At 33.7% G+C, this 113,548-nt stretch overlaps 9 protein-coding genes, 1 long non-coding RNA gene and 1 pseudogene across 10 annotated transcripts; 4 read left to right on the top strand and 7 right to left on the bottom strand.

The window, feature by feature from the left end:
• Positions 1 to 22,715: 22,715 nt before the first annotated feature.
• LOC133791307 (auxin efflux carrier component 5-like) lies at positions 22,716 to 23,937 on the top strand. Its single transcript, XM_062229233.1, has 3 exons — positions 22,716 to 23,412; positions 23,569 to 23,696; positions 23,929 to 23,937. The coding sequence occupies exons 1-3, from the start codon at positions 22,950 to 22,952 to the stop codon at positions 23,935 to 23,937; spliced, it is 600 nt and encodes a 199-aa protein (XP_062085217.1). The 5' UTR covers positions 22,716 to 22,949.
• Positions 23,938 to 28,735: 4,798 nt separating this feature from the next.
• On the top strand, positions 28,736 to 35,245 carry LOC133790540 (ABC transporter B family member 4-like). Its single transcript, XM_062228201.1, has 13 exons — positions 28,736 to 28,971; positions 29,130 to 29,674; positions 29,754 to 29,808; positions 29,879 to 30,054; positions 30,131 to 30,352; positions 30,452 to 30,690; positions 30,783 to 31,308; positions 31,404 to 31,677; positions 31,813 to 32,663; positions 32,814 to 33,080; positions 33,168 to 33,431; positions 33,518 to 33,811; positions 34,823 to 35,245. Exons 2-13 carry the CDS (start codon positions 29,390 to 29,392, stop codon positions 35,171 to 35,173), a joined length of 3,804 nt encoding a protein of 1,267 aa, XP_062084185.1. The 5' UTR covers positions 28,736 to 28,971; positions 29,130 to 29,389; the 3' UTR covers positions 35,174 to 35,245.
• Positions 35,246 to 36,221: 976 nt separating this feature from the next.
• On the bottom strand, positions 36,222 to 40,937 carry LOC133791306 (uncharacterized). Its single transcript, XM_062229232.1, has 3 exons — positions 40,919 to 40,937; positions 37,376 to 37,934; positions 36,222 to 36,459 (listed from the first exon to the last, which is right to left on the bottom strand). Exons 1-3 carry the CDS (start codon positions 40,935 to 40,937, stop codon positions 36,432 to 36,434), a joined length of 606 nt encoding a protein of 201 aa, XP_062085216.1. The 3' UTR covers positions 36,222 to 36,431.
• A 190-nt stretch (positions 40,938 to 41,127) lies between these two features.
• Positions 41,128 to 46,394, top strand: LOC133790538 (uncharacterized). Its single transcript, XM_062228200.1, has 15 exons — positions 41,128 to 41,659; positions 42,446 to 42,568; positions 42,703 to 42,762; positions 42,842 to 42,937; positions 43,048 to 43,131; positions 43,223 to 43,341; positions 43,435 to 43,536; positions 43,815 to 43,931; positions 44,435 to 44,503; positions 44,701 to 44,767; positions 45,076 to 45,129; positions 45,243 to 45,338; positions 45,627 to 45,686; positions 45,771 to 45,815; positions 45,969 to 46,394. Exons 1-15 carry the CDS (start codon positions 41,642 to 41,644, stop codon positions 46,062 to 46,064), a joined length of 1,206 nt encoding a protein of 401 aa, XP_062084184.1. The 5' UTR covers positions 41,128 to 41,641; the 3' UTR covers positions 46,065 to 46,394.
• Positions 46,395 to 52,697: 6,303 nt separating this feature from the next.
• Positions 52,698 to 53,650, bottom strand: LOC133790537 (uncharacterized). Its single transcript, XM_062228199.1, has 2 exons — positions 53,183 to 53,650; positions 52,698 to 53,054 (listed from the first exon to the last, which is right to left on the bottom strand). The coding sequence occupies exons 1-2, from the start codon at positions 53,405 to 53,407 to the stop codon at positions 52,785 to 52,787; spliced, it is 495 nt and encodes a 164-aa protein (XP_062084183.1). The 5' UTR covers positions 53,408 to 53,650; the 3' UTR covers positions 52,698 to 52,784.
• A 2,220-nt stretch (positions 53,651 to 55,870) lies between these two features.
• On the bottom strand, positions 55,871 to 60,962 carry LOC133790536 (zinc finger CCCH domain-containing protein ZFN-like). The gene is made up of 7 exons (XM_062228198.1): positions 60,425 to 60,962; positions 59,223 to 59,380; positions 58,940 to 59,002; positions 58,192 to 58,311; positions 57,440 to 57,730; positions 56,767 to 57,093; positions 55,871 to 56,410 (listed from the first exon to the last, which is right to left on the bottom strand). Exons 1-7 carry the CDS (start codon positions 60,510 to 60,512, stop codon positions 56,126 to 56,128), a joined length of 1,332 nt encoding a protein of 443 aa, XP_062084182.1. The 5' UTR covers positions 60,513 to 60,962; the 3' UTR covers positions 55,871 to 56,125.
• Positions 60,963 to 76,535: 15,573 nt separating this feature from the next.
• Positions 76,536 to 79,496, top strand: LOC133790535 (GDT1-like protein 4). Its single transcript, XM_062228197.1, has 9 exons — positions 76,536 to 76,904; positions 76,982 to 77,047; positions 77,476 to 77,616; positions 77,900 to 77,998; positions 78,195 to 78,267; positions 78,439 to 78,524; positions 78,697 to 78,780; positions 78,947 to 79,006; positions 79,090 to 79,496. Exons 1-9 carry the CDS (start codon positions 76,815 to 76,817, stop codon positions 79,276 to 79,278), a joined length of 888 nt encoding a protein of 295 aa, XP_062084181.1. The 5' UTR covers positions 76,536 to 76,814; the 3' UTR covers positions 79,279 to 79,496.
• Positions 79,497 to 79,691: 195 nt separating this feature from the next.
• Positions 79,692 to 84,541, bottom strand: LOC133790534 (disease resistance protein RPV1-like). Its single transcript, XM_062228196.1, has 5 exons — positions 83,929 to 84,541; positions 82,069 to 83,176; positions 81,661 to 81,963; positions 80,832 to 81,557; positions 79,692 to 80,738 (listed from the first exon to the last, which is right to left on the bottom strand). Exons 1-5 carry the CDS (start codon positions 84,417 to 84,419, stop codon positions 80,076 to 80,078), a joined length of 3,291 nt encoding a protein of 1,096 aa, XP_062084180.1. The 5' UTR covers positions 84,420 to 84,541; the 3' UTR covers positions 79,692 to 80,075.
• A 1,296-nt stretch (positions 84,542 to 85,837) lies between these two features.
• Positions 85,838 to 87,322, bottom strand: LOC133790533 (putative disease resistance protein At4g11170). Its single transcript, XM_062228195.1, has 2 exons — positions 86,834 to 87,322; positions 85,838 to 86,016 (listed from the first exon to the last, which is right to left on the bottom strand). Exons 1-2 carry the CDS (start codon positions 87,292 to 87,294, stop codon positions 85,953 to 85,955), a joined length of 525 nt encoding a protein of 174 aa, XP_062084179.1. The 5' UTR covers positions 87,295 to 87,322; the 3' UTR covers positions 85,838 to 85,952.
• Positions 87,323 to 89,679: 2,357 nt separating this feature from the next.
• Positions 89,680 to 99,159, bottom strand: LOC133790532 (probable DNA helicase MCM9; annotated as a pseudogene).
• A 7,287-nt stretch (positions 99,160 to 106,446) lies between these two features.
• Positions 106,447 to 108,645, bottom strand: LOC133790531 (uncharacterized). Its single transcript, XR_009874030.1, has 3 exons — positions 108,526 to 108,645; positions 107,937 to 108,024; positions 106,447 to 106,679 (listed from the first exon to the last, which is right to left on the bottom strand). It is a non-coding gene; the product is annotated as an uncharacterized LOC133790531 (long non-coding RNA).
• Between the last annotated feature and the right edge of the window lie 4,903 nt (positions 108,646 to 113,548).

Genomic DNA, 113,548 nt, shown 5'->3' with positions numbered 1-113,548 from the left:
TATGATGATCAAAATGATCATGCAGAGCCCATAGCTCTGATCTGATGAGTGAATATCACTTGAGGTTCTGGTAAATCATACTGAGTGACTGACAACCAAGTCACTAGGGGCCCAGTGCCCATTCATGCAATGGCTCTACATGTCTAGCCCTTGGCTAGATAAATGCTTGTTTATATTCATCGAACTTGAGGTCGGTCCTGCATTAATGTTCTTTGAGTCATTCAATGCAGAGGGTCGATTAGATCCAATCGACAAAACTTGCACTACACACTAGGGTTGTCATGACTAGTGAGTTAGCACAATGTGACCAGTGCCCAGTACCACTGCCGAACCTGACTAATGAGTCACGGCTTCACAGCTGATACTAACACCTTTGCCAATTCTGACTAATGAGTCAGCCCTGTGTGACCAGTGCCCAGTACCACTGCCGAACTTGACTAATGAGTCACAACTTCACAGTTGATACTAGCACATATGCCAAATCTGACTAATTAGTCAGTGCCATGCACAAGTAAGCAATGCTATCAATGTGTATCATATGCCAATTATCCAAGAATAGGGCATTCAACATGCTTACTAAACAGTTGCTAGCATAATTATGATCATGCACAAACACAGAGACTCAAGCTCTGACCAATCTCATATTCATCATTCATGGCATGCCCTAATCACATGTTTCTCGTGCATCACATGCATCACACTTAATCATCCAGCGTGCCTCAATAATAATCATATGCAAATGGGCAAGATCGCCAAGCATTTGTTATGCTATCAATGTTTACATTTAAACATCCAACATGCATCAATCATAATCATGCATGTCACACATGGGGTGCAGTTTTCTTACCTTTGGTCCAAGCACAGGTTACCAACAAATGAGCCACAAGCACGATCCCGATTCCAAGCCTCTAGTGTTAACCTAGTCACAACCACAAATGGTGATCCAATGAGTTCAAGTTCTAAAACCAACCCTTGAACTAAAACTTAGCCTCCAAGACATCAATCCTCACTAATCCGATGATCCCGATGCCTAAAATCATGTTTCCGGGGTCAAAACGAGCAAACGAGGTGAAAACAGGGCAAGGGCTGCGGCCCTAACACCTTGGGCCGTGGCCCCCAGGGTTCTCTGAGGCTAGGGCCACGGCGCCCTCCATCAAGGGTCGCGGCGCCCAGCAAGGCCAATTTCCTGACACCTGCTTCTTCGAACTAGGGCCGCGGCGCTCAAGAACAGGGCCGCAGCCCAACTTCAGGGCAGCTATTTTTCCTTCGTTTTAACCTTTTAAAACCTCCTAAAAACATGTATAAACATTCCCAAATCATTAAATCAAAGTTCCCAAACTCCCCAATGGTCCAAAACCACCAAAACCCAAGGTTCAAACCAACCAAAAACTCAACAATTAACAAAGTCCGATTCTAAGTTTAGAAACTTTAAAAACTTCAAACTTCAAACTTGAATTATCTCTGATTGAGTTGTTTCCAACTAAATCCTCCGGCTAATAAGCTTCTAATTCTCCTTAGGATTGCTATGCCTCGATCCTCGCTTGATTCCGAGTCCTAGAACTCAAGTTATCTTCGAAAATACGATCGGGAACGAAAAGGGAACTTTAGGGAGAGAGAACGTACAGAACGTTTCTTTTCTTTCTTAAAAGGTTACTTCAAGCTTAATTAGCTTCCAATAAAACCTAATGCTCGGGATCCCGGAAACACCCCCGGGGACATTATAGTCAAAACTTCCAGAATTTCCCCCTGGTCTTACTAACTCCCAATTTATCACCAAATATTAATTCCCATTACCCAATAACCCGGTAATGCTCTAAATACCCCCTTGACTTACTCCAAGTCAAGCTTAAACCCCGTTGTGACTTTCCCACTAGCTTACCTCCTAGGATCGTCTTGTGTTGGGTAACCCTGGCATAACCAAATAATAATAAAGCACCACGCCCATTTCACATATATGCCAAAAATGCCCGAAATGGCCAAAATATGAAAATCACCCAATTAATCACAAATGGGTACACATGCATATTTAACACACCTAAACATGCATATTATCAGTAAATAGCATAATAAAGCAATTATGGCCCTCCCGGCCTCCTAATCAAGGTCCTAAACCTTATTAGGAAATTTGGGGCATTACACCAAAGCTGCGTACTCCCTTGCCCTATCAAGGCTATATATTAATAAAATGATATTTATCCATACTTTCCCCTGTGTGCTTCCTTGTTGCCTATGTGTTACTTGTTTGTTATCTTCGTTGGGCCATTGCGTGTCACTTGCCTTGTTGTGTGATTTATTTTGTGTGGACGTCTCTAGGAATGACTTACTTTGTGCTTGCTCATACTTCGTTATTGCTTGTTGCATGTCCGAGATGTGTATATGGTTAACCACTGAGTTTGTTTGCTTGCAGGTGTGTGTTGTAGGCAGACTTGGTAGCTTGAAGAGTTTGCAAATGTCGCACGTTCCGTCTACTTGGAGTACCCAAATAGTCGGCCCGTGACAGTTGGTATCAGAGCCAAGTTAGAAAGAGCTTGGCAAAACACACTAATGGTGAGCAACACTCAGAGGATCGAAGCACTTGAGAAGCGTGTGGGGGAATTAGATTGCCTGGACGAAAAGTCAGGGATCTTTCCTCTGCAAGTCATAACTCTGGATCGTCAGATGCAAACAATCGCATAGCTGCACTAGAGAAGGAAAATGATGTTCTCCTATCTAGAATAATCGCGTTGGAGCAAAGAAACACTCCAACAAGTACTTCTGTTTCCCATCGGTGGGAAGTGGGCATTGCGGCAGTGGAGCGCATGTTGAAGGAACAACAAGTTTCCTTAAATGACACTACGGAAGACTGCAGGGAGGCAGTTGGCGTGTTCAGAGAAGGAATGGCTGGGCTAACTTCCAAGGTAAACCTAACCATGCAAGCAGTTGGGAATGCCCCTGCAACAGGGCCGATAGGTATGGAATATGGCCGAGTTAAAGTGCCCGAGCCGAGGCCCTATAACGAGGCCAGAGACGCAAAGGACTTAGAAAATTTCCTCTTCGACATGGAACACTATTTTAGAGCCGTGTAGGCCGATTTGGAAGAAGGAAAGGTTGCCATGGCTACCATGTACTTGTCTGGGGATGCCAAGGTGTGGTGGAGGACCAAGTATGACGACATAGAGAATGGTAGGTGCACCATCACATCTTGGGTAGACCTGAAGAAAGAATTAAAGACGCAATTTCTGCCAGAAAATGTCGCTTACATGGCTTGACGCCAGTTGAGAAAGCTTAAGCAAGTTGGGACAGTCCGAGAATATGTGAAGAAGTTTTCGGGACTAATGCTCGACATAAAGGACATGTCCGAAGTAGATAGGCTCTTTTGCTTCCTCGAGGGATTGAAATCGTGGGCCAAGCAAGAACTTCAAAGACAGCGTGTGTCTAACCTAGTCATCGCTCAAGTTGTTGCTGAACACTTAACAGACTACACTCCGGAGAGAAGCCTGCCGAAAAAGGCTACCCCTCCAACCAGCTCAAGTAGCGCTGGGAGTAAAAAATCTGGGAAGTCATGGCAGGGCAAGAGTGGGGGAGAGAAGAGGACAGTAGAGTCCAGTTCTGCCAGCAGTACAGATGTTGCTACAGGGAGGAAGCCGCTAGCTTGTTGGCTCTGCAAAGGTCCACATAATTCAGCAGTTTGCCCTTACAGGGGCAAGTTGAATGCCCTCATTGGCCAAGAAGAACAGGGCGAAGGAGAAGAGGAGGATGAAGAGTACGCGCACATGGGACTTGTCCGCCTGTTGAATGCTCTCAAGAAACATGGCGAAATAGGGAAGAAGACCCTGGGGAAGGGGCTAATGTTCGTAGATGCCACCATCAATGACAAGCCCGCCAAAAGCGTGATGATCGACACAGGCGCCACCCATAACTTCATCTCAAAACTCGAAGCAAAGTGACTGGGACTAAACCTGGAGAAAGATGCAGGCCGTATGAAAGCAGTCAACTCCAAGGCCTTGGCCACAACTGGCGTGGCTAAAGTCGTAAAAGTTAAAATCGACACGTGGGAGGGATAGACTAACTTCATGGTGGTCCATATGGACGACTTCGATGTGGTTTTGGGGATGGACTTTCTAATCGAAAAAGGTGACATCCCAATTCCTGCCACTGGGAGTTTGCTGATAATGGGAGAGACTCCTTCAATGGTGCTCGCAAAGGTGAAACCACCCCTAGTGTGAAGCTTCTATCAGCTTTACAGTTCAAGAAGGGTGTAAAGAAACAGGAGCCCACTTATGTAGCAGTACCCACCATCTTCGAAGAATTAGTGGAAGAGATTGTTCCACTAGAAATTACGAGGGTCTTGAAGATGTATGGGGATGTGATGCCAGATAAACTCCCCAAAGCCTTGCCACCAAAGAGGGGGATTAATCACCAGATAGAGCTGGTGCCGGGGGCGAAACCTCCAACAAAAGTACCTTACAAAATGGCACCCCCTGAGCTAGAAGAGTTGAGGAAACAACTAAAAGAGTTATTGGAGGCAGGCTTCATCAAACCGTCGAAGGCGCCATTTGGTGCACCGGTGCTATTCCAGAAGAAGCACGATGGGAGCTTGAGACTATGCATCGATTATAGGGCTCTCAACAAAGTGACAGTTCGCAAAACCTACCCCATCCCTTCGATCGCTGATTTGTTCGACCAGCTAAGTGGAGCCAAATACTTCACAAAGTTGGACTTGAGATCGGGTTATTATCAGGTGAGGATTGCAGATGGGGATGAACCAAAGACAACGTGCGTTACTCGATATGGAGCATTTGAGTTTCGAGTAATGCTGTTTGGGTTGACAAATGCACCTGCAACTTTCTGCACACTGATGAACCAAGTATTCCACGAGTATCTAGATAAGTTTGTGGTAGTGTACTTGGATGATATCGTGGTTTATAGCACCACGATTGAAGAGCATCAAGGATACTTGGCTCAAGTGTTTCAGAAGTTGAGAATGAACCAGCTATATGTGAAGCGCGAAAAATGCTCGTTTGCACAGGAGAGCATCAAGTTCCTAGGCCACGTGGTGGAACGTGGCCGAATTCGTATGGATCTGGAGAAGGTGAGGGCAATCCAAGAATGGAAAGCCCCCACAAACGTGAAAGAACTCCGCTCTTTCTTGGGCCTAGCCAACTACTATAGACGATTTTTGGACGGCTACTCAAGAAGAGCAACACCCTTGACCGAGCTGGTGAAAAAGGGTGTGACTTGGGCGTGGACTGACAAGTGTGTTAAAGCGTTCAGAAGTTTGAAGAAAGCCATGATGAAGGGTCCTGTCCTTGCCTTGCCAAATGTTAGCAAGCCCTTCGAAGTACAGACAGATGCCTCAGATTATGCTTTGGGAGGGGTACTAGTACAAGATGACCACCAGGTAGCATATGAGAGTTGTAAGTTGTCTGAAGCTGAGAGGCGGTATACTACCCAGGAGAAAGAACTCCTCACAGTTATCCATTGCTTGCGAGTGTGGAGACATTACTTGCTAGGGTCAAAGTTTGTGGTGAAGACGGATAATGCAACGGTTAGTCATTTCCTTACTCAGCCAAAACTGACCCCCAAACAGGCTCACTGCCAGGAGTTCATGGCAGAATTCGACTTCCGTTTTGAGCACAGGGCAGGACGCTTGAACCAGGCAGCTGACACCTTGAGTTGCAAAGCTAAATTGGTAACTCTAAAGATCTTGGCTAGTTTGTCGGCTAGCGTGGTGAACACTCCACTCAAGGAGCGAATCAAAGAAAACCTGGAGAAAGATTCGGTTGTCAGAACCATCCTGAAGCTCGTAAAAGAAGGCAAGACTCGCCAGTTCTGGGTGGAGCATGATCTTCTGTGGGCCAAAGGGGGTCGCTTGTATGTTCTGAAAGCTGGAGATTTGCGGAGGACATTACTAAGCGAGTGTCATGACACCTTGTGGGCAGGCCATCCAGGGTGGCAAAGAACGCATGCCCTTTTGAAGCAGGGATACTACTGGACAAATGCGAGATGATGTGGTAGAGTACACCAAGACCTGTCTCATCTGTCAGCAAGACAAGGTCGATAGGAACAAGACACCTGGGTTGTCGGAGCCATTGCGAGTCCCAAGCCGACCATGGGAGAGTGTGTCGCTTGACTTTATAACCAGTATACCAAAGACAGGGGATTAAAGTGAGATCTTGGTGGTCGTGGACAGATTCTAGAAGTATGCAACATTCATCCCGGTGTCAAAGTACTATTCGGCAGAGGAGACAGCCCGACAATTCTTCAAGCATATTGTCAAATATTGGGAAGTGCCCCAGAACATTGTTAGTGACCGAGATGGAAGATTCACTGGGACCTTTTGGTCTGAACTATTCAGTCTCTTGGGGTCACAACTGAACATATCCTCAAGCTACCATCCACAGACAGATGGGCAAACAGAAAGATTCAACGGGATGTTGGAGGAGTACTTGCGCCACTTTGTCAATGCCAATCAGAAAAATTGGCCGCAACTACTCGATGTAGCTCAATTTTGCTTTAACTCTAAAAGAGTTCTTCATCGAATAAGAGCCCTTTTGAAGTTGTTAATGGGCAGCAGCCACTGTTGCCCCACACAGTGGACGAATACCACGGTCGGAACCCGCAAGCCTTTCACTTCACAAAAGACTGGAAGAAAACGACATAGATTGCCTGAGCTTATTTAGAAAAATCATCAAGAAGAATGAAGAAGTGGGCAGATCAAAAGTGCAGACCAATGGAGTTCAAAATAAGTGACTTAGTGTTAATCAAGCTGAGGCCCGAACAGTTGAGATTCCGAGGAGACAAAGACATCAGACTCGTTCGCAAGTACGAGGGTCCGGTCTCAATTATCTCAAAAGTTGGCCTAACTTCCTACAAAGTTGACCTACCAGCATGGATGAAGATACACCCGGTCCTTCATGTCAGCAACTTGAAGCAGTATCATGAAGATTCAGCAAATCCAGAGCGCAACCAGTCAACCAGAGGAGGAGTCATCATTCAGCCAAGGAGCAAGCGTCAACCTGAAGAAATCCTGGCGGAAAGAATGGTCACCACTGATCGTAAAAAGCATAAAGAGTATCTGGTAAAATGGAAGGGGGCTTGCAGATGACGAGATCAGCTGGGAGAGGGCAGAAGACTTGAAGAAGCTCACACAGAAGATTGAAGATCTACAAGCTACTTCGTCGAGGACGCCGAAAAATTGAGTAGGGGAGAGTGTGGCATGCTGCCCCTTTGGTACACCCACATGGGGCCATTTTGTAAGTGAGCATGCCTTTGTGCTTGATCATTAGTCAAGTCTTACACCAAGCAACCTAATGGGATAGGGTAGTGGCAGTTTTGTAATTAAGCATATGTCTCCCAGACAAAAATCATATATGTTACTGGGAAGACCTTATTTCCCTAGAAGGCTCCTTAGGGGGAGGTGACCTGGTGACTTAGGGAAGCACCATGGCCATCAGCAGAAAAGGACCAAAGCTGTGTACTCCCTTGCCCTATCAAGGCTATATATTAATAAAATGATATTTATCCATACTTGCCCATGTGTGTTTCCTTGTTGCCTATGTGTTACTTGTTTGTTATCTTCGTTGAGCCATTGTGTGCCAATTGCCTTGTTGTGTGCTTTGTGTTGTGTGGACGTCCCTAGGAATGACTTGCTTTGTGCTTGCTCATACTTCACTATTGCCCGTTGCATGCCTGAGATGTGTATGTGGCTAACCACTGAGTTTGTTTGCCTGCAGGTGTGTGTTGTAGGCTGACTTGCTAGCTTGAAGAGTCTGCAAGTGCTGCATGTTCCGTCTACTTGGAGTACCCAAATAGCCTACCCGTGACACCACGCGCCTCGTGCCAGCTGCGCGCCCAGCACTTGCAAGGCACCCCGCGCCTGCGCCTGTCGTATGCGCGTCGTGAGCCCCAACCAGCTGCTATCGTGCCTATGCCTAGCCACCATATGCAGCCGCCCCTAGGGTTTCTAAACCCTAGGGCTTGCATCCAAAAATTATCCATTTAAATTATGGGCTTAATTAATTTATCCCATAATTAAAATTATTTTATTTTGAATTAATTGTATAAGCCCAATTTCAAAACTGAGCCTAATAACTTATCGGGCATTAAAGCCTAAGTTAATTATTCTTAAAATTTGTTTAAGATAATTATTTTAATTCAAAATTAAATGGATAAGTGGCTTAATGGATCAAGGCTACTTGTGAAGGCCCAAAGTTAAAGATAGAGATCCATTTAGGTCTTATTTAGTTTCTTACATTATTTGTGTATATTTTTGCAAGTGTTGTAATTTTTCTAGAAATACCCAAGACACCCGGTCTGCATTTATTTATTTATTTATTTAATACTTTATCATGATTTTTTTGACATGCCATACATATAACCCACACAGTATTTAAAATTGTGCATGCTTCTCATATGAGTAGAAACATGCCTTAGGATTGTCCTATGTGGTTATATGCTGGACCATATAATAATAAAACAAATTTTTAACTAGTTCAAGAGTGGAAATAGATTTTAAAAGTTGTTTAATTTCTAGTATTTAATAAAACTGTTTTATTAAATTATAAATGATATTCTTAGTAATTATAGAAAAATAAAATTGAATTAATTAGGGCATAGTTCTGTAATTTTTGCTTAATTTGATTAGTAATTATTAGAATATCATTTGGTAAAAATAGATCACTTTATTTTTACAACCAATTAAAAAGCATAGGATGTTTTAAGAAAATACATATTCTAAAATAGTGAGTGGGAGAGGGAGTTATGACAATAAGTCTCATGGTTGACCACGATTTTGGCCAACGACGAGTAGACGTCAAAACTACAATGAACCTTCAAGAGAAAAATACGACACATATAATTTTATATTGGTTCAGCCCCAATTTATTGGTAATAGCCTAATCCACTTGGAGTTGTGATATATATCATACACTTAAGATCAGATGAACTTGAGCCAACCGAGTTTCTTAAGTATAAGTAGAAAAATACATATTTTCTCTCTCTAAACTCTCTTAGAAAATGCCCCAAGAATACCCCAAGTAACAGTCCCAAAGTCTCCAAACTAGAGAGTTTTTCTCAGTCTAAAAAGATCAGATCCCCCAAAATGATGCCATGAGCCATTTATTTATAGGCTCATGGATTGTACATCAAATATTTCCTTTGATTGGGTCATTTCTGTTACTCTCACAATATTTAATTAACAATAACATTTAAAATACAACAATATGCGACTTCTTTGGGATAAACTGACAGATTCCCGTGTAGGTACAACTAATTCTAGCCAAAGTCATTACTGGAACTTCGCTTGCATAACGATAATCTGTTTAGTCGGCCAACTTCACTCCTTGAAGAAAGACTGGTCGGCCAAAACACTTGACTGGTCAGCCAAAACAACTGACTAGTCGGCCATGCACTCCAACGGTCTAACATAACACATCTCTGGTCTAACATGGCACATCTCTGGTCTAGCATGACACTTCTCTGGTCTAACATGACACATCTCTGGTCTAACATGGCACATAGGGCTGGCAATTCGTGTAAACGTGTCAGATTCGTGTCGACACGATTATGAAACGACAACACGATTAGGTAAACACGAACACGACACGATTATTAAACGTGTCAAAAATACGAACACGAACACGACCCGATTATTAAACGGGTCAACACGACACGAACACAATAACACGATTATGACACGATTAATCATAACTATATTAAAAAAATCATAAAACCTATGAAAATTATTCGTGATATCGTGTCTGCCACGATTATGACACGACAAGATTATTAAATGGGTCAACACAATTATGACACGACAAGATTAAGGTAAACACAAACACGACATGATTATTAAACGTGTCAAAAACTCAAACTCAAACACGAACACGGCACGATTATTAAACGTGTCGTGCTCGTGTTTACCTTAATCGTGTCGTGTCGTGTCATGTCATCGTGTCGTGACCCAAATTGCCACCCCTAATGGCACATCTCTGGTCTAGCAAAACATTTGACTAGTCAGTCAAAAATCTTCACCGGTCGGACAGAAATTCTATCAGGTCGGTCAGATCACTTTATCACAACTCTGAAGAGCCAACACATTTATTGACTATTAATGTGCCATTTGCTAACCATGCAATGCCACTTGTCACTTCTGATTGCCACGTCATCGAACTGAAATTTTGGGGATAACATTTGCCTCCTAATTTATTATATGATTTACTCGTATGATAAACTTTTTCTCTAGCAAAATGTTTTTGAGGTCATCCAAAAGCTTCCATCCGGTCAGTAACCTTCACTTTTGTAGTAAACCCACGACTTAACTTTTCTGTCCATAAAAACGGTAGTTATCAGTTTCCCATTTCCATTGCTCTTTCGGGCTCATGGGTATAGGATAATCATTGATGTTATCTTGAAGTTTGTTGAACCCTTGAAATTCAACTTTTTGATCTTGTTTGCATAGTTCAAAATCAAGAAAATAGGTTCCCCTTTTAGCCCATCAAAACCATAACCTTGGCCACTCCTAGCCGATCGGACTATTTGGATGCATGCCCTTGCTCCTTGGACATCACTCCATGGTCATGCCAGCCCCTCGGATGTGCTGCTCCTCGAATGCACCATCTCCTCAGACGCCCAGCCCAGCAGCTTATTTGGACACGCTGCTTCTCGGATGCACTTGCCCCTCGGATGCCCAGCTATTCGGACACCCAGCCCTTCGGGTGCGTATCTCCTCAGATGGCCAACTCTTCGGACACACATCCCCTAGGCATGCCCCTCGAGCCACTCGGACACGCGGTTCCTCTAGCCGCTTGGGCGTGCATCTCCTCGGATGCACACATGCCAGCCTCAGCCGCTCGGACGCAGCCTACACCCGCTCGAACACAGCCCTAGCTGCTCAGACACAGCCCACACCCGATCGGACGCAGCCCCAGCTGCTCGGACACATCACACACTCGCTCGGACGCAGCCTCGGCTACTCGGACACCAGCCTTCAGACGCATGCGCAGGCCTACTCGGGAACACTCAGCATCCGCTCGGCCATCACCCAACCGATCGTGCATATGACATAGCTATTTAAGTACATGCCTAAAACTTATCCCTCCAAACACCATCAAAACACCTTGTTCGAATCTCTCGAAAGTATTTTGAGAGATTGATTTCTCTCAATCAATCTTGGGGAAAATTGACTTCTCTTCTCAAAAACATTTTTCCAGTATGTAGTATTTACTTTGCATTCATTTGTTCGTGTTTGTTTGATTCACTTCAGGGACCCATCGCTGTTAGTCATGCTCAACAACAAAGTTTCCTACTCGACTAGTGATATATGCTCAGCCGACCAGGGAAGTTGTATCTACTCTCCTGACCAGGAAAACTTTGCACCTGATCAGCTAAACCTTGTACCTGGCCAGTAGTTTACTCTTTTTTCTTGTGAAGACAATTGTTGCTTAGCAACTTTGATATTTTTCTCGTACAGCCGAGCTGTTGGCATTTATACTTTACTTTTCTTTGCTAACTTGAAACATTCTAAGTCTTTTTAGACTTAAAAAGTTATAAGTATTTTGTGAATAGTAAAGTCACTCCGATGTATGCCTTATATTTTCGCATGAGTACTTAGTTTTCTAACTTAGAAATTCTAGACATTTTATAAGTCCATACTAAGTATACTTTCTCACACTCTTATTGCTCTAATATTTATGAGCATAATGTTTATTGTCACACGAATATCTGCTTCCAACTTGAAAAATTCCAAGTTACTTAAGCTTTGTCAAACAAGTTAGCTTAATGGCCTTTTTGGACTTCGAAAATTTACAAGTCGGCCTAAAAACAGATATCTTAACTTGTGCTCTTATTGTTTGTGTTAAATTGTATACCTGTATATCCCATGTGCCCCCCAAGTTTTCGAGGGTTGAAAGATCCTTAGTCACTTGCTACTTGACCGCATCTATTCGAGTAGTTAATTACTCGTGAAACACATAGAATATATGGAAAATATTTGAGCAGTTGAACACTGCTTGAACGTATCGACCAGCTGAACACTGTTCGATTTTACCAACCAGTTGAACACTGTTCGGATAATTAACACACATGCATATTTTTAGCAAGAATCGACCACGCTGCGCGTAGTCTCTTTTATTACTCGTAAAAAAAAAGGACAAAACGTGTCTAATAACGAGTCTTAAACGACAAAAATTGTTCAAAAATAAAATGAATAGTTAGCAAATAACCAGCTCATAAACCAAACTTAAATAACAAGTCAAACAACTTGAAAACAAGCTACCACTCTAAAAGCGATATATAGAAATAATATATCCACAGACACTCGCCGCTCCAGTGGTTTCTAATCCTAGCACTCCCACTCATGTCGAAGTGTCTCGACATACCTCTCCCTTACTTTATTACTATTCTCATCCAAGTGTGGACCTCCACATATAGTGTCTAAGGTAAAGTCCACAGGCCTAGGTTGCAAGGGTGGAGATCTCTGTCGTTTGAACCCAATATTGTCGCTGCCTCCTTCTCCTTGGGGTGTCTCTGCCTGGTACTTTCTCAACTTGCCTGAACGGAGAAGAAATTCTATCTCGTCCTTGAGGTGATTTCATTCATTCGTGTCGTGACCATAATCTCCGTGGAAACGAAAAAACTTATTCATATCTCTCTTCCTCATCTCTTTCCTGATGGGTGGAGGTTTCTTGTAGGGAACCTCTTCATGACTAGCAAGATATATTTCCGCTCGGCTGGCCGCGAGATTGGTGTAATTAGTGAATTAAGGCTCATACTTGGTTGGCTTTTCGCTTGAACTCAACTTTCTTTCTTTTCCTCATGGTGGTTAGACCCGTTATTTCCACGTTTCTTTCCACCATTCTTAGAAGAGTCAGTTGATCCACCCGGATTGTTTATGCCATTCTCCTCTTTCTCGATTGCATCATCCAATTTCATATACTTGTCTGCTCGGTCAAGAAATTATTTAAGTGTTGAAATTGGATTTCTATGTATACTGTCCCACAAAGGGCTTCAATAAGTTATCCCAGCGGATATGGCACCCATCTTCCCCTCGTCTCCTACAGTAGTTGCTCTATTGGCTTCTCTCATGAATCTCTGTATATAATTCTTTAAAGATTCATCTTTTCCTTGTTTGATATCTGCCAAGTGGTTGGCATAAACTGATGGAATCTGGGCAGTGTTGAATTTTCTGCAAAACTCCTTCCTAAATGCTTCCCAAGAAGTAATGGAGTTCGGCTTAAACTGCCAATACCATTCCTAGGGGGTATCTGACAAAGTAGTCGGGAAAACTCTACATCGATAATCGTCACTTACCCCGAGCAGTTCCATCTAGTCCTCGAATTTCCCAACATGTCTAATGGGATCTGCATTTTCTGTATATACTGGCAGAATCGATGCTTTATATTTTTACCGGCGACTGGGCTGCTCTAATTCGGGCACAAAATGGGCTGCCACTACGGTGGTCTATCGAATCCATTTCAAAAGGTCATTTTGACAAACCTTGCACTGCAGCTGTTAGCACGTCAATCTGGGCTTGGATGGCTGGTGAAACTGACGAAATTCCAAGGTCTTGACCACCTGGTCGGGCATTACCATCTGGTGCACTGTCGTCAAGTATTTCTACTTGACTGGCAGGGCGGTTCAGATTTTGCCCTTCGACCGGGACAATCCTCCTCTTGTTGGTGATAACGTCCCTTAGATCCTTCCGGGAAGCATGCTCTCCTGCCCGATCGAACATCGTACTCTTTGATTTTTCAGAGGGCTTACTATGCGGGACTTGCTCTCTCTTACTACGTTGCTGGCCGGGGTGCAGCGGAGGCTTTTCGGTATGTCCCGAGCAGTCTTCTCCTCCTTGTGGGTTGTTGTCTTCTTTATCCTTTGATTGGTCGGTGTGATGACTATCAGCCTCATCACGACCATGCCCATCTTTGAACTATGAAGTCCTCTTATCTCGAGGACTTCTGGTCTGATCCTGCCTGGGTGGAACCTTCTTACTACCCGATCGGTGACTTCCTGATCTTGAAGTTTCTGATCGGTGGCTCCTGGAGGGAGTTCTAGAGTTCTCCCTTTGTGTTGATGCAGTTCTAGAGCAGACTCCGTCATCTGCCCGGCCAGTTTGATTGCTTTGACTCCGGTCAGGTCCCCGAGAGTCTGTCCTTTCAACAGGGAACTTCAAACTAGCGTTGTCCTTTCGTACTCTTTGGGTGGCTGCTCGTGCCGTAGCTTGAGCATTGTCTTGGGCCAGTTGGGTAGCCACTTCTAGAGCAAGCACTGCTTCACGATGTCTCTGGTCAACTTCCTCATGTCGTTGTCTGAACTATTCGCTTCTGGCCTTCATATCGCGCCTTTGCTGCTCTAACGCAGCTCTCTGCCTGGCCATCTCTTCAGCGAAAGACTCCTGCCAAGTATTGAATTGCATCATCTCCTCTTGGAAAGCGCCTATTGCTTTCTGGAGTTTTTCAACTTCTGGGGTAGTCTCCTCGAGAAAGACCCTGGGCTCAGTCTCAGGATTCTGAGGTCCAGAACCTTCTGATCTAGCAGGCTCTTTTGAGGTGCCTGACTTCTTGGATGTCACACTGGTATTCTTGGGCGCCATTATGATGTGGTAATAGTGTGTTTCTTCTCTTCAGGCTCTCAATGAAAGCACCAAAATGTTGACCACGATTTTGGCCAACGACGAGTAGACGTCAAAACTACAATGAACCTTCAAGAGAAAAATACGACACAGATAATTTTATAGTGGTTCAGCCCCAATTTATTGGTAATAGCCTAATCCACTTGAAGTTGTGATATATATTTTACACTTAAGATCAAATGAACTTGAGCCAACTGAGTTTCTTAAGTATAAGTAGAAAAATACATATTTTCTCTCTCTAAACTCTCTTAGAAAATGCCCCAAGAATACCCCAAGTAACAGTCCCAAAGTATCCAAACTAGAGAGTTTTCCTCAGTCTAAAAAAGATCAGATCCCCCAAAATGATGCCATGAGCCATTTATTTATAGGCTCATGGATCGTACATCAGATATTTCCTTTGACTGGGTCATTTCTGTTACTCTCACAATATTTAATTAATAATAACATTTAAAATACAACAATATGCGACTTCTTTGGGATAAACTGAGAGATTCCCGTGTAGGTACGACTAATTCTAGCCGAAGTCATTACTGGAACTTCGCTTGCATAACGATGATCTGTCTAGTCGGCCAACTTCACTCCTTGAAGAAAGACTGGTCGGCCAAAACACTCGACTGGTCGGCCAAAACAGCTGACTGATCGGCTATGCACTCCACCGGTCGGCCAAATACTTCACTGGTCGGCCATGCACTCCACCAGTCGGCCAAACACATGCACTCCACCAGGCTAACATGACACTTCTCTGGTCTAGCATGGCACATCTCTGGTCTAGCATGACACTTCTCTGGTCTAACATGACACATCTCTGGTCTAACATGGCACATCTCTGGTCTAGCAAAACATTTGTCTGGTCAGTCAAAAATCTTCACCGGTCGGACAGAAATTCTATCAGATCAGTCTGATCACTTTATCACAACTCCGAAGAGCCAACACATTTATTGACTATTAATGTGCCATTTACTAACTATGCAATGCCACTTGTCACTTCTGATTGCCACATCATCGAACTGAAATTTTGGGGATAACAGTCTCCATTATTAGTTAGCACCGAGGTAGCATGGAGAGGGCCTCGCGACACCATTGCTTGTGTCTCCCTAAGGAAGGCTTCTGACTGTGTTATGCTCAAGGCGAACTTCTTTTTCAAGAATAGGATTTAATGATGTATTTCAAGTTTGACTAACCCTAAGGCACACTCTTGAGTTAAGTCATTGATCTAAAATAATGGGTTACACTCACAAGGTACACTAGGCTTTCGAGCGGACTAGTGTATTCTTGACCAAACAAGCGGTTGTTTATAAGTCAAAAAAGAAATATTGATTTAAGTTTTCACTTATAAATTTGAGAACTTGTCTCAAAATTAATTTGTCCTTAGTCTGACCTACCCTAAGGCTGGTCCATTAATGTTCAAATTAATTAATCGTGGAATTAGTAATTAATTTTTATGTGTTATTTAATTGTTGCATTCATGTATCACGTTTATTATTTCGAAAATTATTGATATTTATTATATGCATAAATTCATTTTGTTTATTTATTTATTTTCAACAATTATGTCAGCTCAAATCCTGTATCTTCTTTACTTGCTAATGAAAAGTTGACTGGTAAAAACTACATGAAATGGAAATCAAACTTGAACATTGTATTAATATGAAAGAACCACAAAGTTGTCTTGACTGAGGAATGTCCTGAAGTCCCTCCCGCTACTGCTGCCAAAACTGCAAGGGAAAAGTTTGATAATTGGATCTTATCAAACAACAAAGCAAAGTGTTATATGATTACGAGTATGAGCGATGTGCTCAGAAAGAAGTTTGAGAACACTGAAAATGCTTATGAGATATGGGATACCCTTCAAGATATGTTTAGGCAGCAGTCAGATTAGGGCAGACATGAGGCCATCAGATCCTTCATGACCAAGAAAATGAAGAAAGGAGATTCTATCAGAGAACATGTATTAGATGTAGAGTCCAAGAACTTTACTTAGCTAATTGTTTAGTAGTATTATAGTATGTATAGTATTATCTTTGTTACTGTAGATTTTTGGTTCAGACCGGGAATTATTTGGACACTCATAGTAGTACTTGTAGATTTTCTAAGTTTAATCTATAGTTTAAGAATATTAAGTATAACCTAAGGTTTGATTAATGTGACTGATATTAAGGATTATATTTATTATATTATAAGGTTTAGACATCAACCAATAGGATTTTAAGCACATGTTATGAATGGTAATTAAGGAATAAATATTTTTGAGGATTAAATTAAATAAGGGTAAAGTTTGAATGTTATAGGGTCAGTCAGCAGCTTTGAATACGTTGAAGGCTTAGTCAAGGCTGTTTACTCCATTCAAACTTAGCTAAAAATGTGTAATTTCGTGTTTAAATATTCAGCATGTGCCGATATATCGCAGCTATAGGGGGCGATATATCGCAGCAAGTAGATACGGAAAACACGAGACGATGCACGGTCGCCTCGGGCATACTGGCCCAGGCGATATATTGCCTACAGGGGGCGATATATCGCCTCCTCCAGCATAAATTCAAACACTTTTGAATTCCTTTCCTTTCAGCCATTCAAACTCCTCCATAAGTCCAGCATCTTTTGAACGAGTCTTCAACCTCTGCTGAACGATTATTCAAATTATTTTCACCTAAAAAGCCATTATTTTTATTAAAGTAAAATCAAGATACTTTCATTCCTAAACTCTATAAATAAGACCTAGTACCCAGCCATTATTCACCTTTTGCTCTAAGTTCAGAAGCTGCTAGTGTTAAGTGAGTGTGAGAGTGTAAACACCTGGTTTGGGAAAATCATAAGCTTAAACATCATAAGCTTATCAAACACTTTGGGAAGTGAGGTTCTATAGTATTTCGGTTGAGGTGTAGATTGGTCTTTCAAGTCTTTGAGGTAACCAAAACTCTAGTTCATTTCTGTATTATGTTATTTTCTTTCTCATAGTCTTCTACTCAATCTCTAACCTTAATCTTCATTTTGGTTAGGGAATCTAAGTTCTTGAGCACATAAGTTTCGGTAAGCATGATTCTCAAATGGTTTAGTCTTCCCATTTTCCTTTTCATCTCTTTTCTTCTTTCAACTCACTCTTGTTCATTATGGTTATTAGGAGTGTTCCAAAAGTCCCAACTCAGTCCACATATCCCGGTAACTTTGGTAAGGAAAATAGGCTAGAATCAATATGTTATATGCTTATGTTATCTTATGTTTTATGTTGTTAAATGTGTTATGATATGTATGCATGTATGTTGTAGGCTTGGGCATATGACCCATATGACTAACAAGACCCCAAATGGGTTATGGGCATATGACCTACTTAGCTAGTAGGACCCCACTAATCCCATGGGCATATGCTTGTTTAGTCTATGGGACCCCAAGTAATAATGGCCATTATAATAAGTGTATGTTATATGTATTATGTTAAGTCTTTATGTTTCTTATGAAGTTATGTTTATGACTATGTGTTATATTTTCCTTGCTAGGCATTAGGCTCATTCCTTTTTGTTTTATGTGCAGGAAAATAAGCTTAGAGGCGGAAAGATTCGTGCCGCTTAGAGGATGTGTATCGATGGTGAATGGAGTCAAGGGGCCGAGCGTTATTCGATTCGAGGATGTATTTTCTGTTTTATGTCTTTTTACATGTATTTTCCGCACCATTTATGTAATGTCTTTTATTTTAAATCATGTTTTGTTTTTAAAGACAATGGGATCCCATATCCTTCTTAGTATTCTATTTATTTGTAAGTAACTCTTATTTTACAAGTTACTCAATAAAATTATGGTATTTTCGTAAAAAAAAATGTAAGTTTTATGTATAGTTTCGTTAATGGTCCAAATAGTCTAGATTAGTGGGTCATTACAGTTGGTATCAGAGCAACGGTTACTTTGCATGAAGTTCTCCTCGATACACACGCTCGAACCTCCGAATCTGACCGCCAAGTAAGTGTTTAAGTTACAAGTTACTTTGCCTATGTGTATAGCTAACAACTTTAGTGTTTATGTTTCAGTTAAGAATGAACGGAGCTTTAACCTACCAAGATATCCGAGCCATTAAGGCTTTAAAAAGAATAAGGGAGCCAAGAAACACCATAGGAGCCCTAGAAAGGATCACTCGAAGGTTGCTTTTGTTTCACCAAGAGATAGGTGGCCTTCAAGAGGCTAAACAAATAATGCTAAGATCAACGGAACAATATGTATTAGTAATTAGGTTGTTTAAAGATTTCCATCCTGTAATAGCAGCCTTAGAAGAAATATGGGAAGAAATGCATGAGGAGGATGAATTACCATTAGCAATGAGATACTATTTCCTCTTAGTTAGGTTTACCGCAAAATTTGAGTTTCAATTCACAAATGAGCAAAAACATAGGATTCTCACCAACCTTCCTAGGGGACGTTTCGATGCTCATGACAATGATGATTATGAACAAATAGATGATGATATGCTAGATGACGGATCGGATGTAGAAGATCCCGATTTTTAGATTAGTAGTTTTTATTTGTTTTATTTACTTGTGATTGTAATAAGTGAAATTGTTTTTCCAAATGAATAACATGCTATTTGAATATCATGTGTGAGTTTGATTTTATTTTTGCAATCATAATAAATACTAAATAAAATGAATAATGACTGAGTTCGGTGAGGGTGGATACAAATCAATGAACCTGGTTTCCTTATTAAGAGTTAGGGGGCCATAGTAGTGGGAACGATTTTACTGATCCCAGCCCTCCCTCAATATGGTTAACTTTGGAACAAAGATAAGTTTCGAGCCTGAGAATTAAGTCATATAGGATGATTAGAAACACACTTAGAAAATAAAGATGACTTGTTTTTCTAAGTATAGAAACCCACTCTAATAATAAATAAAGACCTATATAAAATTTTTCATAAGAAGTCATAATAAATAGGTCTGAGATATGTTTGTTTAGAATAAGTTTTTGCCTTAGAGCCTATTAGGAAAAGTTCTAACATGTTTCTTTCAACTGTTAGAACTCTGCTACGATGTCACTCCGAAGATCTGCACGCACCAACGGAAACGCCTCCAACGATGTTCCAGCAACCAATGCGGTCCCTACAGTTCGCCGAAGGGGAGTGCGTGCTACTGGTCGCCGCAACGCGCCGGCACAGCCAGCTAACAACGTTGCAGAGATTGCCAGACTGCGACAGCAAGTCGAGGAACTCCTGCAGCAACAACGCCAACAGGCTCAATCTCAGCCTCAGCCTCCGCCACAGCCACAACAGCAGCCACAGCAAATGGCCCCAGCACCCCAACAAGTTGGTCCGTATGGGGGATGGCCTATGACGAATTACGCGCCGTATCCAGTACAGCACATGGAACCACTATACTAGAGGTTCCGCAAGCAGCACGCTCCGAACTTCGAAGGGACTACGGACCCCTTTGAAGCGGAAGAATGGTTAAGGAATGTGGAGCCGATTCTGGCCCACATGAACCTAAGTAATGCAGACCGCATATCCTGTGTCTCATCTTTGCTCAAGAAGGATGCCAGGATATGGTGGGATTTGGTCCAGCAATCCCACGATGCTGCCACCATGACATGGACCCGATTTGTGGAGCTGTTCCACAAAAAGTACTACAACTCGGTTGTACTCGCTATGAGGGTTGAGGAGTTCACCAATCTGAAGCAGGGTACTTTAACAGTGGCGGAATATGCTCGTCAGTTCGACCGCTTAGCCAAGTTCGCAACAGAGTTGGTTCCAACCGACTATCTGAGGGTGAACAAGTTTGTTAGAGGACTTCGCCCGAAGATCGAGATGGGGGTGAAGCTAGCAAATCCGGGAAACACTACATATGCCGACGTTTTTGAGACGGCAATCGAAGTAGAAAGGCTGCAAGCCAATGTAAGCAAAGAAGAAGCCAGCAAGCCGGAACCTAGACAGCAGAGCCAACCTCAGGCCAGTCGGAACAACAATCAGCCCAGCAACAGTCAGTCCAACAACAACGGTAACGGACAGAAGAAAAGGCATCCTGACAACAAGCAAGTCGACAGTAATAAAAGGGCACAACCAAATAATGGGGGAAATAGGTCGGGCTACGTGGAATTCCCGCCATGTGCCAAATGTCAGAAGAAGCATCCTGGAGAATGCCGCGCCAACACTAAGGAGTGTTTCAACTGTGGTCAAGAAGGGCATCGTAAAAGAGATTGTCCTCAGCAAAAGCCAGAAGGAAAGAAGGACGAAAAGATGGTTCCTGCTCGGGTTTTTGCTTTAACCCAAGGAGAGGCGGATGCTAGCAACAAGGTGGTCACAGGTCAGGTTTCTATCCTCAATAACTTATGTCATGTATTATTTGATTCGGGTGCCACTCATTCGTATATTTCGTTAGGAATGATAGAAAAACTAGACAAACCTAGTGAAAGATTTAGAACTAGGTTTGTAACCGAGTTGCCTTCAGGGAAAGTAGTTCTATGTCTATCCAAAAGACACCCATAGAATTATGGAATGGTTGTAAACCTAGTTTACACCATTTTTGAATTTGGGGGTGTCCTGCACACGTGCTTAAAGGAAAGACCGGGAAGTTGGAATCACGCTTTAAAGTGTGCATGTTTGTGGGATGTTCCAAAGAGACTAGAGGTAGAATTTTCTATAGTCCAAAAGAAAATAAAACATTTGTATCAACAAATGCAACTTTTCTTGAACATGACTATGTTAATAACCACAAACCTCGCAGTAAGGCTGTTTTGGAGGAGATGGTCTCGAATGAAGTTGCAAAGTCACCAGCAACAACCAATGAAAAACGGCAAGAGGAAACTGCTAGTTCTAGTCAGAATAGTAGAGAACCTCGCGTCGTAATGGGAGGGTTAGTAAGCAACCTACACGCTATGAACACGAAGTTCAAATGCTTGTGTCTGACACAAACAAAGACAATCCATTAACATTTAAAGATGCAATGAATGATTCTGACAAGGACAAATGGCAAGAAGCCATGAACTAAGAAATTGAATCGATGTATTCCAATTCTGTTTGGGTTCTTAAAGATCCACCTGAGAATATCAAATCCATTGGTTGCAAGTGGATATTCAAGAAGAAAAGAGGAGCGGATGGGAAAGTAGAGACTTTCAAAGCAAGGCTTGTAGCCAAAGGTTACACACAGAAAGAAGAGGTTGACTTGACTATGAAGAAACATTTTCTCTTGTAGCCATGCTAAAATCCATTTGTATACTCTTGTCCATAGCTGCGTGCATGGCTTATGAGATTTGGAAAATGGATGTCAAAATAACTTTTCTGAATGGCTACCTTGACGAAACCATTTACATGTCTCAACCAAAAGGGTTCGAATTAAAAGGTTAAGAGCAAAAGGTTTGCAAGCTTCTTAGGTCCATTTATGGACTCAAACAAACTTCTAGATCTTGGAATCTTAGATTTGATGACACAATTAAAATGTTTGATTTTGAACAAAACGTTGACGAACCTTGTGTCTATAAACAAATCAAAGATGGTGTAGTAGTATTCCTCGGTCTTTATGTTGATGATATATTATTGATTGGAAATGACGTAACACCATTATCAAAGTTAAAGAACTGGTTAGCTGAACAATTCCAATTGAAATATTTGGGAGAAGTCAAGTATGTTATAGGCATTAAGATTCTTAGAGATAGACAGAACAAAACTTTGGCACTGTCTCAAGCAACTTATATTAATAAGGTGCTAGAACGTTTTAATATGCAAAACTCCAAAAATGGTGATATGTCAACCCGTTTTGGTTGATGTTAGTTTCTAAGCTTTTGGAAAGTTTATTTTGCATCATACGATGTTTAATTTTAGAACATAAAGAAATACATATTGGTCTATATTATTGTTTTTTTTAATTAGTAAAGAATTTTAGTTGGTGTTAGTTTTTAGTTGTTGTTATGCTTTTTATAGTAATATTTAGTTTTTTGTCCAACATTAACATGTCAATTTTTTCATGTGGAACATTACTCTTTATTGGTAAACATCAACATTTTCTAGAAATATCAACTTTCCAAGGTCAAATAATTGTAAAATTGAAAGATTTTTTTTTCTAAATGAAGACCGTATTGTTGAAAAAAAAATAACTGTATAAATAATTAAAAAATTATTATAAAAAAACCTCTTCATTATTTGATAAAATTTCCAGTCAAAAGGGTCCAGCCTACTTGACTTAAGCGCCTCATTTGATCAAAATCACATCATAATTCATCCAAATCCAAGCAAGTATATATATCCAGCTAGCACTTCCAAAAAAAAATAATAATAATAAATAAATATCCAGCAAAAAATATATAAATAAGTAAACATCATTGCATATTACTCAAACGAAAAAGAAAAAAGAGTTTTTTTTTAAGCCAAAAAATGATAGAGTGGGAAGATGTTTACAAGGTGGTGGAAGCCATGGCTCCACTGTACGTGGCCTTAATATTAGGTTATGGCTCTGTGAAATGGTGGAAGATTTTCAGCCCAGAGCAAGGTGGTGCTATAAATCGTTTCGCTTGTTTCTTCACTCTTCCTCTCTACACTTTCGACTTCACAGCCCACGTCGACCCTTTCCAGTGGAACTACCGCTTCATAGGCGCCGACGCTATATCGAAGACGATCATCGTGGTGGTGTTGGCCTTCTGGGCCAAGTTGAGTAGCAAAGACGACAGCCATGCAGTTGCTTGGTCCATAACAAGCTACTCTTTGTCCACTCTCACCAATTCTCTTGTCGTTGGAGTGCCTCTGATGAAAGCCATGTACGGTCAGATAGGCGTTGATATTGTCGTTCAGTCTTCGGTCGTACAATCCATCATTTGGATGACCCTTCTTTTTGTGAAGTGTAATCCATATGAAAATCTGAAATAGAACTACTGTTACTATGTTTTAATAGTTAGTTAAAAAGGTTGTTATATGTTAGTTGTTAGTTGAAGTCATAAGTCGGTTGGCTAAGTTTTGTAAAGCTATATAAGCTGTGCTATTAAGTCATTATAAACAGTATGTGAGATAGAGAAATATCTGAGACTAGAGATTGATAGAAAGATAGAGAGAAAAGCTGACCAAGATTCAAGAAGAAAGGTGCTACTTAACCATGGCATTCATGGTGGATTGACAAGCAAGAAGAAAGTCAGATTAGTGGTGTTCAGTTGTAACATTGCATAGCTTGAATTGGTGTTTGAAATCAATCTTTTGATAGTGGAGAAACTCCTTGAGGGAGAGCTGGATTAGGACTCACATTGAGATCCGAACCAGGATAAATTTCTTTGTCTTGTCTCTTTAATTTTTTCTCTGTTTTATAATTGATTTCATTTCTCGTTTAATCATATTGATTGTTTGAATTGCTGTGATATTGCTGTAGCAAAACTGAGTCTGTGTTGTAAGAAATCACAACAGTGGTATCAGAGCCAGGTTTGAAGAATCCGAGACTCAAGTTGCAACACAACCAAGAATCAAGAAAGAGTTGATCAATGGCCTCATCATCAACCAGATTCGATTTAGAGAGGTTTGATGGATCGGGGGATTTCAGTCTTTGGAGAGAAAAGATGATGGCAATCCTAATCTACCAAAAGTTAGATTGTGCATTAGAGGAAAAGATTGAAAAGACAGAAAAGGAACTTGATGCAACAAAGAAAAGTGAAACAGAAACAATCATGAAGCAAGCAAGATCAGCCATAATAATGAATCTTGCAGATAATGTATTGAGGCAAGTCATTGGAGAGAAAACAGCTTTGGGGATATGGAACAAGTTGCAGCAATTGTACATGGCTAAGTCGACAGCCACCAAAATATTCTTAAAAGGAAAATTCTATGGCTTCAAGATGAATGCCACCATCTCATTAGAGCAGAATTTGGATGACCTCAACAAGATTGTTTTATCTCTAACCAACATGGGAGAAACAATCAAAGAAGAAGACCAAGCTGTGATCATACTGAATGCTCTACCAGATCAGTTCAAAGAAATGAGAACTGTGATAATGTACAGCAGAGACACCCTCACCCTCGAAGATATCATGAGCACACTGAGATCAAGGGATGCAGAATTGAATTGGCAAAAGGCAGCAAGACAAGAAGCCAGAACTGAGGAGGCACTAACAATTCGAGGAAGACAACCAAGAAGAGGAAATTCAAGATTCAGAGACAACTCTAAACCAAGATACAATTCAAGAACAAGAGGGAATAGCAGATCAAAGTCTAGACCAAGAGAAACTCGAAAATGCCATCACTGTGGCAAAACAGGTCACCTAATTCGATACTGCTGGGAACTTAGAGACAAAAGAAAGCAGAATAAAGATGAGGAAGAAAAAGGAAGTGATTCTAATGCTGCAGTTGATGACAACTACAGCTCAGATGGTGATGTCTTTGTAGCCATAAAAGATCAGAAAGAATCTTCAGATCTTGGAGAGGCTTGTACCAGTTCAGATTACAAAGACAATGAGGAATGGATTTTGGATAGTGGTTGTACTTACCACATGAGTCCAAACAAAGACTGGTTTAGTGATTATACCAAGATTAATGGTGGAAAGGTCATGATGGGAAATGACCATAAATGTCAGGTCATTGGTATTGGTTCGATATCCATCAGAAGCTATGATGGCACCATTAAAACTCTTAGCAATGTTAGACACATTCCAGAGTTGAAAAGAAACTTAATATCACTTGGTACATTAGATGATGAAGGCTTAGAATACAGAACAGGAAAAGGCACAATGAGAGTCACTAAGGGATCACTACTGGTAATGAGGGGCATCAAAAGAAATGGGTTATATTTTCTAGATGGAAAAACCATAACTCCAGCACAAGCTGCAGCTGTTACTAAATGCAAAACAGACTCGAAAATGTGGCATGCAAGATTAGGCCACATAAGTGAGCAAGGACTGGTAGAGCTATCAAAACAAGGTTTGCTTCTAAACTATACACATGCTAACTTACCTTTCTGTGAGATCTGTGTGCAGGGAAAGCAACACAAGATTAAATTTTCCAGGAGCAACTATAGAGCTAAGCAAATTCTGGAATACCTACATGCTGACCTTTGGGGAGCTAGCAGGGTCAAAACTCCAGGTGGAAATCAATATTTTTTATCTGTTATAGATGACTATAGCAGAAAGGTATGGGTTTTCTTATTGAGACACAAAAATGAATGCCTTGAAAAGTTTAGAAACTGGAAAATATTTGTTGAAAACCAAACTGACAGAAAAGTTAAAACTTTAAGAACTGATAATGGGCTTGAGTTTGTTAATGAAGAATTCGACAAGCTGTGTATAGAAACAGGTATCAGGAGACATAGAACTGTTGCAAAGAATCCACAACAGAATGGAGTTGCAGAAAGAATGAATCGAACACTGCTTAACAAGGTTAGATGCATTTTACTAAATTCTGGTTTGCCAAAAAGATATTGGGGTGAAGCTTTGTATACTTCCTGTTATCTAATAAACAGAAGCCCAAGTAGAGTAATTGATCTTAAAACACCAGAAGAATTATGGAATAATAAACCTCCTTCATTAATGCATCTAAGGACATTTGGTTGTGCTGCATATGCTCATGTTGTAGGAGATAAATTAGACAAAAGATCTGTTAAGTGTGTCTTACTAGGATACCAAATTGGAGTCAAGGGATATAGACTGTTATCAACTGAAAATTACAAAGTAATAGTCAGTAGAGATGTTGTGTTTAATGAAAATGATTTCCCTTTTAAAAGAAATGAGAAAGGTATCTTGTCTGATGTTTCAGGTACAAATTCTCAAAGTGGAGTTCAGATTGAGGTGGAACCACTGCAGCATGCAAATTTAGATTCAAATGATCACACTGATGTAGATCAAGAAATTGAAGAAGAAGGTCAATCTGAGGACTTAGAAGGCTACCAGTTAGCAAGAGACAGAACAAGAAGGGAAATAAGACCTCCTGCCAGATATGGTGAAGCTGACATTATTGCTTATGCTTTTGCTATAGCAAAGGAATCAAAAGAAGCTGTGCCAAACAACTATCAGGAAGCTTTAAAATGCAGGCACTCAGTGAAGTGGAAATCAGCTATGAATGAAGAAATTGCCTCATTAAAGAAGAATGAAACATGGTCATTAGTCTTGAAACCAGAAAGGCAAAAGATTATTGGATGCAGATGGCTTTTCAGAGTTAAAGATGGTATAACAGAAGCTGAACCAAAAATTTACAAGGCCAGACTAGTTGCAAAGGGATTCAACCAAGTTGAAGGGGTGGACTACCAAGAAATATTCTCACCAGTTGTTAAAATGAAGACCATCAGAATGATGATTGCAATAGCTGTTCAATTGGATTGGGACATACAGCAAATGGATGTGAAAACAGCATTTTTGAATGGTAAACTTGAAGAAACAGTCTACATGGATCAGCCTGATGGATTCAAGGTGAAATCAAAGGAAGGAGAGCTGGTATGCCTATTGAAGAGATCTCTATATGGACTTAAACAGTCCCCAAGGCAATGGTATAAGAAAATCGATTCAGTAATCACTAAGTTTGGTTATGTCAGATCCAACTTTGACACTTGTCTATACTTCACAAATTTGAAGTCACAAGCTGCTACTTTCTTACTAATCTATGTCGATGATTTGTTAATCATGGGAAAGGATCAAAATCAGATAAACAAGCTCAAGCATGTTCTGAACAGTGAATTTGAAATGAAAGACATGGGGGCAGCAAGGAAAATACTTGGCATCGAAATTTTAAGAAACAGAAAAGAAAGAAGCCTGATGCTAACTCAGAGATCATACATTGAAAAGGTAATAAAGAAATTCAACATGCAAGGTGGAAAGGAAACTCAGATTCCCTTAGCTGGCCATTTTATTCTGTCTACAGAACAATCACCAAAGGATGATCAGTCAAAGAAGAAAATGGAAGAAATCCCTTATGCCAAAGCAATTGGCAGTGTTATGTATGCTATGATAAGCACCAGGCCAGACATTGCATATTCAGTAAGCATTCTGAGCAGGTTTATGTCAAACCCTGGTGAAGACCACTGGACAGGTTTAAAATGGCTATTGAGATATCTGAAGACAACTTCAGATTATGGTTTGAAATTCGAAAAGGGAGGAAATGATCTAAACTTAGAAGGATATGTAGATGCTGACTATGCCTCCAACAGAGACACCAGAAAGTCAATGACCAGTTACTGTTTTATGTTAAATTCATGTTGCATAAACTGGAAATCCCAGCAGCAACATGTTGTTGCTTTATCCACTACTGAAGCAGAATTCATGGCTATTACTGAAGCTTTCAAAGAAGCAACATGGATCAAGGGAATCTTACAAGAAATATGCATGCTGAAAGGAAGTGTTTGTGTTTTCTCAGATAGTCAGTCAGCAATTCATTTGAGTAAAAATCCTGTCTACCATGAAAGATCCAAACACATTGACATAAGGATGTTTTGGATTAGAGACAAGATAGAAGCTGGTGAAATCAATTTGGAAAAGGTGCCTACTGAAGAGAACCCTGCTGATGCAGGAACCAAAGTGCTGCCTGTGAGCAAGTTCAATCACTGTTTGGACTTGCTCAACCTTGGACCTGTTTGAGCAATCAGGTTCACTCCCTCAAGGACGAAGATACTTCTAATTTTCATGGATTAAGGTGGAATTTGTGAAGTGTAATCCATATGAAAATCTGAAATAGAACTACTGTTACTATGTTTTAATAGTTAGTTAAAAAGGTTGTTATATGTTAGTTGTTAGTTGAAGTCATAAGTCGGTTGGCTAAGTTTTGTAAAGCTATATAAGCTGTGCTATTAAGTCATTATAAACAGTATGTGAGATAGAGAAATATCTGAGACTAGAGATTGATAGAAAGATAGAGAGAAAAGCTGACCAAGATTCAAGAAGAAAGGTGCTACTTAACCATGGCATTCATGGTGGATTGACAAGCAAGAAGAAAGTCAGATTAGTGGTGTTCAGTTGTAACATTGCATAGCTTGAATTGGTGTTTGAAATCAATCTTTTGATAGTGGAGAAACTCCTTGAGGGAGAGCTGGATTAGGACTCACATTGAGATCCGAACCAGGATAAATTTCTTTGTCTTGTCTCTTTAATTTTTTCTCTGTTTTATAATTGATTTCATTTCTCGTTTAATCATATTGATTGTTTGAATTGCTGTGATATTGCTGTAGCAAAACTGAGTCTGTGTTGTAAGAAATCACAACACTTTTGATTGTGCTCGAGTGTTATCGTAGTACATCAGAGATGGATGCTTCATCAAACGACGTGAAAAATAGTGTCGTTTGCGATTTGAATAATAATAAGGATTTGGAAAAAGACGTGGAGGAAGATAGTGGTGCTCGACAGTCTTATTGGTCGTTGATGAAGGTTGTGGGGTTGAAGTTGGTTGTGAATCATAACTCATATGCTGTTTATATTGGCCTCTTTTGGGCTATCATTGCTAGCAGGTATATATATATATATTTATATAATATGTATAGTATTTAAAACTGCAATCCATGAAGATTATGACTTTCATTTTTTATATATATATATATATATATTTGTTCTTCTTAAATTAAAGGCCATTTTAGACAAGTGTTCCTTATTTATACAAAATGTCTAGCATGACTAGAGTCCCCAATGGCAGTGGAGAATGACTTGGGTAGCAATACAAGACGCATTAGCTGAAGAATGACTTAGCTTAGTGGAGAATGACTTGGCTTAGTGCTATACAAGATGCAATCCAATGACTTGGATGGCAGTGGAGAATGATTTGGCTTATATAAGATGCTTTAGCTGAAGTTATACAATATCATCAACCTCAATTCCTTGAAAAAGGCAACTTAAAAAAGTTGGATTAGTAATATTCTGAAGCTTGTAACTATGGCAGTGGAGAATGACTTGAATAGCAATACAAATGGGTTTGTTCAAGTCTCTGAGGAAGAGACTAAAGAAGATGATGATAAGAAAACCAAAACTGTGGCGTTTCACAAGCTGTTCTCATTTGCAGACTCCATAGATGTTTACTTGATGATAATAGGCACTTTAGGTGCCATAGGAAACGGTTTGTGCATGCCCATAATGACGATTCTGTTTGGTCAATTGACTGATGCTTTTGGAAATAATAGCCAAAACAACAAACACACTATTGTTCATGATGTTTCCAAGGTAACAAAAGACTAAAATCTTATATGCCTTACTATATGCAGATGTTATATATTGATTATTTGTGCTAAATTTATATCAGGTTTCTCTTAAATTTGTTTACTTGGCAATGGGAGCTGGGGCTGCAGCATTCCTCCGTAAGCACTTTCATGCTCAAAACCACATCAAATCTGTTTTATGCCTAACTCATTTTTCTGTGTTGTTTAGAGGTGGCTTGTTGGATGGCCACAGGGGAGAGACAAGCTGCCAGAATAAGGAGTTTGTACCTGAAAACTATATTGAGACAAGATATAGCTTTCTTTGATAAGGAGACGAACACCGGCGAAATTGTTGGGAGAATGTCTGGTGACACTGTTTTGATCCAAGATGCAATGGGAGAGAAGGTACTTACTTATCTACTGAAACAATTAAAAAATGTGCATGGCTTTTTAGGGGCTATATAAATAGTATGTTTTGCAGGTAGGGAAGTTTATACAGCTTGTATCGACATTCTCTGGAGGAATTGTGATTGCTTTGATTAGAGGGTGGCTTCTAACTCTAGTCTTGGCATCCATTATTCCACTTCTTGTTGCAGCAGGCGCTGTTATCTCTATCGTCATCTCTAAAATGGCATCTCGTGGACAAACTGCTTATGCCAAAGCAGCAAACGTAGTTGATCAAACAATCAGCTCAATAAGAACTGTATGTATGTTCTCAATAAATGGCTATATATACTTTACTATTTCTCAAAGTTTCAGAACTTATGTATCCATGTTTCTTTCTTTCTTTTGCTTAATCTAGGTTGCATCATTTACAGGAGAAGCGCAAGCTATTTCCAATTACAAGAAGTTTCTTGTGAATGCTTACAGATCAGGTGTTCATGAAGGCTTGGTTGCTGGATTTGGCCTTGGCATGTTCAAGCTAGTCATGTTATGCAGTTATGCTTTGGCTGCATGGTATGGTGCAAAGCTGATATTGGAGAAAGGCTACACTGGTGGTGCGGTAGTGAATGTGATTATTGCTGTGTTGACTGGTTCTATGTGAGTTTATTCACTCATTTCATATGTTATTTAACAAAACCAATTGATATGCTATGAAGACTGAATTTTACAAATATATCCAAATATCTCAGGTCTTTAGGACAGGCTTCTCCCTGCATAAGTGCATTTGCTGCTGGTCGAGCTGCAGCCTTTAAGATGTTTGAAACAATCGAAAGGAAGCCAGAGATAGACGCTTATGACACAAAAGGAATTGCATTGGATGACATTTGTGGAGACATAGAACTAAGAGAAGTTTATTTTAGTTATCCAACAAGATTGAATGATCAAATTCTTGATGGATTCAGTCTCAGTATCCCTAATGGAACAAGTGTAGCTGTGGTTGGTCAAAGTGGGAGCGGAAAGTCAACGGTGATTAGTCTGATAGAGAGATTCTATGATCCACAGGCTGGTGAGATTCTAATAGATGGCATCAATCTCAAAGACTTTCAGCAGAAATGGATAAGGGGGAAGATTGGTCTTGTAAGCCAAGAACCAGTTTTGTTTTCATGTAGTATTCTTGATAACATCTTGTATGGAAAGGATGGTGCTTCTATGGAAGAGATTAAAGCTGCTGTCAAACTTGCTAATGCTTCTACTTTTATAGATAAATTGCCTCAGGTTCTGAGTAATTTCAGATGTTTTTATTTTTTTCATTGTCATCAGATTATGTTATTTTGAAATAAAGTTTGTACCAACTATTGAGTTTGTTTCAGGGACTGGAAACCATGGTTGGTGAGCATGGAACTCAGCTTTCTGGTGGACAAAAGCAAAGGATTGCCATAGCAAGAGCGCTTGTTAAAGGTCCAAGGATATTACTTCTAGATGAAGCCACTAGTGCCCTTGATGTAGAGTCTGAGAAGATAGTGCAAGAGGCATTAGATCAAATAATGCTGAACAGAACTACTGTGATTGTTGCCCATCGTTTGAGCACAATAAAGAATGCTGATCAAATCGCGGTCATTCATAAAGGAAAGATCATTGAAAAAGGTTTACTAACAGTTATAGCTAAATCATATTTTGTCTACATTCTTAAACTATATTATTAGTTTGTCAAAGCCATAACATTCTTGGCTTCCAGTAATTGTTCAACTAAATGCTTTCATGGCCTGATTCGCCAACCAGGGCTGCACTCAGAACTAATCATGGAACCTAATGGGGCATACTCTCACCTTATTCAATTACAAAATGTAAACTCAATTGATAACAGCGGATTATCTAACATGTTAACCAAAAAGACATCATTGGAACGGTCAATAAGTCAAGGATCATCCGGAGCAGGAAACAGCAGTCGCCACTCTTTCAATGTGTCATTTGGTTTTCCCACAGGACTAGATGTAGTAGAAAATTCAACACCAGAACCAGTCTTAGAACTAAATCCAGCAACTGGACCACCTCCAAAAGTTCCAATTTATCGCCTTGCTCTTCTCAACAAGCCAGAGATTCAAGTGATTCTGCTTGGAACACTAGCTGCAATAGCCAATGGTGTCATGCGTCCAATGCTTGGTTTAATCATCTCTAGTTCAATAAAAACTTTATACGAACCGCCTGAGGAACTAAAAAAGGATTCCAAATTTTGGGCACTCATGTATGCAATCCTTGGCCTTGCATCACTGCTGGTCATTCCAACAAGTTCATGCCTTTTTGCTGTGGCAGGCTGCAAGTTAATCCAACGTATCAGATTGATGTGTTTCAAGAAAGTGGTGTACATGGAGATTGGGTGGTTCGATGAATCTGAGAACTCGAGTGGCATGATTGGTGCAAGGCTTTCGACCAATGCAGCCTCAGTGAGGGCCTTAGTTGGAGACACACTTGCTCAAGTTGTTCAAAACCTTGCATCTGCAGTGGCCGGATTGCTCATTGCTTTCCTCGCATGTTGGAGACTAGCTTTTATTGTCCTCGTGTTGTTCCCACTTATTGGAGTGACTGGATATTTTCAACTGAAGTTCATGCAAGGATTTAGCTCAGATGCAAAGGTTTGTTCTAGAACTGTTTTACTACTTTAGTATTATGCTAATGCACAGCATGTGATGAGAATGAAATGGGATCAACTTTGATTGTTAAGGAAAATTGAGTCACTCAACTACCCTTTTGTACAAACTAATAGAATTTTTGGCTGGTTTCAGAATATGTACGAAGAAGCAAGTCAGATAGCTAAGGATGCAGTTGGCAGCATAAGAATAGTGGCATCTTTTTGTGCAGAAGAGAAAACTATGAAACTATACAAGAAGAAATGTGAAGGTCCTGTGAAAACTGGGATAAAGCAAAGCTTGATCAGTGGAATAGGATTTGGTTTGTCTTTCGTCTTGATGTTTTGTGTCTATGCAACTAGTTTCTATGCAGGAGCACACTTTGTTGCAGATGGAAAGGCATCAATGTCGGGAGTTTTTCGAGTAACTACTAAGCCTTTCCCAGAAAACAAACCTCTTTAATTATTACCTCTACACTAGAACATACTCAAAACATATTATCATTTCCAGGTTTTCTTTGCTCTTACCTTGGCTGCAATGGCAATATCTCAATCAAGCTCCTTACTTCCTGATTCTACCAAAGCCAACACTGCTGCAGCTTCAGTATTCGCCATAATAGACCGCAACTCAAAAATCGATTCCAGTGATGAGTCTGGAATGATATTGGATAATGTAATGGGAGAAATTGAGCTTCATAATGTGAGCTTCAGGTATCCATCTAGACCAGATGTTCATATTTTTCAAGACCTCTGTTTAACCATTCATTCAGGGAAGGTAAGAAAAAAACAACACTTATGGTCAAAGACTTAGAATTAATTGATAGTAACTTACATGGTTGTATAATCTGTTGATCTTTTCAGAGAGTTGCTTTGGTTGGAGAAAGTGGGAGTGGGAAATCTACTATAATATCTTTGTTGCAAAGGTTTTATGATCCTTGTTCAGGGTGTATTAGACTTGATGGTATTGAAATTCAGAAGCTGAAACTCAAGTGGTTGAGGCAGCAAATGGGAGTAGTGAGTCAAGAACCAGTTTTGTTCAATGACACAATTCGTGCCAACATTGCTTATGGAAAAGAAGGAACTGCAACTGAGGCAGAAATCTTGGCTGCAGCAGAGTTGGCCAATGCCCACATATTCATTAGTGCATTACAAAAGGTTCTTAATCTTAATACAGAATATTAAATCATGCTCTTTTTAGTTTTAGAGTGATTTTTTTTAAAAAAAATTAACTAGACAATATAATATCTAGAAAATTTTGAGAGTATATAATATATGATAATTCTTTGGTAGGGGTTTCTAGCATTTGAAAAAATTATAACCCAATTTTTTTTCATGATCGTGTATATTATAGTTATAGTAAACATCCTACTAAATTTTGCATGTGTGAGTAAAAAAATTTATAAGCGTGAAAAACAGACAGTTTGAACTCTGATTTGGGCACCTTAAATTATTCGAAATTTTCTAAAAATTGGTGGGATGCTTGCTTTTTTTATAAGCGTGGAAAACAGACAGTTTGAACTCTAATTTGAGCACGGTAAATTATTCAAAATTTCCTAAAAATTGTTAAGATACTTACTATAACTATAATATATACTGTCATGAAAAAACAATTGGTATATAATTTTTTTCAAATACAAAAAATAGAAAATGACCTTATGGTTATGCCCTAACTGCAGAATTATCCTATAGTGAAATACTAAATTTACCCATCATTATAAGTTTTGTTAAAAAATTATGAATTAATTAATGCTTTTCAAAATAATGGAGTTGATTGCAGACAAAGATTTGTTATTTGCAAATCTAGTCATTGATTAATTTTTATTTTTGCAATCAAGATTTTGAGTTTTAAAAATGGTGGCAACTAGTTAATTAACGATTTTTTTATGTGAATATTTTTAATAAAAATTCCAATATAATATTATGCCTTTAAAATTTTGATTTTTGAGTGTATAATGTATTTTAAAAAAATACTAATTATTTCCAGAAAAATATTGAAAATTTGTCCAAAAATTAATATCAGAGATTTAATTGATGTTGCTTTTAGAATTGATAAAGAAAATCTCATGATTAAATTATTAAACCAAAAAAAAAGACTATTTATGCTAAAATTTCTTTTTTGGTTTTGGTTTTTGGTAATTTTTATTTTTATTTCAAAAAAAAAAACAGGGTTATGATAGCATGGTGGGAGAAAGAGGAGTACAATTGTCAGGTGGGCAGAAGCAAAGGGTAGCCATCGCACGTGCAATGATGAAAAGCCCAAAGATATTACTATTGGACGAGGCCACCAGTGCACTAGATAGTGAATCCGAAAGATCAGTCCAAGATGCATTGGACCGGGCCATGGTGGGCCGGACCACAGTCATTGTGGCCCATAGGCTGTCCACAATCAAGAACGCTAATACAATTGCAGTCCTTAAACATGGGATTATCATTGAGAAAGGGAACCACCACACTTTGATGAATATCAACCATGGATTCTATGCCTCTTTAATGGCTCTTCACTTAAATACTTCTTAGTACCTTGTTTTTACTACTACTACTAGTGAAAATAAAGTTAAGATAAACTTATATCCGGTATGTTTTTTTCAATAAATCTTATTTTTACCCTTTTTGTTAAAAAAATTCTCTTTTACGATTTTTTTTTTTTGGAATTTTTCAAAAATATGGCTTTTTAGCCATCATACAAAAATATTGGAATTAAACTTTTTTTAATTTGTATGGAAAAATTTAATTAACAAAAACTTAGTTTATGAGAAAACTAATCTCATATTGGAAATCCAAATTAAACAAAAAAACATCAGCAAAATGAGGGGTACTATGGTAATTAACATAGCAAAAACTCATTCAGCCAAGCCACATCTTCTCTTTCATTTTGCCCTAGCTGCCACCTCCCTGTCCTCCACTCGCCTGCCTCACCATCTCCACCATCATCTCCGGCCACCCACCCTCACCACCTGCTATTCACCTTAAGCACGCACCTCCGTGAAACCCAGCCAAGAACACCCAGTCGCACCATCGACGAACACAGGCTCAATCCACGCATCTCTACGCGATTCCATTCGCGAGCCCCCAAATCCAAAACGACGGGGATAGGCTGAGGTGAGGGATGTGCATGGTGGTTGGAGGCGAGGGAGAAGGGTGGCACCTGGGCTGAGTGCGATTCGTGATGCTCGAAGCTGTGCAAAACGACGGGGATGGCTAGGATTGTGACGAGGTTTTACGCGTAAGGGATGAGGGTTTATGGTAGCGGTCGAAGGCGAGGGAGGAAGTTGATTCGTGGTCAGATCTGTTTTTTTTTCTATCTTAAGATCTATGGTAACTGGTTATGTCACGACCCGAGCCCTAGGCCGTGGCAGATTTGTAATATCCATAACTTGGGTGGTCAAAGGTCAAACTTTGATCCTCGTTGAAAAATAGTCTTTATAAATGATCATTTACTTTATATTAAATCGTACTATAATTATAAGTTAAAATAATGAAATAACTCCTATAATTAGATAGAAAAATATTAGTAATAAAAGTATGATCATTTATCATTATACATAAAACAATAATATTCCCACAGTTATGTAATCACCAAATAGTTAAATTTATTAAGTCATAAACACTCAAAATAATACTTAGCATCCACCATTCCTCATCCCTAACTATTTCATAGCTCATTCAGATATACCGATCATTAGATTCGAAGTCGAATACATATATAATGCTCAAAAGATAAGACAATGACCCGAAATAGAAATAGGCTAAACACATTGGCTCCATCGATAATTCATCATTTCCACGTTCGCGTCACTAGGCTCCTGGAATGGGAGAGATAGGGGTGAGCTTATAAAGCCCAGTAGGAAAACAACTAATATCATGGACCCAAAAGTTTAATAAAACCCCTGCATAGTTAGCTTTGAAAGCAAAACATATATCATCATGTATAAACCAAAATAGAGAAACCACAAATAATCATAAGAGCATAGCTACAAGTGCACATCACACCGTCCACTAGATCCCTAGTTCCCGTTACCCACCATAGAAAATCCGACATCCTAAACCGGGTAGCCGGACCTGATAACCACCACAACGGGGAGGCTCAGAACACTTCCTGTATACAGATGCTAAGTCTTTACACCTACAGGTGAGTGGACACCTGATCTACCTATGATGACACAGAGACAAGGTCGTGAAACAACAACGTGCACCAATCATGATCACTATGGCTCTCATCAGTATAACCAAATGCAGGTAAACATGAAAAGAAATAAACATATTCCCTTTATATTTTAGAAAATTGGGCAGCATAACAACTACATTTGAATAAACCCAAAAATCATAATCTGCATAAATAAGTGAACAAAATATATATTTGGCACTCGGTGCCCTCAGAACAGATCAGAAAACATGCAGGTTAAGTTTTCAATTTTTCAAACATTTTATAAATATCAAAATTGGAATATGTTGAATGCAATTTAATACGAGTAAAATAAGTCCAATAGTCTAGTTGAGTCCCTACCTCTTTAGATATCTCCTTAGAATTTAATCCGAGCCCAAAGCAACGCTCCTAAGCTTATCGATGATCTTAGAATGATTTAGTCCGATTTTAATATCACGTTTTTCCTACGTGCATCAAATGAGCAAACAATTATCATCATAGCATTCCTTATTCAAAATCGTGTCCAATGACATATAATATGACCATATTTAAAATTTCAAGTTTCGGAACCTCACCCAAGCGGTGCACAATAGCGGTTGGTGGCGGTACCGGAAACGTCAACGAATATATGCATGGCATATATCAAAATGATCATCCCGATGAGTACATCACGAAAGTACAGCTCCTTCGCCCAAATGACCTCCGGTGTCGCCGGAAAATGCTTCCAAAGGGGCGAAGATACCCAAAATCTCACCGGAGAAAAATGGTGAGTTGACCGAAATGACTTAGTGGGCGACGATCCTCTCACGACGCTGATTCCAACGGTACCACCCACTCGCCGAACGGTGGTCGGAGTTGGCCGGAAAGTCACCTCAAAGTTTCGACGGCGAAACTTCGGAGTGGCTGTATAGGCGCGTCCTTGCTCCGATGGCCACCAAACTTTGGGGTTTTTGTCATCGCCGATTAGGGAAGCTGCAGCTCCGGCGCGTGTCGGAAATGGCACTCCGGCGGTGGTCCAACTGGTTGTGGCCGTGATTGGTTTGGAGAGAAAACAAATGAAAGAAAATAAAAGAAAAAGGGAGAAGAAGAAGGGGTTTCGGGGAGAGAGAAGGGAAAAGAAGAAAAAAATGAGTACTGACTCATTTACTCAGGTGGGTCCCACCCACAAAAAAAATAATTTAAATAATACTTTTTTTTTTCTGAGTTTCTACAGGTTACCTTCACGTTCTTTGTGTGTATATTTCAGGAGGTAACTGGTTACCTTCACATTCTGATGTGTGTGTATATTTCTGAGTTCTTTATGGTAACTGGTTACCTAGGTTACTAAATCATACTTACTCTTCTTTTTTTTTCCTTCAAATGTGATGTTTCTTTTCATTTCTAATATGAGTGACTCGTCACCCTCTTATGGTAACTAGCTACCCCTCTTATAGCAGTAGGTTATTCATCTCATTGTAACTGGTTACCCCACCTGATACATGTTATTTAACATCTAAGACTATTTTTTACATAAATGTGAAAAATCAAACAAAGAACTGGTTACCCCTCTGGATAAATGTTATTTAACCTAGTTGTAGGATTTTTTTTTTACATAACTTTGAAAAATCAATTAAGTAACTGGTTATCTTACCCAGGCTTTGAAAAAAAAACGTACAACCTAAAAAAAAGAAAAAAAAATGTTTACAATAAATAAAAATAATAATAATAAACACAATTCATATTACCAAAAAAAATTAATAAAAAATTTGCAAAACAACCATGGAAAAATTTAATACAAAAATAGTTATATACAATTAATATAAAAAAATCAATAAGCTAAAAAAACAATCAAATTACAAACATACCCTTCCAAATTAATAAAGCTTGATTAAGAGTAAAACTATGGCATAAAAAACATTTTTTACAAAAATATGGGAAACTAAACCCATAAAAGTGAAATTAAAAAAAAAAAGTCATAGATTAACTTTTTTTTTAAAAAGCCATATTTTTGCACAATCTATTAAAAATCCCATATAACATGTAATTTTCAATTTTTTTCGGTTATAATATATCTCTATATCTCTATATATAATAAGTGTGTAGATAACGGAAATTCTTGGTTTTAACAGTTTTTATTTTTTAAAGGTTAACTTTAACGGAATATTCTTATATTTAACAAATATTCTTATATTTAACCGTAGTTTGTAAACACTTAAACTTAAATAAAATAAATAATTAATTAAAAAATTAAAGTAAGATATTTTTGAGATATTTTACCATGATAAATATTTAAAAATAATAAATAATTAAATAAATTAAAATATGATATTTTTGAGATATTTTATAATGATAATTATTTAAAAACAATAAAATCATATGTTTTATAATTTCAATAATATTTAATTAAACTTAAATTCACTTATTATAATAATATTATATTAAACATATAATATAATCTATTGTGAATTAGCAACAAATTGTTTTTAAAAAAAAACTAACAAGAAACTTAAATTTAAGATTTACGTATAATATTTAATAATTACATTAAATATATAATATATAATCTATTGTTGTAACTTCCGTATACTTAAACAAAAACTAGAACAAACTAGAACAAATATAAACTTAAACAAAAATAAATAAATTATTTAATTAAAATAACATATTTATTTCAAATTTATATGACATTAATATAAATTTGATAAAAATAATTAATAAATTCTATAAATAAAACTAAGCAAAAATGCATATTGCACGTTGATTGTATCTAGTAGTGGGTATATGTGTAATAGATTTTTTTTTTTAAGGAATATGCGTAATATAGTTTTTCGATATTATTTTTGTACTAAAAAAACATTATTTTTTAAAGAAAAAGATTCTAGAAATATTAAAAAGAAAAGATAAAAATATTATAAAAAACAAGAGTTTATATTTTTTTGGATCCTGTATTTTGACAAATTATTTGTTAGACCTGTATTTTGTAAAATGATTCAAATAAATCTATAAACTTGATTTTGATAAAAAAAAATTAGCTAAAATTATAAATAATTCATCAAATTAACAACTCATAATAAAAGCACAATTATTATGCCTACAACTGTATTTTGTAATATTTAATTTTGTGTTCATCAAAATTAGGGGTGTGCAAAAATTATCCAATCCAATTAGAATCAACCACCAAAAATTGGATATCCAATTATGATTGGATCAGATTAGATTTTGAAGATCCAAATTGGATCGGATCGATTGTTGGATGATATATGCAAAAATCTAATAAAATCGAACCGATCCAATTGTATATATATTTGTAAAATATATTTATTTATTTAGGATTATGCTTATAATTTATGTTGTATTTTTATGATGTTGTATCATTTTGAACAAATTAGTCTTTTTATTTATAATATTATGAACTATTTGAACAAATTAAACTAAATAATGTTAAAAAATATTGGATGAATTCAATCCCATAAAATACATAATCAATGGGACACATCCAATAGATAAAATCGATCCAATCCAATGGATAATTTGATCGGATCGGCTGAGATAAATTAATTGGATTGAATCGGTTGTATAAATTTTACATCTAATGGATAATTGGATCGGATCGGATAGACCTAAAATTATTGGATGTGATCCAATGAACACTTCTGATCAAAATTGAATTTAACAAAATATAGGGTCTAAAAAATAATTTACCAAACATAGAATCTAAATAGGTAATAAAACAAAAGACAAGATTAAAAAGTTATAAACCCAAAACAATAGGCATGTTGTTTAAAAAATTTCTAAAATCAAACATATATGTTATGTTTTTCTATATTGATTTGTGTATATATTCTCTTTTATAGCTTTTGCTTTTCCCTTTTTCCTTTCAGTTATTTTCTCTTTTGTCATGGAGATTTTTTATTTTCCGGCGTGCTAGGAAAGAAAAGAATCCAACTTTATACTTCTTTAAGCCAAATATATTATGCACATTTTGTTTTTTGTTTTTGGCTAGTTGATCAATTATAGTGGAAAAATTTCACAATATTGTAAGAATGGACCAAATATGACAATAATGTTTAAATATACACATGTATATCATTCAATGCATACAAAAATATGACGTTGATATAAGACACAGTTACACAAACTGCGAAATGTGATTATCATAGCTAAAAGTCAGTCATATGATATCCACAGAATAAATGAGATATTATCAAGAATTTATGATGATCAAATCATAAATATACTATAAGAAGTAATGATATGCATATTATTATTAAGTACAGTTAGCAAGCTAAGCTTAGTTTTTTTTTTAACAAGTAAATAATGAGAAAAAAGAAAAGATAAAAACACCAAACAGTGGATAAGATGACCAGAATAAAACAAACAAAATCTTTGTGAGAGATAGCTCATACAAAGATAGCTCCTTTATTCTTCCCATATTATTATTTATTACTATTAAGATTACGTTTCATTAATATTAATATTAGTGTTAATATCTGAGATTTAGTCTTATCTGACTGACTCGTAGTTGAAAAAATGGAGTTAAGATAGGCATAACTCAAACCCAAATCTCGCAACTGTTTCACATACCCGTCTTACTCGCTCAGCCTCTGAAACCAACAATCTCTCTCTCTCTTCACAATTATATTTCTTGTTCTCTCTCTGCAACATCATCTGTTCCACGTTTTTTTTTTCTTTCTTTTGAATAGATTCTATATAATTGTGATAATTGATATGTGCCCAGTAACATAATCCTCGACCATTGTGTGAGAAGGTTAAAAAAACACGTTTTTGGGTTGTGTTGGGCATATAATAATAATAGTAATCGTTATTTGTGTTGGGGGTAGTCGGCAGTTTCAGATAATCAAATGAAGTCTTCTGATTTTGTAAGTACCCTTCTTCCTCTTTCTTCTGTCTCTTCCAATTTTAGTCTTCTTTTTCTTTTTTTGGTAGTTAAAGTTTCGATTTTTAATAACAGAACATCATCGAACAAATGATCTCTCTCTCTCTCTCTCTCCCTATAAATATATATATACATATAGATTGATTTTCAAATATGTCGTTGCTCTGCCTTTTGCAACTAGAATTTATGAAAAATCAGCTCCTAAATCCTATAAATATATAGGAAAGTTATGTTATGTTTTGCATGTGTTTGTTTCAATGGTTAAGTACACTATTTTCGATGCTCTTGAATCCTAATTTACTTTCTTGAATTCAGTGAGTCTAACAAATTAAGACTTTTAACAGACAAAACGAACCAGCTTAAGTTTGTGATATAGTATTTTCCTTTTGTTGTAATTTGTACACAGACTTGTTGTTTCTTCAAATTATTTATAAGTTTTCATTGATTTGCATTACATTGAGGCTATATTTACTAATCAATAAGAAAGTGTTTTCACTTGTTATTCATTCATTCATTCATGTATTTACTTACCCATTTGAGAAAATAACTATTCTTTGCACTATTAGAAAAATAAGATATTGCCCTCTTGACTCTTTGCATTTCCTCTGATTATTTTCAATTACTGGTATTTCTTTGTTTATTGAGTAGCTGTAAGTACTCCTAAGAATTTTTTACAGAAATAGTATTTTTGGGTTTGCAAGATACAATGGAAAGTTCTGTTTATGTGGTTATCTTTGACTTTTGCTTTTATTATTTCTACTCTACTCAGGTGTCTATACTTGCTGATCCACAAAGTAGGAGATCTTGCTTTTGTAGCCTTGTTCCTGCAACTTCTTTGCTATGTCTAGTTTTCTTATTAGGGAATGCTTTTATAGCACCAGACTACAAAGAGGTATTTATTTCTTCTATTCATCTTTTTGTACTTTGTTTTGTAGATGTATTAATGTATAATCAAACTTTCTTAGAATCTTAACTATGGTTAAGAGGCTCAAACCTTGAAATGACTCTTTTGATTCCTCTATGTAGAAATTAACAATATGGGGAATGACTGATACTCTGCAGAATCTTAAATTTAACAAATGCAAGGTTTGTTTTCTTACCACATTAAATTATTAATGTAGATGAATCTCGGGGCATTGTTATTCACATTTGTTTGTCGTTTTAGAACCAATGCAGGCCTAATGGAAGTGAGGCATTACCTGAAGGTATCATCTCCAAGACTTCTAACTTGGAGATGCGGCCGTTATGGGGTTTTCCAAAGGTGGGATTTTAGATGGCTTATTCTAGTCCAATGATAGCTAATAGTATTAGAGTTCTAATTGTGTTTTCAAGATTTCTTGTTCTTACTGATTTGTATGCTTTGTCAACCAGAAAAATGAAAGTGCTATGGTTAACTTATTTGCTGTGGCTGTTGGGATAAAACAAAAGGATTTGATCAATAAAATGGTTAGAAAGGTATGTAACACATTTTTATTCTCTCTAAATTAATAAGTTTATTTTCTGTATCCAAGTGGATAATTATTCATGTTTACACATTTTTTTGCAGTATCTATCCAATAATTTTGCTGTAATGCTTTTCCATTATGATGGTAAAGTTGATGAATGGAAGAGTTTTGAATGGTGTGACCGTGTTCTACATGTTTCTGCTGTCAATCAAACAAAATGGTAATTGTCTCAGCTTCTAGTTCTAACCTTATTATAATGGAAGCTGCAGTTTTTAAACCTGATTTATCATATGATGGTATTATTGATGGTTAGGTGGTTTGCCAAGCGTTTCTTACATCCTGATATAGTGGCTGAATATAGTTACATTTTCCTCTGGGATGAGGACCTTGGAGTAGAAAATTTCAGTCCTCAACGGTATGTCATGTCACCTCGTGTTTAAGCATTTGCTTTTTTGTATTTCCTATGAATGCCCTATATCACGTACCATATTAAGATGTAGTGAGACTTGCATATCTTTTCTCTTCAAACTCTTGTGTCACATGTAAGCTAGCACCAGAAGCTCATACATAAAATTTAGTTAAACCCCTTTTCTTTAAATGCATTATTTAAACATTGTTGTTCGATGTTAGATTAATCGCATTAAGGAATGAAAATTAACATCTTAGTTGATGTTTCTTTTTTAAAACTTTTAGGTATGTATCTATTGTTCAAACTGAAGGGCTTGAGATATCACAGCCTGCACTTGATCCGGCTAAATCAGTAGAGCTGCATCATCAAATTACTGCACGGGGGAGGAAAATAGTGCACAGGTATTAGGAAAATCACTTGTGTTTTAAGAAAACGTTTCCATATTATCAGCGTGGGAAGTTGAAGTTTCCATATTATTTAGCTACATTATCGAAGAAGATACGGCACGAAATAATGCTGTCTCTTATGAGTAGTCTATCTCAACACCCTTTTATTACCTTCATATCATAAATAAAAACAAATAAGCACATCGGACTCTGAAAACTTGGTTAGAGTTTTAGACATTCAAAGCAAGAAACATAATTTTTATGTCAAAGATAAGTTTGAAAAGTCCACAAGGATTTTGGTTTTTCGTTCACTTGTATTGTCAGATAATTGCTATTGAATAAGTATAAAGAATTATTCAAGATTCAAGAAGCAGAGGCTGCTTATTTCTGTAAGGTTTAAAGTTTTACTAGTTGTGGCTATTTACAGTCACCAATTGATCAATATAGAGGAATGCATACATGTAGTTTATTTCTCTTGTACCAAAATTTTACATGCTTTTCATTGTTTGTGTCTGCAGAAGAATTTACAAGCATGGTGAAAGTGGGAAAGGTTGTGATGGCAGCAGTACAGCTCCTCCATGCACTGGGTAAAATTTCAGTTGTCAGACTTATTGCACTACCCTGGTTTTTATAGCTTAATAGTTTTTTCTTGCTAATCAAGAGAGGATAATCTTTTTTTGCTTTCCTGAATTCAACTTTATAGGATTCTGTTAGTACATCTTTTTCATTATTGGTATCATAAGTTAATTTACTCTAGAAAATGAAATAAAGATTGGTATTGCAGATGGATTGAAATGATGGCCCCTGTTTTCTCAAGAGCTGCTTGGCGTTGTGTATGGTATATGATCCAAGTGAGTTCTTTTCTGTTTTAACAATGACATGACTCACCCAAGAGGGGTAGCTGAAACACTCAGGCTGCAGGCATGTGGTTTACTCCCACAAAGTCTGATGTTCGAGTCCCTCCTGGGTACCTACATAATATTTGTTATTGTTTTCTGGTCCCAAAATATTGCAGGATTAGAGAGGGAGCCTAGTTTCAAAAAAAAAAAAACAATGACATGACATCAATCAACTCTTCTTAAGCAAAATTAGTAAAAGGAATGAATCATGAATGTTAAGTTTGAGTTGATGACCTTACTTCTTATTTGATTATTTGCAGAATGACTTGATTCATGCTTGGGGTCTAGATATGCAGCTTGGCTACTGTGCACAGGCAAGTTTCTTCTGATATCTGCTATGTCTTACATGGTTGCATTACTAACATTCTAGCTGATCATTTTTGGCTAAACCTTGTTGATTAAGTATTAAGATCTTCTTTCTTGACAGGGTAATAGAATTAATAATGTTGGTGTCGTTGACGCTGAATACATAGTTCACTATGGTCGCCCTACGCTAGGAGGTTGGGGTGGAGATGGAAATAAGGTTAGAAATATGATCATGCTCTCTATTCTTATTGAGACACACTCCATCTTCTCTTGAGCTTTATCTTCAACTTTTCACTTGGTAATTGTGACTATGTTTTGTACATAAAATCCCCATCTCAGGTTAAGGACAATAATCATGTACATAGAATTAGATAAAAATCTAAACTCTTTTCAAACATGAAATATATCTCATGTCATTTATGATGGAATCTCATCAACCATGTAAACATCTCATGTTTTGCCAAATACATAATCCAAAATAAACTGCCGACATATTCCAATGCAGACAAGTTCTTCAGCAAAAGACCAGACTTTGAAAACAAAAAATATTTCGACCACAGAGAAGGTTTCGATCTCTACTCTACATCTTCACTGTATTTTCACTGTCATTTTGGACCGAAAACCCTTGAATCTTTTTCTTTTTTTTCAGGCTCCATCTCATTCTCATTCACATTTTAAGGGTCCCAGAGTGGATGTAAGTTTTGACTTATATGTTACTTTCTTCTTTTGAAATTTCTCAAACATAAACTATTTAAACACTTGTTGTAATCCAATGAGGCAGTTGGATTGGAGATTTGATATCTTATGTTAGACCAACTTAAGAACTTGTTTTGTATATTATGTGTAGGTGAGGAGGCAATCATACATAGAATTGGATATTTTCAAGAAAAGATGGCAAAAGGCTGTTCAAGAGGATAAATGTTGGGTTGATCCTTACAAATGAACACAGAGGAGAAATCTCATACATTCTAAATTTTCTTGCCACTTTACTGCAAAATATTGCAGATAAAGAGGTATGAGCACAAGGTATCGATGATGGTTAATGCTTATAGGAGTACACAACTTTTTTTTATTCTTCTTTTTTTTTATAGGTAAAATTAATGTAAATGTTTCATTTTCATATTTTCTTACGTAAATAGTATATAGATAGATGTTTGAGCAAGAAAAGTAAGAAATTAATTGTCTTTAAAGAAAAAATAAATATTTTACTTGTTGAATTTCAAAGTAAAGATTTCACAATAAAGTTTCATAAAATGATCTAGTTAAGCCTTTAGTTTGAGTGTTTGAAATAGGTATTGCCTTTGGTTTTATTTTTCTTATTAAAGATTCAGCTACTAGTGGGAATGTGGGGACAATCACAGCCACTCTAGATGAACCCTATTATGTTTATAGTTTTTATTCATAAGAAAAATATCATTTTGAGCAATATTAATGCTATAACTTGTAAAGTTGTCAATGTCATTACTAGTGATAATTTATTTTTCGTTGTTATATATATATATATATATATATTCTAAGAGCAGTCTCACTGATGCTCTACTCTATTATTTAAAATACTTCTCCAAAACACTTTTTTTTTTATTTTACCTTAACTTTTACATTATACCATACATCAGTTTCTTTATATATTTCTCCACATCATTTAAATATTATATTTTTAAACATATTTTATTAATTAAAGTAAAATAAAATAATTAAAAAATAATAATAAATATATAGACTAAATAGGAGAGAGAAAGCTGATAAAGAAAAATAATAATATTAAAATATTATATAAATGATATGTAAATGTAGATATATATTAATTGAAGTTTGTGCATAGCTATTATAAATATATATATAAAAGAGCCGATGGAAGATGTTTTTTTGAGTTTTCTCTAAATATTATAGAGAAAGTGTATTACAAAATACATCACCAAAAATATTGTTTTTATAATTTATCTCCAATTTTTACATTATATTATACATCAGCTTCTCTATTTTTTCTCTACATCATTTAAATATTTTATTTTTAAAAAATATTTTTTTTATTTTAAAAAATAAAATAATTAAATATAATAGTATCACAGTCTTATATATATATAAAAGTTTATAAGAAAATAATAAAATATTTATAGCTTGATGAATAGAATTTTACTACATATAAATAAATATTATTCATTGAGTCAAAAAAAATATAACTTTAGATCACTCATTGGAAGATTATTTAACAATTTTTTCTCTATATTATAAATAAGAGTTTATACATTTTTGGACTCTGTGTTTTGTCCCATTACCAGTTTGGACCCTGTGTTTTGACAAATTACTTTTTGGACCCTATGTTTTATAAAATGGTTAAAATAGAACCCTAAACTCAATTTTAATGAAGAAAAATTGAATATAACAACATAGTTTTTAAGCAGAATGATTTTATTTTTGTTTTGAATTGTTAGTTTAGTAAATTATTTGTAATTTTAGTTGAGAAAACATTGACTAAGATCGGATTTAGAATTCTATTTTAACCATTTTATAAAACATAGAGTCCAAAAAATAATTTGTCAAAACACAAGTATAAATCATGTGAAGAACTAGATATTTTTGCTCTAATTGGACAAAAAGTATAATCCCCGTAAAGAATTAGATATTTTTGCTCTAATTGGACTGGATGAAAGTATTTTTTTTTAAAGTCTTGAAAAGATATGTTTGAATTGTCTTGTCTTGAAAATGAACGATTGTGAAGATTTGAAGATAAAAGAAAGATCAAGGAAAAATGGCCTGCATGGATGATGTTACATTGATTTTTCAGCAGAAAAAATGCAAGTAATGGATTATTCAATGATTAAGAATTTGGGGGTCACAGTCCATTTGTCTTGTTTCGAGGTACAACAACACTAAAGTGTGGACATATTGGACAATCCCAACTTTTAGGTTAAAAAAGGCTTTACAACTGGTTCACACTTTACAGAGTATTGAGACACCAAAGTCAAATAGTCAAATACTCCATATATGTTATTGTGAGGTGTGGCCACCATTGTGGGCCCCATTGCCATACTCATTGTCCTTTTTATTTCTCACCCCACAAATAATGTTTTTAAAAAAACATAAATAAATCAAGGAAGGGAATATGATATGAGATATACAAATTGTAGACAACAGTTTTAAAAAGTCAATGTCTCTGCCATAAATTTAAGTCACTTTTTTTGTTAGTTGATAAAGAGTACTAACATTCTAACATGAAGTCTCCAAATCGAATTCATATTGACACCCACTTTTGCAAATAGGTTACAATTCGAATACAACACATGAGTAGAGATAGTTAAAGTGACTGCATAACTCTTTTCGGTTTAATCTTGCTCTCCAAGACTGTCTGCTCGTTCTTTGTTGAACTTCTCACAACGAGAAAACAAAAAATACTATTACTAAAAGAACAACAATATAATAACACACAAGGTAACTTTACAATATAATGTATATGTACAAAGGGGATCGAATCCCAACCTTAATTACCAAGTCCAAAGTCTCCACCACTAGGGGTGCACACGGGTCGGATTTTCGAGTTTCGGGTGCATCAGGTTTGGGTTTTGCGGGTTTTGGGTGGAGGAAAGTAGTATCGAATCCGGTCCAAAATTTTCGAGTTTTAGGGTGGTTTCGGATTTGGTCGGGTCGGGTCGGGTTTCAGGTGGGATTGGTCCAAAAATAGGCTTTGGGCCGAAAATGGGTTTGGTAAAAAAATTTCAAAATACCATTTTTTTTTTACTTTTCACATGTTTTTTTAACTTTGTTGTTAGTTTGGTAATGTTAATTTTTTACGAATTGGACCTTGGTATTTTTTTTAAAAAAAAGCATTAATTTTTTCGAATTTTTTTATTTATGTTTGGGTTCGGGTTACACATGAACCCGTGTGTCCTTAATTTCAAAATCCAAACTCGCCCTGAACCACGTCGGGTTCGGATCGGATTTTACCCGAATTCGACAGGTTTTGCAAAAAATCGGGTTTTCGAGTTTCGAGTCAGACAGATTTGCGAGTTTTTCAGATTTTTCGGGTCAAATGTTCACCCCTATCCACCACCACCCCCATCTCCGAGTTTTCCACCACCCATTTTTGCTTTAGTCTTACCTTCTTAGTATTATTTTCTTTTTACGATTCAAGTATTAGATAGGGTGTCTCAAGTGTTAAGCATCTACCATATAGTTTACAGGATATTCTCATGGTACTCACATGTAGAAAAAACAATAGTCAAATAACCCAACTGAGAAGAACCTCCAAAACATTAGCAACACATTTATTATATAGTTAGAAAAGTAACAAAATTATGTAGCATTGATTTATTCAAAGTGTGGTATTGATAAGGGGACCAATGAAAGGGTTAAATTATTGATGCAAGATGTAGCAAGTACCTATACAATTAATATCACAAACTTAATTATTGCTCTGAAATCTTCTGCAATGCTCATATTTTTTTAATAACTTTCCTTCCAATTTTTATAAGCCATCTGACTCAACTGATAAAAGTTCCTTATAATTTATTTTCATTAAAAGCCTGAATTCATCATGCTATTATTATTTACTCTTTTTCCTATCCTTCTTTTTTCCTTCATCCTTACCATAATTTCTTTTAAAACTGAGACCAACCATATCAGTTTTTATTTTTCTCCTAATAATTTTTTGTTAGTGTTATTATTGTTAAGACTACTAATACTACTATTTAATTGTTAATAGCTTAAGTAATGTTGTTATAACCGATTAAAAAGAAACTCAACTTCTTGATATAGGGTCTAATTAGAGACTCTAATCATCTAAATTCTTTATTTTTCTGCAAAGATATATATATATATATTAAATAAGAAATTTGACTATTGATGCATTAAATAGGGTACCATAACAAAAATATTCTACCCACTGTATACATGTCAATTTGATCCTAGTATCTTTCTTAGTTCCAACAAATATCATTGTCATTTGTTTTTCACTTTTTCTATTCAGGACCGAGAGAGTGAGGGAGAGAATAGAGAGTCCGAGAGAGTAGAGAGAGAAAGTAGGAAACAAATAATAAGTGTATTTTTTGAACTAAAGAAAATACTAGAATCAAATGGACATGTATATGGTGGGAATAATATTTTTGTTATGGTACTCTATTTAATGCATCAATATTCAAATTTCCCTATTAAATTTGTTTTTTTTCTTTGTTAGAGTAGTCTCAATGGCTGCTTTAAAGTAGTCCAAATGTAAATTATTTTAGCTAAATGACTTAATATCTCCTCTATTGGCTACTCTAAATATATATGTATAATAGCTTAGTACTTAACCCAATAAATTTTATTCTAAATGTAGTTAAGCTTAAATTAGCTATGTAAACATTTTTTTTTTTTTGTCATTTTTTCCCTTTCTCTCTCCCATTAGCAAATATTTTATTATTTTTTTTTCTTTTTTAATATTTTTTTTTTTACTTAAGCTATTAAATAATATTTATAAATATAATATTTTAAATGATGTAAAAGAAAATATAAAGTAACTAATGTATGGTGTAATGTAAAAATGTGAGGTAAAATAGAAAAAATAAGATTTTGATGAGGTATTTTAATAAATAGAGTAGAGTAACTATTGTGAATGCTCTTAGTTTGTTGTACATGTATCTTATCAATCTTTCAAATAGAAATTCTTGTTGTTGTTCTTTAATTGGACTTAAGCTATTGATCTACAAGTCCAAGTTTTGTTCTCATTCTATTTCCTTAATTTTGGCCATTAACAATAATTCAGTGTACCAAAATAAATTAAGTTAGCATACTCTGAGACTAGACAATAAGACGAAAGAAATCCCTCTACTCATTTTGTAATTTTGTATATATGATCTTAATAGTGAAACAGAATAGACAAGAAAAAATAATAATAAATTTGGGCTCTCCACCCCACTTGCATACTGCCTTTTAATTAATTAAATCAATTTAATTAACAACACAGTATTGGCTTGTAAACCTAATTAGACATGTTTTGAATTTAATAAATTTCCCCTGAACTTGCAAGGACCAATGGTATAAGAGAGATCCTTACAGCAAAATTCATGTGACAAACTTTATTGGTAGGCAGCTTGCATATACATTTCACATGTATGTTGACTTTCTCAGAAGAATACAATTAAGTGAAATGACCATTATACAAAGTGTGACATCCATTCCTTATCAGACATATATATCAAACATGATCTCAAGAAAACAAACCAAAGGAGTGTTACAAACTAAATTTGAGGGCACAATGAAAACACACAAAATTGATATTGATTTGTACTTTGAACAGCACATGGGATGCTGCACATTGCCATTACAAACTGAAGTCAATGAGATTCCCAAAACACTCTTCTCAAGACATCAAATTCAGATGTGTGGATTTCTTATCCCTACTGCCATGTCTATAATCCCCCACAAAGCCCCACAATCCACCCCATTGAGCATAATCTTTCTCAATCAAACACAAGCTCTTGGCCAAATGAGAAGCTGTTTTACTCTACCATTATAAAAACACATTCAATGCAAATCTTTAATGTCGCCTATAAGAAAAACAATATCCAAAAAAGTATGCATAAAACTCATTCAAGAACCATCTACACCATCTAACAACAATTGCAGCAAGGTAGTAGCCAAGGCTTAATTGCCCCTACCTAACTTCTACCCACCTTAATACTTGAGTTGGCTACACCTACATGCATTAATACCATATCATCAATCTTATCTTTATAGTTTTCTATCAAACAATTAACTTTAACACCTATTTAAGGTAATTCAAAAGCTAGCAAAGCAGAGCAATCTTTCACCTCTCTTTTTCCCCCCTTCTATTGTCACCATTGAAAAGTAAAATGTATTACCTCAGATAGTGACATTTTACAAACTCCATGATATATAAGCTAAAGATATCTATATTCTGTAAGACTTGTACACATACACCCCACACCCCTATTTTTTTTCCTTGATATTTTTCTTTAAAGATAAAGAAATATTTTTGGCAGGAAGTGGGAAGGTAACCGCTTCCACAGGGTATAAAGTATAATGCTTTAAAGTACAGCAGAGATAACCATAACTAGTCTAGCAATTCACTTTCTGCTAAAATCAGATGCAAGTATTAAAGAGTAGTGAAAGCAGGGTTAAAAAATCAATGGAAACTATCAATCACTAACTTTGGTCGACGATAAAATATTAAACTTTAAGCAAAATGAAAATCTCACTAATTGAAACAAACAACTAAACAACCCAACAAGCAAGAAAACAAAGACTTAGTAATAATAATAAAACTAAAATTTAATCTTTGTCACAAGTGTCACACCAGCACTACCAAAAAAATTCATTAATATATTCTTTAAAAAGTGTTAATTAATGACCATAAGCTTCAACAGCACCATTAACAAGGATTGTGTTTCTACGAAAACCCTTAAACTATGCTAATCCTAGCAATGTGCTATCTCCAGGAATTGCTATTTCCTGCTTAAAAAAATTCATTTTGGATAAACCCACTAGTAATGGGAAAAAACTATCCTGTAGAATGGAGATAGCACACTTCCCACTAATAAAAATATAAATTTTTTTAATTTATAAAAACTATAAACAAACAAATCAAGAACAGATATTCTTCCCCATTCACACTCTCCCAACACCAAATTAAACAATATTAAATTATAAACTTTGTAGAGATAAGAATTCAGATATGGCATCCAAAGCAATTACAGGTCTTGGGGGTGAAAGAACAGAAGCCAAAAGGTCTGTTGGGAATGTTGCAATTGATGGCATAGCAACATGGAGATGGCAAGCAGAGCCCTTTAGCTCCTCCACAGCAAGTACACAAAGCACATATCTGAAAGCTCCCCAACTTTCTTCTGCTATCATTCATCATCATCTCCAACTTTCCTGACCCTACCAGAGGCACCAGTGGCGGCACCACCAAGCTCTCCGCCACCACAGACCCATTTACCTTCAAATCAATACACACGAGACAAAACACTCAATCCACAGAAAAAAATTACCATCTTGGCAAGAAAACTAAAGGGATCTGTAAAATAAAGGTGGGATTTTTAGTGATAAAAGAGAAAAGAGACTCACTTGGACTGAACTTGCTTCAGTGTTGGTAATCACAGTAGCCAAGAAGAGCAGCAAAATAAGAGAAAAGATGACCCCATATGCAGGCATCATGGTTCTTGAGAAGGTTGGTACTTTGCTTAGTGTTTGAGTTGCAAAAGTTGATGGGAATTTGGAAAGGAAGGGAGTGTGGGTCTTGCTCTTTTCTAGAGAGATTTTCACTTGCTGTGTCATAATATAAATAAACATAAATAGGAAAAATAAAAGGTTAAAATGGGATTTTTAAGCTGCTTACGGTGGCCTAGTAATTGGGAACTCTTTAATGGGTTTTTCACTTTTTCAGTTTTGCATACTAAGGAAGATGGGAGGAAGAGGGTTTAATTGGTTTTAGTTTGGGGAATTTTTTTTATGAAGAGGGTTTCTTTGCTTTGCATTTCTGTCATTTGGTGCTGAATATTAAGGGCATATGGCCCCCCCAGCCCCAACTCTTATTTGTGTGACAGTATGAAGGTCATAATGTGAACCACTGTAGTATACACATTCCAACTTGAAAATTTCAAGGCCTACGCCACGTGTCAAAGATATATGCTGTCTTCATGGTAATTACAATTTTTCTTTATTATTATTAGGATTAAAAGATAGTATCACATTCATATCCCACTTGCATGTAATTTATGAATATGATATTATGATATGTATGATGTACCATAATGGATTAAATTTTCTATGCATATTTATCCATGGATAATGATTATAGGCATATACCCTTTTCTTATTTTTAAATATTAATATTTTCATGAGTGTCGGTATAGTCTGCTCTCTGCAATTCTAGATTTGGGGACCCTTTTGTTTCAACAAAATGTTGTGTTTCGATATGCTTGTCTTCGTGTACCCAAAGTTAATGGATAGTAAATTTAACAGGACACAGGCACAAAGCTGTTATGTAATAAGTTACTCATACACTTCTCTTCTCTTTATTTTCTTTGTTTTTACAATCCTTTTTTTGGTGGGGATGAGATGAATAGACGATTCCCTATTCCCCAATTAACATAAATACAAAAGAAAAATAGTCTAATTGAAGTCTTAACAAAGACGAAAAGCTGATTCTAATGATGCCCCTCCAAATTTTGAAGGTACTTTTTCTCTTTATCTTCTTTGGACTTTACTTTAAATCACGGTTTTAATTTGTCACTCTTTTTGACGATTCAAACCAAAAGGTGGTGGAAGTTTGGACTAGAAGTAAAAAAGCAAGAGAGATGGAATGGAAAAAGTCTTTAAGCAAACAAGATTTGTAGGCTTGGACTGGACAGGCCATGTTTAAACATACAAATATGGTCATTAAGTATGGCATGATAAATGCATATATATTTATGCATTACCAGTAAAAAAAAATAATGAATTCATCTTTTTGTTGTCTAACCAATTAAAGTAAGATACCTTATTTAATTGATTAGACACTAATTAAAATACACTTATTTGATAGTATATTTAAATCCAAAAATAAAAACTCATTTAGTTGGACGAATAGTATATTTAGATATTTGGTTATATCTACTATTTTAGTAGAATAATTATTCCTCCCCATTAATAAAAGAAAGACTCTTCTCAAGTCCCATTCTCATATTCTTGCTTAAGTTTCAATGGAAAAGTAATTACCTCATTTTACTCATAGAACAGCTTAATCCACACAAGTGCTAGCCAAGGCAAAAAAACTCAAGACAGCAGCACAATATAAGTTAAATTGCATCAAGTTTTACTAATGAGCTACACTATTAACTTAATATAAACAGAAACAGCTGCCAAATAAGCAAATGAGAACTATTGAGCTAAAGATAGTGGCGGCTGAAGCAATAAAAATTGGTTTTCTGATGAAAGAACAGTAGCCATACCTCTGATGTTAAGATATTGGTTAATCATTGCTTTGATGATGCTTTTGGGACTGTTGCTTTTGTTATGTTTTGTTTTCTTGCTCTTGTTTTGCAATGTTGGTCCAGCTCAGAAACGCAATGACATTCAGCTTCAGCTGCATCAACTGAACAAGAACTCGAACAATAACTCAAGAAAAATCCCTACAAAGATGGATAAAGGAAGAAGCAAGAGATGCTCGAAGGATAATTCCCATAACTACAACTGCAGTGTCACTACTTCTAGATTATTAACTATGTAGAAAAATTCATCAAGGAAATGTCATGAGATGCATGGCTAAAAGAGTGATCCAAACCTGTTCTGTAAGGTCCCTATACTGAGAACTAATATCATTAATTCCTAACACGGTGACAATGGAACCACAATCTGATGCTAATAGTTGAAACACATTGCCTTCCAGCTTAACATACAGATAGTTGAAGCACACATCACCTTCTAGATTTTGTACAATGCGAAATTAATAAAATCGTCAGGTGAGAATATAGAACATGAGGTACATGACTCACCTGTGTCTGTTGCCTAACCAATAGCTGGCCCAGGTTGATTTCTGCAAGACAACTTTACAGCAAAGTAGATAAGAGATATAAATTTATCATCAGTTAAAAAAATTTCTTAAGAGCAAGGACCACTGGTATCATTTGTGGACTTCCATGGTATTCGAGCAAATCAAACAGAACTTTGTGACAGAAACTAAAGTTCTTAACCAACATATAATGCCAAAAATATTAGTACACCAATTGATCATCAGAACTTAAACAAATGTATATATATAATACTAGAAAGAAATAATCGCAAAAATCAGATAATGGGATTTTGAAACAGATGAAATGTTCACATTGGCTTTTACCAATGTGACAATATTTTCAGATTTTTATACAATGCAGCGATAAGAAATTCAATAAAGTTAAATCTCTCAACTGAAATGAATTTCAGAGGAGCAGAATCAACTTGATATGAACTCTGTACATCTCCAATAATTGGAAATGAATTTACACAATTTCGGTTTAGCAAAAGTAAATGACTCGTGTCTTGAAAGCAGTCTCAGTCCTCTGTATCAGTATTATTATCATCACCGGGAGGCATCTGTCTGGTCTCTGCTAGTGAAAGTCTCCTGGCCTTTGTTGATCCGGCTTCAACAAGTCCTTCTGAAGAAAAATTTAATTGAGCTGTTCCAGAAGATGACCCCAATAAACGTAGAACAGGGGCATCGGGGGAAGACGATGCAGATAGATTATACGTAAAGATTCCCATTGGGTGGTCAAACTTGCAACTTGGACCAAACTTGCAAATACCATAGCGAGAATAGAAGATGCATAAAGGTTCACCCTGTTGAAAATCAAATAAAGTGTTCATCATGAACCAAATAACCCAAAGATCTTACTGTTAGAAAACTACATTGCAAGCAAATAACCCAAAGATCCTACTGTTAGAAAACTACATTGCAAGCAAATAACCCAAAGATCTTACTGTTAGAAAACGACATTGCAAGCAAATAAAGTAAGAAATTAAAATATCATAAACCACCCAACTATTCAATTAAAAAAAATGAATAAAAATCAAGAAATGTCCATGCAAGTTCCAAAGCTAGTCTGAAAGAAATTACAATGAACATGGGAATAACAATTCACTCTCACATTCAAGCACACAGTTTGATGGTGAAAAAAAACAAAAAACTAACTAACCGGGCGTAAAGGAAGGCCCATTGGACTCAAAACACAGTCTGGCGCAGGAATTAGTCTCTCTCTAGGATGATGGAATTTACAAACTGCACCAAACTTACAATCCCCTGTCTTCATGTAAAACTGGCACTCAGGTTGGCCAGGTCTCTCAGGGAAAACATTTTCCCTCGGTAAGGCATAGAACCCAACAGGTACAGAGCCAGAACGATAAGGCGAATACGTCCCTTGAGATCCTGTATTTGCCTGATCACTTTGACGTGAAGTTCCATACATTTGACTGTTACCTGCTGCAGGCTGGTTATCTGGAGATGAAACTGAACCCAGCTGACCCTGAAAAAATGACCAAGTATGTCGACACTCTTCAGTACCCACTAGTTACATAAATATGCTATAATCAACAAAAATTGAAAAAGTAAAAACACCCGGGCACACTATGGCCGAAGACACTGTATGATTAACTACATAAATTGAAGTAGTACAAAGATAGCTCTGATATTACTCGTAATCATAAAAAACGGAATTTCAAGACTTATTCGTGATTGCTTTATGCCCACATTAATTTATAGTCTAAAGGCAGGATCCTAAAACCAACCTGCCAAATGAGGCCCTAATCCTAACCAAGCAAAAAACTATGCATCAACGCATATTGGAAAAAAAAGAATGAACTAAAGCTTACACTATATGTATTCCAGCCTGGAACTGATACCATTCCCTGAGGTACAATCAGAGGTGCATAACTTGATGAGCCTTGCCAGCGTGGACTTGGAATAAAAGATGCTCTTGACCAGTTTGTGATTCCTCCAAGATATGACTGCTGACCAGGAGTGGTTGGAGATTGAACAGTAGGATAAACAGGGGAACCACGCATTGAAACCATCATATTAGTAGGCGAGGGGTGATGGAATTTACATGTGCTTCCAAACTTGCATTGTCCGGTTCTTAAATAATATGCACACTCAGTCTCATTCTGCAAGAAAGAAAGGAAGGCGGGACAAGAAACGGACAAGAAAAAGGAATAATTTATTCAATCAACATAAGAAGCGAACTTGAAAAGCAATGGTCATGGTTAGATATATGATAAATATTTGCAGGTATAGAACAAGCCTGAAACAATAAAATTTCTTCCCCTCAAAAGAATTTACTTTTAATTAACTCAAACTATATTTTGTTTAATTTATCCAGGTTAAGTGAGGTTTTTTTTATTGCATCTTTCTTCTCTTGCAGGTTTTAGTATATTAAAATTTCCAGTAGATCCATATACAACTCATGTCCCTATCTCAGTATTTTGCTAGAAAGCAATGAAGCAAACCTTTTAGTTTGCATCAACCAGAAAGGAAAAGCAAACATAACGATAGCAGAATGCTTTGGAAACCAAATAAACACTTGCATCGATACTAAAATAAATGGGAGGAAATATCGAATTCGAACCGGACGAAGTGGATAGCCTAACATATTTAAGGAAACTCTTCCAGCAATTCCTGCTTTGTCTCTAGGATGATGAAATTTGCATGTTGCTCCAAACTTGCAGGTTCCCGTCTTCAAAAAATACTGCTGGGCAGAAAAACAAACTTATTAATCTATCCACCAAATTAAAAAAAAAAAAAAAACTGGGGAAAAAAAAGATATGATGACATTGGGAATTAAAGAAAATGCACAACTATGTATTGAGGAAAACCTATGCAGTGCATTCAGCTAAAAATAAGGTAAGTACAGCTTATACCTTACTTTCAAGCTTTAGGAAAACAGAAAGTGAAAAAAGATACAGTACACTTAGCATCCAATGACCCAATTTAGATTCATGATACAATTCGGTTTCCATACAAATCCTAATGTCTTACAAATGTGGTATATATCCCTTAATAATAAAAATAAAAAATCCTTGCATTAAGCATTACTGCAAACTTTATATTTCCCACCCGCTTGCATGCAACCATCTTTTTATCATATCATACCTACCGTCCTGTTCATGTATGACTACAGTAAGCTTATTAGCTTAAATACTTTCATTTCGTCTCTTTCATAGAATCTTGATTAATTGCAAAGGAAACTTGACAAAATAATCTTAGACACATATAGCGTCCAGCACGCCTAAGAACCACTCGTAATGTCGCAAAACAAATATTTAAAACAAGTTACTGAGCAAAATTATGAAGAGAAAAAAAACAATTATACATGCCTGACACTCAGCTTGTCCAACTCTTTCTGGGAACTCGCCCTTCATCCTTGCAGTGGCAATAGCCTGGAAATCGGCAGAATAATCTAATTGCTTGTTTGTGATGCAATCAAGGTGAAAAAAAAAAATACCAAGCATGATTGCATAACTTGAGTTTGTAAATACTAATGTGCACACAAAATTATGTTATGTTGTTGTTTTGTGTATGCATCAATATTATTACCAAATCCTAACATAACTAACTCTTTAGTTTATTAGAACTTGTTAAGACAAGCTAAAGCTATACCAACTTCCTGTTTGGGGGATGATTAAAGCGACAAGTTGCGCCAAATCTACAAAGACCTGTTCTGATGTAGTAAGAACAATCTTGCTCTCCAGGACGCTCGGGATATGTCCCAGATTCCATTGTTTCACTTGATCTCAAATTCATTTGCCACATTGCATCTGAAATAACATTAGATAGGTAAGTTCAAGACATACAACAACAAAAAAAGGAAAGAAAACTGCCAAGTACAGAGCTACTTTAAACAAACGCAGTTCTTCCACAATCATTATAGCTTGCAAACTAATTACCTATAAGCACCTCGAAAAACAAATAAATTATCATCTAAAGGCAGTAAAATTTTCCACTTACTCATCCAAAATGCTTCGAAAATGTACTTATAAACTCCTAAATGACATCAGACACATGCTTTTGTACGTGGAAAAATCAGAAAATCAAAGCATGTGATGGAAAAACATTGGAACTTAGGAACATGTTCAAGTAAGAAGTACATGAATTCATTAACAAAATAACCGAAACAGAACACAATTGATTGCACATTATTGCAACAAGTGCTTCTCAATTCAAAACCCGATAATTCGATTCCCATAATTTATCCAACAAATTAAAAAAAAAAAAAAAACCATTTTTCTATATTTTACTCAATAGTTTAGCTAAAATACACATCAAATAATCGCCAAAATATTAATACCCTTTTCGCGATCATGTTATGTTACGAATAAAATAAAAAAATTGAAAGGAATTTTTTTTTTGTGCATTTGACATTTTGCTGAAAACAAATTCAATTTAGTTTTTATTTGCAAATTATGTTGTAAAATGAGTAAAAAAAAACCAACATATTCAGAGACAGAAAACAAGAAAATACATTTAAAAAACTATAAATTATTAAAATATTAAATAAAAAAACGTCAGAGTGTCGGTAACAAAACAACAAACGGAAAAAAAAAATCAGCTTAATTGGATCAAAACCAATAAGTAATGGAATTTCAATGTACTGGTCTCGAAATTTGAGAACAAGGAAAGAACAATTGATCAAAACGAAAATAGAGAGAATGGAGAGGGGTAAAATGGACCATTCACATGGGGAAGAGACTGGAGAGAACCGTCATTCATTAGTTTCTGTTGATTGAACTTAGAACAATGACAACAACAAGAAAAACAGACAGAAAATAAAAAATATATATATAATTATAATAAAACAGAACCTTCGCTAAACGATGGTGACAACGAGGGAGCAGCCTCGGTCACGGGCGCGAGATGAGACATCGGGATTATTCCACCATCGAATTCCATACATCCATCGTCACCGGTCCGTCAGTGTAGCGAAGCCACCGGAATTCCCATTCTCGACTCCGACGGCCTCTTCTCCGGGATTAAAATCAAAAACCGACGATCAAAGCCGAGAGAGAGAGAGCTAAATCAGAGGAAAAAAATAAAGAAAAAAAACTCTTTGTGTGTGTATTTTTTCTTAGAGAGAGAAAGTGCGTTTCTTTTTTCTCTCTTTTTGATGGAGAGAGAAAGTGAAATGAGGAGAGAGAGGGAGAGCGGTGTGTTCTCCCCTCCACAAACGAGGAGAGGGAATAAAAACCAACCAAAAAACGATTTAACCAAACCCAAAACAAAGCGAGCGAGAACACACATACACAGACAGCCTCAGCCTCAGCCACAGCTCAGCTCAGCCTTAGACTTACTTAGACTTCAGACTCAGACCCGAACCCCTCTATCTCTCTCTCTCTCGCGTTTTGGTTTGGGTTTGCTTTTTTTTTTCTCTTCACCCGCGTTTTGGAACTAAACTAACGACGTCGTTTCGCTTTCGTAATCTACACCCACTCGCGGGACTCGTTTGCTTTCTTTTGCGCACTCGCTCTCTCATTCGTGCACGGTCTGATTTTTAGCCTTTGTTTATTTGTTCTTTTGCTTTTAAGTGTGACGTCATCGCGAATAGAATTTTTGGGACTGGACACGTGGTCGATGAACGCCGCGCGTGTTTTTTAATTGCTTTTGGGTTGCGAGTGTGGTTCGATTGAAACTGGTTACCAGAAGCTCGGACCGCTTCTTTCCTTATAACTGCTTTTAGTATTACCAGGTCTTTTTTTTTTATATTTTCCACTAACTACCATTCCTTCTTTTTTTTTTCCTTTTTTTTTTTCTCTTATATATAAGTACGATTTTATTAATTATAATTGGATTCTATTTGACATTAATTATAGATAAGGTGGCTCTTTTACCAAAATTTTAATTTTCCATCCGTGATTTTAATATAATTAATGACAAAAAAATGCCATAATTGAGACAATAATATTAAATAAATGTAATAAATGATTTAACTAAACTTTCTAATAACACCCCTCAATTAATACAATCGCATACTTAGAACAAAAAATTATCCATTTTTTTGAAGAGTGTCACCGATCAATGTATGTCATACAGCCAATAAGATTGTTGGTGAATTGTTATTGTATATTTTTTTTGGAGTGTTTGTTTTGAGTAGTTGAGTTGCTTTAGAAAGTGTAGAAAGAATTAAGATGAAGATAATATTAAACTTTTATGTACAAAAATGTTCACTTTATCCTTAAAATACATGTGGAGTTCACACAAATTATTAACTTTACCCCCTTAAAATTTGAACCAAATATAAGAATGTATTTAAATTATAATTTCCACTTCTACTTTACCCCATACCAAGGTGAGTGATAAATTTGTATAATTAGAAAAAAAATATTATTTTTCTTCAAAATGTTTATTCTTGTAGAATGTATGATATTATAAACTTTTTTGACATAAAAAAATATATATTGTCCTAGCTCTCTTACTAATGGATATATATATTTAAAATTTTAATAAATTTGTTGAATTGAAACTCTTTTTTCTCTACATTTAATTTAAATTTATCAATAATGTTTCAAAGAAGAAAAGTAATTCTAAAAATGCTTCACTTATTTTTATTATTATTATTTTGTAAAGAATGGTCAATTTAGAATTAAATAAAGGGCAAAGGGATAATAAAATAAATGTCGCAATACACTTTTATTATAGATTTTAATATTTTTTTTCTCCCAAAATTGGATTGGATATAATGGATGTAGATGTCAATAGAAGTATAATTTATTTTTAATTTTTCTCCCAAAATAGGATTGGATGATTGTCCACCATTATATTAGTAGCCAATAGGTAACGTTTCACTAATCTCAAAATAACTTTAATTGGGAGGAAGAAAAATAAACCCAATCTATGATTGAGAGGTCCCCATGTTATATATGTTATATAGTTTTTCCACCAAATATATGTGTGTTTGGTGAGATTTTTATAAATATCAGGGATTCACTTGACCACTTCAAATTTTGAACTCTTCTCTTCCAAATTTCCAATAATTGGTCAACTTGGGCTAAATTAACCATAAGAGAAAGAAAAAAATGGGGAATTCAATAGTTTTTCAACTATCGATCTTTGTTATGGAATAACTTAAAGAAAAATTAAGGAAAAAAAATAGTGTATTAAACAAAAATGTAAGTTTCCCACTTTATGCATGCACTACATGTTCATTTAATATATTGTACTTTAGCTTTAGATTTTGTTTTAAACAAAAAATCATCTCATTATAAACTTTATTTTATTTAATAAGATTAGATTTGACGTATTATAATCTTAATATTATGTATTTAGACTTCTAATTACTAATAACTATTCGATCAATTTAACTATTAATTTGATAGCGCATAGGACAAACAAAATGTATTCTTTTACGAGACAAAATGTGATCTCAATTGTATTTTTGTTAGAGAAAATATCCTATATGGAAAGCGTGTGGTATATTAAATAATTTATAAGAGCATGTGTTACTTCACTCATCACCAATTGGTTTTGAGATGGAACATCATGATTTTAATCATGCACATCATTCTACTTCTAGATCACTTTTCAACATTCTAACTTAGTATTATGAGTCAAAGAAAACTTTAACGAATAAACACGATTCAAATCCAAAACTGATCCAAAAAGAGAGCCAAAGAGTCACTTACGATAGCCGCTCAAGATTGGTGAGCAAAAATAGCCACCATCTTGAGAAGGATGTTAGAGACAATATTACAAATGGAAAATATGTGTATATATTCAACAATTTATAAGAGCAAGGATTACTCCATTTTGATTTTGAAATAAATTTAATATTTTTTACCATGCACATCATTTTACTTCTAGAACATTTTAAACATTCAAAAAAATTTTACCCCATATCTATAGTAGCATTATCAATATAATATGTTTGGATTTATTTTTTATTTCCTTTGAACGATAAATATTAGCTATGTAAGGGGCATTATATGCTTTAATAGTTGTCCTAAAGAATAAATTATAGTGAGATAATTAATATGTTTCTTTTTTACAAATTTAATATGTATCTAGTTTCATATTTTTTTATAGTTTTTTTATTTAATTATGTATTTTTTAAATTACTGATAACATCAATAATTAAATTATTCGGACAACTCAAAGTCTAGCAAAATTTGTTTTTATCACAAAACGGACATCATGTATTAAAATATTAACTTATGGTATATATATTAATAATGATGTTTGCACATAGTTTAGCAAACTTTGTATTTTCTTTATTTTAACAAATTTGGTTGGAGGTAATACCCTCACCCATCTTAAATGATGAAAAAAATAATAATAATAATGAAAATGTTGTTTTAACTAACAAAAAAAAATGTTGACATTAATACTTAAAATCAATACAATATATAGTAGTTATCATTCTAACTAATAATTTGATTACACAAGCGTGTAATGAGTATTAAATAATTAAGAAGCTTATACGATACCACAACAACACTTTTAAAATATGTTACACTACTTCTATATTATATTTATTTGTGGTCATTATTAATTATTAAATGAGTAAAAAAAATGTTGAAATTTCAAGTGTGAGTTCAATAGAAGGGAGAATATATATATATATAACTTAAAAAGGTCACATTAATATACAATTCATAACCTTTTTCAATTCTCACTGAAGAAGTCACACTTAAATAAAAAGTTTTGTGCCCATAGAATTATAATATGATATTTGCAAGTCAACTATAGCTTTACAAGTATAACATCTCCAATTTCTAGAACAAAAGAAAAAAGGTAAACTTTTAAATAATTATAACACCAAAAAATGAAGTTATTTTGATAATTAAAAAAAATATTAGCACCATAAAATTATTAAAAAAATATTAACACCCTAAAATTATTAAAAATTAAAATAAAATACTTTTTTAAAAAATTATGCAATGTATCGTTCTTTGATTTTCTTTTCTATTTCATATTCTTAAAGAAAATACAAATAAATAATATATTTTTTAAACTTTGGGGAAAAATATAAAATTAAAAAAGTAAAAATACTAATTCAGACTTTATATTTTTTTTTTCTGAATATGCGATTTACACATGTGTTTTGTTAAATAACATTCAGACTTTATGTTTTTATAAAATGAATCAAAATAGCATCATAAATCTAATTTTGGTCAAAATATTTTTTAAATAAAAAAATATATAAAAGTAAAAAAATAAAACACTAAAAAATTATATAAATATCATTTATGAGAAAAGTATAAACTAAGTGGAAAAAAAATCAAAATTGGTACGAAATAATAATTAAAAAAGAATTAGGAATAAATAATTCAATAATATAGTTTAATCTTTTATATAAAAAAAATACGAATATCTTTTAGTGTAAATATCTTTACCCTTAAAAAAAAACATTTATTATTAGGTAGTGTCATTTTTTTTTCTTTTTCTTGCATCTACTCTTTTTTATTTAAATTATTGTTCCAATTTTTTATTTAAAAAATAAATAAAAAAAATTGGTGAAAGAGGAGCACGAGGATCCCATTGGGTGGAGGAAGAGGAACGTGTGAAGCTAAGTTGGCTTTACTTTTGGTGATCATGTAAAGGTGCCGCTTCCGCCCACTGTATACTTTTATTCTCTAAAGATAGATCAATCACAGCCCTACACGTGGACGAATCTTATTCGTCCTTATTTTCTCTCTTTTTTCTATGCCATGTTTCGCACGTGTGGTATTTTTATTATTATTAAATAAAGTTATCATTTTGGTTCTTACCATGGGTGAGTTGGGTTGGGTGGCGCAGAGTCATAGACATCTGAATTCAATGAAATAAAAAATAAATAATAAATAATAAAATTAAAAAGGTCAATTTCGTAGCAAAGAAAAAGACAAATTACAAAATTGAGAAATTAAGTAAGTTGGTGTGTGTGTGTGTGTGGAGACATTGATTTAATCGTTGGAATGATATGATATATACTAATTATACCCATACAAAAAGTTAGCATAAATACTTTATATATTTATGATATTTTTTTTGGTTTGACAACCAAATTCTCCAATTTTTAAAATAGTAGCTTTTTTTTTTGGTAAAATTGATATTTTTATGTATATTATACAATCTAAAAAAAATTAAATGATATGAATAACATTCAAAAGTCCTTTTATAAAATAAAAAAAAATCATTATGAATAAAAAAATTGCTACTAAAAAAATGTATATATCAGAGACTTAATTATCAAATGACATAAAATTTAAAGAATAATTATACTAAAATCCAAAAAAAAAAAAATCAAAATAAAATTGAAGATTGTTTGGATTCAAACAAACATTGAAAAATAACTCTTAAATATAGTATAATTTTATAGAATGTATAACTATTATAAATATACTAAAAAAATATTAAAAAAAAGTTACAAAATTTTTGGAATTTTTTTCTCTCACAAGTTTTTTTCTTGGGAAAATTCTACGTCCAAACAAGGTCTACTTGTTGAAAATTTATGATTAAGATGGATGGAATTTTGAAATTAATCTTCTCTTCACAATTGGATAAAAAAGAAAAATCAAAACTTGGAGAATTGAGAGAAACAAATAATGTGGTATATGATCCTATTATCTAGAAGTGGTAGTTGACTACCACAAAATTAAAGAAAATATATAAAGGGCACTATAGAGAATCGGGTTGGGGGACCAATGAGGAACACGACAAAAGCAAATCACTTCCAAATTAGGGCAATCCATCTACGAGAGTAGACTAACAACACAAATGGATTTAGTATATACATCCATTATGGTATTTACCAAAAACAAAACAAAAAAAGAGTTTTTTCTTTATCAATTTAATTCTTTATGTGAGATTCTTGAAATTTGTTTCTCAAATTGGTAAGATTTACATAGATTTATAGACAATGAAAAAGGTATTTCTAATTTTCATTTTTATTGGGGTAGTTTGAAGAGATATAATAAGGAAAAAGTGAGACTTTTCTTATTAAAAAGATATATATAATATAGGGTTGTATACGGATTGGTTTGGTACGATTTAAAATAATTTTGAAACCAAACCGCTTGTGTTTGTAAAAATGAAAAACCAAATCAAATCAAACTATAAATAAATGGTTTGGTGTGTGTTGGTTCGGTTATAACCATATAACAAAAATATTAAAATCTTAAAAAAAATTTATTATAAAATAATTAACTAAAATTTATATTTTAAAAAAATAATAATTTTAACTTTACTTTTAAGACCATAAAATGTCTACAAAAAGCTTAGTATGTTTGATAGAAAGATAAACATTTACTTTCTAAACAATGTGAGACTTTACAATTATTTTTTTCAATTTTGTAAACTTATGCATGTATTAAATACTACTGAAAACATGTTCTTAATAGTTAAATTGTTTGGCTTGGATGGTTGGATAGACTTTCAATTAAATTAAGGTTAAGAGTTCAAACTCTTGCATCCTCATTTTTTTTAAATTTAATTTTAAAAAAACTCATAGTCCGGTCTGGTTAAACCGAACCGTTAAAAACAATTTCATCACTCATAATTTTTTACGGTTTAGTGCGTTGCGGTTTGGGTGCCAAACCATAGTTTAATATAACATGGTCTTAAGGAGTAGTAGAGTACCTTGCATGTATAAAATTGACACTTTGTTTTATGATTATTTATCTTATTTTGATGTAAATAATGATGGAGCAAATTCCAATGGAATAATGGTCTACTATAGAAATATCAACTTTTACACTTACAAAATGACTTCTTATGTAGTAAAAATCATCATATTGATGAGTAAATATGAAAATGTGAAGTATGAGTTAAATTTTTAAGAATAAAAAAATCATTGAAATTATAATATAACTAAAATTATTGTGATAAAGGCAAATTAGGGTCGGAAGAAAAATAATAACGTTATAAGACATCTTAAGGTACTCAATATCATATCATGTGATATTTTGTACATGGTTGAAACTAAAATTGATTGGGTTCTAAGATATTATAATTTAATAAGTGGTGTTAAATACTACCTTCTATTATATATAACAAGTAACAGAGTTAAGAAGTTTACTGAAGGTTAGATATGAGGTTGACAAGAATTTAATTTGGGATGAAATTCGATCTATTTTCTACTATTATTTTCAGTTTTTATTTGACATTAAATAAATAGTTTAACTAATAACTAACATATAAAAGAGTTAGCTTGATTGTGAATTGGTTCTTTATCTTGCCTTAGAGATGTAGGTTTGAACTTTTTGGATTTACTATATCATTGCACCAAGTAGTTTTTTTTTTTATGATACATTAAGGTGGCGTTTGGTTGCAAAATAAAAATGAAATGGTAATTGTAATTATAATTGTAATAAGAATAGGAATAGGAATAGGAAAGGAATGGAATGAAATTTTAATTTTTTTTGTTTGGTAAAAACTGAATGAAGATTATTACATTTGGTATAGTATGAAATGAAATGGAATGAGATAAATATTATATTATTTTGACCAAAATATTTTTACTCTATTCTTATATATGATTTTTTAATCAAATTATCATTATTTTTAAATGTTTCTTTTACCCTTATACATAAATTAAATAAATAAATAATATATTTTATAAATATTTTGTAAAATGAAGTACAATAAAATATCATTAGTACTTAATCAAATTTTTTATTTTATTAAAAAAATTTGTAAAATCTAATTTTATTTTAAATCTGATTAAGATATATATATTTTTGAATAAAAGTACAATAAAATATCACTAGTACTGTACATTTAAAAAAAAAAAAAGTGACAAACAATATTTTTTTTAAAGAAAGTAACAACAAAACATGCTCTTTCAAACAAAAAAAAACAACAACATAACATGCATTGAAAATTAAAAAAAAAAAAATTGATGCACCAAAAAAGACAAAACACATTTTCCATGACAATTCCATCCATTTTTTAATGGAATCTCAATTTTTATGTATGGATGAAGAACAATTGCAATGGAAAAGTAATTCCATTTTGAAAAAGTGAACCAAACATAAGAAAGCTTTCCATTTCCATTTCATTCCAATGAATTCCTATCAACTAAACACTACCTAAGTTTTGTATAAATAAATGGATTGAGAAAATAAATTTTGGTACATGATAAATCAAATATGAATTTTACATTGAACTTCACAAATCAATCACCCACTGTGGGCTTTTATATACTACTAAAGTGTAATTGGATGAAATTTTTAAAAAAAAAAAAATGGGTTTAAGACTAGACGAGTTATTTTATTATTGATATAAGATTTTGGGTTTATACATTTTTAGACTTTATGTTTTGTTTTATTATTTATTTGGACTATGTATTTTGACAAATTATTTTTTGGACCTTATATTTTATAAAATAGTTTAAATAGACTCATAAACCCGATTTTAATCAAAGTTTTTTAAACTAAAATCACAAATAATTAATCAAACTAACAACTCAGAACAAAAATACAGTAATTATGCCCAAGAACTGTAATGTTATACTAAATTTTTTGTTCATCAAAATCAAGTTTAGTGCATATTTGAACTATTTTACAAAATACAATATCCAAAATAATAATTTGTCAAAACACAGGGTCCAAACAGATAATGAAGTAAAACAATAGGTTTAAAAAAAGTATAAACAGATTTTTAACAAATAAACGTTAATAAAATCAAATACACATAATAATAAACTTATATATACATGTACATAATTTTTTTCCTCACTACGAGACATGAGTAGTTCCCTCCCAGCACATAACATGTTATGTCAGGTGTTCTTGAGTATTGAAAATGACTTAGAAACACTAAAATACTGATTTCATGATTTCGTAAGTGTAATTTGAAATGATGTGATATTAAACACTAAAATAAAAAATACAAATAAATTGTTATAGGGTTGTTTGGTAACACTTAAAAAAAATATTTAATTAATTAAAAATTTAAAAATTAAACATAAATGTGTTTGGTAATTCTATTTTTATTTATTATTATTTTAAATTTTAATTAAAATTTATTAAATTTTGAAAATGAAAATTTTTCACTTTCAATTTTTTTAAACAGTTTTCATTTTTCTCTTCTCTTCTTTAAATCAACACCTCATATTGTTAAACAAAAAAATAAAAATAAAAGTTATCAAATACGTTTATTGTTTTTTGTTTTTAAAAACAAAAATAATTACCAAACATATTTTTATTTTTTAAAAATAAAAAAACAAAAATAAAACAACATTTCTAATTTTGTGTTTAAAAAATTCAAAAACAAAATTTTTACCAAACGGCCCTTTGAAATTCAATCAATCCGATTGAAAAGTATTTTTGGTAAGATAAATCAGGATATTTAATGTCAACATCTTATATCATTCTGCTTATTTATTACATCCTTTCGTATTAAACTCACATTTGTAGGCATCATTTATGACTTGAATCCCAAATTATATTTGCATTCATTTCTCCATCGAAGCACTTGAGCAATTATTATTATCATATGGTTTGATACCGATAAAGATATATCATCAATTTATGCAATTCAATAGTAGAAAAAAATCTAGAATAATGTAGTGGCTTTATTCTTGCTAAAATAGCAACAATTTCCATCTATCTTTATCACTATTTATTAGGGTTGCCAAAAAACTCATAATCTTCGTTCCACTTGCCCAATTTATCAAAATCTATTTGTTTTGAAATCGCTTTTCCAAAAATCTGCTATTAGGATGGCAAGTTCAACCCAACTCGTCTAGTGGAGACAAATACAAGTTTAATTGAACTATAGTTGGCTGGTGGCAAGTCTAACCTATACCCACTCGCCTGCTAATTTATAAATAATAATAATTAATATTATAAACAAAAACCCTAAAAAACTCACTCTTGCTACTAGTCCAATAATTTATTTATGTATCAAGGTTTCAAAATATATATTGTTCATCAAACTTTTTTTCCTCGTTTATTTTGTCATGTGTGCCATTTATTGCTACTATTATTTGTCATTTTTTATATTCTATTATTTTACTTTTAATATTATTCACACATGAGATATACTTGTAAGTTTCATATGTCAAAGAATGAAGAATTCAAAAGAGAAATAAAAACATTATATTTGATTATTGCACTAAGACAAATTAACATGAAATAATTATAAAACAATATATTGCATGATAATAATTAAGTTGTAGTAAAATGTTTATCATTCTCTACATTAATGTTATACTACATAATTTTTTTTTTCTTACTGCAAATAATTTTGGGTTTTTTTTATTAGGGTACGAGATTATAAAATGATATACATAAATAATACCATACATTTTTATTATAATAATAATACAAAACATACTACAAAATTAAAAATACTAGTATTATATTAATTGCATACAAATAAAATTATTTTATAATTATGTTTTCTATAGTTTTTTTTTATTTCAATTATATAGGTACAATGCACAAAAATGATATTGTTAAAGTCAAAAGGTATGTATCTCCTTAAGTCCTAAATTGAGTATATGATATCTATTGGAAAAATTATATTTTTATATATAATAAATAGCCAATTTAGGCTAATGTGTGAATGAAAAATTGATGCCTTAAATGTGGTCCATTGATAGCTGCTAATAAATGGAGATTTTGTCAAGGATGTAATCACCGTAATATTGGTGAATATCTAATTGATATAAAAAATTATGGTAAAGATTGTGATTGATCAATATCACTAATTTTGTGGGATTTTTGGCATTAATTCCCTTGTGTCCACACTTGATATTCCACCCCATATGAAACCTATAAAAGGAGGCTTCACCTTTCATTCTAAAGACACCAAAAAATAGAGTCACTCACTAAAAGCTCTCTTGTCTTCTTCTTCTTGTTTTTCGTAAGTCTTAAGGTGATAGAGTGAATGTATTAATCCGAGTTCGCTGGAGTAGTGAAAGTGGTGTATTCCTCTACTCGTTAGTTGTTGTATCCTGGGAAGTGGTTGCTCACGTATTCTCTAACACCAATCAGGTAGAGGGGGCAAATTTGCTTTAAGGAAAGCGTGTTTTACGTGCCTCGGCTTTCTTTTAAATTACCAGTTTTATAATTTATTATTTTGTATTTATTTTTTATGTTCTTCAATTAATAATATATTATTATGTTTGTTAATTTTCTCCATTCTCTTTATTTAAATTCTAGCAATATCTCTCACATATCTTGTGCCTCTTAGACTTGTTTTTTGTGCTTGTTTGGAGGCTTATTTGTACATGTTTGTAAGCTTGTTTTTTGTGCCTATTTGTAGGCTGGATGAATTGGTAGTCAACACACAAGATTGACTATTATAAAACTGGTTGCTAGTGACTTCCTTCAATTCATTTTGGGGCAAAAGGAATTTTAGCTATCTTGATTGATTATTTTTAATTATTGGATGTAGTTGTTTTGTTACTTTATTACTCTCATTCTTACTAGACAAAATTATATGGGGTCTAACCAAAGAGTAGCCTTTATTAGACTCCTAAACTTAAAAACTAATTTTATTTCTAAAATTTGAATTGAGGGAAAACCAAATGATGGAACTTTGACTTGATTTCCTATATTTTAAATGATTTTATTTTTATTGTACTTTTAAGAAGTTACTTATATTTGTTAGTTTGTTTTGTAGGTTTACTTATCAACTTTTCAAGCATAAGTTCTAGTGAAACTAAAGCATAAGTTCTCAAGATTTGATATTCTTCTTCCTTTTGCGGCAGTTTCTTTGATTTTTATTCAATTGATTTTGGTTTAAAACAATAACTCAACCTATTAAATTATCTGGGTATACTCTTTGACTAGACAATGAGTTTTGTTGGCCAGGAAATCTCTTCCCCAATTTGTACGACCTATATTATGCATTCTGAATAAAATAAATTTATTCCCCACAAAAAAAAAATTCATAATAACTTACCTTATATATCCATATATTATGCCACAATAATCAAACAAAAAATTAAATAAACTATTACAACTAATATCACAAAACTAAATGACCCATGTTGACTACATGAACCAAAAGTATTCGCCCAAATTCAAAATTTGAATTTTTTAGCAAAAAATATTAACATGAACAATTGACTATCCCAAGGCAGCTAGAGTTACTTGTTAAACTTTTTCGATCAGACACAACTAAACAAAAATGAATATTCTGCTTAAAAAATTGTTTGCAATTTGTTGGAAATGATAATATTTGTGTAACTGGTCGTGCATATTGGTAAATAAACTAGGTTTCATCATTTTTCCCGACAAAGTATGTGTTCCTTTATTACTAAAGTCTTTTTTTTTTTAGTTTTTGTTGTTTGTCTATTTCTTAATATCTACGTTCATCATGCTTTTTGATTTTGTTGAAATCTGTGTATTATTGTAATGATTGTAAGTATGTACAAGTCTTCTCAAATAGAAATATGGATTTTAACTTTCATAAACAAAAACATTGAACGTAATGTAATTAAGAAATAAATAAAATCGTTTACTAGAAAACACTTGTAAACCGTTTTGTTAAAAATTTTGGAATGCAACATGAAAGTCAGAGCCCTTGAAAAAAGTTTATGAACGATTTTTTAAAATTAACATAATGAAATAAATAATTTGGTTAGGTTATACATAATGAATAAAATGACTATTTTGATTGTTAAAAAAAACAAAATAAAATGTTAACACATCTTAGGTAAACATAAAATGCTATTTTAGTGAAAATTCAACATACATTAAATAAAATCATATAATAATTTAATTGGGTTCGTTTAATTTATAATCCAGTTAGTTTAATGCACATATAACAATATAAAATAAATTAATTGGTTAAATTTGAAGCCTAAATTAAACTTGTTTGTATATTTTATTTACTATTAAAATAAACATGATGATTTAACCAAAGTAAGAAAATAATTGATTTGGTTTATTATATTAAATTGTATAAAACAAATAAACTTATTATGCATAGCTTAATTCACTAAAATTAAAGAATCACTTAAATAAACTAGTTGATTTTAATATATTTAATTCGAGTTAAACATACTTATGTGAAACTACTAATTTTCGTATATTTTGATAATAATTTATAAATATTCAATAAATTTGTATATACATACTCAACAGAAAGAGAAGGATTTAAAAAAAAAAATACATAAAAGTGTTAGAATGTGGAAAGTGATGCATGGTAAGAAGTATGAGGTTCCATCTCAAAACCAATTGGTGATGAGTGGAGTAACTCATACTCTTATAAATGGTATGATGATCCCACATACTTTCCATGTGGGATTCTATTCTCTAACATCCCCCCTCAAGATGGTGGCTATTTTTGCTCACCAATCTTGGACGGTTTGATCGCAAGTGGCTCGTTGGCTCTTTTGGCTCTTTTTGGCTCTCTTTTTTGGACCGGTTTTGGATTTGGATCGGACATACTCGTTAGAGTTTTCTTTGACTCTGATACCATGTTAGAATGTGGAAAGTGATGCATGGTAAGAAGTATGAGGTTCCATCTCAAAACCAATTGGTGATGAGTGGAGTAACTCATACTCTTATAAATGGTACGATGATCCCACATACTTTCCATGTGGGATTCTATTCTCTAACAAAAAGTATATTTTGATGTTTGAAATGTGAAAGATTTTTTGAAATGAGATGTTTAATATGTCTACCGAATATCAATGTAAGAATCATAATGCTATTGTGTCTTGTCAACTTACCTTATCAATCACTACTTTTTTTTTATATATAAAAAAACAGTTTTAATTTTGCAAAAAATCAAAATCATCATTAACTCACCATTAAACAAAATTCAAATAAAAATATATACTCTAATATTTATGTAATTGCAGGGTGAAATACGTTTTAAGATGTAATTAGACTATTATTGTATATCCCAAAGAGTAGTTTTCCCAATAATAGTACTATCATTGTGTATCCTATTATATTTAGTCAATAATTCACACAAACAATGTACTAATCAAAATTAAAATCTTGCACTTGTTTTAGCCTATAATATATACTATAGTTAATAAGAGTAATGCAATTCAATATAATGAAAAAAAAACGTAGAATAAATAAAAAAAATAAAGGGGTATTTTTTCATTAGTCACTACTAAATAAAACAAAAGAAGTTGGGTAGTGAATTGTGATGAAGAAAGAGTAGTGAGTTTTGCCCAATTGCTCCTTATATGGGCTTTAATGTTTCTTGTGCCGACACATTTTTCAAAACTATATTTAAATAAATAAATATCACACATTCACGACCACTAGTCAATAAAATAGGATTCAATTCCAAAAATAAAATAAAAGAAAATGTTTTCTTCTATTTATATAAAATATAGATAAATTTATAAATAAAATATATAAAAAATTAAATGAATTTGGTTACAGCTTGATGCACCTAAAAATCTCCCACTGCTACATCCATATTTTAAATTTTAGGTATTTCTATGGAAGGGACCTCAAAAGGAGTTTTATTGGTAGGCTTCTTTTGTGTTTCAACCCGTGAATAGTTTTTGGCGCGATTTTTTTTTATAACCATGTATATTGTAGCTATTTAGAGCATCCTGCAAATTTTCAGAAAATTCTGAATAATTTACAGTGCAAAAAACTAGTATAAAAACAGGTTATTGTACGCGTGACTAATTTTTTTATGCGCGTGGAAAATAGCATGATTGAACTTAGTTTTCGGTACTGTAAATTATTCGGAATTTTCTGAAAATTTGTAGGATGCTCTAAATAACTACAATATACATGATTATAAAAAAAAATCGCGCCGAAAACTATTCACGGATTGAGAACACAAAAACGTCCTACCGGTAAAGCTCTTTTTAAAGGCCCTACTAAAGAAATTTCCTAAATTTTATAACTTTATATAATATTTATGAAGCACTTATATTACATCAATTTGACTGATTGTTGAAACTGCATTTTTCTACTTTTTTTGTTTTTTTAATGAGAACTCAATTATGATAGTGTTGTGGCAATAATTTGTCTTTTTTATATCTAGATGTATGATCCAACGGTAGATGATGCTTTGTTACTGTTCTGGTGATGAAGATCGCCTTTGACTCGTCGGGATTACCTGTAAGAAAGACACTTTGATACTTAAGTCAGTAAAAAGTTCAATGCCTCTGTTTTTCCATGAATCTCGTATTTATAGAACAAAAAATATAAGGTAGTTAGTTAGTTCAAGCAAATCCGGAATTAGTAGAGAAAAGATAACCGAATTTCTCTCCAAAACATGCTGATTTTTAAATTATGTATTTGGAGGTCAGAGGCGCAGCCCACCTCTGATCCGTAGCTTCTGCCTTCGGAGCTTTTACAGGTCAAAACAATCTGTTTTGAATGTTCGGTAAATGAGGAAAGGACTTTGGACCGAATATTTTGAGCCCAACAGATAATTAAATTTATAAGTGAATAATAAATAATTATTTTTTTTATTTTTTTATCAATTTTTATTTTAGACATTGTATTGCTAAAAACATGATAATTATCATAGAAAATATTGTCCAATTTCGACTGAAAATCTTTTATATTTGAAAACATTATGCTTTAAAAAAAATTATGAAACTCACAGAATTATACTTTTGTTAAAATGTTGTCCAATTTCGACTGAAAATCTGTTATATTTGAAAATATTATGAAACTCATAGAATTATACTTTTATCATAAAAATAAACTCTATCATTTAAGCTTTTTATGAAAAACAATTTTTGTAATAAAAAAATTAAAATAAAAACCAAAACCAAACACAAATGGAACTAAATGAATTCCAAACTTAAATGAAAAAATTAAAAATTAAAAATCATTTTTATTAAGTTATAAAAATATATTTCTAACTTAACTAAATAAAATTTTTTCTTCTATGTATTTGGACAGAAACTCTTACTGTATTTATTATTTAATGACTAGTTAAATATTTGATCATTAAATAATTACACGATTTTATCAAAATTTTGAAGAAAAAGGAATAATATAATAATTAGTGCTAAATATATATATAATTTAGATTTGATTTAATGTATAGTATAGTCAAAGCTTCAACGGGGTCTCGGAGCTGTAAGCCCACCCTACTCCGACCTCGACCTCGAACTCGAACTCCGGGCTTCTCTTTCTCCATACATCTCAACCTCTTTACACTCAATCTTTTAGATCTCTACGAAGATCTCATCCATTTCACCTCTCCTCCGTACAATCTCACCACTCTTAAAGGCGATTCTCCTTTTCATCTTCTCCAAATCAAGATTCGGATCTCTCTTCCTTCTATACGATTTTCTTCCCATCCAAACGGATTCAAGAAACTATGGGTGTTCGATTAAGAGACCCTAGAATGAGTTCGCTCTCTGTCTTTTTCCTTCTTCTATTACTCATTTTTACAACGGTCTCTGCTCAGGTTGGTTTGATTTTTTGCTCTTATGCATGTGGAGAAATTGTGTATGTGTAGCTGTGTATTGATCGAGTTAATTGCAGGAGTCTGGGGCTGATACTGAGGGGGAAAGTTATACTGGATCCAAAGATCTGGGCCGTCGGAGCAAGGTTTGTATGCTTTTAGAAGATTTGGGAGAAATTTTGAAAAAAAAGATGATAATTTGTTCTCTTTTTTTGGGGAATTGAACTCATAGAGTAGTCATTTCTGTAACATTAACGGAAGGAAAAAAAAAATCTAAAATTAGCTATTTGAAACCACCATCAACCATGCCGAAGCTAGAATTGATTTAGATCCAAATTGAGTTTAGTTTTTGTTAGTATTAGCAACTAATCAAAAGCTCTGAGTATATCAAATTTATCTGTTGACAATATCTTATGTGTTAGGCTGGATAAATCACCAGGAAAATGTGTAAATTTTTTTATTGGATTGAGGTTCTGTACCTTGATTACAGTCCACCTTTACTGCTATTAGAAGATTTAGTTTCGTTGTTTTGAATGCTGTTGTTTACACAAGATTTCTTAATTTATGTGTATAGATTGATCTGGGCAGCCTTGTGAAGGATGCTGCTGGAGACAAGAATGATCTTGATTCTTTAGATTTGGGTGTCAACTTGGACTCTGGTCTTGGAATCTTCGATGCATTTTTTGCAAGTTTTTCTATGATTTTAGTCAGCGAGGTTTGTTCTCTCAAGCTCTTTTGATTTTTCTCTACTGATTTTTGTACTTCAGACAGATAATACTTTGAACTACAAGGGTTTTTCACGGCACTTGGTCCTCACCTAGATTAATGTGGTAGCTAAGTAAATCTTTTAACAAGTATCGACCAATTAACTAAATTTTTTGCAGAGTACTTAATGATTTTACTTTGTTAATAGGTTTTGCTTTGCCAGTGAGATTCCGTACTATACTATACTATGCGAATATTTTTTAATCTGATTAATTTACTATTGGGACTACTAGATTGGAGATGAGACATTTATTATAGCAGCACTTATGGCAATGCGTCACCCAAAGTCAATTGTTTTATCTGGGGCACTCTCTGCCTTGATTGTTATGACTGTAAGTTATCTTATTTTCCAGATCTTGCTTGTAACATGTGTATGCTATGTGCTTATATATATAACAAAGATATTATATACAAATGTGTGTATATCTCCCTGCATTTGCCCAAGTGAGATTAGAAACTAAAAAGCTTAATGTGGGGCCTTTTCACTATTTTCAATATTATTAAGATCTTATTTGTTGTACATTTCAGGTACTTTCAACAGGACTGGGCAGGATTGTTCCAAACTTGATATCAAGAAAGCACACAAATAGTGCAGCTACAGGTACCTACTTGCATCTGTTTTGAAAAGTCCCGGGCATTTTATTCTTGCTTCTTTGATTGCACAAGTTTCGTTTGTTCTTTAAGTTGCACTGGTTCATGCTTTGCTCGACTATCCATTGTTATTATATCATCATATTAATCTGGATTGTGCCTTATTTTCTTTGATGTGCAGTTCTTTATGCATTTTTTGGTTTACGGTTGCTTTACATTGCTTGGAGATCAGATTCAAAATCTTCCCAGAAAAAAGAAATGGAAGAGGTGGGTTCTATACTCAAATCTCTGTTGCAACTGTTTCTAAATCAATTGACATTCCTGTAATGTTAGCGCGTTGGACAAATATGTTTGCAGTTGTGATGTTATTTTAGTGTGTATGTGGGTGTAACTAAAATGGTTTTTTCACTTTGCTAAGTTTATCTTTCCTGGATTTTAGGTAGAGGAGAAACTCGAATCTGGTCAAGGGAAGACATCCTATCGGCGGTTCTTTTCCAGATTTTGTACACCTATATTTTTGGAGGTATTTTTGTTGTATGGATACTCATTTTTGCACTTGTAGATTCCTTCTTTTTTTGGGTCTGAATAATCTACAAATGAGAATACTTGTGAATTTGGACCTCAAGTGTTTACATTATTGTCTTATGCTAGCCATCATAACTGAAATTTCCCTGGTTTTACAATTGCAGTCATTTATCCTAACTTTTCTTGCGGAGTGGGGTGATCGAAGCCAGATAGCAACAATTGCAGTAAGAGAATAGATTAACGGCAGTTTTATATCACACATACTCTTTTGATTTCGGTTTTAATGTTAGTCATTTGTATCTTGTAGTTGGCTACACACAAAAATGCAATCGGAGTAGCTATAGGAGCAACATTAGGACACACCATCTGTACATCAGTTGCCGTGGTTGGTGGGAGCATGCTGGCGTCGAAAATCTCCCAAGGCACAGTTGCCACCGTTGGAGGCTTGCTCTTTCTCGGCTTTTCCTTGTCCTCGTATTTCTATCCTCCTCTGTGAGTGAGATGTTGTAGGCTAACCTGATTCTTTTGTAGCATCAATGCTCTCCACTTCAGCATTTTACCTTTTTTTTTTCCCTTTACTCCTGGTAATTTTTGTTCCCCCTCCGTACAAATCCTTCACAGAAAAACTTGGTATTAACTGGTTATTACCAGCCTTTTTTATTCGTTCCTTGTAAAATCTTAGCAATATAGATACACGTTAATAGCTTTCCTCTACCATAATGGTGCATTTTATTTATATGAAGTTGATCAAGGAATTCCAAATTGAAAGAAAAAGAAAGACATCTTAATTTTTTTTGCTGTGGTATGCATTGTTATTTTGACTTGTTTATCCTTCTCGACCTAGTGAAGTATGGCTGTCTCAATTTTTTTCTAATATAGATAATGGAATGGGAAAGAAAGGTGGAAAAGTAGCTCGAAATAACTAAACCCCATTAGCTTTTGGAGATTGTCGTACCATAGATTAACAAGTTCTTCAAAATCTTTTAATATACAATATCCAATAACGAGGAAAAAGAAGCAAAAAGAAAAGAAAACAACAAACAAATTCTAACATAGGCAGTTCATTATCATGCGTAATGCTCTGTTTTCCCACATTTTTTTTTTCTCTGTTTTTTTTTTCTTTACTCTCCCCTCTGTTCTGACAAACTCTACATGTACATACGCACGAGTTGGTCTACTCACGAATAAGTATGCCTTATTTGTGCCAAGTACTGATGCTAGCAAAGATAGAAGTTCGAAATTAGCAACCTGAGACATATGCTTATCATGTTCATCCAAGGAGGATGAATGATTTCAATTTCTCTTAGGCTGGGGTTCCTCCTCTTCCTTGTCTCCCTCGTCGGAGAAAATGACAGTTCCAATGGGTTCGAAAGCTTGGCGGGGTCTCTTACTTTTACTACTTTCTCCCACTGTTAGCTTTCCAACATCTTCATCCATAACAATTGTAGAATCTTGACCTTGAGCATACATCAGACAGACTCCACACTTTTTCACGTAGCAAGACTCCACAGGATCATTGAAAAGATCCAAGGGGTTGAACTCAAATGAGACCTCGGTCGCACTCTGCAAGTTAGTGTACCAATTTTCTCTTTCATCTCCTTTCAAAACATTGATATTCAAACTATGGTCATACCACAAGAACAAGTGATCTGCATTCACTAATCTAACCAGAGTGACAGAACCCCAGTCCTCATTTCCTACCCAACCTATCAACGTGGTATCAAACTTGTAGCTCTCACCACTGCGGGTTGTGAATTCGGACTGAGTTTGAAAAACCAAGCTACTGTAATCCTTGTAGTTGTTGAATGCAACAACAACACATAGAGAGAAACCCAAGAAGTTGGTTGTAAGCCATTGTAAAGGAAGCTTGATACTTATGGAAGACCCTTCAGATTGGTAGCTAAACCAGCTCGGAATCTTATTTCCTGGACAACAAACGAAAAGTTGAGACTGTTCCTGCATCACCAGAAGAATAACAGTGTTATCAAGTAAGCTCTAAAATGCCTCTTTGAGTAATTTTATGTTGACAAAGTGTTTAAGGAGACTTACTTCTTCATCATCAGGTATTGGCCTCAATGCTGCTGCTGCAGTTGCCATGCGCCAAACTCTAAGTTGTGCATATTCCATAAGGTTGTCGAGTGCATTCTCATCCAGTTGTAGACAGTTCATAAAAGAGATCTCTTCAATATCAGGCTTATAATCTTCATTACAAGCTTGTGTGAGAGGCATAATTCTTTTTGGCACTGTCTTAAGCCTTCTGCAGTTTCCCAAATCTAGTATTTTGAGACTGGAGAGATCCTCAATTTGTGATGGAACTTGTTCTATTGCTGTTTCACTTAAATTTAAATATCTTATTTCCATGGGAAGGTCTGGAAAGTTGTCAAGAGAAGAGCAACCATACAGGTTAAGATGATCCAGGGACTTCAGTTTATGCATGCTGCCGGGGAGCTTCTTAAGGCCTTTACAATTTCTGAGAATCAATGAGAAAAGTTCGTCAAGAGATCCAAATGAGGAAGGCAATTCTTCTATGCCGGTGCCTTCTAAGTCTAAGTACGTAATTCTTTGTGGTATGGCTGTAAGATTTTTCAGGTTCGAATTGCCGCTGAGATTGAGAATTGTTAGCTTGTCAAAGTACTCAAGATATGAAGGAACTTGCAGCAAATTTGTATGGCCTCCCAGATTCATATTCTCAAGGCATGGAGCTTGAGAGAGATCTGGGAATTGAGTCAAATTGTCAGAGTAACTCAGATCAATCTTTCTTAACTTCTCAAGGCACTGTAGAAAACAATAGAGAAAGGCACATGAATCATGATTTCTAATGCTGATAATCATTTTCAGTCCAACCACTAAATCTATTACAAATAGAAGTTGAACATACCTGATTTTCGCTCCAAAGTTGCTCGATATGGCTGTGAGTCATTTCAAGTACAACAAGATTTTCTGGATTGAAATTGGATGGTAAAGATTTTAAAGGGTATCCATACCAATGAAGGTATCTAAGAGCATCAGGGAGACACTGAAGACCTCTAGTGAAATGCAATTTGCACCCCTTGATCAAATTGTTAGAATTGTAAATTTTGAGCAGTCTTAAATTGTACATGTTTACAAACACTTCAGGATTCAAGTCTACATCTCTCATCTTAGACATGTCAAGAAATATGCCTTCAATTGTTGCAGTTCCCTGAAAAAAAATGACCATAGATAGTGCATACCATGAGCAATGTGCATAGAAATTCAACTTTTTATTGGAAAGGATTCTGCTTTTGAGAAATCAGCAGGGACTTACAGTATTTGTTTTCAACACTCGATAGACGTCGTCTGCAGTCCACAATCTACTACGCTTTCCAAGCTCTTTAGATTCTTGGCGAACGATTTCCCAACCCATTTCTTGTAGCAAATCATGCATCCAAACTTTGTTCTCCATCATAGTTATTAGGGACTTGTTGATGAGATCTGTTATTCCTATTTCAGCAAATAAATCACAACCATCTAGTACTTTTTCTACTATACTTCTCTCTTCACCCTTAAAGAAACACACAATATCCAGAAATATATCCTTTTCTTTATCATCTAATCCATCATAACTTATTCTCAAAACACTATGAATTTTCATATTGGGCATTTTTTTCAATTTATTCAAGGCACTTTCCCATTCCCTTTGGCTTCTTGAATGAAGGTAAGAACCCAAAACTTTAAGAGCCAATGGAACACCTTTAGCATAATCTACAACTCTTTCAGACAATTTTATATAATCTGTTGAAGGAGGAGAGCTATTCTTGAAAGCATTCAATTGAAAGAGCTGAAGAGCTTCATGAAAATCTAGCTCCTTAACCTCATAAACTTCATCAGCTACTTTTCTAAGCACTTGAATATCTCTTGTTGTTACAATGATTCTACTTCCAAGGCCAAACCATTGTTCATGGTCTCCAACTAAAAGTTCTAAATGTTCTGAATCGTTCACATCATCAAGAACAATAAGCACTTTTTTTCTTCGAAGCCTACTCTTGACAAAAGTTGATCCCACAACCATGTTGCTCGTGCTTGAAGTTTCTTCCTCTAATAAAGTAGACATCAGTTTAGTCCTCAAGTGATTTAGCCCATGTTTCTGTGCTTCTTCTCTAACATTTGGAAGAAAACAACCACCTTCGAATTGAGAAAAGAGTCTTGTGAATATGACACTAGCTAGAGTTGTCTTGCCTATACCACCTATTCCCCATATCCCTACCACTCGATTATCATACGAGTCTATGTTTATCAATGACATTACTTGCTCAATACGTTTACTAATTCCAACCAAACCCTTGGAATCATCATCACTTGATGGTGGTGCACAGACACTGTTCAATTTGTTTATGATGTCTTCAACAATTGCTTCGACCAGTTTGGACTCAGGCCTAGCATATGTGTATGTAAGCAAATATCAATACCAAATACAATGAAACAAAAAGATATTATGAAAGATATATTTTGGTTGTCTTTGGCAAAAAATTTAGGATGACAACAATATTAATTATTACTTTCTGGTTATATTTAGATATTGAGATTGGATATGATTTGATTAGTTAAAAAAAGAAGAAGAGAAAAGACACACAACAATGAATAATGAGGTGATTATTTGGCAACAATAAAAAAACAAGTTGGAAAACTATAATTACTATTGAAAACATGAAAATACAGATTGAATATGATAAAATTATGGAAGTTTTACAATGGGACTAAGTATAGGAGAATTATCTAGGTTGTTGGATTAATTTTTTCAATATTCTCATTAATATTATTGTAACAAAATCACATGATACAAAACGATTCAATTCTATCAAATCTGGTTTTATTGTCTAAATGTGAGCTCTTTGTAACGAGTCTATCTTAGACCAAGTGACTTTTTTTTGGGGGGTGATATACTCAAAAGGAGATTACACATTTATTTTCTGGGCACGACCCAATAAAAAAAAAGTCACCTGATCCGAGATAAGCTCATTTATAGGTGAAAAGTAGCATAGTAACAAACATTGAATGATATGTTGTTATCTCAGTTTTTTATCTGACATAATAGAATTTCCTGCAAATAATAATCTCTATATTATACACGGTGAGCTTTTCAATTATCAAAACAATAATCATCAAGAAATGAAATTAAAAACATTACTTGGTGTTCAGTGAATCCCATCCAGACAAATTGGCAGCTGATTCCAAAGCAGATCTCCAGTCCTGGACTTTGCTGGTGTCAAAGCGTTGCTGAAGTTGAGCAAAGGCAACTTCATAGCTGCCCTTCTGTTTTCTGACATGGGATGGGTCGATGCCATGAAAAACAGGCACAACAAGCTGTCCATTTCTGTGTTTGCAGTCGAGTATATGAACAAGCTCATCTAAGCACCAAGAAGAAGAAGCATAGTTTTCAGAGAATATAACAAGTGAAAGCTTTGACTCCTCTATTGCTTTGAGAAGAGCTGGTGAGATCTCATGGCCTCTCTCAAGCTTGTAATCTATGTAGGTTTCAACCTTCTTTCGGCATAAGGCTGAGTAGATATGGCTGGTGAAGCTGTCTCGAGTGTCCACTCCTCTGAAACTTATGAACACATCGTATTTTACTTGATCATAATGGACAGCCATTGAAGAAGAAGAAGAAGAAGAAGCCATTGATATTCCTAGAGAGATTGAAAACCAAAACTATGTATGGTTGCACCTCACCCTCAAATTATTAAAGTCATTATTTTGTATACATGAACATTATCAATGAGACAAAAGTGAATATATAAATATATATATATTATTAACGAAGCTTCCACCAATATTATTTTCATGTATGAACACGATGTTATGACTCATGAGTTGTCAATGTGTACTCTGTTATTGATTATTTTTGGGATTTTTTTTTATTTTACGGAGAAGGAAAAAATCTCTTTGGAGTAAAAAAAAAATTGTGTGAAAAAAAAACCATGAATTTATATTCTTGGACTTGTTTAGTATGTGAGTAAAAATTAAATAAATGTACATACCAAACATTTGTGTTAAAATAGAATTTAGAAGCTATTATTTAGTCAAGAGCATCTGTATCTATCTGTTAATCTGATTATATAATATATATATATATATCATTATCCAGACCCCTATCAATGACACAAGAGTGCTTTATATTTAAAAGTATGTAACACACTAATTAAGAAATTTATATCTACTAAATCATTAGTTTTTTTTTAACAATATTTTAAAATTCAAGGTTTTTATACATTATCACCCTACTTTTATATTGGTTGATTGATTGCACGTATTGTGGTGATAAATAAGCAAAAATATTCCAGCCCCCAAAAAAATGTCCCTGTCACGATTGAGTGCTTTTAACTGTTGATTTGAAATAAAATTCCAAATAAGTGTCTCACAGCCATTATAAGACTTTTGTTGGTGCAGCGCATTTTAGGGTAAAAAAAGTATAGATTCTTTAATTGTACATATGATTAAGTTTTTTTTTACGCGTAAAAAATATAATGTTTGAACTCTAACTTTTGCATTATATATTATTTAGAATTTTTTAAAAATTAATGAAATACATTCTATAACTCTGACCCTATGATAGTGATAATTTCTATGCTCCTCCTGTAAAATTATACGATGAGATATATCTTTATTTTTATCATGTATAAATATGTCTAGTCATTTTCTACAACTTGTATTTTGTGGAGTAGAGCATATGATTCCACTAATGCAAAATATGTTGAGTTAAAGATTATTTGAATTTTGTCAAATAATTAAAATTATGATTAATTTGCAGTAGTGATCTCAATTTTTTTTTTCGGTGTGTGCGAATATTAGGTAATTATAATGATTGTATATGAAAGAAATAAAAGTTGTTTCTATTCTTGAATGGTAAAAGCAGAACAATACAACTTATATGGACATCTGTCCAGTAGCTAAGACAACCATAATATAAACCAATAAAACAGTAATTAGAGCTAATTAACCATAACTAAACAGAAGCATTTATGCTTTAACAAATGAGAAGTCAAAATATAAAAATTATGTATAAGAACTTAATTAATTTTTTTAATAGAGATAATAATAAAAATTTCTAAAAAAAATGGATTACATATAAATAAAATACATAAACATTTAATAGCCCTTATTGCCAATGTAATTATATGATCATATCATCATCATCATCATCATCTATTCTAATTAACTACGATTCAATTTCTTCATCACATCTTCAACAATTGCCTCGACTAACTTGGACTCTGGCCTGGAGACAAAACTACTAACATGTAACATTAGCAAGAAATCAAAGTTAAATGATCGATATATATATATATAAGATTTTTTAATGGTTATTACACACATATAGTTATTAAAAATTATGATGATGTGGCAACATAATGACTTGGCAGGGCCGGCCCGGAAAAAAATGAGCCCTTTTATATATGTAAATTTTTTTTTTCTTGAACACCAACTGGGAAGGAGAAAGGCTGCTGGGCGGGCCTTATTTAAATTTTTTTTTCTTTGAACACACTTAAGAGTTTACTTTACATGATATTTTTGGGCCCTGGGTAGGGGTGGGCTCTAGGCACGGGCCTAGCCCACCTATGCCCAGGGCCGACCCTGTGACTTGGTATAACAAATCACCAACAGCTAAAATTTTTTTTCTACATTAATTTCGAATTTTTATATATAATGTTTAAATAAGATTTTTTTAATTCTTTAATTTAATAAATACCTGAACACCATGTAATCAAATAATCTTTCAAAAAATTAAAAAAAAAATCAAAATTTATTTTAAAAAATATTAATTAACAACTATAAATATGGACCATTGATCTTAATCTAATAGTTAATATTAAAGTAAGCTTCTATGAGTAGATCAAGTTCGAGAGTATTTATAACATGAATATTGAACTAAAAAGTGGGTATCTTTTGTTTAAAAAAATAAACAAGAGGTATTCTTCAACTAAAAGCTCAGAAAAATGGTATAAAATGTAATTTCCACAAATAATACTATTTTTATAGTGATTTTCATATCATAATAAATATAATTAATGTAAAAAAAAAAAGACAAAATATACCTAATATTTTGTGAACCCCATCCTGAAATATTTGCAGCATGATTCAAAGCCTCTCTCCAAGCACGTCTCTTAGCCTTGGAGCCTTTAGATGAGAATACAAACTTGGTATGTTGACTTCGTAGTCGAGAAGGATCGACACCATAGAAGACTGGTATAATAACTCTATGTTTGTTATTTTTTTTCTTGCATTTGAGTATTTGTACCAGCTCACCTAAGCACCAAGAGGAAGAAGCATAATTTTCCGAGAAAATAATAATCGAAACCCTTGATTTCTTGATTGCTTTGAGAAGAGCGGTTGAGATTTCATCTCCTCTCTCGAGCATGTCATCTACATAGATTTTGATCTTTTTCTGGCTCAAAGCTTTACATAAATGACTTGTGAAATTATCTCGAGTATCCTCACCTCTAAAACTTAAAAATACATCATATTTATTCTTGTTTGATGAACAACAACAACCCATTTTTATTAATTACGACTTCATGAAACTAATGTTTGATGAAGTTGTTCCCCAAAATATATTCTTTAATTACATGCAATACATAGATATGAACTTATTAGTTACAAGTCAATCAAGTCGATTCAATACATGACTATTTGTTTACAATATTAATTGTGGTCCTTGATATTAATTTATTTATTAATAAGTTTAGAAATATATATTTTCTTGACAAGATAGGTTTAGAAATATATTAAATACAAATAAACTAAATATTATAATTATTAAGTGAAATGTCATGTATTGTTGACTCATTATTAGCTATTTAATTTTACTCGATCAACGTTCTCAATAAAAATGAAGAGATGACTTGACTTTTGGTACGTGCGCATGTATACATACTAACTAGGGTAGTATCTATCCATTTTTTTTGTCCTCTCATCTTTGTATAAACATTTATATAAAATATTAAAATAATTGCAGTAGATCTTCTCACACTTTTTAGAAGACATTTTTATTAATTATACAATACGTACACCTTAATTAAAAAAAATTGAAACCATTTATTTTCCCCCTTGATGTTTTATTACGAGTAATGATAAGTGTATCTAAAATATATACTCAAACATAACACACAGTCATGTGACAGTTTAGTATACTCAATCACATTTATTAAAATTATGACTCATTGTTTTACAAAACAGTGATACGTCACTGTATGTAATGTTTGGATGTATATTTTGAATGTAAATATGATAGCATTTTATTATTCATTAGTTATATATATATCTAATATATATTCTCAATTAAAATACGTATACATAATATGGTATATGGTATATGGCAGAGAAACAAAATTATTTTTCTAGTAAACCTAAACCTAACTTCTTTTTTTCTTCTATATCTTTATACAATGTAATTTTGAAAGAAATTGTTGTAAAATATATGTAAAAATGCATACTAGCCCCCATAAAATTAAAAAAATATATATTATACATTTATATATCTATATATATATATATATAAATGAGAGTTTCAAGGACATTATGGATATTCTAAAATTTCTTTAAATCACTCTTTCTATTTTCTCCTTTAATCTATTTTTTTTATTCATTTTCTATTTTCTAAAATATCTTAACAATTAAAAATATCAATATATATACATATTAATTTGATTAAAAGTTTATTTAGCTTAAATATATATTTATAGTGGAGAGTTTTAAAGAGATTATATGGTACTTTAAAATATCTTCAAAGCGTTCTTTTTATTTTCTCCTTTAATCTAATTTTTTATTTATTTTATGAATTAACATAACAATAGTAATTTTTTTATTCTTTTATTCTTTTTATTAATTAATTTTAAAAAATATAATTACAGGTAACTATCCATATATCTATATCTAACATAATAATAATAATTTTTTTATTCTATTTTTCTTTTTATTAATTAATTAAAAAATTGTAGTTACATGTAACTATATATATATATATAAATATAGAAGGGTTCAAGGAGATTATATGGTATTCTAAAATATATTCAATGCACTTTTTTTATTTTCTTATTTAATTTAATTATTTTTTTATTCTTTTATTATTTTTATTAATTAATTTAAAAAAAATGTAGTTAGATATAACTATCTATATGTCTATATCTAACATAATAATAGTAATTTTTTTTATTCTTTTTATTAATTAATTAAAAAAATGTAAATACATGTAACTATCTATATATACATTGAAGATTTCTCAATGATTAATACTCATATATGTGTACTAACAATTATGATGATGTGGCAAAATAATGACTTGGTATAGCAAGTCACCAACAAGTAAGTATTTTTTTCTACATTAATTTCAAATTTAGTTTTTTTTTGCCATAATTAATGTTGTTTCCAACCAATGAGAGACAATAGCTATATTTAGAAATTAACATGCATTTGAAAAATGAAAAGTTTATAACATTGTATTTGCATAATAAATACACGTTTTCCATCACGTAACCCTTCAAAAAATTTGAAAAAATCAAAATTTATTTTTAGAAATATTAATTAATAACTATAAATATAGACCATTGATATTAGTCCAATTGTTAGTATTGAAGTAACTATCCATGGATAATAACCATTAATAGTGCACCCATATATATATATATATAAATGAGAGTTTCAAGAAGATTATGGACATTCTAAAATTTCTTTAAAGCACTCTTTCTATTTTCTCCTTTAATCTAATTTTTTAATTCATTTTCTATTTTCTAGAATATCTTAACAATTAAAAATATCAATATATACACATATTAATTTGATTAAAAATTTCTTTAGCTTAAATATATATATATATATATAAATGAGAGATTCAAATAGATTATTGTAACGCCCTGATTTCTCATAAATTATCGAGAACACAGTGTTTGATTATAATCATAAATATTGTTCTTTTATTGAATAAAAACTTGAAAATAAATACATGGATCCATGGTTTCACAAAAATAAAATAATTGTTTTTAACATAAAAATGAACAACATTTAAATAAAAATTTAAAATAAACATAACAGGCTTTAATAAAAAAAATTAAATAGACCCACTTGATCTTCCTCGACTATATGGTCCCCACGAGTACATTACGAAGCTCTTAGGTCCCACCTTTCTATCACCAAATTTCTACACAACAACATCATAAGGAGTAAGCTTCTAAGCCCAGTAAGAAAAATACATACAAAAGTTAGTCATATAATCATATAATCAAACATATCATAAATTTCACAAAGGTCATAACAAAATTTATTTATACTAATCATACAACAATAAAATCTAGGACATATCACAACCTAAATTATATCATAAATCATAAGTCATATTCATAACTATAGGTCATAGGTCATAATAACAAGTCAAATATAATAAAAAGATAAGTGTTTATACATGGGTGACAATTAAGCCCCGGACATAAGTCTGTCATACACCAGACATCACTTAGGTCTGTCATAAAATTTTGGCAACCGAGCCCTACCAGACATAAGTCCTTCATACATCATTGGACACCTTAGGTCCAGACACACCCAGACACACTTACTCCTTTATTGTACCTGAAATGTTAGGTCATACAAATATAAACTACATAACTAATTAGTCATAATACTAAACTACCCAATTTCCCTTACCAAAAACCGAAATATTGGAGACAAGAGCGGGATTGGAACTCCTAAAACCAAACATAAAGAAACCATAAGTCCTCTAGAGAAAAGAGATGAATAGAATATCTAAACCATCAAGATAGAAACTTACCGAAAACCTTAAGTTTCAAAGAAATTGAACACCTAACCAAAATTCATTATAACGATTTAGAATTTGAAATAAAAGGAAAGAATAACAAGAATGTAAATGAACTAAACCTGAAGATTAACAGTAACTTAGATGGCGTAAAGTTTTGATCTATACCTCAAACACCAAAATCACACAAAAACACAAAAGGCTTAGATTGAAAAACTTTTAACCCCAAAACCCTAGTTTTGTAATTATATTAATATAATTTTTATTAATTTTTTTGGGCTCACTCTATGTTTTAGTCCTACTATTATAAATATTATAAAAACAATATAAGGAAATTTATATCAATTTGTATAAAAAATATATTTATAAATAATTAATTAATTATAAAAGGATGAGAAGAAAAAAAAATAAAAGATGAGAAACGAACATTTATTAGTGCCCAAAAATACACATTTATTGATTTTAATAGTCAAAATAAATTAAGTTTTAATTATATTTTCATCAAATTAATATGATTAAATTTATAAATGAAATATTTAATTTTAATTTAGTTTGTTTTATTTTCTAAGATTTAATTGATATTTTTGGCACTTGGAAACAAAGAACAAAAGAGTGCAAGAAGTAAAACTGAAAATATAGTGGAATTGTAGCATTTTTGAAGTAATATTCCCAGGCCCGTTTGGCCCAAGCCCAGCGAGCTCCCTCTCCTAGCGTGCCAAGTGCTCATGTTCCCTCTTGCATACTTGCACAATGTAAAACTACTTGAATCCCTGGTTTCATTACTCAAATCGTTTAAAATACCTTCTGGTTCGAAAAAACATTTTGTACTAGTCTGATTGTTTCTTTTCATCGAGTATTTAGGAGTACTGAAATATGTTTCTGCCATGATTAATAAGTACTGTTTCATGGATCATAAAACATTAAAACTTTGGCTGTTAATCAGGGCAAGCAACATGGGGAGGAGGCGACTGAAGAAGAATCATTCTAAGGCCGGAGAGGAATGAATTGCTTAAAATATTTGGATCATATTGCTTAAACATTTATCAGATCATGCTTTCTAGAAGACAACAATTAAGTTCATGGATAATTTTCCAATATATGCCTGGCTCGTTAGTTTGTGCAGCATATGAAAGGTGGTAATGTTACTATTGTACCATATACTTAGTTGTAAAAAGTAATTGAAAAACAAAAGTATGGTAGTTGCCATTGTATTTGAATTTTGAAATCTGGCTGGGTTTCGATAAATGAAAATTTTGGAATAGTTTAACATTACTAAACTTTCATTTTATTTTTTCGTACTCCAACAAATTTTTAGTTTTTACTATATTAGTAGTGATAGAAAAAATTGAAACAATTCTCTTTTTAGACTTGTCAGTAATAAATTGTAATACTAGATGGAATACACTGTTGCTATAATGAGTTTTAAATTAACAAGTGCTCCTCATTTATTTATTATTGTCTATATATAGGAAGATCATTTAAAGCCTAAAAATAAATAATTTTTCTTGAATATATTAGTAGCTGGCTTTCATGCCATTATATGAGATTAAAATTATAATTTTTTTGGAGTTATCCTCTCTATTTTATTAGTTCTTTGGATGGGGACCTGGGAAAAGTAGCAAAATGTTGAGTGTTTGTGCTGAGTGTTGTGTTTTGGGATTCTTGTACAAGTCTGGAAAGACAGGTTGCTAGTTTATGGTGCTATTGAGACTAGGTACTATCTGTGGTATATTATGACTAACCTTTCTTCTGTTTCTTCTTAGTGCTATTGATTCATCTAGTTAGTGGTTTTATTTGTTAACTCTAACTTAGTTATAAACAACCTAAATTTATTTGGTTTCAATCTAACTTTGAAACCTGTCCAAATAAGAGAGTTACATTTGCTATGTTTTGATTATTGATAAGGCAGCCTCTCTTGATAAATACAACCTAGAATAAAAGGAACCTAGAATAAAAGGAAATATATATAAGGGAAAATATACTGAAGTTATTAAGATGCGGATTCCCTGATTACCCCTAAGAAATTTTAAGCAAGTTTACCATCTTTTGAGCTCGTTTAAATGCCTTATGGTGCTCTTAGTTTGTTCTGTTTATTGATTCATTAAGTATGTTTCTGAGAGTATTCTGACTTACTGAGCTGTAAAACAGAACGATCAAATTTTTATTTTTATAAAATTATTGGATTTTAATGGTCATAGGATCATAAGTTCAACGTCTAGCCACCCAAATTGGAAGGGATAACTCTTCAATAGCAAGATTGAAGCTTAATATGCTAATTGCATTCTTGTTCAAGCTGCCATGTTTTGATTATTAGTTGTGCTTTAATTGATCATTGAAACTGTGTTGATGTTAAATTAATGGCTGATTGTACATGCATAAGAATTTACATGATTGTTAATAATGGAATCCAACATTCCATATGTAAAAATCTTGATTTTGTAAGAAAATGGTTAGGAGCTGACTTCTAGTGGGTTAAACGAGTTATGGGTCAAACTAATTATGAATTTTCTTGTATTTTATCTTGCATTCTAGGATGTATAGATGTCCATAATGTGTAAAAATGTGCAAAAAGGTTTTGAATTGACCAAGCGATAGCCTTTGCAAAATTTGTGTGTAGTCTGGGATAAGCATTTAAAAAATGAGGTAAATGGCTGATTTTGGAGAATAATTTTGGTGGAAAAATCATTGCATTTTTGGATGATTTTTGGAGAATACATTATTTTAATATTTAAGAATCAAATGGCCAAATTTCAAAGGAGAATTTTAAAAGAGCTGTGAGTATGAATTTTCAAAATTTGATAAAAATTTATGAGAATTTACCATAGTTTCTGAATAGCCAACTTTGAGTATCCGTTTTACCAAGTAAAAATGCCTAAAATGATTTTATTTTTGGTGTGTTTTTTACACAGCCTATTATGGTCCTAAAATTTTTTGGACCAAATTAATAAACCAAATAGATTTTATAAAGTCTCAAAATTTGTTAAATTAAAATAATTACACATGATAAATTATAAATTGAACTCAGCCCAATTTTTTTCTTTTGCAAAATGGTGTTAATGTGTACGGTTTATTATGGTTAATATGGCTCACTTTGTTTTGACAGGCTTTATGTATACTGAGACTCTAAGAGTGGAACTATTTGTGCAAGATCATTAGAATTGAACACTTTGAAGGAAGCTTGTTGAAATCAGTTACCAAATAAAAGGTCTTGTTACTTCTGTTTTCTTAACTTACTTTTGTTAAGTGTGCATAAAAGGCTAGTTCAAGAGATTCTAGTGTTGTATTTTATTTAAAAATCAGATTCTAAAATGATAACCACTAACTAATTGGGTTTAGATCAAAGACAAGATTTTAGCTTGGGTTGTGGCAATTAAATCTAATCTATACATATGGAAATAATGAAAACAATATGACTAAATGAAAAATTTAATCTATACATATAATGAAAAATCTAATCTATACATATAAAAGCTTACCTAACCATCTATCAATACCAAGTCAAAAAATTCAAACAACACACAATAAGTTTTCTTCCTTATATCACCGCAGCACACAAACAAATTTTCCAGAACCTACTTCTCTAATACACACAAGTTTTCAACCTTCCGTTATCACCACAGCACACAATTTTAATCTCAGAACCTACTTCTCTATGGATGAATATTTAAGATATTCAAACTCCTAACACTTTAAAGATATTAATAATAAGAGTTAAAAGAACAAATTTCGTACCTCTTGCAAATTACCTTTGCAATGCTCCTTGCCAATTCGATCCCCAAGCTAAAGAATATAATCAATACTTAAAAGAGTAATACAAAATTAAAATTTGTCAATAGATATTAAACAAACATGTATGATAAACTAACAAACTAAACAACATGGCAAGCAAGCTCAAACAACCAAAAATAAAAGTTGGACTATATCAAATCTACTCAATAAGGGACCAGAGAGTGCAGTATTGACAGATAGAGCTAACAAAAAAGACATAAAGATATCATCAGTAGAAAGAGATTTGAACATAACTAACAAAAGACTGACACAACAAAAAATCATATTCATTGAAAATATTACATTAGAAAGTACCAAGGTTATCTACAATTGGGGAAAATTCATATTTAGTAATTTAACAAAATTAGTAAATACATATACATAATCAAAATAATACATTGATCAGGATCATAATGTCCCTTTGGATTTGTTGCGCCAAAAACGATGGTCCTTGTACTTAGAGTTGTCACAAGACCAGCCTGAAAATAAAGGGAGAATTAAAGAAAAGTATTGGGACAAGTATTAGAATGAGCTGACACGAACATGGTAAGAGAATCACATGAAATTCAACAAGAAAATAATGAAAGCACAACTTCAAGCACTACGTCAGCAATTAATAATAATGATGAAATGTAATTTATGAACTGGGTTGTTAAGAGCACGTAAAGATACAACTTAAGCAAATTAGCAAATATAAAAATTAGTAATTTGATAATAAATTACAGGAACTTTCTATCTCGGCAAACCAAAATAACCCATCATGCAAATGTTCAAAACACTGAACTGTCAACCCTGCATATTAGAGAGGGCTAGGGAACAATAGGAGACAGTATCAGAGATCAAATCAGGGGAGAACACAATTAGAAGCCCTATTTTACTTCCCCTCCACTCCCACAAATGAGACTTTCATAAACTTCTGTTATGATTGTAACCAAGCTAAAACACTATCATAGGCTGCAGTTTCAGTTAAAGTACAATTAATTATCAACTTCAAAACAAATTTTCCAAAAACACCAGTACTCATAGATCATCAAAGAATGTTACCTTGGCAACACTTATAGTTTGTTGTTCCATTGCTTCATGTATGGTTGCTCTATCATGTTCTCTCATGCTGTTAAAGAAAGTGATATTAAACTTGATATTTTCACACGAACAAAAAAACAGATGAAACTTATGAAAAGATTAAAATAAAATCATCAAATGATATATTCTCTTTTGTATAATGGTTTTGAAAATATCATTTAGATTGATTGAGGATGATACAATCCAAGCAATTTCCTGTTCTGTAACTAGTAAAAATACTAAAACAGGTTTAATTACAAAAAAGGAAAAAAACACATTAAGCAAGCAGAATTAAAAATTCAATGATGATATAATTATTGATTTAATTATTATCAAGCAGAAACATCGTAATAGATTCCATGAAAAGATTAAAAAAAATAAGTTAGGATTTCTTAATGTCTATGCTTTAGAAACCATGTGAACAAATGGCTTCTCTATGTATTGACATAAAATCAGAAAATATATTCATGCATATTATATTGGAATGTTTCTAGAGAATGTTAATTGCATTTTTTGAGTTGTATGTCCATTCCTCTTCAATTTTTCCTTAATGCTTTTATCTCTTTAATAAGAAATAGAATATCATATCAATGATACTACAAGCAATTCTAACAAGAAAAAAGATGAAGAGATTGAGAAAAGAAATCTAGTATATACAAGTAGGAATAATATCATGATGCACATCATGTATGCTAGGTTTAGATAATTGCAAGCTAGAAAGAGTAGTTTCATTAGAAACCTGAGGGGCATCTCAAATACCTATCAAATTCATCTATGCAGCAAAGTCCTCCATCTGCTAAAACTAGGGCCCCAGCTTCCAACAATGAAAAATGTTTCTTCTTTCAAACAGAGCTGTTACATTTACCTCACATGATTAGCAATCAACACAGGAACAAGGTCGCAGCGAACATCTTTTAAGTTAGGCGACCACCTTGCAGTTAAGACCCCAGTGACTATAACGTTATCTGTAAAGCAACATATTATTACCACCATTATGAACACAATAGAATTAAAAAGGATAAATAATAAAGCAAAATCTGATGCAGAATTAAATAGGAAAATATCAAGCATATTTGAGAAACTTCACCTACAATATAAATATAATTAGTTGATAGATTCAATATAGGGAAACACTTACAATGTCAAACATACTTTTGAGAACATCAAACTATACAGCATGTCTAATAAATTTTTATTGATTTATTGTAGAAACTGGTACTATAAATTTGGACTGCTCTTTATCCAGCTAATAAAAAGTTCTACCTTGGATTTGAATAAACAGAATTTCATACTCTTATATATCAAACTGGTAGACACAAATTACTTCTAAAATTAAATTTCTCTTGAAGTTTAAATTGTATTATCACAAGTCCCTAAACTCATTAATCAACTATTATACTGTTCTTGGTCTAGCAGTTAGAAATCTTCCAATATTTGGGAAGGAAAGGTGGCGTGCTTTCCATCCACATTATTGTCATTTTCTAAAATCTGGATCAAACATAGTAAAAGAAAGTTGAAAGATCATTTATGATATGAATTAAAGTCCAGGAAGATATTAAGAGAGTTAAGGAGGTTCTACGATATCTGCTGAATAAGTTATACTTTAATTTGTATAAACAAATAACTGTAAAGCAAGAAAAAGTGTCCGAATAATTCATAGTGATGTTTCAAACAATGAAAATAGAAGTAATCTAAGATGAAGTTTCCCAAAAGGACACGAGAAATCAGTGATAATAGGAAGTAAATTCAAGAAAACTGAAAATCTGAAATCACAAGAATGTGGTACCTCCTGCTTTAACAACATCAACAAGATCATCTTTTAGAATGACGAGGATTGAACGAGGAATAGCCCCGACCCCTAATACATGTGTACTTTCTTGAAGTTTGATTTCCTGATAATCATGGCATGTTATCGAACCTTCTAAATATTTGAATTTTGTGCCACCACAGAATTTCGATCTCTGTTGTTCAAAGGACCAGAGCTATAATTAGACTCAAATAAGCTACTAGTACCAAAAGAGACATGTAGCACATAAGCAAAAAATACTATATTTCAAAATGTAAATTCTGAAACAAATGATCTTTGAAATTGAAGTTCAATCAAAATATTAGGATACTTTCATCTTTTTGCTTAGAAAGATCTTATAAGTAACAGTCACAGCATAGCAACATTAACTGGTTGAGCTAGTGCTGGAGAATATATATACCTGCATTGCGCAATAAGATGGCAACTGAATGGAGTTTCTAGTTTCTAACTCAGGATAAACTATGAAGCTGCACACAAACAAAGTTCAGCATCAAAAGAAACTAATTTTGATACAACAAAGTAAGACACATAAACCCCAGAGATGAATGAAATGAATACTTCACACTACGCAAATTGTTTGTCGATATATATTTAAAAATCATCCATCAGCTGCATGATTAAAATATTTCACATTATCTTTGTCAAACTAATCAAAATGGCATTAAACCATCGTTCAAAGCAATACACAAAACAGAAATAGCTGTTTCTAAACAAGTCACTTTTCAAATTCTAAAAGAGTAGACATTTGATTATTCTAACTAATTAGAAATGCCAACTTCAAAATTTATATACATTTGTACCTGATACATCCCTCATTCTCAGCATGTGTATTGATAAACTATTAAAGAAAAAAAAAAGTGTATCCAACTGTTATGTGAAAGTGTGTGACATCATTAAAACATGCACCCCTTGACTACAAGTCTGCAACATAAAACTAAAAACGCAAAGCTCTTGAAGTATCAACTATGATACTATTAACATAGCCCCACATGTACTTCCCAAGATTTTTCTGTGTCAACAAATCCACAAATCAATTTGGCAAACTCGTCCTAAGACATTCAAATAGGGAATTTTGTGTATGGATGTCATGTTATGTACTGTAAACCATGAATTGAAGACTTACCTATGCTGGCATTTCTGGCATGAATACCACCTCTCCCCTTCATACATCTTGATTGCCCCCAAGCGAATAACAGTCCCTTTGAGAGTAAGAAGAATCCCTCTATGCTTCACTCTCACGCACCCAATTCTTGGAAATGTATCTATTCACCACCAAAGAAACTCAACAACGGTATATGAATCTTCGTATATAAATATATTTATAGCAATAAAAAAATCCACCCATTTGAAATAAATTCCCCCAAACGATTAAAATAGAATTAAAATTTTAAAAGAACAATACCAGCACATTCAAGGGGAGAACCACTGATGTCAATCCGAACATGAATGAACTCTTTCTTAACTCCTTTTTCAGAACCTTTCAAATCCCCCAATATGACTTTCTACAAACACATAATCGCCATTATAGTCAAATTTCATCGCTATAGTCAAGCTATATTTACGTAGAACTAGTGATAAAAATTCACAAAGGTACATACATGAGCCCAAACAGCCGCCCGGTCGAAAAGACGCAAGTACTCTGTGGGTTGAGAGAAGACGAGCCAGAGGAGGATCATCCTCCATTAACTCAGCAAAACTGGACACAGAAAGAGAAAAATCATCAAAATTCACACCAAAAACAGAAAAAGGAAAATCACTAACAAAAAGCATTAAGCTTAAATTTGGGGGTTTCACTCTATGTAAAGAGGATAATGAAGCTTAGAATCAGTAGAGAGAGCAATGGAGCGGAGTTGATCGGAGTGGCGCTGTACAAGGAACGCCGCCAACGATTTCACATCGGCCGGAAGATCACTCATCGCCGGTGAATTGAAACGAAAGCAACGATGATGAAATATGGGGTTTTGGCGGGAAACGCAAAGGAAAAATTATACATACCTCGCGTTTTGGCCTCTGAATTTCGCTCCTAGTTTTATACGAAATTATACAGAAGAAATGCAGATTAGAAACAAATGTTCGATAAAACAGAGCAACAATCTACACAAAACCCATACTGCAATAACAAAACAAAACAAGCTACGGAAGACATGCAAGAGGGCTGACCTGCAAGAGCAAGCTACGGGAAACACCGAGAGAGATTGGTCTACGGGAAACCGAGAGAGATTGACCAGGAACGGACCAGGAACGGAAAGACTGAAGAACGATTGAAGATTGAAGGGACCGAGATACCAGGAAGGGAAAGACCGAAGAATGATTGAGGAAATGGGTACACGGGTTGAAAAATGTTTAAGTCAGTACTTTATTTTAAAAAAAAATTCACTTACAGTAACTCTTTTTAAATTCTATTATAATGATGATGTGTTATGGTAATGGGTGTTTGGTGTAGTGAGCAGTCCCGCTCAAAGCCAACCTTCAGCCTTTTCCTTTAAAACAGCTAAAGGAAAATGTGACCAGTCGAAGGCCCATCCGAAGCTTCCTCCGCAGGCCCAACAACCTTCAGCCAACTCCTCCAAATGCAGCCCAACGCCTAACACATCTGAAGCTCCTCCAAGCCCAAACGCATGCCAGGCCCAAACCGAAGGCCAAACTGAAGCTACCCCAGGCAGGGCCATCTGAAATAGCCCAACCCTCCCAGCCAGCGCCTACGTGGTGCGTTCCCATTGGCTAGGAGTGAATCAAAACCCTTATCTGCCATCAGCCACTTTCAACCCATATTTTGTGGGTATTGGGTCTTGCAAAATTGCTATTTTAAGCTTTAAAGCTCATCTTTTTTGGTGCTTTAGAAAAAAGGCATATTGACCCTACACCAAAATAACTAGGTTAACATTTATAATAAGATTTGATTTTTCAAAATCATATTTTATTATTAATGTTTCAGATTTATTTTGTAAACCCTATTTTGTTGTTTAATTTATTTTTAGTCATTTTCTCCCTCTATAAATGGGGACTCTCATTTCATATTTACAATGTAATTTTTAGGTAGCAACACTCTACCAAATTTTAGTTTCATTCATCATATTTTCTCTCTAGAATTTTATGAGAATGTTTAACATAATAGGCTAACCTTCTGAGGAAGGTTAGAAAGATCTTATATGCACTATGACTTTGTTTGGTATTTTTGATTCACCATGTGCTTAAAGTTTATATATTTGAGTGATTTATTTTCTTTCATCTCTATTTCTTCATCTTATTATCTTTATTTATGTTTACTACTAGTATATAGATTTTGTTATGCACTTTCTATATATTATCAAATTAGTGAAAATAGTATAGATAATATCTTTATCATTTTCTCCATCTCGTTCATATATATTTACTTTTGTTAAAATCTATATAAAATTAGTCATGGTCTTTCTATGTATTTTATAAATAGTAAAAATAATATTTGTGTTAGGTTTTATGTCCAATCTCTTATTGCATTATTGCCAATGGTATAATGTCATTTTTAGATTTCTCATACGATTTATTTCATCATTCCATGGTAAAGAATAGTAATCATTTGAATACAATTTTTGTGAAATATATTTGTGCTTAATGTTAAATTTTCCAAATGAATAGTTGGGATGTGATATATCTATTTGTGCAATTTTTGTAAATCAAAGATCCAAATAAATAAGTATGCATATTGGTGACTCTTGATCCTTCCTACTTGTTACCTATTATTACATCACACTTTAATCTATCTTTATTTCTAATATTTAAATCTAAAAAAAAAAAATATATCACTTGTTTTATTTTCTTCATATTATTTATCTCTAACATTTATTTATTGATTAACTTTATTCATTTGCCTCCTTGTGGAATCGACCACCCGATCTATCCTACAACCACCGCTAAGTGGAAATCACGTTTGGGCGTTAAACAAACATATATATTTGAAGGTGCTACACCTAAATTTCGATAATGAATAAATAGCCTCGAAATGTAGGTTCATAAAATATAAGCTCGAGGTTAACAAGTATTGACATTGTACTTGTACAAATTATCATGAAGTTTCAGAGCTACGTCATCAGCACCCGAGCATGATTTGCAGGCTTGAAGGTATTAATTTCCTCCAAGAGATGAGTTTGACAGACCGATCATGTAACGCCCTACTTCCTTAGAGTCGTTACTAAGTGAGTTTAAAACGTGCTTTTAACTCGCTAATCGAGGTTTTTAAGGTAAACGTGTAATTAAATCATAAACAGAGACATAAACTTTGAAAATAATTCAATTTACTGAAAATCATAAAATATTTAACATTTGGGATCCCAAAAGACTGTTTATAAATATTTACAACTCAATATATACTTTAAGTCAACTATACGACAAAATAGGGTTCTTTACAAACAACTTCCAAAAAATACCCCTGGTCGTGGCAGCCAGGCAGACCAGACATGTACGCTCCGCATCACGCTCTCCATACTCATGGTCGGATGACTTTCTCCTTGGCCTTACCTGCACCACAGAGCACCTGTGAGCCGAAGCCCAGCAAGAAAACTCCACATAAACAGATAACATACACATATGAACCACTTAGCATATAACCAATTTGTCAACAAGCTAAACGCATACGGCCATGTCGTCTCAGGCCCTGAGTTGCGGTCTACACCGTAAGGATATCCCAGATATCCTTCAGGGTCTTACCCAGGCAGCTTGCACTCCGCGTGCTAAACGCTGCTCCATGCCCCTTGCCGTTCTCGGCCTTCGCCGTTCCCGACCCTTGCCGATCATTCACATATATGCATATACAACATAATTTAGACATATACTAACATAATCAATGGGCTACACCCAACACATAATCATATAGGGTTGTGCCCTGCAACGCAACTATGAGGCCTCACCCTGCTCTATGGGTACAACAACTTTCTTACCTGTGTCCCGAGCTTCTTGAGCACTGAACCCTCGAGCACGATCCTCTAATCCGAGCCTCATCGAGAACCTAGTCACAACACATAGATAACACTCTCATTACTAATCAATTCAAGAGCATCCTCTGGAACCAATCCCGAGCTCTCGGGACCTCCCGGATCCCCACCCAAGGTGGCGGAAGCGTCCCCCGAACCCCCTGGGCAAAAGCCTAAAAACTAAAATTTCCCCTTGCCCAGAAATGGCCTAGCGCCACAGCGCCACCCTATGAGGGCCGCGGTGCCCAGAAGGGCCCCCGTCCATTGATGCAGCCTAGCGCCGCAGTGCCCCTTCGCAAACCCAGAAATCTGGGTTTCTCCAAACGTTTTCCCTGAGCCAAAACACTCCCAAATCAATACCAAGGCATACCTAAGTCCCAAATTCAATTCAAAACCCCAAGTAAACCATCTAACAGCTCAACAACATCAACAACAAGCTCAAACACACAATCAAACCTACAATTCATAATTTAGTTTAGAATTTTAGAAACTTAAACCAGAACTTGTAAAACTTAACCCATCCCTCAGAATTCTTAAACCACACAAGCAATCAACCAAACAGAGATGCATGAAACCCTTACCTCAAGTAGAGCTTCGTCCCTGAGCCTCCTCCAAATCCAACTCCAAGCTAATTCCTCTTGTTCCTAAACTGAATTCCCACACAAACCAGCCACAAACCAACTTCCAGCTTCCAACATTAATCTCTCAAACTCAAGCTTAGAAACTCAAACACAACAGAGATGAACATCTTACCTCCGACCTTAGCACACCTTTGAGCTAACTTTCTTAACCACATCAGCCAAATTCTTCAATTTACTAGCCTAAAATCCTAAAAACTCAGTAAGTTCTCATTCACCAAAGAGAGGGAGAAGAAAATCGCATGGAAGAGAAAGAGGGCTGAGAAGTTATGTTTTTTTCTTTTTTTCTTCCTTTGTTTTCTAAACCATTCTAAAATTCCCTCAGCCTTATCCCAACACAACCAGCTGCCAAAGACCCAATTACCCCTTTAAGTTACCCCAAGTCCTCATATACCACCAAGGGCGATTTAGTCTTTTAATGCATCCCGCTAAATCCTCGAGTGTGCCTAAAAATTCCCATTTTAATCCCAACATGTCTAAACTATGGCTATTGCTAACCGCTACTCAATAATTCCCGATCACTCAATAATATTCCTAAAATACCCCTAGGCTCCTCCCGAGCCGGGTATTAAATCTCATTGTGACTTTAAGCGGAATAGCTCTCTAGGACCGTCTCGGAACGTGCATCACAAATATATCACCATTATATTAAGAATATCACATATTCATATAACACACATATATTATCATAATAAACCATTTATTGCCCTCCAGACACGCTAATCAAGACCTAAAGTCTTATTAGCAAATTTTGGTCGTTACAGATCAAGCAAGGAGGTGGCGACAATTAGAGTGGTGAGCTCGAGGATATGTTGAGAACTGTTCAAGCTCGACGGCGCGTTAAATATATATACAGAGAAGCTAATAGGAAATTCCTATTTCTTTGGAATTAGTTAAAACCGTGTATTGATTCCCTATTTTTATGGGATCTTTATTTAAATAATGCCTTTAAGTTGTATTATTATTATTTGAATTTAAATTTGAATATGTGTTGTAACTTCCCTAAACTTGTGGGAATATATTCTTGTAACCGCATGATTGCATGAAAACTTGATTTTTTATGTTTGTTAAAACGATGCTTTTTCGATGCAAAATCGATGATGTTTCGATGCTCTTGCGATGCAATTATGAAACTTGATTTTTGGCCAAAATGATGCTTTTTCGATACTGAATCGATGGTGTTTCGATGCTCTTGCAATGCAATCATAAAAACTTATTTTTTGGCCAATACGATGCTTTTTTGATGTATAATCGATGCTTTTTCGATGCAAAATTGATGCTTTTTCGATGCCAAATCGATGATGTTTCAATGCTTTTGCGATGTAATCATGAAAACTTGATTTTTGGCCAAAACGATGCTTTTTTTTTATGCAATTTCGATACTCTGCACTGAAATTTGACCAAAACTTTTGAGGTTCATATTTTTCACTCAAATGTCTGTTTCAGATTATTTTTTTTAAAAAAAAATTGGTATTTTTTCGTGATCTACAATATTAGAATATGAGAGAGTGAGAGAATGAGAGAATGAGAGACGTTCAAGAGAGAGAGAGTTTGGACTGAGAGAGAAAAATAGTATTTGAATGTTAGAGATATTTTTGTCCAAGAAATTAAAATTGTCATATATTTTGGATAGTAACTTATGTTGACATATTAAAAAATTTCACTAAGTTATCATGCATATAACATGAAATTTATCTTAATATATATGTTTGAATGAAGTGATTTTCTTTTAGCTCAGAAAAGTTGATAAAAATGAAAGATTATGTCCATAACTTTGAAAGTGATAGAGACATCGTTTTGGTGGTACGTACAAAAATGTATCATAACTTTTCTAGTGTGAATTTTCTAATAAATGTTATTTGACTTATATTATGCATGCATTTGGATCAGGTTGGTGCAATGGCTCATGGAAAAATTGAGCCGGACTATGTCGATGATTTTATAGCTGGTAAAAGTCTTTCTTCTTTTTGAGCACATTTTCTTATTTGTATTGTTGTTTTTTTTTTATCTTTGAACATTGCTCTTTTTAACTTGTTATTTGTTGTAATTTTTTTGTTTGTTTGTAGTTTCTAATTATCCGTTGAGCGCTGCATGTTGTACCACAATGATTTGCCAGTTACTAGAGGAAAAGTGGAACATAATTTGAAGTGAGATTCGTCTCTACTGTTAGGATTAGCTATTAAAAAACTAAACTATATGAGGTGTTTGTTTTAAGTAGTTGAGTGACATTGAAAAGTGTAGAGAGATTTAAGATGGATGAATGTAATATTAAACTTAAGTGTATAAAATAATTCACTTTACCCTTAAAATACATGTTGGCCCATAAAAATTATTAACTTTACTATCTAAAAATTTGGTTCAATTTGAACTAATCATGGAAATTATTTTAGATTTTCATTCCCACATTCACTTTACCCCATATGAGGTGTTTGGTATGGAGTAAAGTAAAAGTGGGAATAGAAATCTAAAACTCTTCCTATGTTTGATTCAAATTTTAAAAGAATAAAATTAATAATTTTTGTGGATCCCATATGTATTTTAAGGGTAAAATGAATCATTTTGTACACAAGAGTTTAATATTAACTCTATCTTAAGTCCCTATACACTTTTCAAGGCAACTTAACTACTCAAAACAAACACTTCCAACACCTCCTTTTATGATTGTTGGAGAATTTCATTTCTATTCCCTCGTTTTTGTTTTTGATTTCCAAGTTCAGATTTATGGAATTTAAATAAAACATTTTTTTAACAATAATTTAAATAAAACATTATCTACTTTTGTGAAACCCAATTTTTTTCCCATCACTAGAATACAACTGAAACAAGAAAGCATGGCAAGAAAAGTATAACTACTACATATAATACAAACGCTAGACTTTTTTGCCATCAAAATAATGGCTTTAACGACATTTGTCAACGCAATTTGGAGCATTATTGTGACAGGAAATAATTCATTTCACCAAAACAACCTTACAAAAGAATTGGTCAATTTGCACAAAACAATAATAAAAAAAAATGTAGGTCATTTGTATCTTTAAGTAATTTACTAAACGGCATAGTATAAACAAAAGTGTTTATCCTAAATAAAAACTACAATGAATATTTGTGTTTACTATGTTTGCATAAAAATAAACTTAAATGTATATTGTTGAAAACAAGTTGCAAATTATGACAATGGTGTTTGTCCCATACCAAGATCAACTAATTAGTTGACTTCAATTTGAGGAATAATCATATCATAAAAAAAAAATTAAAAAAACAACAACTAAGTTTACTTATAGCTCAGCGAAACACAATAAATCAAAATATTAAACTTTTTTATAACATCTTAAATAAAAAAATGAACAAAACTTTATGGAACAATATATGGACCATAAAAATTGATAGAAACAACAACAAAAAAATAATGCAGTATTTAACAGTGCATAGCAAATGCGACAACAAACCTACAAAAACAGCCTGTTTTCGTTTCGTATTAGAAAAATGTCACTCAAAATTTTCCATCTAACTAAAAGCATTGCTGTATCCTTAATGATAAAATGTGGATTTGAACCACTTTTATGTGCACCATAATTTGTGTTAAGAAATTAGCAACTTAATTTTCTTGTAAATAGATTAGTGAAAGCAAAATATATGCGGAATAATAAGACATACAATTCACATGGTTCACCAAATTATGACTACATTCACGACGAACTGCTGCATGTCTTTCACTATAAATAGAAATATTACAAAAATGTTTACAAATGCTCATAGGTCACAATCCCGACCTCAATTATACCCAAGAATTTTTTTCTCACCAATGACAGATTAAGATTATACAGTAAATTGGAAAGTACCTTAATGAAATCATCCAACATCAGATGAGATTGCCTTGTGTAACCTACCTGTCTCTTGCAAAACTGGGATCAAGACTTTCTGCAAGTTTGAACAACATAGTTTAAGTGAACTAAACCTTATCCTCGTATGTTTGTTTCTAAGTTTTTCACGATTAATTTTTGTAAGGGTGTGTGTGTGTTGGGTTGGGGTTCGAACCCCAAGTGTAACAACTAAAAACAAGTGTAAGGGCTAGTAAATGTTTAGTGACAGAGCTAGTAAATGTTTAGTTACATCGACTTCTCTTAGTGCTCAGCATAAGAACATAGCCATATAAGATGCAAAATATTCAAGGAAATACGGAAAGCGTCAAATTTTAATAAACTACAGAAATGGCAAAAAGTTGGTAAATTTTGTCTCAGGTCTATCTACTCATTTAAACCACTTCAGAATTCAAAACCAGATAGGAATGCGTCCTATTAAAAAGACAGTAAGGCCTATCTTTGCAAGGCTAGCTGAGGATGTCACAGACAAGAGAACATGATAACGCTGATGTTGTTCAAGAAAATGACAATTTTTTATTTATTTATTTATAAATATACGGAAGCTCATGCATTTTAGTCAAGGCACAAAGGTCACTAGGGGCACTTGAAATTCAATACTCAATATTAAATTTAAAATAAACCTATATATATATTCAAAGTTTAAGCTCATTTTGACTAAACAGAGTAATCACAAAACAAAGCTTGGTATCATTTGCTCTAACCCCAACAATATGTTTCCGGAAATAATCACAGTAGCTCTATAACCTACTACTTACCAATTTGTTCAAAAAATTTAAGAAAATTGATGTCAAAAGTCCAGTCAATTATGAGACGTAATGAAAATTCAATATTAAAATTTAAAAATATTAAAAGTAAAAGGAATACATCAAATAGACAAATAAACAAAATTCAATAATCAGGAATAACAAGAAAGCTACATACGCAATTTGTGAACTTTATGTGACTTCAAAATATTGAACAAGTCTTACTGTCTTTCTTGACTAAATAAAGATAAAAAAAAAAAGTGAACAGAAACAACAATGATAGAAGTCTCAGTTTAAGACAGAACACTAAACATCCAAAGCCAAATATGCAACAGATCCTAGATCCTAACTTACATGAATACCCAATTATATAATGGTATTGAAAAAAACAATTGTTAAATTGGAAAAAAATGGTCATGAAGCAGCAAGGAAACAGCGACTTTGGTAATAAATTAACTGTCAACAAGACTAAAGGAAATATGTTTTTTTTTTTGAAAAAAACTAAAGGAAATATGTTCAATAACCACACAATACAAATTGAAGAGTCATACCTGAAACTTATATAAGGAGGTAGTAATATTCTATATACTTCTCATATGCACTTCTCTTCAAATAGATGAGCATGGCCTTCTTCCAAAGCTATCCATTAACAAGAAGGCACACACAATTATGGAGACAATTAGAACAAATCTCGAAAAATACCAGCTAAAATATTTCATCTTAACATTATGATAAAAACTCATAAAGCATAAGCTATTGCAGCAGCTAGCTTGTGCTATGCCTTTGCAAAACCATCACTGCCTCATTATATGGACATAGATAGATAGACCATCAGGAAACTTTACTTCAATTATAGCAAGATCTTGTTTGTAAAATGAAGAATCATAATATATATGTATATATAACTTCATTCTTCATATATTATGTTATATAGCATTTACATAACTTCATATATCTATAGCATGAAGACAAAAGCATCTTGAATAAAATCTAAAAAAAAACATTTTATTCAATCGATATCAAATCATCAATCAATCGATGATTTTGCCTAATTTCCCCCATCATCAATCGATAAATCAATATCAAAATCACACAAAAACCATAAGGACAATAAGTTATAAACAAGTCGGAGAAATTCACCTGAGCACCACGCAGCACGTCGATGAAGCAGAGTCGCTGGAGCCAGTCACCTGAGCACATTCACAGTGCAAGCCGCCATTGCAGAGATTTGAGCTCGTCTGAGAAAATGGAATAAATCAACCAGCGAGTCAAGGAATTTAATTTAGAGAAATAGGCAATTATTGATTGGGCCTTCTGTTATTCTATCAAAAGACTGGGCTTTCTTTTAATTTAAAGCCCGTTTTTCAAAAATAACAACTTTTATAACTTATTATAATATTTGTTATAAAAACTTATAATAATTCTTGTAACAAAACAAGCTTATAAACCAACCAAGAAAAGAAACTCAACATAACTGTAGTACCTTCATGTTGTATTGATTATTTATCACTTAGTTACAAATTTATAACCACCACGGATTCAGAATTTTGTTTAAAAGTCAATGTGTTTCTAATTTACATTTTTCATGTAAGTTTCTTAATTTGGATTTTCTAAATTATAAGAAAATTAAAGCTATTCTGTTAAAGAGAAATTTAATATGTGTGAAAGACAAAAAAAGTAGGAAGAATAAACATGATATATTTTTTTATATGTATTCACCTCAATATAATTCAAGAAATAAATTTTAAATGATTTAACTGATTCAAATGAAGAAACTTTTTTTTTTTACAAAAGACAAAATGAAAAAGGAAAAAATAAATAATATGAATGATTAAAGCTGAACGAATATTTTGACAATTAAGCAACTCATTATGGTCCTTTGGTTTGGATTGTCCAGATTTACCATTGGCAGACAAATAAAGGGGCTGAAAAACATGACAGCATGTGCACTATGGATTGTTCAATTAGCCTCTTAGAGCACTCACATTGGGTGAGTTAAATTACCAAAATATGTAAAAAATAGCTAAAACTAACAAAAATGGGGATACATTGGATGATGTATTTTACAAATATTTTTAGATATAGCTACAGTACAAAGCTATATTTAATGTATACTATTCATCCTTTAACCTAATATTATAATATTAAAATATATTAGGATATTATTGATAGTTATAAAAAATATTTTAAATGAATAAAAAATATTTGAAAATATAATATTTAAATGATATAGAGAAAAAAATAGAGAATCTGATGTATGGTAAAATGTAAAACTTAGAGGTAAAATAGAAAAATGTGTGTTTTGGGGAGGTATTTTAAAGGATAAAGTAGAGCATCGGATGGGAGTGCTCTTATTATATAAAAGTAATAGACTAATTTTTCTTTGCTAAAAGAACAAATATATATGTAAACTTGCCTTTTATTTAGCCATTAAGAAGAGAAGGCAACCATGCATCTTTTCAAAGTTCTGGCCCAAAACAAAGAGCCCAAAACAAAGATCAGGTCCAAAACTCCCAAAGCATAGACCAGCCCAAAAACACACTAACAATTTTTAAAAAATATGGCTTTTATACCATCAATGTGCAAAAATATGTGAGTTATATTTTTCTTAATTTGTATGGGAAATTTATTAAAGAAAAAGTTAAAGTATGGAAACACAATTAGTTGCTAACTAAATATATGGAAATGTCATTTTTTTTTTATCATAGTTATATTTTCTTTGATTTAAAGGTAATTTTATTTTTATTTTTTTAATTATTTTTTCTATTTTTTCCTTACTTGTTTTTTCTTCCATTTTTTTTTCTACCAATTTTTTCATTCTTCTTCTTCTTTTTTCCATTTTTATTTATTTATCTATTTTTTTCTTTCATTTGTATTGTTTTGTTTTTTTTTCTTCATATTTTTTCAGTTTTTTTTTCATTCTATTTTTTCTTCATTTTTGTATTTATTATTTTCTCCTTCCATTTTTTTTTTATTTTTTTCACACATATGAGCTTTTTTTTCATTTTTTTTCTACCAATTTTTTCATTCATATTTTTTTTCTTTTCATTTTTCCATTATTTTTCTTCTTCTTCTTTTCATTCTTATTTATTCATCTATTTTTTTTTCATTCATTATTTCTTTTGTTTTTTTTTTCATTTTTGTACTTATTCTTTTCTCATTCTATTTCTTTTTTTTTTTCAATTTTTTCACACATATATTTTAACATTATATAATTATTCTACTATTTTTTTTATTTATTATCTTTTATTATTGTAATTTTTTTATAGTGTTTTCCACTATATGTAAAAAAAAAATCAAATCAATTACCGTAACACTTATAGGAATACCAAATTAAAACTAATAAAAATATGACAACGTGAATGGGTAACTGGTTACCTTCACATTCTTTGTGTGTATATTTATGAGGGTAACTGGTTACTTTCACATTCTGATGTGTGTATATTTATGATTTCTTTATGGTAACTAGTTACTTATGTTACTGAAATCTTAGTTACTTCTTCTTCCTTTTTTAATGAAGTGTTCTTCCATTTTTTCTTCAAATTTGATATTTCTTTTCATATTTAATATGAGTAACTCGTCACCCCTCTTAGGTAACTGGTTACCTCTCTTATGGCAGAAAATTACTCATCTTAGGATAACTGGTTACCTCTCCTGGTGCATGTTATTTAACTTAGCTCTATACTTTTTTTTTAAGATCAATCAAGTAATTGGTTACCCTACCCAGGATTTAAAAAAAAAATGTACAATCTAAAAAAAAATGTTTATAATAAATAAATAATAATTTTAAAAACAATTCATATTACAAAAAAAAAAATTGTAAAATAACCAAAGAAAAATTTAATATAAAATTAGTAATATAAAAACAATATAAAAAACAAATAACTTAAAAAAATAATAATCAAATTACAAGTGTTATACCCAAAAATTAGAGATCAATGATGTGGCAATAAAGGTGACAAGTGGCAGTGCATGGTCAGTAAAAGACACATTAAATAGTCAATAAATACATTGACTCCTCAGAGTTGTGATAAAGTGACCCGGTAGACTGACGAAGAATTTGGACTGCTTGAAAGATGTCATAACCAAGCCAAGTGCACCTTGGTCCTAGGAGGCTAAGGAGAATGCATCCTAGGAGGCTAAGGAGAGTGCATCCTAGGAGAGCTAAGGAGAGTGCATCCTAGGAGAGCTAAGGAGAGTGGTCCTAGGAGACCCCAGGGACCTTGGTCCGAGGAGAAGTCCAAGGAGATTGCCTCGGACCTATCCGAGGTGAGATGCCAAGGAGGTTGCCTCGGACCTATCCGAGGTGAGATGCCAAGGAGATTGCCTCGGACCTATCCGAGGTGAGATGCCAAGAAGATTGGCTCAGACCACCTTGGTCCGAAAAGTAGGCAAGGAGATTGGCTCGGACCACCTTGGTCCGAGGAGAAGGCAAGGAGATTGGCTCGGACCACCTTGGTCCGAGGAGAGCCAAGCATGCATGACCTTGGTCCGAGGAGAGCCATGCATGCATAACCTTGAGCCAAGGAAAGCCTAGAAGAGTATATCTGCCAATACTTGCATGTAACCAACATGCACATGTCCGACCAGCAAATGTATGTCCTACCCCCATGCACATGTCTGACCAGCACTTGCATGAGTGGTCAGTAGGAGGTGGATCAACTAGCTAGAGGAGGACTAAGTCAAGATTCCCAGAAACGGCTTCAACAAGATACGCGGGAATCTCTCATTCTTCCCACAAATGGGGGGTTTTGTTACATTTTGAATGTTTTTTGTAATTTAAATGTAATAAATATAATAAAATATCCTGATTCTAGGGGATATCAGATGTATGACCCTAAGCCTATAAATATATGGCTTATGGGATCAGAAAGGGTCTTCTGCTTCTTCTTTCTAGAGAGAGAAAATTTGAGTCTGAGTATTCTAGAGAGAGAAAGGGCTGGCATTTGAAAAGATTCTTGTATTTTTGCAACCTGTACTGAAGAAACTCAGTTGGCTCAGTCCATCTGATCTTGAGTACATATCTATAAATCACAACTCTAAGTGGATTAGGCTATTACCGAAAATCGGGGCTGAACCACTATAAAATCTCTTGTGTTATTTACTTTTCTTGATTAAAACTGTCTGTGTTATTTAAATTCTCTTGAAGGTTTGTCGTATTTGACGTTCTCACGTCGTTGGCTAAAAAATCAGTCAACAACAAGCATACCCTTCCAAATTTGATTAAGAATAAAACTATGGCATAAACCAACTTTTATACAAAAATATGGGAAAATAAACCCATAAAAGTGAAAATTCTTAAAAAAAGCCATAGATTAACTTTTTTTGAAAAAAGCCATATATTTGCACACTTTATTAAAAATTCCATATAAAGCGTAATTTCCTCTTTTAAAAATTTGAAAGAGAAGACGATCGTAGTAGAACGAAGCAGAGAGGAGAATAGAACAGAGCATGAGATCAGTACATATCAAGTAATAAGCAGGAATCACAAAATCTGCCTCTTCATCACCTTAATAGAGCATTTTTATCACTACTGGAATATCAACTAAGAATAACATTATGTCTCCGACTTGGAGGCCACGATCTCAGTTGAACCCTATCCAGTTCTGCACTTTCAGATAGACTCCATCACGTCTGAAAGCCAATTGCGTGTCGAGTAGAAATTGAAAGCCAGAACTATGATCGCTCAGTTCAATCTCAAAGTTACACACTTATTTTGAAAAGGCCAATGGAAACTTCTGTACAATTTCCTCAGGCAGATTCAATTGATGCTCAACGTCATATCTGGTCAGCTTTTTTTGGTGAGGCTGTTGCTGGTGTGGCTGTGACTATGGTAGGGGAGGAATCACAATCTCGAGGTTGTCACCCAATCGGAGCACCATGATTCGTATATTCTGAAGATGACGAGCCTTCATGAGAAGAAAATCTCCGATCATGATGTCGCGATCAGTGACGTAAGAAGTTCAAGCTTCTCCTTTGAAGACGACTCCACCATCTCTCAGGATCGCCGGAATCTATCTAGCAAGTAGATCGTTACCACCGCCACCACCGGCCAAAACTCTGTCACTGACAGAAATAGTCTCTCTCTACGGAAGACGAAGTTGTCGTATAGCGAAACCGAGACTTCTCAGCTGAAAGAAGCGATCGATGTTAATGACCAATT

Source organism: Humulus lupulus, chromosome 7, assembly GCF_963169125.1.
Source record: "Humulus lupulus chromosome 7, drHumLupu1.1, whole genome shotgun sequence".
NCBI lineage: Eukaryota > Viridiplantae > Streptophyta > Magnoliopsida > Rosales > Cannabaceae > Humulus > Humulus lupulus.
Note: the sequence above shows the minus strand (reverse complement) of the source record. Positions and strands in the feature narration are given on the sequence as shown.

Bases quoted from the DNA above. Each gene is read 5' to 3' on its own strand.
- LOC133791307 (XM_062229233.1), top strand. From the start codon at position 22,950: ATGATAGAGTGGGAAGATGTTTACAAGGTGGTGGAAGCCATGGCTCCA. The intron at 23,413-23,568 runs GTAATCCATATG...CATTATAAACAG, and splicing joins GACCCTTCTTTTTGTGAAGT to TATGTGAGATAGAGAAATAT.
- LOC133790540 (XM_062228201.1), top strand. From the start codon at position 29,390: ATGGCAGTGGAGAATGACTTGAATAGCAATACAAATGGGTTTGTTCAA. The intron at 29,675-29,753 runs GTAACAAAAGAC...AATTTATATCAG, and splicing joins TTGTTCATGATGTTTCCAAG to GTTTCTCTTAAATTTGTTTA. The intron at 33,081-33,167 runs GTAACTACTAAG...TATCATTTCCAG, and splicing joins CAATGTCGGGAGTTTTTCGA to GTTTTCTTTGCTCTTACCTT.
- LOC133791306 (XM_062229232.1), bottom strand. The intron at 36,460-37,375 runs GTGAGGTTCCGA...CTCCCATTCCAG, and splicing joins CGCTATTGTGCACCGCTTGG to GAGCCTAGTGACGCGAACGT.
- LOC133790538 (XM_062228200.1), top strand. The intron at 43,537-43,814 runs GTATGTCATGTC...TAAAACTTTTAG, and splicing joins GAAAATTTCAGTCCTCAACG to GTATGTATCTATTGTTCAAA. The intron at 44,768-45,075 runs GTGAGTTCTTTT...GATTATTTGCAG, and splicing joins GTGTATGGTATATGATCCAA to AATGACTTGATTCATGCTTG.
- LOC133790537 (XM_062228199.1), bottom strand. From the start codon at position 53,407: ATGTTTATTTATATTATGACACAGCAAGTGAAAATCTCTCTAGAAAAG. The intron at 53,055-53,182 runs GTGAGTCTCTTT...ATTGATTTGAAG, and splicing joins CTGAAGCAAGTTCAGTCCAA to GTAAATGGGTCTGTGGTGGC.
- LOC133790536 (XM_062228198.1), bottom strand. From the start codon at position 60,512: ATGGAATTCGATGGTGGAATAATCCCGATGTCTCATCTCGCGCCCGTG. The intron at 57,731-58,191 runs GTTCGAATTCGA...TCTTTCTTGCAG, and splicing joins TAGGCTATCCACTTCGTCCG to AATGAGACTGAGTGTGCATA. The intron at 56,411-56,766 runs GTTAGTTAGTTT...GATTTTCAACAG, and splicing joins TGGGCCTTCCTTTACGCCCG to GGTGAACCTTTATGCATCTT.
- LOC133790535 (XM_062228197.1), top strand. From the start codon at position 76,815: ATGGGTGTTCGATTAAGAGACCCTAGAATGAGTTCGCTCTCTGTCTTT. The intron at 77,048-77,475 runs GTTTGTATGCTT...TTATGTGTATAG, and splicing joins ATCTGGGCCGTCGGAGCAAG to ATTGATCTGGGCAGCCTTGT. The intron at 78,525-78,696 runs GTGGGTTCTATA...CCTGGATTTTAG, and splicing joins AGAAAAAAGAAATGGAAGAG to GTAGAGGAGAAACTCGAATC.
- LOC133790534 (XM_062228196.1), bottom strand. From the start codon at position 84,419: ATGGCTTCTTCTTCTTCTTCTTCTTCAATGGCTGTCCATTATGATCAA. The intron at 83,177-83,928 runs GTAATGTTTTTA...CACATATGCTAG, and splicing joins TGGGATTCACTGAACACCAA to GCCTGAGTCCAAACTGGTCG. The intron at 80,739-80,831 runs GTAAGTCTCCTT...CTGGTGATGCAG, and splicing joins CAATACCTGATGATGAAGAA to GAACAGTCTCAACTTTTCGT.
- LOC133790533 (XM_062228195.1), bottom strand. From the start codon at position 87,294: ATGGGTTGTTGTTGTTCATCAAACAAGAATAAATATGATGTATTTTTA. The intron at 86,017-86,833 runs GTATATTTTGTC...TTTTGTCTCCAG, and splicing joins TGGGGTTCACAAAATATTAG to GCCAGAGTCCAAGTTAGTCG.